The sequence below is a fragment of the Buteo buteo genome, chromosome 17, assembly GCF_964188355.1.
Source record: "Buteo buteo chromosome 17, bButBut1.hap1.1, whole genome shotgun sequence".
In the NCBI taxonomy this organism is placed as follows: Eukaryota; Metazoa; Chordata; class Aves; order Accipitriformes; family Accipitridae; genus Buteo; species Buteo buteo.
Window position 1 is genome coordinate 28,939,314 of NC_134187.1, and position 121,896 is coordinate 29,061,209.

The 121,896-nt window shown below is 45.9% G+C and overlaps 6 protein-coding genes and 1 pseudogene across 6 annotated transcripts in view; 5 read left to right on the top strand and 2 right to left on the bottom strand.

Moving 5' to 3' along the window:
* The window catches only part of FIGNL2 (fidgetin like 2), a 20,259-nt gene extending 246 nt beyond the window's left edge, over positions 1 to 20,013 (top strand). The window contains exons 1-2 of the mRNA XM_075049916.1: positions 1 to 899; positions 15,602 to 20,013. The exon at positions 1 to 899 is cut by the window's left edge and continues 246 nt beyond it. Of these exons, the coding sequence (XP_074906017.1) occupies positions 15,613 to 17,814 (2,202 nt within the window). The 5' untranslated portion in view covers positions 1 to 899; positions 15,602 to 15,612 and the 3' untranslated portion in view covers positions 17,815 to 20,013. The remainder of the gene's footprint in view (positions 900 to 15,601) is intronic.
* Positions 20,014 to 24,597: 4,584 nt separating this feature from the next.
* TMDD1 (transmembrane and death domain 1) lies at positions 24,598 to 25,299 on the top strand. The gene has a single exon (XM_075049762.1). It carries the CDS (start codon positions 24,598 to 24,600, stop codon positions 25,297 to 25,299), a length of 702 nt encoding a protein of 233 aa, XP_074905863.1.
* Positions 25,300 to 31,174: 5,875 nt separating this feature from the next.
* Positions 31,175 to 89,055, bottom strand: SCN8A (sodium voltage-gated channel alpha subunit 8). Its single transcript, XM_075049483.1, has 28 exons — positions 88,952 to 89,055; positions 77,506 to 77,835; positions 69,733 to 69,851; positions 68,166 to 68,255; positions 67,821 to 67,949; positions 65,488 to 65,579; positions 61,384 to 61,605; positions 60,561 to 60,624; positions 59,768 to 59,909; positions 58,861 to 59,067; positions 57,995 to 58,282; positions 57,216 to 57,608; positions 55,308 to 55,443; positions 53,112 to 53,350; positions 52,513 to 52,686; positions 51,197 to 51,553; positions 49,588 to 50,058; positions 49,089 to 49,206; positions 48,239 to 48,393; positions 47,144 to 47,317; positions 42,950 to 43,072; positions 39,329 to 39,613; positions 38,031 to 38,084; positions 36,913 to 37,050; positions 36,109 to 36,213; positions 35,025 to 35,295; positions 32,955 to 34,081; positions 31,175 to 31,879 (listed from the first exon to the last, which is right to left on the bottom strand). Exons 2-28 carry the CDS (start codon positions 77,779 to 77,781, stop codon positions 31,859 to 31,861), a joined length of 5,970 nt encoding a protein of 1,989 aa, XP_074905584.1. The 5' UTR covers positions 77,782 to 77,835; positions 88,952 to 89,055; the 3' UTR covers positions 31,175 to 31,858.
* A 3,496-nt stretch (positions 89,056 to 92,551) lies between these two features.
* Positions 92,552 to 96,497, top strand: TMT1A (thiol methyltransferase 1A). The gene is made up of 2 exons (XM_075049917.1): positions 92,552 to 93,106; positions 94,750 to 96,497. The coding sequence occupies exons 1-2, from the start codon at positions 92,612 to 92,614 to the stop codon at positions 94,984 to 94,986; spliced, it is 732 nt and encodes a 243-aa protein (XP_074906018.1). The 5' UTR covers positions 92,552 to 92,611; the 3' UTR covers positions 94,987 to 96,497.
* Positions 96,498 to 96,945: 448 nt separating this feature from the next.
* LOC142041002 (thiol S-methyltransferase TMT1A-like) lies at positions 96,946 to 98,972 on the top strand (annotated as a pseudogene).
* A 744-nt stretch (positions 98,973 to 99,716) lies between these two features.
* On the top strand, positions 99,717 to 105,567 carry TMPRSS12 (transmembrane serine protease 12). The gene is given in 6 exon segments (XM_075049091.1): positions 99,717 to 99,810; positions 100,310 to 100,508; positions 102,479 to 102,750; positions 103,543 to 103,685; positions 104,724 to 104,955; positions 104,958 to 105,567. Coding segments are annotated over 6 exon segments (978 nt in total). The 3' UTR covers positions 104,996 to 105,567.
* Positions 105,568 to 105,686: 119 nt separating this feature from the next.
* On the bottom strand, positions 105,687 to 121,649 carry ATF1 (activating transcription factor 1). The gene is made up of 8 exons (XM_075049484.1): positions 121,465 to 121,649; positions 116,364 to 116,480; positions 114,270 to 114,398; positions 112,409 to 112,506; positions 110,705 to 110,835; positions 109,347 to 109,526; positions 109,085 to 109,244; positions 105,687 to 108,684 (listed from the first exon to the last, which is right to left on the bottom strand). Exons 2-8 carry the CDS (start codon positions 116,472 to 116,474, stop codon positions 108,540 to 108,542), a joined length of 954 nt encoding a protein of 317 aa, XP_074905585.1. The 5' UTR covers positions 116,475 to 116,480; positions 121,465 to 121,649; the 3' UTR covers positions 105,687 to 108,539.
* Positions 121,650 to 121,896: the final 247 nt, after the last annotated feature.

Here is a 121,896-nt window from a genome sequence, read left to right on the forward strand (position 1 = left end):
GAGGACGAAATGCACAGGGGCTGGGCTGCGTATGTGCTGGGGTGCAGGGTGTTGGAGTGCATGGGTGCTGGGGTGCAGGAGGACGAAATGCATGGGGATTGGGGTGCAGGAGCACTGGGATGCTGGGGTACAGAGGGTTAGGATGCGAGGGCACTGGGATGCTGGGGTGCAGGAGGTTGGGGTGCATGAGCATTGGAACGCTGGGGTGCAGGAGGACGAAATGCACAGGGGCTGGGCTGCGTGGGTGCTGGGGTGCAGGGGGTCGGGCTGCACGGGCGCTGGGATGCTGGAGAATGAAATGCACGGGGCTCGGCTGCCGATGTGCTGGGGTGCAGGGGGTCAGGACGCATGGGTGCTGGGGTGCAGGGGGTCAGGGTACACGGGTGCTGGGGTGCAGAGCCCGCCGGGCTGCCGCAAACGCCCGGACCTCGGCAGCCCGCACCTCCGCTCTGCCATTGTACCGGCCGGGCCCCGTTCAGCGGCACCAGAACTGAACCTGAACCGGCCCCAACCCCACTCTCGCCCCCTCCTCCTCCTCCTCCTCCTCAACCACCCCCCCCGGGGGCTGCGGCGCCTCCCGCCCCCGCTGCGCCCGAGGGGCCGCTCCGCTCCGCCGCTCATCCCGCTCCGCTCCGCCCCGCCGCGGCGTAGAGGCGGGTCGTTGGGCGGCGGGCAGGAGGAGGAGGAGGAGGAGGAGGAGGAGGAGGAGGAGGAGGAGGAGGGGGGGGGGGGCCAGCCCCGGCCCTCGGCCCCGGCCCCAGCCCCAGCGCCGGCCCCAGCCCCCGCCGCCCGCGGGCCGCCGCGCCGCCCCGCATTGTCCCGGCGGTAGCGGGGCAGGATGCGGGATCCCGCCCGGCCGCCCGCCGCCGGGCTGCGCTAGGGTCCGCCGGCATGAGGAGGTGAGTGGAGGAGGGGGGGAACCCGGGGGGGGGGGGGCTCCACCGGGAGGTGGAGGGATGGGGTGGCCCCCCCCCCCCCCCCCCCCGCTTTGCCGGTGGAGCATCCTCCGCGCTGCCGGGGATGCCCCGCTTCGGGCGGAGGCGGCTTTTCCACCCCTCCCCGGTATCCACCGAGGCTGGATTTTGGGGAGAAAACAGCCGGATTGGGGCCGCGGCGGGGTGGGGGGGGTGGGGGGGCTGGTGCGGCCGGTAACCCAAGCTCTCCCTGGGGACGGGGTATCCCCCGCCGCCTTGGCCTTTGCCTTTCCTCTCTCTTCTTACCCCAAAAAAGGCTGCAGAGAGCTCCGGGCAAACGTGCTCCTGACATGAGTCTGCTCGGCCAGGAGCCTGCCCGGCGGGGGGAGTGCAGCGGGTGACCCTGGGGGGTGCCCGGCCCCGGCTGCTCCGGTGGCTCCCGCGCCCAGAGGGGTGCACACGGTGGAGGGAACCCTCCATCCACCCACCCAACCACCGAAGCATCCACCCACCCAACCATCCACCCAACCAACCATCCACCCAACCACCCATCCACCCAACCACCCAAGCACCCATCTACCCAACCATCCACCCAACCACCCATCCACCCATCCACCCAACCACCCATCCATCCATCCACCCATCCACCCAACCACCCATCCATCCATCCACCCAGGAACAATGCGCGCTCCCCTCAGCCACTGTCGCACGTCAAGCGCATGCTGGAGCGCTCGCCTTCAAAACAGTCGTGGCGTTGAGGAGTTGATGGCGATTTTTAATCAGGAGCTCTGCCTGAAGGGTCTTTTTCTTTTTTTTTTTTTTTGAAGTGTGCTTTTTCCACTTGGGGGACAAAAGGCACTTGGGAAAAAAACCAGAAAGGTTTTTAAATAGCTTTATACTGTGTCTTCCAGCATAAATTCTCCTGGGTTTGGAGATGCCGTGCACTGGTTTACATCATTCCTAGTTTCACTCTGGGATCACAGAAATGACCATTATCATTAATTGGATCCTGGTGTCGTGACAAACAGATTTCAGGGGTGCCAATGTGCTGAACTGAATTCGTTCAGACTTGGGCACGCGTGGTCTTTAATTTGAATGCCTGCCCTCTGTGGAGGGTGCGTGAATACAGTAATAACAGCTCAGAATTGATTTACTGATTCCATGCATGGGAACTGCCGAGGTTTTTCCCTGGTTTCCTTCCAACGCGCTCCCCACCAGCGCCGACGGTCGGGAGCTGGCTGGGTCGCTGCTCCGGCGCGCGGCCGGTGATGACAGGGTGCCGGGTTTGGCGTTCTTACATGCCAGCGTGCGGCTCCGGCGCCTGTTTGTTCTTAGAGGTGGTTCTGAATTAAACATTTCTGCAGGGTCTGAGGCCCAGGAGTTGTTTATCACATTAAACATTTGTTTTAGCTCTCTTTAGCAGAAGTGTGTTGACATTTTCTCTTGGGGGACTGCCGGGGATAATGAATGGCACGTACTGTATTGTGTTCCTCGGAAAGCCGCGGGATCCTGCAATAACATAAACACCCAGGGCTGAATTCATCACAGATCTGAAAAGAATGGGCTCGGTGTTTACATCAATGCTGGTCCTGAGCCACAGCTCACATTTAAAGTTTATTATTGATTATGAAAACATCCCTGTTAATACTTGTCAGATTTTTTTTTTTTTTTTTTTAAATTTTATTGCTGACAGCTGCAGTTTCACTCCCTGCTCTGTGTTTTAGTTGTAAAGCTTTCGCGGAGGAGAAGGAGCGAGCCGGGTGGGTTTCGGGGCGGCTCGGCCCGGGGAGGAGCAGCCGCGGGCTCTCCCCGCTCACAATTCGTTTTCTCTGGAGCGGGGAAGGGTTTCGCAGCCGCCTTTGTTCTCCCGCGGAGCCCCCGCCGCATTCTTCCCTTTTGCCATTATCATTTTGGTTAAACAGAAAGGCAAGTTGTGTACCATATGGATCATGTTAACAATTGCTTATCTGGAGCCGGTGTTTTCTCCTCCCTGCCTTTCCCCCCGGCCTTTTTCTCCCTTCTGAGGTCTGGGTTGGGGCTTTAACAGCATGTTGGGTTTGGTGCCCGTTTGATGCTGTCCCAGAACCCAAACCTCTCCTCTTGCGTCCCGTCAGAGTCAATTCCCCAAGGTAAAACAGAATAAACGCAGAGAAATCTCCAAAGCGGGTTTCCCCGGATGCTCTGAAATACAGAAAACAGTTGTTGAAGAAACCAGCATGTCCACGTTCGTAGATTCACGCCTCTGGCCAGCAACGGGCTTCTCCCCTGGTGCAGCTAAGGCTCCGTTTGCCTTTATTTGGGGAGGAGGTGGACGGCCAGGAGAGGATCCCAATGCTGCTTTGCGTGTTTGTCCAGACCGATAACAAGAAGGGGCTGTGGTTTTCCCAAATCCCCGCTTCAGGCTGCTCCCAGACTTGTATCGAGGCGCCAAAGTAAGCAGGCTGAAAGTTTTGAGCCCTCACCCCGCGTCCGTCCTCCGCTTCAGGGGATTTCAGTAGCCGCTGGAAAAAAAAAAAGCTGTTACTTTGGGTGCCCAAATACAGATGCGAGGGCCTAACCTTAGGCCAAGGGAGTGGCTGTCAGGTCACTTAATTCACCTCCTCCTTCCCCCGTGGAAAAGGTAAACACAAAGCCTCCGGGAGCATTCGCCTCCAAAGCCGGTATCGCATCCTGCAACAGCGCGCGTGGATTAGAAGGAATAAAACGATTCTGCGTGGCACATCGTCACCTCTGTAACGATGGCATCTCTAGCATTATTGAAAAAATTCCTGGAAGGAGTCTGGAAGCGTGTGCTATGGCATTTGCAGATGCTGAGGACTTTATTCGTATTAATTATTTTTGCATCCTCCTAGGCAAGGAGAAATTCCTGAGGGTAGAAATGCCACCTCCAGATTTTTCTGCCGATAGCCAAATATTCTCCTTTCTTCCCTTCTGTCTCTGCTTTTCTAATGGTTTGGGGTTTCTGCAGCTCCCTGCTTTTGCCCCTACAGCTGGGAGGAGATGGGTCGCGTGTAGGGAAGGAGAAATCCCTCAATCCACAGTTTACAGCAGCAGATGTGGGAGCACCGGATTTGAGCGAGGATTCCTAAAGGGAATTTCCCCGCAGATGACATTAATGCATCTAGAGAAGTGATAGTGACCCTTGCATGACGCTGACCCTTGCGTTTATGCCATTGTAAACACTTTTCAGTTATATTTTTTGAGCTCCAGTGATTATATGGCTGGAAGCAGAGCTTTGCCGTTTGACAGAGGCTGTCGGGGAGGCTCCTTTTGTCGTCCTGGGGCAGATCCCGTCGCATCTGGCCAAATGTCAGCTGGAATTTTGCAGCGTGCAGGAAAGCTCGAGGCTCGTGGCTCCGAGCATCTAATTTGCTCGGTGCGCTCCCTTCCTCCTCTCCGGCAGGCAGCCCCAGCTCAGGTGCCGGTGGGGTGGGTCCTTCTCTTGCAGCTTTTTAGCAAAATAAAGATGTTTTTCTTCCTTTTGGGGCATGGAGGGGTGTGCCGGTTGATGCATGTGTTTAGTAACTCTGTGGTGCTCTGGCTCCAGAAAGCTCGTCCCTGCTGCTGGTGCTGCTGGTGCTGCTGGTGCTCGGTCACTTGCGTGTGACATCGGGCATCCAGCACTCTTGTCCCAGGGGACACAGGTGCCAGCAGTGGCACCCAGCTCCCGACCGAAGGGAGCCATTGAGACTGAATCAGACTTTATTAGCATCAAGCAGGAAAATTCCCCTTGCTGGATCAGCATCCAAGCAGGGAATAAATCACTTCTTCCCAATGCCAGCCCTGGCAATTCCCAGTGCTGAGAAACAGTTTGTCCCCTTGCAAGGTCCCGCCGCCGTGAGTTCGTTGCCGCGATTACTTCTGATATATTTTCCTGTTGGTTTTTCCTTTGGACTCGGCTTGGTCTCGCGCTCTGGCACGGTGAGAAGGATTCTCCCCACTTTTCTCCCTCGTGCTGCTAAGCCCTGAGCAGGATCGTGGTGCTTTTTCTGCTCCGTGAACCCCAGTCGTGATTTGCAGAGGATGCTGCTGCATGCGCGGGTGCTGCCCAGCAGACCTGCCCAGGCACGGCAGCACCTCGACAGCTCTGGGCTCGTGTCTCCTCTAATGGGAGCAAGAGTTGAAAGTCAGCACCGGCTCTCCGCAGCAAAGTTTATTTTGCTGTGTAACGAGGGTGTTGTAAAATCTCTCTCCTGGCCTTGTGGCCTGTCATCAGCTGAAGTTAATGTTGGTTAAATTGTACAGATCGCTAGCACAATTTTTCCTCCAGTGGTGCATGCCTCAGGTCACTTATCAGCAACCCCTGATCTTTATGGGGGCCCTAATAAACCCAGCCAAGGCCTCGCAGATGCTGCTGACTTATAGTGGAGAACAGGGGAGGATGCAAATTAAAGGTTTTTCTTCCTAGCTCCTTTCACCCTAGGATGGACAACTCAATCATGGAAAACCTGGGCATGTTTATTTAATTACAGTGATGCCATCGTGGCTTGTGTTGTGGTGGTGCCTGGGGACTCTCGCCCTGGACCGGGATGCTGGGGTGCCCTCCCTGGGGAGGGATGCTGGGGTGCGCTCCTGGGTGGGATGCTCTGCTGGTGGAGGTGTGGTACCCAGGCGAGTGTTTTCCCTCAAAAGATAAAAGAGCCACTTTTTTTTTCTTTTTTCCCCTAAGAAAGTGAAAACTAATGTCAAGACAAATTGCACTTTAACCCACACTTGTCTTGCCTACAAAAAAAAAGCTGAATAATAGCTGAATAAGTACCCCTTTCCCTGCCCCGGCTGCACTCAGAAGAGGAGCCTGCTTCTCACAAAGACTTTGCTGTGTAAATAGATGAGAGGTGCAGCGGCGGCACCGAGCTCGAGGGGACTCGTGGCATCAGGGGACGCTGAAGCCCGGGTCCTCTCCCTGTGATTAATCTTTTGCGGCGTTGCTTTAGGCCTCTGAAGAGCAGCGGGACCGGCTGCCGGGTTGCTTTGTCTGCTGCCTCGGCTCTGCCGCGGAGAAGGGACGTTCCCGTCGGAGGCTGTTTCTTTCCTTTGGAAAGAATCCGCAAAGCACTTGACTCTGCTCCCTGTGTCCTGCTGCCTCCCGGAGCGGGATAATGTGGGTGTAATTGATGGCGAGAGGACTAATGGCTGCAGAAATGTGTAATTAAAGGCCAGGGGTGACGAGCTGCGAGGCTGTGCTGTGCACGGGAGGTTAGAGAGGTTGAGTGTGTTTTGAAGGGTTTGTCCTGCGCGTCCCGCCTTGGGAAGGCAGGTCGCCCTGCTCAGGGTGTCCCACGTGCCCTGCACTGTTTGTCATCGGGGGGGGGACACCAGGGTCCCCAGCTGACCCAGCCCCGCACGGCGAGGCAGCAGAGAGCCGTGCGTGCAACAGCATCCCCGCTATGGATGTAACCAGGAAGGGTTTAGGTGTGGGGATTTTTTTACCCATTCTGGCATCGCTGTAGCTGTTTTCCCATAGTTCAGCTGGATCTGGAATTGCCACAATCCCTGGGATCGGCCCCGTCCTGCCTCCCGTCCCCGTTGCCACGTCCCCGTCCCAGCCCTGCGCTCCAGCCGGTTCCCAAAGCATCGCCTCCTCCTCCCTCCAAACGCTGAACCGGGCCACGTGTTGCAAACATAAATCTGCTAAAATGCCGACATGCCGCGAGCAGGTTGGACTTCGTTAGACCTGGCAACCCTGGGCTGTGCCGCCGGGTCGGGGCAATCGCTCTGAGCCCACGCTCTCCCTCCTGGGACCCCCCCCCGGGGCTGGACCCCGATCCCCCGGGTGAATCAGTAACGGCGATGGGCAGGACGTGGTGCCCGGCACGGGTTTACGGCAACCTGAGAGCACGCCGAGGTGCCGCAATACCAGCTCTGCATGTGGACGAGCTCCGGGGGCTCGGTGCCGGTGTGGCCGTGCCGGGTGAGGAATGCGGGAGATGTGGTTATGGGGCTGGGGGCTGAATCCCACCGCCACGTGTCACGGCATCGTCCCCGGGACATCCCTCCCGGCAGGAGGAGGCTCGCACCGAGCCCCGGTGCTTGCTCAGATGCCGGTGCGAGTGGCACAGTGGCCGTCCACGTGTTATTTGGGTCTTTCCTCACGTATGTCCCAGCCGGCACGGGCACCTGCGTGGTCCCTCTGCTCGTGCCGCTGGCGGGGACGCGGTGACACTTCTTCATGTTACGCTTTGCGGCTTCACGGTCTTAGAAAAACAGGTTTTAGCAGCTGCAGTGAAGTCCCCACAGTGTAAAAATAAATCAGGAGCTGGAGATTTGGAGGTTTATTGCAGATGCCACCAAATAAGGAGATTTAAAAAATACCTTTTGAAGTGTTGTTCCTATTTTCCACCTTAGGTGTTGCAGATGCTTGGGGTTGATGAGAGCAACATCCGTGCAGTGCGACCTGGGTGCTTGGCCACGGATGCTGGCAGGCAGCGCGTACAGAAATGAATATCTGCTAATATAAAGATATTTCCATTTGCATCTTAATGGCCACCAACCTGAGCAGCAGGGCAGGGCCCAGCCGTGGGGCCGAAGGTGCCGGCTCCGCACGGGCAAGGCTGGGGTCGCAGCGCGGCCGCTGTTCGGCACGAGCCAGGTACGCGCTCCAGAAATAACGTCATTACGGATCTGACCTTGGGCTGTTCATATCCTCCTCCTACAAGGTGATTACTTTTTAATGAGTGGCTGCTGAAAAGGGAGGAAAATGAATTATTTCTGCCGTAGGATTAGCTCTAGGAGACAGGAGCGGTGCTGCCCCAATCGATAACGCTCTCACACGGAGCCAGCCTGGCACCAAACTTCTCCCCGATTTCCTGGCGATACCTTCGCCCTGATGCTGCTGCCACCTTATTATTCTTTTAGCTTCTTTTTTTTTTGAGCAGCACCCCTGTAGTGGCAGGTTGAGGCGTTTGCACCCTGTGCTATATAATGATATGTAATTATAATTGGCTTATAATAGCCAGATATCTGTGCAAACTCCCAGGGCGCAGAAGGTGGGAGCTGTACGGGTGGCTGCTCCGAGCACGGCACAAGGGTCCCCAAAGTCAGAGTCCGTCCGTCCATCCGTGCAAGTGCAGGCATACGGCAGGGGCGAGCCGCAGCCTCGGGCGTGGATGGGGGCAGCAGTGTCAGCAAAGAAAGAAGCCAAAAAAAGGGAACTTCTGGAAAATCCATTAGTGAATGGAGTGCAGGAGGGAGCTCAGCTTTTCAGGCTGCTGAGGCGGTGTTTAAAAAAGAATCTGCGAGTCAAAAGGCTTGTGAAAACAAAAGCCACCGAGAGAGGCCTCCCCCAGCCCAGCTCCGGCGGGAGACGGTGAAGCTGCGGGTGCCGAGGGCAGGGAAGGTGGTCCACAGGGGATGGGGACGGGGTCCGTCATCCCGCAGGGTGTGCGACGGGGACACACGGGGACCGCGAGAAAGAAGATGCAGAAATGAGGGAAAAGAGGAGTTTTTCCTCAATTCTCTGTGGAGCGCGCTGCCCGGCAGGGCACCGAGGCGGAAAATACAACCGCGTTGTGCAGTGCTGGATAGGGCTGGGAGGCTCCCCAGAATTAGAGTTAATTAAGATTGATTCGTTCCGTGGAGGAGATGAGCTGGAGCGTTGCTGCTACCGCTGCGGACAGGCTCTAGTGCACGGGGCGAATTATCTTCTTGCTGCAGCCCAGTTCCCGCGTCCGCCGCAGCCCCCAGCGCTGACCCCAGCCCAAGGCCAGATATTGGAGAAGATAGACCGGGGGCTGGTGGCTCCTGCCTTGGCTTTTGCCCCCGGGGGAGTTTGTTATTGGAGCTTCATCGGGAAAAACACCTTGGGAGGAGAGGGCCTGGGCAGGAGTGGGGGGTGCCTGGTCCCTGGGCCCCTTCCTGAGCTGCAGGGCATCTGCATTTAATGACCTTCATCCAAGTGCTTGTGGGAACGCGAAATGTAACGGCAATGCTTTCTTCTTGGAAAAATAAGTCATTTAAAATTGTTTTCAGCCTTCTGGGGTTTACGTGCATATCGGGGTTTGTAGACACACCCCCCCCCCCCAGCATCTGTGCCAGGCATGCACAGCACTGGGTGCGGATCAGACCACGGCTCCCCAGGGTGTAGCAGTGGTCCGGCAGCCAGGCTCAGGATCCGGCCCCGTAACAGTTTGGCTTTGCTTCTTCTTATGCCGTTGTAGCGTAGATCCCAGAGGTCGCATCCTGCAGGCATCCCACCACCACCGACATCCTACTGCACAGCATCACGGGTCGCCCGGCCGGCAGCTCAGCGCTGGCTGGGGGCTGGTGGGGGCCAACAGAAGAGCATGACCCCCCCAGATCCTCCTTCTGGGGTTTCGGGTGGGCTCAGACAGTCCCTCTCAGGGGGGATGTGGGGAGTCCTGATGGGTTTCAACAAGTGGTTTTGAATGGACCAAGTTCAGGACAAGAAGTTTTTCAGAGCGGCTTCCGCCTGAAGCACGCCCTTTGCTAAGTGGCTTCTGTAGAAGCAGAGACAGAGAAGGTATAACGATGCCTTCAAACTATTTCTCTACGTCCCTCTTCTAGACCACGTGAATGTGCATACCCACAGCCGAAATCTCCGCAGGTGGTTTCATGTGGCATGTTTCTAGACGGGCTTGAGGAGGAGATGGCCACGGTCACGTCCATGCCAAGCGCAGACTTACAGCCCATAAGGGAGAAGCGACGTCCTCACCTCGCCGCGTCCTCCAGCCTTGCCACGGGTCGGGAGCAGAAGCAGGAGGCAAAGTCCCGTCTGGGACCGGGTGGTGGGAGCGGGAGCTTTGGGGTACTGCTCATCACCCTCGCTGGCTAGGCCGTTGTTATGCAGATTGCATGCAAATTGGGTCCATTTGACCTCCTGACCTTTTTATGGGGCCGGGTCTGTTTGGGGAAATGGTTCTGCTGATTAGAAATGGATTTTCCTCTCTAATGTAATACTCTGAAAATGGACTGGGTCCAAACCCAGGCCCCAGGACCTCGTCTGGTGTCAAGGAATGAAATTTTGGTGAAGGGCTTCAGTCCGAACAGGGATCTGAGCAGCACCCGTGGGCCGTGGCACCCTTTGCTGGGGCACGCTGCACCTTGAGCATCGGCCCTGAGTTGACCTTGAGAGGCGGTGGACTTCGGCGACCTGAATGCTCAGTGATGCTCTTGCTAAAACCCTTCTTCCTACCGGAGAACCGTCCTTCAAGCAGCGGTCTGGTGGAGATCACAGCTGGAATGTGGCCCCAAGGAACATCCTACAGCAGACGAGGTGGGTCAGGGCAGGAGATTGTCTGCTGGAGGAGAAGCAATGCCGTGGCCGGGAGCGGGAATGCTGTGGCAGGGAGCTGCATTTTGCATGCGCTGAAGCACGCCCATGGTAGGGAGTGGGCAAGACGGTGACGGATTAATGCGATAATTAATCTTTCGGGATTAATGTTCCTCTTTGAAGCATTAGAGGGAATGTGCCAGTGGAGTGGCAGGAGCAGGGAGGGTTGGGGCAGTCCCACCTTTCAGTGATTTGTAGACCCAAACAAATAGTTCTGCGGTTTTGTGCCATGTTCCTGGGGCTGGGTGCAAGGCTGAAGCCCAGATCTCAGCAGACGTGAGTGATCCATGAGACCTGGGGACAAGTCACATTAAGACACATATAAATAGCAAGAAAGAGGCCGATTTTTTTTTTCCCCACTTTTTTTAGGTCCCTTTTATTGCTTCTTTTTCTCCCATCCATCTTACAGTGAAAGGTGGAGCAAAATTCCTCGAATCCACTAATTGCATCAGCTTGTTATTAATAATATCTGGATTTTATTGCCATATCCCCTCAATCTGGGGATTCCCAGGGCCACGCGCCGCGTACAGTTTCCTCCCGATGACATTTAGCTGAGAGTTTCTCCTCTCGCCGTGACAGATGGGTGATGCTCAGCTGCTGCCAGGATGAGCGGATCCATATTAATTTTTCATTTGCTGGCCGGGTGCTGGAGCAGCACAGATGGGCGATGGCCCGTTGGTCACTCCCGGTTCGTGCTGGTGTCCAGCTGCTCTGCACTTGATATATGAGTGGACAGAGCGGATGCTGGAGCCTTTGGCTCGCACTGGCCGGGGTGGAGGTTGTTTCTCCTGGGGGTGGGGAGAGGGCACGGTGGGAGTTAGCCTAAATCCTTTTAACATATGTACATTGACCCTGCTCTGATTGCAATACCATCCTTCGCTTTGTCGGCACCGGTTAGGAGGGGACAGGGAATGTGGTGGACAAAGAAATGCAGCTCCCCGATGGATTTGCCAAACAACTGAAATTTGCCTTGGAAAACTTGATGTTTGAGCTCCGGCAGCGTGCCAGGCTGGGGGATTTAAACGTCTCACCCTTTGCAAATGCTGTCAGGTATTGGGCTTGGGTTATATCACATCTAAGTGTGGCTTTGTGCTCTCCTTGCCCTTGTCCTGGCTTTGGGACCAGCTCTGCCACCGATGTAAATCACTGCCGGGCTGTTTTGCCTATTCTGGACCTGCCATGTAGGGATTCACTAGAGATGACCAGTATTTAGCTTAAATGTGTGTATCAACATGCAGAAATGTTGCTATACTCTACAGCATTAATACTAAAGCATTTCAGAAACATTGCTGCAAGCCTCAGGCCCACAGTGAGTGTAAATGGAGTATCTGCATGGGTTATAATTCTGATTTATAGCTGTGGTTTGACTCGTGGTAATGCCATTGCACTTTGCCTCTGCTGCTCTTAGGAGGCAGGGACAAACCCCAGCCCAGGACAAGCTCCTGGCAGCAGAAGCTGAAAAGATCATCAGGAAATGCCTCATTTAAAAAAAGAAAAAGTCATTCCCCTGCCTCCCGTTCACTGGGCAGACTTGGGAAAGTCTGTTCTCTCCTCCTGCATTTTTTTCCCAGCTTGCCTTTATCCTTGAAGATAACGCTGCGGCTGCTGCAAGATCTGCAGCATTTCTGCATGGGTGCAAAAACCTCTCGGTGCTGTGAATCCAGCTGCAGTGGCAACGCTGTCGGTGCAGGAGTTGCATTGATGTGAGGCTGCATTCCTGCTGTGGGTGCTTGATCCAGGTTCTTGTCTGGACCCACCTTCAGGTGCTGGTAGCAATATCCAGCACAGAAGTTCCATTGCGCACAACATCCCTGATACGAGAGGTCTTGGTGAAGGCTGGGCTGTGAAACGGGACTCCCAGTGTCCAGGTTTGCTCCCTCTGGGCCCAAAGTTTGCACGTCAGAGAATTAAAAACCTGGGAAATTGGGCAGAGCCTTGGAACCGGGACAGGCTCTCCCTGCCTGGGAAGCCGACCTCATCGGACCGTGCTGCTGCGGGTAACTGCGGGGATAATGAAACTGCTCCACATCTTTTGAAAAAGGCGTAAATCCTCCAAGCTGGCAGCTCTGCAGAAAAAGGAGCCGCCAGCGTTTAAACCAGCAAGACAGCGGCGGTACGAGCAAAGCATCGCGGAGGCAGCTCATCGGCTCATTCCTACACCGGGAGCTGAAGGACGGCAGCGTCTGCTCCCTCCCAAGGGCTGGGATGCTTCTGCAGAGCAGCAAGGGCTGTCCAAGGGGACGTCGAGACACATCCAGCGCTTGCACTGCGGGGCTGCAGATCACTCCCTCCGGGCTGGTCCCTCTTCCCGGGGCTCGGGGGAGTTTGGCTGGATTTAAACCCTGGCTTTAGTGCATCCTCAGCTTGAACGTGTTTGCTCTTGCGCGCTCCCTCTCCTTCTTCGCCCTCCAAATCCATTCCAGCCCTCTCCTGATCCCCGTAGGGATGCCGGATTGCTGCAGCCATCAGCACACGCTGCCTGCGGGTCATCTCTGTATTCGCCCGCGTAGGTTTTGCCGTGAGTTTTTATGCACCAGCGTTAGCGATGGGTGCGTGGACATGGGGCTGGGACAGGAGCATATAAAATACGGGCACATGCGTGCGTGCATACGTGGTACGCTCTGCGTATGAGGGCTGTGGGTGATAGATCTGTGCTCCAACAAAAGCGACCCGCGCCGAGGTGCTGCTCGGGCCAGCCCTGCGTCCCCCCAGCCTCATGGCTACGCCTGAAATCCCTCGGCGAGAGCTTTTCCAGGGAGGGAGCGCACCCCATCCCCAACGCCGAGCCGTTGGACACCCTCGGCGGTGCGCCCCGCTAAAAAGCCCCCGAACAAAAGCCCAGTTCAGAGTCGCTGCTGAATAGATTAACAAGATTTCCATAATTAGGGCGGGCGGGAACAATAGGATTCTCCCCTGCCCAGCCCCCCCTGCCCGCCTTTGTCTTGCGCTGGGGATAATGGGCAGCAGCGAGGGTGGGAACCGGCCCGGCCATTTGGTCACTGGACAGTAATTTTCTCACACTGCCAAGGGGAGCATTGAAACATCTGTCCCGCTCCGCCGCCTCATTCACGTCCCATTTCAAACCCCTGACAACTTCTCCCTGCCCGCCGGCCCTCCCCCTCCGCCTGGTTTTCCAGGGTGCGACCGGACTTTCCGGAGATTTGGGCTTTTTCTTCTCCCAAACGTATCTCGTCTTTAAAGGGGTCGGATAGAGGCGGGTTTGCTTCTCCATCCTTTCGCGCTCGGGTTTGCTTTGGTGGCAGCAGCGCCCGTGCAAACCTGTGCCCGTGCATCCCCCCCCCCCCCCCGCCCCTCTTCTCGCCGTTTGCGGGGCCCGGTGCTCGGGAACAGGGCTGGAGGAGCAGCCCCAGCTCGCGCCGTGATGGTGGGCTTCCAGCCGCACACCGCGGCATTGGCCACCCTCTCGCAGGCTCTTAAAAAAAAAGCAGTTCCCATCACCGGGCTCGTCGGTAGGGACCAGTTTTTAGCTGGCGTCCGAGCAGCGGGGTTCAGGCGTTGGCATCGATCCCTGCGATGGGGAAAAGCCGGGCGCTCTTCGGAGAAATGACCGTCGTCACGCGGGGGTTTGTGTCCGTCCTCAGGGTGTGTTGTCCTCAGAAACGAAGCTCACGCTGCCTGGTGCTGTCTTGCAGGAGAAGACTGACATAGAATTGCTGGGGCTGTGGGCTGCCACGTCCTCCCTTCTCCAGGAGGGATGGGTGAGGGTGAGGGTGTCCGTGCCGCCGCCAAGGGCGGTTGCTTCCCGGCTTCAGGAGAAACAGCCTGGAAATGTCACCGGGATTTGCCGGTCGTGATGGTGACACCTCGTTCCTGCCACGCCGCTCCGCAGTGAGCCCCCGTGCCATGGTGCAATCGGCCACCTCCCGGGTCCCTCCCAAACCCCTTTTCTCCTCCCCTGAGCCCCAGGCATTTGCAGTCTGTATTTTTTTGGGACCCCAAAAGCAGCTGTACACCACCACACAGTGGTCTGAGCAAGGATGGAAACTCCTGGTGCTTTAGTTCCTTCAAAAATTTTTTTTAAAAAATGTCTTATTCCTCACGGAGTCATCCAAACCCTCATTTTTTCCCTTTAATAGCTTCTCAGTGCTTTTTGCTCGCAGGCAGAGGGAAGGGCCCCCTCCATCCCTCTGCGTCCAGCCAGACCACGCGTACGGCTCGGGGAAAAATCTGCTGCAGGAGCGCAGGTTTATTGGGCAGCGTTCTCCTTTGTGTTCATTAAAAAGGGCCCTTTCCCGCAGGCTGTCGTGGCTGTCTCTGTCTGAGCGTTTATCTATCAGGAGCACTTTAATAATGGCCAGTAAATGCAGGGAGGATGCCGGATAAAGCCACGCAAAGCCGCCATTTAAATCCTCTTGTGTAAGTTTGATATCCAAAGTGGAAGTACAAATGCCATATAAGTCAATTAAAGCATTAAGTAATCTAATTGTGCTGTGGTCACAAAGTAGCTTAAAGGCTGAGAGAGGCGAGTGAGCGGTACACGAGGTCCCCTCGCGGCTCCTACGTTAGCCGTCCCCCGAGGCGCTGGGCATCAGGGCAGGGGGAGACTGGGGGGGCCGGCGGGGGGACCCCACACTTTGGGTGGTGATGGGGGACGCTGCCGCCACCCTCTGCGGGTGCTCGGGGGCCAGCCGGTATTTGGGGGTCGGAGCAAGAGAAGGTGATGCCGACCTCGGTGCAGGGGTGGGTCTGGGCACGACCGTGGTGTTTCTGTCTTCCCCTTGGCCGGAGAAATTGTTTTGGTGGGGTCACGCGCGGTCCATCAGTGCCGGCGCCGGTGCCAGGGGGTGAGCAAAGGGATGTCGGCAAAAGGCTTGTGCTCAGCCCGGGGTGACGGGCAGCTTCCCACGTGCATGTGTGTGTGCGTGCAGTGCAGCCCCTATTTCCCCGGCCACCTGGCTGCACGCTATTATTATGCTATTAATATTATATGCGTTATAATTATAATATTATAATTATACTCTGCTCCAGGTGGAGCGTCTCAGGGCAGGGTCGTCCTTGCGGCTATGTGCTCGGCACCGCGGCGCTGCCGACAGCACTGGGGGGTGTGCAGTTCGTTATCGCCTTGGCTTGCCATGGTTTGATAACCTGAATATTTTATTCTGTTGGACGATGTGACCGTCGTAGCTTGAGCTGGCTGGGTTGTCTGAAGTGCTCGCGGTTGCTGTTCCTGGGGGATGTTTGCGCTGGTGGTGGTCAAGGGGATTTTGGCATGGGAAAATTGGAGCGTGAGCGTAATTGAGAGCACGCGTTTGCCGTCAGGAGGTGCAATGTGGTCCAGAAGGACAGGGCGGTACGGTGGGTTTTGGAGACCCCCAGCGCAGAGAGGTGCTCGTCCCCGTTTTGCTGCTCTCACCCCGCGCTGTCCTGTCCCCCGCAGGTCTGTCGAAGATGCACTGGTCACCAGAGCATGCCCAGTCCCTGAACCAGTGGCCGGAGCAGCACCTCGACGTCTCCTCCACCACCTCCTCGCCAGCCCACAAGTCCGACCTCTACCCCAGCACCCGCCAGCGCTTCAACTACGCCTGGGCCAACGACGACATTTCGGCGCTCACCGCCTCCAACCTCCTCAAGAGGTACGCCGAGAAGTACTCGGGGGTGCTGGACGCGCCCTACGAGCGCCCGGCGCTGAGCGGCTACGGGGATGGAGCCTTCGGGCCGGTTAACGGGCAGAAGGGCGACGGGGAACCCTGGCCGGTGGCGCACGGCTCCGACGGTGCCTACCCCTTGACCCCCATCCACGATGGCCTCCCCGGCGCCAAGGGGGTGGTGCCGCCGGCCGTCCCCCCCGGCGGCGGGGCCATCGGGCTCGGCGGTTCCCCCGTGGTGTCCGCCAACCTCGCCGATCCCATGTACCCTGGTAACTCCTGCGGAGGAGCCGCTGCCGGCTCCGGCGGGCTCGGGTCGTCTCAGGAGTACCCCTCAGGCTACGGTGGCACCTACTTGCCCTCCGGCTACTGCACCCAGCCGCCGGCGGCGCTCCCCCCTCCGCACCCCCCTGCCCTCCATGGCTCCGGGCTCCTGCAGCCCCCGCACCCCTCGCCCGCCCTGGTACCGGGCTACGGCTCCTCCGGCACGATGTACAACTACGCCGCCGGCAGCTACCCGCCGCAGCCGGGCTACGGGACCATCCACCCGCCCCATCCCTCTGCCTCCTACCTGCCCTCCGGCATCGCGGCGCCCACCCCCATCCCGGCCCCGCCGCCCGCCGCCCGCCCGCCCGGGGTCCCCGGCTACGGCTACCAGGGGGCCGGCTTGGCCCCCCTGGCCGTGCCGCCCCTCGGCACCGAGGCGGCGGGCGCCCTGAAGAGGAAGGCTTTCGACATCTCCGGCGGGGAGGACGAGGGGGAGGGCAGGTATCGGAAATACAGCTACGAGCAGCCAAAGTCCCCCTACCCCATGTCGGACAACGGCGAGTGCCGGGGCAACGGGTTCAGCGGCAGCGCCGAGTCCCCCCAGGTGGCCTTCAAACCCGGGAAGCGGCCGGCGGGCGCCGGGAACGCCGAGGAGCACGCCGGCAAGTACGGCGGGCAGCCGATGAAGAGCATGGTCTCGCCGCCTTACGGGGCTGGCGATGCTCCGCTGCGGCCGGCGGAGCCCTTCGAGAAGTTCAGCCCCCCGCTCGCCAACGGGGAACAGGCGGCCGAGCCGGGACCCCCCTTCCCGCTGCGGCTGCCCCCCAAAGCGCCGGTCTTTGGCAGCCCGCCGGTGGAGGAGCAACCCAAGAACGTCGACCCGCTGGTCTTGGAGCTGGTGAACACCAAGATCGTGGAGCGGGGGCCGCCCGTGCAGTGGACGGACATCGCCGGGCAGGTCTCCGTGAAGGCCACCATCGAGGAAGAGCTGGTGTGGCCCATCCTGCGTCCCGGCGCCTACACCGGGGCGAGCCGGCCGCCGCGAACCATCCTGCTGTTCGGTCCCCGCGGCACGGGGAAGACCCTGCTGAGCCGGTGCATCTCCACCCAGCTGGGTTCCACCTTGCTGAAGCTCAGCGGGAAGACCCTGCTCTCCACCTGGAAAGCCGAAGCCGAGAAGATCCTGCAGACCGTCTTCTTCGTGGCCAGCTGCCGGCAGCCCGCGGTGGTGCTCATCACCGAGGCCGAGTCCTTGCTGGTGGCCCGGGCCGGCGAGGACGGCAGCCAGGCGAGCAACCTCAAATCCCAGCTCCTCTCCTACCTGGACAACGTGGCTACCTCATCCGAGCAGAACGTGGTCGTCATCGGCACCACCTCCCGGCCGGGCAGCATGGACGAAGCTTCCCACCGGCGCTTCGCCAAGCGGTTCTACGTCTCCCCGCCGGACAGCATCGCCCGGCGGCAGATCCTCCATCACGCCTTGGCTCAGCAGAACTCCTGCCTGAGCGAGCGGGAGATGGCTTCTCTGGTGCAGCACACGGAGAGCTTCTCCGGCAGCGAGCTGGTCCAGCTCTGCCAGCACGCCGGGGCCACCACGCTGCACGCTTTGCCGGGCCAGATCCAGCCCACCTCCTACCAGGACTTCGAGAAGGCGTTCTGCAAGGTCCGCCCCGCCGCCTCCCAGAAGGAGCTGGACTTGTTCCTGGAGTGGGATAAAATGTACGGCACCAGGCACTGACGGCGCGGCAGCGGGGGGGGGACCGGGGACGGACCCTTCGCCCCCAGCCCGAGGCTCCCCGGGGTCGGTTTTTGGGACTCGGGAGGTGAACGCGGGGGTTTGGAGGGGCCGGGTTGGGGTCGGCGGGGGCTCCGGTTCTCCCCCAGAGCCACGCCGGGGCCGGACCCCCTCGTCCCGAAGCGCAGGAGACCCCTGGACAGCCCCGACGGCAGCACGACATACCTCTTCTTGACTATTTCGGACTCGGCCGGGCTTTTCCTCTCCTTGTTTTTTCGGAAGCCGTCGCCCACTGAACTCAGGATAACCTATTTATTATTTTCCCGTTCATCCGTCCCTGGACCAGCGATGCAGCGAGCGGGGCCGGAGGCGAGTCGGGATCCGGCTTTCCGGCATCGGATGCACGAGCTCCCCCGTCTACCCAGAGGCTCAAATTTTTTTTAATTTTTTTTTTTTTTTTTTTGGATTGCTTTTATTGTTCCTAACAGAAATACCTCGGGCGTCTTTTGAGCAAAGCAGCCCCCCTTGCACGTGGCACGAGCAGCCCGGCGGCGATGTCCTTGATCGGGGAAGGGGGCGGGGAGGGAATGGGGGGGGGGGACACAAAACCAGGGGGTTTTGGAGTAAAATGCTGTAGATGGTTTAATATACTAGACTTGTTTTTTTATTTTTGTAAGGTATGTAGTATTTTTTTGTTTTTTCTTTTTAACTACTCAGGAAAAGAATTACCTCAGAAAAAAAAAAAAGAATGTGTTTTTAAAAACTCTTTTTATCTTCTCAGAAAAGGAAAAAAGAGATTTTTAAGAGTTTTCAGACCTGGGACAAAGCTGCCTCGTGTGTTTGCTTCCAAAAAGGGTGACAGAAAGAAGGAAGAAAGAAAAAAAAAAAAACTTGAAGCTGTTACAAAGATGAAAGTTGAATGTATTTTGGGTGCTTTTCACGTATATTATGCCATAATTTTATTTTAATTTTTTTTTTTTTTTAACATTGTTATTGTAGCGTTTGGTGGAGTAACGTGTCTTCAACGGAAAGAGTATTAGTGCTGTAGTTTGGAAGCTGTCGCTAGCACCACTTTTTGGATCGGGTTGGGTCCGTCACCCTCCAGCATCTCCCGCTGCATCCCGGGGCTGGGGCCCTGGGTGCGGGGAGGGGGCACCCACCCCTGTGCCAGGCTGGGGCCGGGGGGGTGGGATCCTCCTCCCGGTGTCATTTTTGCACTGGGGATGGGGCCGCGGGGGAGGACGCCGCTGACGAGGGCACGGCGCTCCCTTTTCCCGTGAAATAAGGGATTTTTTTGGCTTCCCACCGCAGTCGCCACCTCTGAGCACCGAGAAGCCCCGGCAGAGGCTGGCGGTGGCCGCAAAATGTGGGGAAATCACTTTTCCCCCCCCAAAAAAAAGTCTAGCAGGGCTGATGATGGGCTGCGGGGTTTTGCCCTGGGTGCTCTTTGCCCTCCCCTGGGGGGGTCGGGGCTGCGGGGGTCAGGACACAGCCCAGCTCCCCCCTTCTTGCTGACCACCGGCGGATGAAAAGCTGCGTTACACAAAGCATGAACCCACTGCACGTCCACCTGACCCCCCCAACCCGCTCCGCATCACCGGGTGGGGTTGTTTTTTATTTTCCTCAATTAAAAAAAAATATTAATTTTTTTTTTTTTTTTTCTTTTTTTAGAGCTCTATATTATATTGGGGGGAGGCAGCTGCTCCAGGGCTGCCCAGCCACCCGCCGGCACCGGCCGCTGCTCAGAGCAGCCCCCCCCATAACCTCAGGGTCTGCGCACGCAGAGAGGACGCATCCCTCGCAGGGGCTCCCCCCCCCCCGCCCCAATTGCAGAAGCGATGCATCTGCCAGCTTTGGGATGTTTTCCCAATTTTTGTTGCAGTTTCCCATTGAAGCGTGCACGGGAGCGTGCAGGCAGCTGCCTGCGTGCAAAGGGCATTACCGGGGCACATGCCCCCCACCCCGGCTTCCAAAAAGTGGTACTGGGTTCCTGAAGACTTTTTATTATTATTATTATCATATTTGACTTTGTACACTCTCTGTAACCATTTCTACCTCATTTTGCAACATATTGTACATGAAAGTATTTAATTCATGTCTTATTAATGTCTGAAAAAGAAATGCTTTTGAACTGTAATGGTCTACCTCAAGAAATGCTGTATTTTAAAAAGAAAAGTATTACACAGTATTAAAGAGATTACATGAACGCCTGGCTGACAGCCTGCACTGCCTTCTCCCAACCCTGGCCCCCCCCAGGCTTTTTTAGCCCCTGGGGGGTGCTGGCACATGGTGGGTGGGTGGGTATTGGGGTGGGGGGGATATTGCAGGGGACAGAAGGGACATGGGGGGGGGGGGATATTGCAGGGGTGGGGGGGTGCAGGGGGGGTATTACAGCCAGGGGAAGGGCAGAGCCTCAGCCCTCCCCTCTTCTCGTTAATGGTGGGGGGGTCCAGGTGTGTCCCCTTCCCTCTTTAGGGGGGTCCAGGTGTATCCCCTTCCCTTGTTAGGGGGGTCCAGGTGTGTCCCCTTTCCTCGTTAGGTCTGTGGGGGGGGTCCAGGTGTGCCCCCTCCCCTCGTTAGGGCAGAGGCTCCCAGGTAGAGCTGGCTGGGTGCAGCGAGTCCTGAGGTTTTGTCGAGGAGGGGTCCCTGCTGGAAAGGCCCCCCCAGGTCTCGGGGGGGAGCTGCTGCTGGTGAGGACCCATCCGGTACCTGCAGGTACGAGGGGCGGCCGTGGGGGGGGACGCGAGGACGGGGGGGGGTTTGCCTGCGCTGCCTCACTGTGAGCTTTGCTCTGTAGTGCCTGGGCTGGCTCGGGGTTGGTTCTGGGTTAATTTTCTCTTTGTCGGTTGGGTTGAGTTTTTAGTGCCTTTTTTTTTTTTAAAGCTGAATTAATTACATTGAGCATTGCCGCTCCCCCACTTTTTATTTCTCAGAGTTTGCTGTAAGTCATGAATTCCGGAGTATTCATTTACCTGGAGGCTTGTGACATCCTCATCCTGGTTTCTTTTTTTTTGTGTGTGTGAAGTTATACGCTTGGACAATTTTGTATCCTGAAATCAGTTAATTCAGTTAATCAGTTCCCCCATGTCCGGGGCAATTTCCGAGTCGTAGCAGCGATTCCGAGTGAGCTTTGCTCTGGTTGGGAACAAGGCGGCTGCGGCAAAGGCTGCGATTTCTGCATCGCTGTGAACGTGCAACGGGGGGATCCCTGCCGATGCCCCCCCCGTCTTGGCAAATGCCAGTACAGCCCCCACCGATCTCAGCGGGGAGGGTTTCCCACATCGATATTCCCATGCAATCCAAATGTGCTCGCGTTCTCCTCTAGTTCTGCGTGGATCGGAGCGCCCGGTCGATGGCTGGGCTCTGCGTTATCGATAACCAGAGATGTTTTGCCACCAGCTCCGGCCGGCGATGTGGCTCCGTGAATGCCGCCTGCCCTGAGCATCCCTGTCCCCCAGCGTCGCTGTGACCCCAAAGGAGGGGACGCTCGTCCCTGGTGGCTGCGTGGGACGGGACGCGGCTCCCTCCATCCCTGTGGGAGCCTGGCCGTGCCACAGGGATGGATTTTTCGCCCTTGGCTGCTGTTATTCATGGAAATAAGGGGAAAAGTGGCTCCCAGCCCATGGCTGCTTGTTTGTTTGTTATCTCGAGGGCCTCGGCCAGGCTAATAAATGTACCCCCCCACGCATCCCCCCCCGGGTTCTGTCTTTGCACCCAGCTCAGGAGTTAAGCTCATTAGCAGTAGCAGGCGTGCAGCCCGCTGCAGAGGGGCCCTGCGTCCCAGAGCAGAAATAATTGTGCCAATTAGCGTGGCAGCTTCAGGTTTTTCAGTGGGTGGGAGGGCGAGGAATCGGGTGCTGGACCCCCCCCCTCCTCCCAGTATAGGAGGGGACATGGTGGCATCCGTGGCCGGGAGGTGTCCGGAGCCTTTGTGCTTGTGCTGGCGTATCCGGAACAATGCGGCAGCTCCGGCCTTTTATCAGGACCCCTGAGGTTACGGCACTATGAATAAATTACTTGGTGGATGGGCTGCAGAGTCACGAGCCGGGAAAATGGGAGGAAGGTTCCCTCTTCCTCCTCCGGCAAAGGGAGGCTTGGCTCCTCTCCGCCTGCTGCAAGGGCTGCTGTGCGCATCCCTGCTCCCAAACCTCGCAGATGCTGTTTGCGCTTTGTGCCTTTGCTTTGTCCGGCCCCGTGGTGCCGGAGTGAGGTTTGGGGTCCGGTGTTGGCTTTCAGAGGGACCTCGTGGCTGGTAGTGGTTGTTTTTGTTGCCGAGCCCAGTGGTAGCCGGCGCAGGGTTTCCATCCGTGAGCAAAGTCCCACGGCAGCGGGATGGGGAGTCGGAGATGGGGACCCCCTTGCTGGGCCTGTGCTGCAGCATCCAAGCTGGTTATCCCACCTGGGATAATGGGGTCCAGCCATGCTCTGTCCATCCCAGCCGGGGAAAACGTCGGGCTTGGCCACGGGCTGCTCCTAGCTGGGATGTGCCAGCACAAAGAGGCAAGGCGGATGCTTCCCAGCATCTCAGGTTATTAAAATGAATTTGCAGCTGGACTCTGGCCTTTCGGAGTCTGGATTCCACAGAACTCTTGAAACCTGCCTTCTTTCCCCAAATCCGGGCCAAGTCCCATGTGGAATGCATGGGGCTAACAGCACCGGCGTTCCTAGCGGTCCTCCCCAGTCCAACCACGTGTGCCACTCACCCGCTGTCCTCTTTGCTGGTGGGACACGCGTGAGCAATTCCTCCCACCCCGTTGGCCTGTGCATCTGCCCTGGCTGCGTTTTCCTCCCAGGGAGACCCAGGGGATGGTCCCGGCTCCTCCGCGGACCCTCCTGGCACAGTGGGGCGATACTGCCCAGACCTTCCCAAAAGATGCTCCCAAATCTTCTGGCAGAAGTGGTGGTGAGGATGGGGAGCCTTTCCAGGAGTGGCAGCGGCAAGATGATGGTGGCGGTGGTGTTAGTCCTGAAATGCGGCATCCTTGGAGAAGGATTTTCCTGCCATCAGTGCCAAACTGAACGTTACAGGGATGGGGTTGGCAAACGCCATCTGGCACCACGTGCTCGTCGCTGCTTCTCCCATCAGGGCTGCAGGAGAAGGAACCCACCTTCACGTGGCAGCAGGAGCGGAGCAGCGAGCAGGGTTTGCTTGTTTGAGAGTAACCTTCTGTAGAAAGATTTAATAAGGGTATCGAGAAAAAGCGGTCTTGTTAGAAAAGCCAGTGTGATGGCTGCTGTCCCTGCCTGGGTTTGGTGTTTTCATGCAGAATTTGTTCATTTTTGGGTTGGGTGCTGGGCTCGTGGGAAACTGGGTGGCTCTGAGCCCGTTTGATGCCACAGTTCAGCTCTCGACAAGGCAGAAACTCCTGGAAAACCCTTCTGCAAGTCCCTATGGAGTGGGGTCAGGGTGGTGGGGCTGAGACCCTGGCACGGGGGGGAAGGAGCCATCGTCACCCCAAAACCCCACCCCGGCAAGGCGGCTGCAGCAGGAGGTGTTTGCTCAGTGGGTTCGGGGCTCTGTGACCGCATTTTCCCATCTTTTTATTTACACTCCTGAAGGAGCTGCTCCCTTCCCTCCCTCCCCATTAGCCATCCCGGGGAGGTGGGATGCATTTTGGAGTTGCAGTGCTGTGGCTCGCTGCCCATCACAGGCGTCTTGATTGGGATCCTAAAAATCCTCGCAGCAGGATGAGACCCTCAGGCACTGGCATGTCCAGCAATTTGGCTGCTTGGAGGATGCTTGGAGGAAGCAAATGCCTCGCATTGCTGGGAGAGGCAGAAGGCAACAACGGAGGACAGAGCTCCATAGCGTGAGCCCGTTCCAACCTCCCAGCTGGGGAATTGCTCCTTCTCCTGCTCTTTGGTCCTTGTTGTTTCCTCCAGTCCTGACCACAACCCCGGCATAACCCTGCAGCCCAAGCCTCCGCGCTGGGGCTCTTTGGGGAGATCTGGGGAAAAAAAAAAAAAAAAAAATCACAGCTTTATCAGCGCCCTGATTAAAAAGCGGGTGCGCTGGTGGTGCGTGGCTGCGGCCAGGGCTGCATTGCCACCTCGTGGTTATGGGGTCTGAGCCCGGTCCCCAAGCAAAACCGCTTTGGTTAAACTCAACTCTACTCCAGTTCCCAGTTTGGGGTGGGAGAGGGAAACGTAGGGTCCCAGTGGGGTGTGCGGGGGATCCGTACCCCCTCCTTGGGGAGGGAAAGGGGAGCTGTTGCCATCACTTTGGGGCCTTCGGGAGATGGGAAGAGGGTGGGGGAGATGCCCAGGGGAGCAGTGGCCGTTCCCCATCCTCGTTTTTGCAAATATGCTGGCAGGGAGGTGGGGATGGCGGCTGCCGAGCCCGGACAAACCCAGCCCAGCCGGGACACAGGCAGGATGCCCCGTGGTGAGGGGGACGTAGGAAGCAAAGGCTGTCGTGGCTGGACAGATGGACGGATGTCACTGCTGATGGTGAAGGTGCCTTGAAGCACCTCACAGCATTAAATTTCCAGCCCTTTGGTTTGGCTCTGCTGGGAATCGAGCGACCATTTACTGTGTCCCCATGTCCCTGTGCTGCGAGCGTTTGGTGCCCAAATGGACTGCTCGGATGGGCTGAATTGGGGAGGGGAGGGATGCCAGGAGGGATGCTGGGCTGGAGGCAAGGAGCTGGGGTACAGTGGTGCAGACATGAGATGCTTAACCCTGGGTGGGGACGTGGGACAACGCGCTGGGGCACAGGGGATGTGTCCCTGGAACACGCCAGCTTGTGAGGTCAGACAGGAGGATCTGTGTTCCTGGGCCGCCCCAATGCCAAGGGGCACCCAAGCGATGCTGGCACCCGTAGGACTTATCCTGCTCTTGCTGGCAGCGGGTGGCGAGTGCGAGGACGCGGCGGCGGCCAACGTGGGCTATCACACCATGAGCCGCATCGCCGAGCTGCTGTCCCCTTCGGAGTGCCGCCAGCTCCAGGGGTGGCTGACGGGGCCCGATAAGGACCTGGGGGAACTGGAGCAGCTCTCCGAGGAGAACAACCCCATCCATCCCCGCCGCCGCCGCCGGGACCTTCGTGGCCTCACGGGATGCTCGGAGGCTCTCCAGGACTGGCTGAGGACGGCAGGAGAGGTGATGACCTGGGACTGGCTGGTTCGTGGCCTCCACCAAATTGGGCGCCCCGACATCGCCCTGGAGCTGGGGAAAAACCTGAACCAGGACAGGAGCCTGGAGCTGCGGAGGAACGTGGAGGAGTACGGCCGCACCGTGCAGCACCTCACCTCCTCCTTGCTGCGGGAGGGCGAACGGCACGGCGGGGCGCGGGGCAGGAGGGCTCCGGACGGGGACCTGGGGGACCTGCGCTTCGAGAGGCGGCTGCCCCCCCCGTACACCCGCAGCCTCCTGGGCTGGGTTGGCCCTGTGGTCTTGGGCATCCTGGGGGGCTTTGTCGCCTCCGTCCTCTTCGCCGCCGCCGCCGTGTACTCCTGCCGCTGGACGCTGGGCTTGGATGCCACCTGAAATTGGGATGTCACCCAAACTGGAGCGTCTCCCAGAAGCTGCTGGAGGGAAAACTAGAGCTAATAAAGCCTCGTGGAGGGGCTGAGATCCAGAACCGGACCCTGTGTTTTCTCCTGGGCGGGGAGGGTCCCATCCTCGGCTTGGGTCCTGCTGCAGCATCCAGGGCTGGATGTCCACCAGCCATCCCCATCATCCCCGCCTGCACTGGGGATGTCCCTGGTTGTCACTGGATGCCGGAGCGCCCTACGGCAAGGATGGAGCTGGGCAGAGCCCCCTCGGCCGTGTCCTTGCTGCAGCCCCACGTGCCCCAGCGTGGGGTGTCCCCACCTCCCTGTCTCCCCAGCCCCCAGGCAGGGAAGGGACAAAAACTCTCTGCTGGGTTATTATGCAAAGCCAGCACCTGGGGTTAATTATTCATGGGAGAGAGGTTAATTATAACACCACTGACCTGATTCGGTGTTGCAGTTAGAGGTGTTTTGTGCTGCTTGGAGTTGTCCTGGACGACAACCTTGGTTTTCCAGGAGTTGGGTGTGCCGAGGAGCCGTCCGAGCTGCTGACGGTCTGGGGGCTTCACTCCCTTCTTGGTCTGTCTCTTACTGCGGGTTTAGGTTTTTTTCTCTCCATTTCTTAGCCTAAGAACTCCCGTGAAGTAACTAAAAACCACAGGCTGTGTGTTACAGCGAGGCTTGGATGGGGTTTGTGTTGCTGATGGGGCCAAGGAGGGCAGGATGCGACCCGCTGGAGAAAGGGGCTGCACAGGGAAAACTGCAAATATCTGAACGTTTGCACAGGGCACTGAGATGCCTCGCTGGCTTTTCGTGTGTACCTAGTCCTAAAAATACAAAAGCTGGAGGTCCCCAGGTGATGCTGCCACGGCTGGTTCTGCCCGGTGAGGGTCCCTGGGACCCCACTGCAGCATCTCTGCCGTCCTGGAGCATCTGCTGCCTCTCCCCACCACTGAAATGAAACCTGTATAATGAAAAGTGGTGTGCGTGGGGACTCAAAGTGCTTTGGATCTGATTATAGCCATCTGCATTACTGTAATTAGAATTAAAACCTGTATTTTGTATCAAGAAATGGCTTGCATCAATCCAAGCAGCTAGCGGTGGCATGCAAGTATTGGAGGAGAAAGGGAAGGACAAATAACAATGAGTGCAGCTTTAAAAGCAGAGTGAAACAGTTCACTATTTATGTAATACTTTTTTTTTTTTTTTTGAAATGAAATTGTACCCACTGCCCTTAGAGAGTGCTGTTTCCCGAAGCACCAGCGCAGCCAGTTCCTGGCACGGAGATGCTCCTCTCAGGGCGGCTCCTGACCGTAAGTGAAGGTCAGGGCTCAGCGGCCGTCCCACTCGTGCTGCTGCCGGCCCCGGTGTGGGAATCGCAGCTCCGGGGGTGAAAGGCTGTTTTGCCATCTGCCGTGCCGTCCTCCCGTGCTGCGGCACGTCTGCCTCGGCCACGGGAAGCCCGATGAGCAGCTTGTAGCCTGGTGCTGGTGGGATGGCAGGGATCAGAGCTCGGAGGATGCTGTGTCTGATGGTGTTAGAGCTGTAAGGGATGAGGGCGTTTACTCTGGAGCGGAAGGAGGGCTGGTCGCAAAAGCCAAAGATGCTGCTCAGGGGTTGCAGATCTCCCTGGAGCGGCACGCGTTTGCAGGGTTAGGCTAATGCAAGGAAGCACACGCAGAGCGGTTGTGGCAGAATATGTCCCCTAATGCAATTTAGCACTTGACCTCCCTAAAACAAGAAAAGCCTGAATATGGCCTGCCAGGGCTGGTATGAGCTTTGTGTTGAGACCGGGGGGGGTTCAAAGCTGTGACTCTTCCCCCCATATGAGGAGCTTGGGTGCTCCTTCAGGGCAGGGGCTGGGTCTGGACATCCATGCTTCAGATCAGCCTGGCTTTGTAAAGCCACGGCAGGAGTCCTGCCTCCGCTGTTGGTTTCTACTCCAGAAGCGATGACCTGCCTGAGCCGACGACGGTGGACTTTCAGGGATGCGGGGCGGGCGGTTGCTGCTGTGCAAAGGTAACAGAATGACAGGGCAGCCAGGAGAAGTTGTTAAAACAAGATGGCCATACCTCTTTATTGCAAATTCCAAAGTAAAAAGATGTACAGTACAAAGGAACTCAAAAGTTCAGACATCGAACTCCCAGCCCGCTGTTTTATCACATTCCTCCTCCCTCCCTCCCCCGGCCGGCTTCATCCTCCTCCTTTCTTCATGTGAGACAGAACAGAGAATAAAACCTAAGAGCAAAAGTGGGGAGCAAGTACAGCACAGGGGAAAAAAACAGCGTCATGAACAGGTTATGCAAAGGGAAAAGACAGCTCTGGCCCTGACAGTGGGAAGGTGGGTGGCTGGAGCTGTGCCGGTTCAGAAGGACGATTGTAGCAGCATTTTTGTCACCCCCCGCAGCGCCCAGCTCAGGCTGCGCACACCTCCGTGCCTGTGATTCTCGATGCATTACACTTGGTTGCTAATTAAGCCTCACAACACCCCTGTGAGGTAGGGAATGAGACACCCAATGTACAGATGGGTAGAACTGGGACAGGAGGCGGGAGGGAGTCCTCCTTCCCTGTGCCGAGCACAAGGCTGTGCTCTGCTTGCTGTAGCAGACACCCCCATGCACATACACACCTTTATAAAATTACAACATGCAGCAAACTGGCAAAGGGGAAATGATTTTTTTTGTTGTTGTTTAATTTGACTTGTTTTTGGGGGGAAAAAAAAAATCAAACCAGTGTTGTTGTCTTTGTGTGACACATTGACCCGGTGGAGGTGCAGGACAGCACAACCACACTCTGTGTCTTGCAGTGCCAGTAGTTTGCTTGCACTAGCTGGCCTTAACTGAGCAGCAAAATTCACATTTGTTCAATAAATTGGACCAAAACTCTAATAGTAAAAATAATTTCAAAGTGCTATCCTCAGCCATTTGACTTGCAACTTCAGGTTAAATCCTGCTCTCCAACGAGGCAGAGGTAATACCTGCAGCTCATGCCCTGCTCAGCCCTTTGGGTCAAAACTGGGAAAGTTGGATGGGACGATGGGCTGATGGTGGGGTGTGGGTGTCCAGGTCGCCTGCTGCTGGCTGCAGCCCCAATTTAGGGCCCTTCAGCACCCTTGAGCAGCAGGACCCCACACTTGTACCCCAAGCACGGGTAAGGTCCCCACTGACCAGCCCTTGTCACTGCACGGGGGACACGTTATTGATTTTGGAGAAAGCAAGCTGAGAACAGGGACGTGAAGTTGTGGTCTTGCGGTGACGTGCCCAAGCGAGGGTTGCAGGGAAAGGTTCCCCCAGCCCTGTCCGTGCACGGGAGCCGCTGGCTCCCGGCCGCAGCTGCGCTGATGTTCGGAAGGGAACATCAAGATGCCGGGGAAGGGTTCGCTGGCGATTCTAGATCTGCTTTGGCTCATCTTTTTTAAGTGACTTTTAGTGCCAGCGAGAGGGGCTGCAGGGTTAAGCCCTGCAGACTGAAGTCTCCTCCCTTGCCAGAGCAGGTCCAAGGTGGGCGGCAGCAAGGGACGCGTCCGCGTCGCGCTGCGGCTGGACCTGCCGAAGGGCACCTACTTGCCCCGCAGACAGGAGCCCCGTGCAGACGCTGACCCCCCGACAGCATCGGTCCCCACGGACCCAGCGCGGGCAGCTCAGGACGGGGAGGAAGGCTGAGCTGTGTTTGCCAGGCACCCGCGGTGACCCAGCACCCAATAACACACCAAACTCCCTTCCAGCAGCTTCTACTGCAACTTACTCTGCTCTCTTCTGCATGCTTTAGATAAAAACACACTAAAAAAGCCTTGAAGGAAGGATGGAGGAGATGGAGGGGAAGGAGAATGCAACCAGTCAAATAATTGGGACACCAAGACAACCTTACCTTGTACAGTGAAAAGGGTAACATTTATTTTATTTTCTTTTGGCTTATAGTAACGTAATTGTTAATCATGTTGGGTAAGATCATTATGAGCCACCATGCAATTTCTAATACACTAATCTTCACTATTGATCTTTTACAGCTTTAACAATTTTTTTTTGCGGCAGAAAATAATTCAAACTCGGGTGTGGCCTCTATGTAACATCATGGTTTTATTTTAATTTGTTTTGTTCAACATTGGCTTCTATATTTTAAGAAAAAAAAAGGTGAACAGGAAAAGTGAATAAAGCAGATTGAATTGGTATTTCTTTATCGCTCTTCCCCTCTGCTCTTTGAAGAACACAGTCACAAATTAACCCAAAAGGGAGGATTTTATAAGTGGGGGAGGGAAGAGAGCAACTTGTTGTAGTCTTGATATTTGGCTATGTCTTTTTAATTGACAACACCACCCTTGCTTTATTCCCACAACCCTGAATTGGGAACATAAATTCTGTGCACACGTTTGAATTTGGAGATTTGCACATGACACGAATGTCCCTAATGCTCTTTGACCAAAGTTCCCTCTCTGTCTTTGGCTTCACCCAGTGAAGGTGCACAGAAATGCAGACCCATTGCTTTCAGCACCCGTGAGCTGTGGCTGATGGAAATATCTGCCCTCGGGAGGAAACAAAGAGAGAAAAACAAACCAAAAAAAAAAAAATCCCCCCGAAACTTTTCTTTGAGCAGAAGGACCGACTCCAGCTAACAAACAGTTGAAGAAACTGCTCATTCCTGTTCCTTCTCAGCAATGCTGACTGACAATGCCACTGGCCTCTTGCATTTAATACAGATCTAATGTTAAAAAAATAAATATATATACATAGTTTGAAGGGACTTTTTAAAGTACTTGAGTAGCTTAATGGAATTGCCAGCACGAACACTAAACGTACCAAGCTTCACCTACAAGTCAATAGCCCAGCTTAAGAACAATTATGAAGTTTAGCCAAATCTTGCATAGAAGTGGTCAACTTATTGCACATTGGAACCCAAAAATATATACTTTTGCTGTTGCAAAGACCATTTGCAATAAAGCTTTTTTTTTTTTTTAAATCTATTTTGGGGTGGAGGGTAGGGTTTTGTTTGTCTTTTTTTTTCTTTTCTTTAGGGGATGTTTACTGGCTATCTAAAGTCTAAGGAAAACAGAAAAATATTAAAAAAATAAAAATAAACATGGACAATGGCATAAGCCAGAAGCCATTCTATTATTTTTGTAGTTCTTTGTATTTACAAAAAGGCATGCTGATAAAATAAAATGATATATTACAGTATTTATAATATTCTCTTAAAAAGTTCAACCACACTTTTCAGCTATTTTTTCTTTTTTTTTTTTTTGTGCTGTTTACAATGTAGCCTGTACATATGTATGCAGTTTTTCTTTGTTATTATACATCATATCTTAGGAGCAACTGGGGCAAGAGCTGACAGGATAGAAAAGGTTCCTTGTTGTGTTCCTGGGTGCAGCAGAACTGCTCCACTGACATGGTGATGGCTAGGCTGCGCGTCGAGGACGCCGGACGTGGCACAGATGGCTGCTGGATGGCTTCCTGCTTGGTTTTGTTGGTTTGGTTTTTTTTTAAGTGACTCCTGTAATTTTCTGGGTTGTGAGATTATGCAAACCGAGATTCATCCTGCCATCAAGTTCTGTTGTCTTGGGGTTTGGGTTTTTTTTTTCCTGCTATTCTGGGTACCCTTAATTTGGTCCGCATTCAAACGCCCGCGCTCAACCTCAGCACCTCCTGATCGAGGCAAGCAGCAGCACTGACCCCTCGCTTCTCCTTCCAACCACCGGCGGAAAAGCGCCCGTGCTGCGGCGCTGCTGTCCTACCCTGTAAGAATACCCACGCTGGCCCTGAAGAAAAACATCTCAACCAGCGCAACGGCTGAGAGCTGGCTTAGTCATGAGGACACCATGAAAACAGGATCTGGGGATGTCTGAGTCTTGGTCATTGAGAAAAAGAAATGTTTGGACTTGGCTCGTGATGTTTCTGTGGCATTATTTACTGCTGCAGCGAGAACACTAGGCAAGAGGTAGCTCCGATTCCTACCCAACCTGCGGGGCCGTTTTAGTCGTTGCTCTATGAAAGCGTAAGAAATGGGAAGAACGTGAAGGCACCCGACAGCCGGCTCTCCACCCTGCACCCCGGGACGTGGCCCTTCCTGTGCTGCGTCTTGTTAAAAACCCTCGTGGCTACAGAAGCGAGAAACCCATGCAGCAACGAAGTGCAGAGCTGCAAAAAAACTTGTACCAAGGGAGGAAGGGTTCAGGGTTTCGGAAAGCCACCCATGGCTCTGCATCCCACCTGGAGGAGGAATCCTGATGGACAACTGAACGCTGTGAGGCATGTCCCCGTCCCCCAGCCCTGCTAGTGGGATCGCTTTGGGTAAGCTCCCCAAATTTCTACCGGTAGAGATAACATGCTACTTTTTTCAGCACTCATCTCCACCAAAAAAAAAAAAGTGTCTATGCTGCAGGATGGAGACTGAATAATAATTAATATTAATGATAAATATTGCAGGATACAAATGAACTTACTGACTGGTATTTAAGCCCTAGATTTTGGTTTTACAGTGACATAGTATAACAAGCCATTCTCAGTTTTTATCATCTCCCCTTGGATGAGGTCCAGAGCAGCATTTAGTTTTGTTATATTTCAGTGTGCAAAAAAGGATGGCTGTATGGAAAAAAAAAAAAAGACAAGTTGTTAAACATACACACACAATTATTTCATCTGCTTGTTTCTTTTTGTTGTTTTTTTTTTCCTCCTACTGGCGGGTCTACGAAAGATCGCTAAGAACTGGGAAGTATTGGTGAAGGGCATGATTATTGTTAAAGTTTATCTCCAAATACAGTGTACGGTAGTCAGTGGAGTGCCTCGAATTTATGGCTTAACACACTGCTGTGGACAGATTATTGAGTGTCTTGTGGTTTAATGGTTCCTCATGCATGGTTCCTGGTCACGGCATGCCATCATGCAAATCGTTTCTATGCATTGAACGAGCACTTTTTTTGGGGGGAATCAGCCTGAGCTGTCTCCAGGCTGAAGGTACCCGATTACCCCATCTCCCAAACCAAGTAAAGCCCATGTAGAAAGTAGAATGCAGATAATTAATATCAAATAAACTATGACAATTAAATGGCATGGGCTAAATGGGTGGTTTGTTTCTTTTCTCCTTTTTTTTTTTTGTTTTACTTGTTTTAACTTTTTTCTTTTTTTCTTTCTTTTTTTTTTTTTTTTTGCTGCTTAACTAAATGCAAATCTAGTTTTGCATGAACAAACCCTTTTAACACTGTGACTTCTGGGTTTTCTTTCAATAATAATCAACAAAATGGGAAAATAAAATCCATTTTTGGCTGCTTTGGAAAATACATGAATCCCAGCAGCAGGTTTTGTTTCTGTGTGTGTGTGTTTTATTTTGCTTGTTTGTCCTAAGTTGCATTGACTGATGTGGAACATGCAGTATCCACCTGCCCAAACAATAGAAAATCCTTTTTTTTTTTTTTTTTTTCCTTTTTTGTGTTTAAATGTTTGTTTACAAGGGTCCTTTAAACAGGTGGTAGGTCACTGCTTTAGATGCAACGCTGTCACACAGTAAGCAGACTAGGTTTGGTATAAGATCTTCAGGTAAGTGTCTCCACAGCTGTTCTGTATTGATATATTTCATGAAGTTTGTAAACAATCTTTTCACTTGCAAATATTTTAATTTGTACAATTCTATTATTTTGTCTCAACACTTGGATTCCCTGACCTCTTTTTGTCTTTTTGCTCTTTCTCGTCTTCCTTCCTCTGCCCGTTGCTGTTTCTCCTTCTCAGGTTTGGTAACACTGTCATATGATGGGAGAGATGCAGTAGATGGGGTACCCTCTTTTTTGTCCCTGTTTGTTCCTCCGTTTTCCAGTTTTGTGGAGACAGGCCTTCGGCTAATAAAGCCCCGTCTTGCTAAACGAGCCCTGTAAGCCCTCTGGATAACCACTGCTGAAACTTCTTCCTGCTTACGCCTCAGCGTAGTTGTGATAGGCTCATAAGACACTTTGGAAGGGTTGGATGCCACAAATCTTTCCTCCATCTGTTGTCTCAGTATATCCAGCTCTCCGCTGTCCCCCAGGACACGTTTGGTGAAGGCAAACAGGATGTCTAAACAGTGGATCCTGTCTCCACTTACCATAGGCAGATCCATGGCAATGAGTTCAATGGTGTTGGGTTTTGGAACGCGGAGAGGATGTTCCAAAGCATCAGCAAAGTCTGCGAGCTTGCTGTACTCTATGAACTGCGTGGCATCGGGGTCGAATTTCTCCCAGATCTCGTAGAAGGTCTCAAAGTCGTCCTCACTTAGTGGATCTGCGCTCTCCTCTGTCGCCACGCTGAAGTTCTCCAGGATGATGGCAATGTACATGTTGACCACAATTAGGAAGGAGATGATGATGTAACTCACAAAGAAAAATATCCCCACCGAAGGGTTCCCACAATCCCCCTTAAAACCACTCCCAGGGTGCTCTTTCTCTAGGTCGCAGTCTGGAGGCCGGTTTAGGATTGGCAGCAGCAGGCCATCCCAACCAGCTGATGTAGTGATCTGGAACAAGCAGATCATGCTGTTGCCAAAGGTCTCAAAATTGAACATATCATCTATGCCAGCCTCATGCTTGACGTAGGCAAAGTTTGACATGCCAAAGATGGAGAAGATGAACATGACCAAGAACAGCAAGAGGCCAATGTTGAACAAGGCAGGCAAGGACATCATTAAGGCAAAAAGCAAGGTGCGGATTCCTTTGGCTCCTTTGATCAAACGCAGGATACGTCCAATGCGAGCCAGTCGGATGACTCGGAAGAGAGTGGGTGACACAAAATACTTCTCAATGATTTCAGCCAGGAACATTCCTAAAGAAGAAGAGAAGGAACAAGTGTGACAATGGAGATGTGCAGGCTGCTGCTGCTTCTGAACCTAGCCAAGGGACTGGGCACACAGAACACCTGGGTCAGATTTTCAAAGAGGGGGTCTGCAATTAACAGGCCTCACCTTCAGGCAGCTAAGTCTTAGCTAGATGCTCTGGCTCCCTAAGTACTTCTCCTCAATGGAGAGAGAGAGGGGTACAGCTGCAGAGCAAGTGATTCATTCCACCTGGATAAGGATGGATGAGTTGCTTCTTGGAGATGTCTAGCTCTCAGTGCCTAACTCTGCCATAGGAGTCAGCCTATGGACTCTATTTTGAAGGTGCTAAAAAATGTGTAAGATAAATCTTATTTCAAGCAGCAGCCAAACCTGGATCTGAGTTTTAGACTGCCGGACAGTCTCTAAATGTTGGTGCTTTGTCAGTATGCCTGGGCAGAGCTGCGTGCAGCCAAGCTTTTTGAGTGACCCTGTCATATTTGTGAGGTTATGCGTATTTTACAGATTAGATGCTAAAAGACCAAAAACCTGTTGGAGGAAACTGATTGATTCAACATTCAACCAAACTGCAAACAAGAGTTCAAATCACATGCTGATGTAGGAAGCACTGCAATGCTATTTTCAGTGGTTAGTAAGCATTATAACAGTCTGATGAGGTGAGTAAAATCTCTGTTTTTAAAGACAGGGAGAGTAATTGTCAAGTGTTTTACTCCATACAACTGGAAATGAATGCCAGAACAGAGGGAGGAGGGTGCATTAGTCAGGCCTTCAAGCTGCCAAATTCTGCCACAGTCTCTCTTCACAAGGCTAAAAAGAGAACCTAGAAGTCCTGGTAGCTATATATCCCCTTCAAAGATAAGAATGCGCTCTACTCTGCAACCACCAAGACAGCCTAGCACTCACAGACCTCTATCTAATTGGTGTCGCACTTACCCACGATGGACAGAATCACAACCACGAAGTCAAAAATGTTCCACCCGATGGTGAAATAATAGTGCCGCAAGGCGAACATCTTCAGCACACACTCACAGGTGAAGAAGATGACAAACACCAGGTTGATCCAGTAAAGGATGTCCTCCATCTGCTTGCTTTGTGTGTCCGTCTCCACCATCATGGTCACCATGTTGAGGCAAATGAGCATCATGATGACTATATCAAATGCTTGCTGAGTAACAAAGTCAAAGACAGCTCCTTGAATGCGGTTCTGTGCAACAGGAGAGAGACAATGAACCAAACAAGTCTGAACAAAAATCTACCATTAGTCAACAAATTATTGCACTGTTGGTGGAAACAGGGATGAGGACATAATTTTTTCAGTATCTTATGAAGCTTTCAAAGCAAACTGGTAGCCCCAATTTGACCTGTTTATGGGAAAGGTAAGAAAATGCTATTATTTATACCCCAAACATGCTACCATAACCCTATTTCCAGCATACCTGCCTCTTTCTTGAGGCCAAAGGTAGAGCGATGCACTTCCATTACAACCGGAGAAAGCAGCCACATCTACCTTGCAGTGGTGACTCTGACCGCAGGGTACTTGAACTAGATTTTCAACTAACTCTTTTGCATCCTGGCAGCAGTCTAGTTCCAGCTGCAGGCAAAGCAGCAGGATGCCTTATCCACAGCAGTATCTAAGGGACTCAGCCAATAGCACATGCAAAGCCTTTCAAGAAAGCAGGGAAATGCACTTAGGTCTCGATCAGTGCAACTCATAAGGCTGGCTAATTGTCCAAGATCCTGCTCACTAACATCAGGAGGCCTCCTACTCTCCATCTATAGCCTCCCAGCCAGACAGGGTTTTCAGATTGTTTTGTTGATTCAAGTGAGCCATCTGATTAACATCAACCACAGCTGTAGCATTTTAACCTTTCTCAGATGATACCTGAATTATAACAACAAGACCATGGTGATGTGGAGTTCAGCATGAATTAGAACAAAGGATGCTTTTGGAGCCAAAGCTCCTTTGAAAGTCTACTCTGCAGGTTTTTACCTTCAGTTCCCTTTGTAACATACTCACCAGAGGTCGGGGAATAGGTTTTTGAGGTTTCTTTGAGCCCAGTTTTTTCATGGCATTATAGTACTTCTTTTGTTCTTCTGTCATGAAAATATCTTGACCTCCAAAGTAAAGGGGCAAAAGGAAAACTGGTTACAATCAGCTCATACACCAGAAGGGAAAGGAATAACATCCTAGCTAAGTCATGAGGATACCTGCCATATGGGAAGTTGGTGGCAGCTATTTTAGACAGAAATAACTTATACTAATACCCAAGGTGTACTGATTTTCCTTTAAAGAAAACTGGCTATTTTTCCTATGAATAACCTGTTTTATTGCACGACATCCTTCCCCATTCCCTCTATCTCATTTGTGATAAACAGGTAGCAGAGATGTCAGGCCATTTAGCCTACACATCCTCAGCTTGGCTTGCAAAGAAGAAAAGCAGTATATGACAGAGACGTGGAGGGAGAGGGAAGGAAGACATCTTACTTCCAGTCTGTATATTTTAGTCAAGGCAAAAAAAACCAGAAATGCATGAAAATTAGTCTAGGGAAAATGTCTAATCTGGGTGGAGTTTTACATGAAGATTTGGGCTGCCTCTTGTACTCCCTGAGCCTGTTCAGCCAGTCTCAGTGGGGCTGGGTAGGGAGTGATGCAGTAAGAGTCATAGCGGTTCTGCAGCCCGCAGCTCTAGGAGGGGAGGCTTGTGCCCCAGACTGAAGGTCCTTGGGCTTTATTTTGCAGAAAAACCCACCAGCCTGAAGGCTCAATGTTGCTCTAACAGGTCTCAGCTCCCCTACTAATCAGCAAACACAGATCACTTATCTTTTTCTTTTGTTGATTGAAGTTGTCAATGATGACACCAATGAACAAGTTCAGGGTGAAAAAGGAGCCAAAGATAATGAAGATAACAAAATATATGTACATGTAAATGTTGTCCTCATACTTGGGTTGCTCTTCTTGCTGAATGGGAGATGAGAAGAGAAATAAATGACATTTCAAAGACATCATACAAATATAGTCAAAATGAGATTGGTCATGTTTCCAAGTATTCCCATGTAAGGCAGTCCTGCTTTATAAAGCTGTAGTTATATATGGAAAACTGTGCCCTCACACTGTTTTAAGTAAAGCAAAAAGTATATGCATGTATATTGTACGTATATACCAGGAGAATGGTGATCTAATTTTCAGAAATATAATATGCTACAGTTTAAACTGACTTTAACTGTAAATGAGGTCAGTGCCCATAAAATATATAGTAATTTGCAAATTACAAAGGAAATGATCATTTTAATGACAAGCACTGTCAAAGTGAAGACATCGTTCTTTCTTTTGAAGAGGGACATGTAAGACCAGAAAGAGAAGAACATTTTTTACACTGTCCTGACATAGCCAAGCTACTTGTTTCCAACCCTGCATTCAGTGTAGGACAAGGAAATCCACTTAAAAATCTTTTCATATAAAACCAAGAGAAGGAAAAAAATTAGAAAGCAAAAAGGAAGTAATGGTATTTGCATGATTTCAGCATGCATGAACAACAGAAGTGTCTGAAGAGCGAGCTCCAACCCAGACATAATTTCAAAACTGTATTCAAACCAACACTCGGGCTCCCATGTAGATGCAAGGTTCATGGAGGACCACGTGGCTAATTCCTCCCCATAATTTATTCTGATGATGAAATATACAACTTCATTGTATTCCTTTCTTCACTGTATTTCTACTCCAGCAGGAGCTTCCCTGCCCCTAAAGCATCCAGAATAACCCTGCCCTCTTCTGGATTTTCTTGAGCATCTTTTAAGTTATCACACTAACAGAGCAAATGAAACAATCACAGCATTAAATACATAATGTAAGCATAGTTCTACAATTTTTACTCTTAATTTTACCAAAGCAAAACAGCAGAGTGAAATACTGGGAAGTGAGGTTGTGGTCATGCACTTTACCTTTCTGGAATCTACTGCTGCATACATGATGTCCATCCAGCCCTTGAAAGTAGCCTAGCAAAGAAAAACACATGTTCTCTTAGGACTCACCCAAAGTCAAAGAACAAGTCTGATTTGTGCCAGCTATGTCAAGGATTCCCTGGCACTCTTGAATGCCCCGTATGCTGAACTTTAACATTACTTAAATATTTCTCTTTTCGTTCAATCTAAATGACACAAATCAACCTTGAGAAGCGAGCCCATGTGAACCTCTCAAAGTTCAACAAGGCCAAGTGCAAGGTCCTGTACCTGGGTTGGGGCAATCCCCGGAATCAATCCAGGCTGGGGGCTGAAGGGATCGAGAGCAGCCCTGCCGAGAAGGACTTGGGGGCACTGAGGGATGAAAAACTGGACATGAGCTGGCAATGGGCGCTCACAGCCCAGAAAGCCAACCATCTCCTGGGCTGCATCACCAGCAGCGTGGCCAGCAGGTCAAGGGAGGGGATTCTGCCCCTCTGCTCCGCTCTGGTGAGACCCCCCCAGAGCACTGCATCCACCTCCGGGGTCCCCAGCACAGGAAAGACATGGACGTGTTGGAGTGGGTCCTGAGGAGGGCCACAAAAACAATCCGAGGGCTGGAACACCTCTCCTATGAAGAAAGGCTGAGAGAGTTGGGGTTGTTCAGCCTGGAGAAGAGAAGGCTCCAGAGAGACCTTATAGCAGCCTTTCAATACTTAAAGGGGGCTTATAAGAAAGATGTGGACAAACTTTTTAGCAGGGCCCATTGCGACAGGACAAGGGTTAACAGTTTTAAACTAAAAGAGGGAGGATTTAGACTAGATATAAGGAAGAAATTTTTTACAATGAGGGTGATGAAACACTGGCATAGGCTGCTCAGAGAGGTGGTGGATGCCCCATCCCTGGAACCATTCATGGTCAGGTTGGATGGGGGCCTCGGCAGCCTGATCGAGTTGGGGATGTCCCTGCTCATGGCAGGGGGGTTGGACTGGATGGCCTTGGAAGGTCCCTTCCAACCCAAACTATTCTATGATTCTATGATAAATGAATCTAAACAGGTTTACTGTTGTCTCATGGAAGGTTTTTTAGACTCTTTGAAGAGCAGAGTTGGGGTCACCTGCTGTGCTGGGAGACCCCCACTACGCAAAGGTATGAAAGATAAAATGCCAATTTTATTCCAGATCCAAGCCCAAGTGGGATTAACAGGATGCTGTATTTCATGGAGAGAGGGAAGCAGTCAAAAGGCATTAGAAGCAGCTCATCTTTACCACTACTAGGGAGATGGTGAAAGCAAAACTTACAACTTGCAGAAGAGCCAGATATCCTGCCCCAACGTTGTCAAAGTTAATTTTCACATTCTTCCATCTAATCTCAGTGGAGTTGGGTGGCATCAGTGCTTCGCAGTCTGTCTTGTTGTTAACAATATTTATTTCAAAGCGCTCCTCAGCTGTTTCATTAAAGCAGTAATGATATTTCCCGGCAAACAGGTTAACCCCCATAATGCTGAAAATCAGCCAGAAGATAAGGCAGACCAACAACACATTCATAATGGAAGGGATAGCGCCAACCAAGGCGTTGACAACCACCTGTGTTGGAAGGGGTGGGAAAAAGTTTCAGTATAAAACACAAGGCAGGAAACAGCAAGCATCAATACAGCTGTTTTTGGGGGGGGAATAGGAGGTAAGGCCACTGACAGATCTGTGGCATTTACTCCATGCAGAAGTTGGCAGTGAACTTATTCCAAGCGGTAAAAAAATTCTGCTTAAAAGCCACCTACTGAAGCTCTGTTTTTAAAATAAAACAGGCCACGTTGTTAGATTTACTGGGTTTGATTTTGGATTGTTACTTCTTCAGTTAAACAACAATTATTTTCAATAATTTTAGTTGCCAAAAGGGAGATGGGGGCATTACTGAGTGAGGCTCAGACTCTCTTCTTAGTAACAAACAGGCTCCTAGCTAAAATTTTCTCAGAGCCAAGTTTGAGGACACTTTTGCTCATGGATTTGATGGCTCTTATCAGCCAGTGGCCCTTACGGCCATTCCCCACTTTCAAACAAGGCTGTTATCACTTCAAAGCCTGCCTCCTGCTCCCACCGAGGTCACCAGCAAACTGCGTGGCACTGACTTCGGTGGGAACAGGACCAAGCCCGGCATTGCTCTGTTAAGACTAAGCAGTGAGTCGCTATAAACATCAAGATCATATTTGTGACTAAGCAAGGCCAATCATGTTGTCTCAGGCAGACAGCTGAGCATGCAGCTATGCAGGCTCAAGAAGACAGAAAAGCCATGTTCCTTCCTCCAAACTGCAGCAAACACAGCGGGAAGCGATAAGGGGTTTTGTCAGAGCTCGTATCTTCCACCATCTCCTAATTTTAGCCTTTCACAGTTTGGGAGCACCATGTCCCTAAGCATCGCTGGCCAACATATGACAAAATGTAAGCTATCAGGCTTTTAATAGAGTTAGGTCAGCAGGATATTAAATCTTTTATTATGATCTCCTAATTTAGATTCCTTTAATAGATGAACAGAATCTAAAGTGTTTTTACCCCTTTGCCTTAGTTTTGAAAGACTACTCAATTACACAGTGATTTGGGAGTCCTCAAGTAGTAGCACCTGAGCCACAACTGGTCCTGGCCACCATCAAGTGTCCCCTCTCCTCCTGCAACATCTGTTTGCTGGATGCAACCACCACACACATGATAAGCTCTGCAGCAAGCACCTGTCCTCCAGGAAAAGTGAACACAACAGTGATCTAGACAGTAAGTAGCATGACAACAACTGGTAAATGACATCGTGAATTCATCACTGTATACCCAGTGAGGTATAAAGACACAGGTCGGAGTCGAGCCCTCCAGACAGGCTCTATACAGAATGCCTTTGCTTTCATTCTCCCTTCATCCAAACAGGATGCTCTGCTGCTGAACATCAATACAGCAGCAGTACGCCTTTTTGGTTCAAGATCCTTCAGATATCAATATGCTGGTTTATTCCAGTTTATCATGGGAAGCAAAAAAAGTGTCATATCCTCCTGAAATATGGTCACTTACAGTACAGTAAATTTATACAGCATTCAAAAAGATCTGAGAGAAGGAACATGGCTTTTGTGTGCAGACTGACAAAAATGCATGCACGTTTCATAACATTACTGTCAAACTTCCTGAATAATTTAAGAGCAGAGCAAGCTCTTGAAAATGCAGATTACTATGGAGTAGAGAAAAGCAAAGAACTACATTTTATGTTTCCTTTGCAAAGGCATTTCAAATCTCTATTCTCTGGCTCAGAAGAATTGTTCTGGTTGTATGGGGCAGCAACACTTGTCTTCAAGTCAAAACAAAGGAAAAATAATTGGATTTAGGTAACTAACAGGGCTGCAGTCGTAACTCTCTATCAATTTTGCTGTGGTGAAAATCTCCCACTTTAAGCATGCGAATTTCCTGATTGTGCATTGGAAATCACAGCTTCTCTCCAGAACGGCTTAAAAATAGCTTTTAATATCTACAGGTTTAGTGCTAGGTCTTTTCCTTTGTGATCATACTCTCAGGTGGGACCTGAACCCAGCCCAGCAAAAGCTCTGGCTTTGTGTCAGTGGAAAAGTTTTCATCCTTTGTGCCTGTATTATAGAATAAAGTTTAGAATTAAGCTAACTGACACAAAGAAATAATAGCAGGATAACATATTAGGGAAGAAACAACCCTCTTTGGATTTATATCATTTATTCCTATCGCCTCCTATGGAATTTGAGGATTCCTGATGAGCTCTCATTACCTTTCTCGCGCTGTATTTTGTGCTCAGTTATACTACAGCGAATTCAAAGGAGATCAGAAGGATCCAGGTGGAATTGCTCCAGTCAGACCCTGAAGTAAAACTGCGACTGCTATTCTCTTCCCTTTTTTTTTTTTTAATACATAATTTTATCTCTTGTAGTATCTCTAATTGTGAGCTAACTAGGATTTAGCATGAAAGACCTACATTATTGTTCTACGAGCAACTGGGAAACCCATTAATACAACATACGCTCTACTTAACAGAAACATACAATTTTTTTGCATGTTCTTATAAGACTATTTCAATCCCAAATGGAAAAAAAGCACCAAAATACAGAATATTAGTGGCAAAGTAGCGAGACACTGCACTAATTTCAAATCCCCAAGAGAGTGGTGCTGTCTAACAATTTGAGGAAAGCTTGTTAAGTTCAATGCTTTGCTTGTGCTTTGTTGCTAGTTCCACAGTGACAGGACAGGGGACCGTAAAGCATGGTAAAAGGGAGGGAGTGGAAAGGAAAAGCTTCACTATCAGACAAGGCTTCCAGTCACCACCAGACTGGACCGAGAACAACAAGGTGCAACAAGAGGAATTAAACCAAAGCCTTTTTTGCAAACAGCTGAGCTCCCCGCCAGTCCCTTCCTGAAGGCCTGAGTGATCCGAGAAAGGAAGCAGCCTTTTACCCCCTTGTAGGCAGATTACATTTTTAAAAACCCCTCAGATAAAGTCTTTCAATCCAATTCCACCAGCGGCCAACACCTAGAGGGGCTGGAGACACTGAGGTGGTTCAAATTCTGCTTCTTTGCACCTGGTGATTCTCCCTAGATAAAAAAAGTTACAGCTGAGAAGCCCCCTCAGATGCTAGAGGTAAAAGCCAGGCTAAATGAGAACAGCCAAGTGTTAACATTGTCTACAAATGGCATGTGGTTTGGGCCAGTAATTAATGTAATGAGGCAGCTTAATGCATCTCCCTTTCTTAAGAGGGAAGGGTGCAGCGGTGGGCAGGGTGAGGGGACATCCACGGTAGAGGTGATCGAGTCAGCAGCTGCATCATGATTCTGTTTGGAATTTTCTTTCCACCAGTTTTGATCAGTTCTAGCATGCTTAAAAAAAACCGCTCCACAGGCATGCAGAAGGATCAGCTGCTAATGGCATCTTACCCTCATCCCCTCAAATCGGGACAACGCTCTTAAAGGCCTCAAAGCTCTTAGTGTCCTAAGGGACTTTATGGCACCTAGTTCCGAGTAGCCCAGGGCATTAGCTATAAGGCTGACTAAAGAGACCTACACAGAAAATAGAGAAAAAAAAAAAAAAAGAAAGAAAAAAAGAAAGAAAAAAGAAAAAGAAAAAGAAAAAAAAGGTTCCAGACTGTTAGAATGAATCCCCTAGCACTGATTGCCCAGCCCAGACTGCCAGCCTGGGCGGCCCCCATAATAAATACCGAAGACATGACACCAGCTGCCTACTTCACTTGACTGAAACGACCTGGAAGGAAATAATGCGGTTGAGAAAGGCATAAGAAAAGAACATAGGGGAAAGATAAGTGAGAGAAAGGCAGAGACACACAGACGGAGAAGGGGTCTGTCGGAAGGAAGAGCCCAAACGATGACAAAAACCTTACCCTCGCCCTTTACTGTCTGCAGGATCCCAGCGGCTCCCATTAAATTTAAGCCAGACAAATTTTAAAGGTACCTATGAGAAAGAATACAGATAAATACACACACTGCACAAACTGCACTCAACTTGTATAGCAAGCCACCGTGCTCACGCTGAGTGGTGGTGCTTCATCCGTGGCAATGGCCTTCAGGGACAGGACGTGTGCCTGAGCTTGCTTCTGCCAAAATAATTCTGAAAAATGTAAACACTGACCCCGTCACGCATGGTGCGGAGGCAGCCAATTCCAACATTTACTGCCTGAAAACCCAAGGATGGCTGTGTTTTTTCTGCTTGTAATACAGAGCAACTGTTGCGTGCTTTTTTTGCCTGCTTGAAGTTGCAGTGACATTTGTGAGCATCTCTGAGGGAGAATGAGGATGGGTAAGCCCATTTTACAGATGGGCAAACTGAGGTGTAGAGCAATTGTGTGGTTGCTCAGGCTCATACACTGAAACTATGACACAGCTGGGGACAGCTTTCTTATATCTGTTTTTCAACACCATAACCACAAAGACTGCCTATTTCCTTTAGCAGCCTGGAATCAGCTTTAGGCTCTACACTTGTGAATTACCAAATATCCTTAACCAAAGGGTACTGAGGGCAGCTCAGGGTCCCGCAGGATTAAGCCCTGTATTACCAAAAGCCTGAAAGCATGGGGCCATCTACTTTTTGACCTGGCATGTGTGTTTAGGGCAGCAGTCCATTCCCCATGCGAGTCAATGGAAAACTCTTTAGATTAGATCAGACATGACTTGGCCATATGTAAAGAGTATCTACAGACACCGTTTCATCAGCATCGCACTATCTTCCATTTTTGGCTAGTATCACATTACAGACACAGATAAGAACAGATATATCAACCTTTTTCAAGGAAAAAAAAAAAAGACATCAATATACAGTAACAAATAATGGAAAAACATGAGACCTCCTCCTATAACAGGTGGGGGTTTTTAGCTTAATTCTCAGAACAGGACACTTCCTATTTATCATTCTTTTAAAATAAAGGGATATTAAGATAATAACGTGAAATTAATTATAAGGACGATTCTTATTCCACACATATTCCAGGGAAATTTCAGAACCAGTTTTCAAATGCATGAACATGTGGGAAAACATAGAGACTTCATCTCATTTTACTGTTTGTGCATGTGCTTCACACTTTTTCTGTCTTCATATCTGCCCCAAAATAAGTGGCCACAACATATGGCAACACAGCTCTCTGTTTTTTCCATGTGGTTTTCTGATTTTAAAATTACACTCATTAAAAACATGCCAAGGGTGTCCCAAAGGTTTACAACAAAGACTTTGTGAAGCAAAATCAGCCTACTCGGGAAGGGACCAAGCCCACAGCCACGCTGGTACATTAAAGTCCTGGTCCCAAATTTCAAAATACGGATTGGATTTGGAGGTATGGGCTGTAAGATCCATATACAGAGAAATACAGCATTTTACCCCGTAAATATAATACAGGGTACAGGCTTCACTGAATCCTCACTTTTACAGCTTCTTCCCCTTGGGATAATGCCCCGGTCCCGAGTAGGAAACTAACACAACAGCAGTAAAACGTCTAAAGGCTGTTTTAACTTTCATGGGGTCTTTTCAGTATTATTCTCTTGGGACACTCCGACAGAAGACACAGCAGGCACCGATGTCAGACAAAAGGAATTCCAGATTGACTGAAAAGCAGAAGCCTTCATTATTACCCAGAAAAAGACTTTGTCTTCACAAATACACCCAGCAAGCTTTGGGAATCAGAGGAGAAGGGTTATTTGACAATGCTATCAAACCTGAAAAATAACATTCAAGAGTGTTGTTATGATGCAAAGGCTTATTCTCTATTAGTTACGGCTGCCATCCTGATTTCACTCAAACCCCATCTACGTCACATTAGAAAAGTTGTTTAAAAAAATGTGATTTAACAGATAGAGGACACGATGCATAGCTGAGATTTTGTCGAGTAATATTTTGGCATCTTAAATTCACGTTTCAGATTTTTTGTAGACACAACTGTGCAACTCTCCTGTCTATGACACCAAGTGAAAAGAGAAATTTCTCCTAAAGCACTGGGAATTCAGTATCCTTGTACATATGCACTTGTTCACTCCCTGTAAATGTGTTACCTGACTGGGAGGTTCCTTATCTTTACTCCACCAGCAGCCAGATACTTGGGAAGAAAATGAAACTTGTAACACATATGTCAATTAAACTGCACTTTGTTCCCAACAGCTGGAATTCAACTCACAACATGAAGCATAAGGACTGTGAATGCTATTTTTGTCCTCAGCTGCTGGTCATCTTTTTAATTCAATACCCCAAAGAATTTCATTTGCTGAAACCCTCTCCTCAATGCAGTACAGAAGAATAGATGGTAGCTTACATTAGTTTCCATACTAGCACTTATACTTCATCTTAAGGCAGTGAAAGAGATACAGGGTTATTTTCAGAAAACAAGAGTTACTGCTTCAAGATGTGTGTTAAAAGGAAAGGTGTTAAGGGGATCAGAGAGGACTTTTTAAAAAAAAAAAAAAAAAATTAAAAAATTCAGTTTTCCACAGGAAATGTAGACATCTTGAGTCACTTCTGCCCCTGAATTCCAAGCATAGTTCCTCCACCTACTCAGAAATATTTCCAGAGTGATAATGTCACTGAACAGCAACTTGGCATAACTGAATCATATTCAAAATGTTCCAAATGAGAAGCTTGGAATTTTTTTTTTTTATACTTGCTTTTGGGGCATTCACTACGGACACTGATTCACAACTGGATGTGATGAAATGTTTTAGAAGAATCCAAGCACTTGGGATTCTACAGTTCCTTTTTTTGCAATTCTTTGGACTTCAAGCCCTATCAAATTCCATAATTTTCTGCCACTTTTGACAGCATAAATTCCATTTATTTTAAATGCCCTTGCTATGCTTCAGAGTCAAATTTATTGCTAACACCTCTCTATTGTCTTTCTTCTTTTAATTCTCAAATTTATTCTCCCTACCAAGATGTTCTGCAGGGGAATTCCAGGGTGATCATGTGCTGATCTGTCCAGACCAAGTGTTTCCCTTGTTCATGCTATGATCACTTATCAGCAAGCTGTCTTTGCTGTTTCATGTGGTCCTGCTTTTTCTCTCCTGGGCATTAGATCTTTTTAACAGAAGGATGATGTTGAACTTCATTTTACATAATAAGCTTTCAAAGTACTCAGATTTTCACAAATACACGCACCCAACGTTCAGAACAACAGACCTCGCTAGGTGGTAGGATGGGAAGACTTTGCCTGCTTCATTATCCCCCCATCGTTAATAATGCAAGCAAACGATTACAGAAAGAGAGTGTCACCAAGGAATATCATGTCTGCACAAGTTCTCCCACTGTTAACACCTTCCGGTAGCTCAACACGTGGGCAGACCTCTTAGAAACAGTATTTTCAGTGGAGCAAAAGAGCCAAGGGCTGGAAAACCCTCCTTTGTCTCTGCAGGCTCATTAGGACCTGCAGGGCAGAAATTCCACAGTTGCACAGGAAACACTAGCAATACTTAACGGGCTCAAAGGTTTTATCCCTGTTTGGGAAACTTACAGATACCTGGGATTGAATCCTCATTAAATATATGATTCAGTTAGGACACTTCTCAGGAAAAAACATTACCCCAGCATTCTTCTAATTAACATTTTTTTCCAACCAGAAATAAGGAGGAGAGGATACATACAGCCACAATGAGGAAATCCAGCCAGCACCAGGCGTTAGTGAAGAACTTGACGAATCCGTAAGCACACCATTTCAGCAACATCTCCAGGATGAAAATGTAAGTGAAGACCTTGTCTGCATACTCCAGGATGGTCCGGATGGTTTTTCTCTGTTCTATGTAAATATCCTCAAAAGCCTGGGAAATAACCAGGTACTCATGTCATTACATAGGATTTATTCCATAGTTCAATGTTGTTATCCAGAAGCTTGTTCAAACCATACTGAGATGAGCAGTGGAATTACATTTCTTATACAGTGCACCTTATCTGCTGTAGTAGTTGCAACACTGCAACACCAAACCAAAAAACATAAAAACCACAAAAAAAAAAAGGAAACTCCTGAATAAGTAACACAAGAACTTCTCTGCCTTTTGGGGATGTGAGTACAAGCCTTTATATCTAAAATGTTCAGCTACTGGTATCACTACAGTAACAAGCAGAAGCAAGTTTTCTCTGCAGCTCAGCACTCAGGACATCCAAAAGGGCTGAGCTCATTGGCAATCAGACTGTTAATTACTATGAAAGCTGTGCATATAAAGAAAACCAGGCTACTGCTGTGGGATATGAATTGTTGTGGACTTCTGTCCTAAAATTCGTAACAAGCTTGAATGTGTTTGTTGTATAACCCTATCTACAAAATAGTGTACTGTGTGAAAACAAACATACATAGTGATTATTTGTATCTATTTAACACCGCGAGGTCGAGAAGCTCTGCAAACATGGGAAAGTGAAGAAAGGGAAATATAGATATTCTTGTTCGGTAATGTGAAAATGAGACATAGATACAGTCTGATTTTGTCCCAAATCCCCATGTTTCTAGTCATGCTATGATCAGAACCCAGATTTGCAGGCTTTTAGTCTTCATTATTAATTCAAACTAAACAAAAATAATTCAAAAAGGCTTTTGTCCAGTACCTACCACAACAGAGCTGTGTTGTTTTCTGGGTAAGAATCATCATTGCTTGCTTTTTCACCAAATTTCCTATATACAGCTTTCCCAATTAGAAGTCCCCTAGCTTAACACCACTGGGCTACATGTATTTCTGTATTTTACTCACCAGAGCACCACTGCTCAGTAGGATCATAAAGATGATGAAAGTCTCAAACCAATTATGTTCCACAATCAGAAAACAAGTCTTCCTCAAGGTCCACCAAGACTTCCCCAGCCCTTCCTCAATATTGACCTGACAACACTTACAGCGCTGCATACAACCTGGAATGGGGATAGTGCACAAAGGAATATAAGCCCAAATTTTGTTAGGTAACAGATGATTTAATCTAAGAACATAAAACTGTCATTGTCTAGAAGCAGTTTTGATGTCAACAATATTAAACACGCTGAATTTCAGTTAAAACTCTTGCATTCTTGAGGATTTTATGATTACTTTCACCACTTCTGTATCTGGGCACCTGAATTAACATCAAGTTATGAACAGATTAAGCTCATTATATTTGGCGAGGTATCCATGCATTTCACAGAAGAGGAATGGAAAACTTACTGATAAAATAACCTTGAACCATTTAAAATATCTTTGCCATGGGAATACCTGCAATGGATCAGTTGCTGAAAGACATTGAGGCCAGCGACAGAAGGGGGAAAAAAACCCCACAAAAAAATCCCGACCAGAAGCCAAATTCTTCTGCTTCTAAGTACTCAAGGCGTCAGTTGTACAAAAGATCAACTTGCCCTATGCATAGGTCATGTACATCCTTGCGATGGCAACTATATCTCCAAGGCCTACACTTTGCAAATTCTTCTAAACTAGTTCACTAGGGTCCAAGAAGGGTCTGAAAATAAGCTGACAACCAGCCCTGATCCAAACTAAGACCTAACCTTAAGGTAAGCTTACAGCTGACAGGTCCCCAAAACAGCTCGGAGGCTTCTTTCTACGCTCCTAGTCAGCTTACCTTCTGTGAAGCATGCGTCTGGGTCCAGATACTCCTCTGGTGCCTCCACAGGGACTTCTTCCACTTCAGGCTTTATGTCAATGGTGCTACCTTCAGAGGAGCTGGTATCATCAAGTTTCTTGAACACAAAATAAAACCCAATCCAATCTATAATTAGTTCCCAACAAATATCAAACTTCATGATGACTCAGCGATTTGTTCACCAGATGTATTGTCATGAAAGTTGTTTCCTCACTTCACCTCACTAAGATCCTGACCCAGCTTGCATCTCACATTAACAGGACAGACAGTATTAAGTATATTATATATATATTTACAAGTATTTGTGGCTTTCCATAGAGCAACTAGCACAAGAAACTTCTGTCTTGAGGGCAAAACCAACATCATAATACAAACAGAAGTTTTGTGCTGGAACTATCTAGTTCTCCCTCCCAAGATGCTTCCAGGCACTCACACGAGGGTCAAATGACTAGAACGAATTTTTAGCATTTCATCCTACCTCTTTGCTGCCATCAGGATCTGTATCACTGCTGAAATCTTCTGTGTTGAGATTTTCAAAATCCGATTCACCTACAGCAATAGGTACCCGGACAGTGAGATTGGGGTTATTGATGAAGGACATGTGATCTTCGTCTATTATGTACTTCTCCACACTGCTCCCAATTCCACTCGTCGTGCCATTTCCGTTCTTCTGATAATCAATGTCTCTGTTGATATCAGCCCCTGTATGGTTAGCGATGCAGTTCACCTTCTTGTCATACAATTCATCCAAAGGTTTGACCTCATCTGCCTCTCTCTGCTTGAAATGAGTCTGCATGAACTCACGCACTTTTGCCTTGGTCCAGGCAATGCCTTTCTTGATACGAATAACAGAAATCTGCAAGTTGTTCATCTCCCCATCGTCATCTGTTGCTGCTAAGTTGTCTGCGCTGAAGGAGCTCAGTAGCAAGGCCAAGAACAGGTTCAGCACCTGAAAGAGAAGAGGTCACGCTTGTCAGAGCTGACACACGAGGGTTATTTTTCCAAAGCCGAATATGAGTATTTAGCCACCCAAGTCCTGCTGATGTTAACAGGGGCTGCAGAGCTAAGTCTCTGGACACCACACCAAGAACCAGCTCTGGTGCCCATAGACCTATTGAGGTACCCAGGACTCAAGGAACAAGACACTGATCCTGCAATGCGTTCCATGAACGGAGGAGCCCTGTGCAGCACACAACTCTGCTGGGGTCCCAGGGATTTGGTGCAGGTAAAAGGGTCCCTGACATAGAGCCCCTTGCAGGATCCAGACCGCAGATGTTAAAAGAGAGGGATTTAAGCAGCAGCCATCCAAGGGATTTAAATTCAGCGTTACTGGTTTAGTCCCATCTCTAGCTCAAAGGAAATGGGCCAAATCTAGGCATTTTAGGCGATCACTCCCAGCTCTATTTCTTTGCCCACATCTAGCAATAGTCCCCAAGACTTATTTTGTCAAAATCCCTTGGCAAGACAAGTCCTCTCAGAGAGAGCTCACAACACTACTTTGAAGACATGCAACTGTTCACACTACTTCATTCTTGCTTACATTTTCCTCCATAGACTTTTCTTCATAAAATTTAAGACCAGAAGGAAACATCATGATCTAGTCTAACCTCCCACACAACAGGCCGTGCAATTTCACCAGCCGATTCTTGCACACAACTGTACCTCATGATTGAGCTAGTGGGCAGATTTTGGAAGAAACTTCCAACCTGATTTTAACACTTTGGGACTTTCCCCTGTGTACCAAATTATTTCCTCTCCTGGCGTTTGAAAAGCCAGGTTTTGCTTCTTTTATGCCCTCAGGCAAGGTATGCGTCTGTCCCCTTTGACTGAGGGTTTCATACCTCCAGCTTTTATTGCAAAGTGCTTGGATGCTTTATTTGTGGGCAGCTGTTTAAGGCCCTGATCAAGCAAAGCACATCCTTAATATTGTGCTACCAAAGTCAACAGGACTGGTCATATGTCAAAGGCCATGAAGGACCCCAAGAGAGCTGAACAGACTCACAAATCATTACTCCCTAGTCCAGTCTCCCCACATTCTACCCCACCCAGAGGCAACCAATAAAGACCCTCAGTAACCATTTACTGACCACTAAATTTCCGATGACCATGACCATCATGAAGACAATCAAGCACATGGCCTGTCCTGCTACTTCCATACAATCCCACATGGTCTCAATCCATTCCCCACACAACACACGGAAGACAATAAGGAAGGAGTGGAAGAAATCGTGCATGTGCCAGCGGGGTAGCTCACAGTCCGGATTGATCTTGCAGACACACTCCTTGTAGCTTTTGCCGAAGAGCTGCATGCCCACCACAGCAAAGATGAACACGATGATGGCTAGCACCAAGGTCAAGTTCCCCAAAGCACCCACTGAGTTACCGATGATTTTTATCAGCATGTTCAGAGTGGGCCAGGACTTGGCCAGTTTGAAGACTCTCAGCTACAAAAAAAAACAACCAAACCAAAAAACAAAACAGACAAATGACACTTAATTTAATTTCATCTTAAACAAAGAGGAAAATCAGACAGAACTTCCTGAATGGCAACCTTCTTGTATTTTACGTAAACATAAGCCCATGCTTCTGCTACTGAAGTCAGTAGGAGTAGGAAATGCTTAACTTCTCTTTGAATTTGGCCTCCTGTATTTTGTACTTAGTTATCCCCCACATGGTGATCTCCCTTTACAAAGGAAAAGTATGGAGCTTCCATCTTGCTTTGCAAACTTTGCAACATTAAGGAAGTTAGGTGACTTATTTGAAGGATGTGTGTCACAAAAAATTACTTTTCTCTTTCCTGAATCCTTCTCATCCTCCCCTGGAAAAAAGGACTTGTTTTCCTGGCATATCCAGAACACACAATCAAAGTTTAATTTCCAGAGAATCTCATTTGGAGACAGACTTTCTGAAGCTGGATATAAGCAGGAGCTTCAGAGTGTACTATGCTCCTTGGAAAATCTGACCTCAGTTGTGGTTCTCTGTGCCCCAAAATCTAACCTTGCGGTTTTCATAATTTCATTTTCAAAAGCTTAACCACTGATAGCACAAGTTAAAGCACACAAAGGCTGTAGGTATTTAGCACTTTTATTATACTGTAACACACAACCTACCAAATTTGACACATGAAATAAGAAGTGCATTCTAACATGGACCATCTCCGCCCATATTAAGTACTCTACATCAAGATACCTCCCAAGTCATCCTTCACTGCCTAAATGCAACGAGCTGTTGCTCAGATCTCATAAACAGCAGTTGTGAAGTAAGAAGAGACCACAAAAATGATACTAGTCCATCTCTGTCCTCCCCCAAACTAGAAAAAAGTGGGGTTTGCTTTTTTTTCTGTAAAAAGCTTTCTAGTAGCTCCAAGTTAGTAACATTCAAAAAGAACTGGAATATGGAATACCAATCGGAAAGATCGCAGCACAGAAAGTCCTTCCACATCTGCTAGACTCAGTTCCATTAAACTGAGGGACACAATAAATCCATCAAAGATGTTCCAGCCTTCTTGGAAATAATAGTAAGGATCCATGGCAATAAGCTTCAGGAACATTTCTGCTGTAAAAATTCCAGTGAAAACCTGGAGCAGTGAGGAGACAGACAAACAAAGAACAGGCAAAGATTTGCTTTTGTTCATTTTCTGATCTTCAGGCTAAATATTGAATGATGCAATTTGTCACACCAATTCAAACATGCAGCCTATGGAATGCCCTGTGCTTGTCTGCAGTAGTCTTTTCTCCTCCAACGCAGCACAAATATCATTGACCTACTCAGGCATACCAGGAATTAACAGATGGATTTTTAAGTAGTAACAAATTCTGACCGGAGAAGCGCACCCTTAGCACACATCTCTGAGTTGCCAGAGACTGCAGTAAGGGCAAGCTCACATAGCTCAGTGTCCGCTAGAGTCTGGAATAGCAGTTCTTTCAGTCTAAGTCTACATTAACAAGCAAGGTATCCCAGTAGGAGCAGATCTGTAAGGAATATTTACCAATACTATCTTACCAGATTTCCTACGGAGAGCACATGTTCAAACTCTGGGGTCATAGGATGGTGCTCCATTGCCATGAACAAAGTGTTCAGCACAATACAGATGGTGATGGCCAAGTCAACAAAAGGATCCATGACAATTAAGTTCACTATCTCCTTCAGCTTGATCCAGTACGGGTGGCATTCCCAGATCAAGAACGTGTTGGCAAATTTGTACCAGCAAGGGGGACACTTCCTCTGGGACTCTTCCAGTTCTACAGTTACAAACCAAAACAGCAACAGAGTTCAGTCTTCAACTCTAAGGCTGCTGGATCTGTCTGACGCTCAGCATGGGTAAAATACCGCCTGGTCTTGCCTGTCATGAACCCCTCTCGTGTCTCCCTGCTTGCACAATAGTTCAATATTCTTGGGCCAAAGATACTTTTTGCCGTATGTACATACAACACTCAAACCAAAAGAACTCCAGGATGCTTGGCAATAGCTTAAGACAAAGACTTACTAAGCCATGAACCTTATGACCATGACCAATCATGCAGATTGCCACGCCAGGAGAGTTAGGTCAAGCCTTTGTACTGAGCTTCACCGACTTCTCCTTCATCCCTACACAAGAGCTACATCACATCTGCACGAGGTTACTAGGAAGTGCAGTTCTAAACCTGTGCAACAGCCCCGCGTGGATCTTCCGATTCAATCCAAATTCTTTTAAATGAAGGGATATATTTAACTCAGAACTGATCAAGGTAAACCAGTTTAAATCGAAGTTACAGCTTCTAAACTGTCTTTGGTGCCAATTTTTAAATAACTTAAATGAATTCTGTGCTGAATCCAGACACGGTCTAAAAGAGGAAATATATGACATAATGCTGCGAAGGATTTTAAACAGGAATAACCTGATTAAGACTAACCACATCCATTTACAGAAATCAAACATGATGCCGTGTCCATTTTTTTTACACTGGCTTATTTCAAGTGTTTAGGGGAAAAACCCTTATAAATCAGGAGTTTCCCCCCCCCTCTATTCTTTGACTTGCAATGGTTCCATTCAGGCTATACAGCTGTTCATGCTGAAGATTTATTTTTTTATGGGTAGGGAAGGACCACTGTGCTCTCTTTCTCATTGGTTCTCTGGTTGCTTAGTATTTAGTTGCCTTGGAATTTCTAAAGTTAAAAAAGAGGCCCATAGCACTGTAGCCTGTAGGCGTTTGCGCAGGAGGGAAGCAGCAGCAGAACCTTGCTCTGTTTCTAAGTATATTTAGTTTTCATACAATTTTATTGCAGGAGACAGCAAGAATTTGAGATCATCAACCTCATATGGCTGCTGTTCATAAATTCTTGCTGGGTCCCGCATAACATATTTGGAAATCTAATCTCCGTGTGCTGTCCATTTCAGAATTTCCGTCATGCAGAAGTCCCTTTCTCTTCTGACAGCTGTCACATTTCAGCTCTTAGCATAGCTCAAATCTTTCTCTCCCACAGACTGTAAGCAAAGGAGGGTCTCTCCAGTCCTTGGGAGATGGCAGAAGACAGAACACATTGTATCAGACATTGTCTTACTCCTATAATCTCCACACTGCGTATTCATTATTGTAAAATCACAACTCTTTGTTGTCTTTACCTCTGTATCTATATATTTCAGATGCAAAACCAAGTAAAATAAAGTCCAATAAATATTTCCGTATCAATAATGACTCAAAAGAAGCAGGTTTAGGCAAAACCAATGCATGAATATGTACTACTTGAAAGCACGGATAGCTAAATTCCGTATATCTGAAGGGCATGCACGTCCTGTGTCAGGTACCCAAGGCTCAAAACTGATCTCTGCTGTGCTGCACTTGCCTGAACAGACAGGGCCTGACCTGAGCTTGTACTCCCCCCCCTACACCCCTCACCAGCTCCCTTATAGACCAGCTATCACTCTAATCCCCTAAGCCACTAGGAAGCCATCTCATGAAGTTTAACATGACCATTTGGCATCCTCTTGGACAAACTGAGCAGACACGTGTGTCCGTATCCGTATTTTGTGACCAGCCACACCTCCGGCCATGCAAAGGGACAGCCAGCACGGCTCCAGCACAGGGAACCCAGGGCAGATGTGGTGTGAGGAATTATCCTGTAACTGCCAGGTGTTGTCTTCCTACAACACACCACGAGATGGCAATCGATACATACATACTGAAAAATACCAAAGGCACACCTCCAAGCCATACCTACCCTCAACAAGGGTATTTGTCAACCCGGTCATTACACTGTTGGTTCGATCCTTTCTTCCATAGGATGCATTCACCTGATCCATTGAGACCAAGAGAGACCCACCAGGTTTCTTTCTAATTTCGATTTCAGTAGTACCCTGCAAAATTCATATGATGATTAATACAAACTCTTACGTCTTCCCAGTATTTTACATACTCTCAGCCTAGAAATGTGGCACGTACGCCCAAGAGAGAAAAACATCTTTGTTCCTGCCATCCTTCTCACATTCCTACATTATGTAAGTGGTCAAACCAAAACTCAAGCCCTCATTTCTGCTAGCACCAGTGCTTTGCAGCCTTAGACAAATTAAGGACTATATTTTAAAGAACATTTCTAATGAAGACTGCTATAGGACAAAGTAATTTACGCTCTGTACTACTACCAAACAGCACAGACGGGCAGTGACTCTTGTAACTGGGCCACTTTACAACCCATCTGGTCAGTGTGAACTCCACCTCAGCCTCATTTGTGGCACCCAAATTAATAAGGGTTAGGAACTGAGCATCTGACAGTACCAACATTTATTTAAAAATCTGCATCTCAAAATTAGAATAAAAGAAGCTCGGCCACATCACTATCCGAGAACTAATGGGGACTTCTCCCACTCTAGCCCACTATGAAGCTGATTTTCTAACACAACAGGGATATGAAACCATGTCTCAATTTCACCTTTGTGAAGGATCACCTTGCTCCCCCCTCAAGTCAAAGAGCTTGCACTTTTAAAGGCACCTCACAGTTTCCCTCCTAAGATTGCTCTAGAAATGCCAGTCTCTGTTAGGCCAAAACAATGGGGTTTTTTTTCCTCATTACAGGAATTTGCCACTGTCTGCTTGAGAACCTAGGTCTCTGCACAGCCCATGCAGCTCTCCCACCTTGACAGTTAATTGCTTGTTGCATGTTGAACTCTCTCTACACATAGAGTTAGCAAAATAACTGCTAAGTAATACTTTCTCTTGTGCGCATGCATCATGCAGATTACTATTCCTACCACATTCATGCTGTGTCAGAAAAAGAATTAAATACTGAAGCAAAACATTGTACTAACATGCTAACTAGGGAAGAAAAAAGCCAGGTAGCAACTGATGCTTAACATAACTAATTAAGGTCAAACAGGTTGCGAGAATTGAAATAACTAAAAAAAAAAATAGCTTGGAATTTATAGGCACGGTAACCAGACTTTTCTCGGAAACAGTTGATGTAGGTATCTCTCAAATGATGTTGTTTCAATCTTACCCAGATTCTTTTATGCCCCACTAACTAATAATCTATTTTTTGAGCTTTGTTTCTCTCCTGCGTTCTGAAACATTGATCCACTAAAAAGGTTACTCAATACCAATTCAGTCAACTAATTACAAAAAGTCACAGTCAAGGAAAATTCAAAAACGAAAAAATAATATTTGAAAAAAATCCTTCTTTTACTAAGAGCTTCCCTTGCAAAATTTAGTGACAGCTAAAAGATTGTTTGTACCTCCCTTTAAATCCCCAAATATTTTATCTTATTGTGGAGAACATTTGCAACAAACTTTGGTTGGTTTGCCCATTCCCATGCTTTAAATAGCTCCTTATGAATTTGGCCTGACATATACTAAGGGTTTCTACTATTATTAGTCCTTTAATTAAGGACTGAATTCCAAGCCTTTTTTTCCCAGGAAGCCAGGTGGAGAACGAGGTGGGTCATTAAATTTGAGAAGAAAAGGAAGGGGAAGTTAAAGCACAGGGTGTTTAATCCAATAAAGACTTTATCGTCTGCGGTCAGACAGACTGACTCTCATTCTGCCAGGGAGTCTGGTTCACTTGAAGGGTGGCATACAGGAGAGGAGAAGAGGACAGACCGCCATGCCTACGCTATCTACTCATTGACTTCCTTACACTGTCGTTGGTAGCTGGCTTATCTATTTTCACCTCAGGCAGAAGGCGTCCCCCAGGCATGCTGGAAGGTGGACCACCGATGAGGGACACCACGCCGTTACAATCCACCGTGCTGTTCCTCTTCACGTTTCGGCGGAGGTTGGGGAAAATCCGCGAGGACCGGCTGCCCTGGCTGTAGCCACTGTAGCCGCTGTAGCTGCTCCTTCGATCGCGACCGCGGATGGGGATGAAAAGGGAGTCTCTCCTGCCTTCGCTTTCCTCCACTGTGCTGTGCTCGTCATCAGCAAACTCGTTCTCTGAACCTGGGTCACGAAATCGCCCTTTGTAGCTGAAGATGCTGCTCTTGCTATTGTGTCGGGAGAGAAAAGGGGAGCCTGGGATACTGAGGAGAGACTGGGAGGGAGAAAAGAAAGAACGATAACAGCGTGAATAGTATGGAAACAAAGCACTGCAGTGCTGTCAAGTGCTGCTAAACTGATTTTGCTCCCTCACCAGGTCTACACAAACCATCACCACTTAGCTGTTGGTGATACTTTAAGAGTTGTTCGCTCTTGGCTGGCTGGGCTACGTCAGTGAAGAAGTTATCTGGTTAGACCACTACTCTCATGCCAGGGTAAGTGTGTGCAAGGGCTGTAACTTTGCACAGTTAAGTGTCCTCCCGATCGGTTGCAAGTTTAAGATAGTGGGCGGATTGCTTTGACATGCTAATCAGGATCTAAACTAGAATATTATCCTGACTACAAGCAAGCATAAACGTTAGCAAAGGAAATGAAAACTACCTGGTTCATGATGGAAAATTTCCTTCCTAGCCTGTTATCTGGTAGCCTGAATGCTTTCCTCCTCATGCCATCCTCAGATTCAGACTTGAACACCTTTTCATTGTCACACTTCTCCTCTCCTTCTGACAGTTCCTTGTCCTTTCGTTTTTTCCTTCTGTTTCGACGCTCCTTGGCACTCTTGGAACTGAGTTTGGAAATCTCTGAAGAGCTCCGAGACATCCTCCCCCCACCATCATCTTCCACAGCATCTTCTGAGACTGTCCCTGCTGAAGTGACCATAGCAGCAGCCTGAGGGTGTAGGCAAGAGAAGGGAAAAATAAATTAGATATTACCATGATTAACACTCCATTTTCTGCTTTAAGAAAGAGTGTGGCTTAATGCATGTAAGTACAAGTCTTTGGGGCAGGATTAAGATGCTTGTTCTTTCTTTTGGAAGAAACTTGCAGCCAGGACTTGTAAAAATTTTTATAGTCTACTGTTGCAGGTAGTAAAATCTCTCTCAGTCCGTCCCTCAGCTTTGTTTATAAGCATTTGATAAAGGAATGACAAAGATGTACTTGTCTATCTTGCAAAGATATTCCCACGCTTAACTAGGAACTCTGGGAACATTTACAATTTCCTTAATAGAAGGAGTTTTCCAGTACAAAATAAAGACAGCAAGCTTGCATATAATTCAGGAAAAACCAGCAGCAGCAGGGAAGAGATAGTGCACAATGTCAACCCCGGTCAACAGAGGATGTGATGCCAGGGCAAGTAAGCCATGGCATTGCTGCATTTTTTAATTATACATCATTGCTCTGTAATAACAAGCAAATAAATCTTAAAATATGTAAATGCATCAAAAAATATACCATCTAACCACTCACCTGTGCTTCTTCCTGCTGCTTTTTCAATTGTTCTAACATGGCCTTAAATTCTGCCTCCTTCTGTTCTGCCTCCTCCAATGTGGCCTGGTTCTGCTCTTCATAAGCCATAGCTACCACAGCCAAAATTAGGTTAACCAGATAGAACGATCCCACAAAGATCACCAAGACAAAGAAGATCATGTAGGTTTTTCCTGCTGCTCGTAAGGTCTGGAAGTAGAAAAGAACAGTAGAGGGAAGAGAAAAGGAAAGGGGAAAGCAATTTCAGAGTGACACCCGATACACGAACTGATCCCAAGTTTCTTGACCTGAATGCTTCTAAGAAAATATAGCAGTGCTGAATATTTAACGTCTCAGCACTTCCACTGCAAAGCACTAAGACACTGCACATTCATTAGCCATAAACACAAAAGGTGACATCCCTCTTCTTCTCTTAAGGGAACATCCAACGGATGCAGACTGAAAATGATTCAGAAGTACAGTGTGAAACTCAATGCTTAGACACCCTTAAAACAAAACAAAATAGAAGAAAAGCCATTTCAGCAAGATCCCCAAACCATCCTCGGATTACCAGAAAACACTCTGCCCTCCAAAGCGCCTAAGCATTTCCTGTGAGCAGAGCTGAACTGCTCACAGTCTGCTGCAGCAGGCGGCCAGGTTTTCCCAGTATTAATTCACAGTTCAGCTGTACACACACTGAGGACCTACCACCCCTTCTGGATTTAGAAGTACAACAGCCGTTTACAGATAATGTCCCCTTCCTCCTCAACACACAATATCTCATTGTGCAGCTTTATTTATAGTTACTCTTTCAGACAGGAGGAATAAAATAAAGCTTGTCACGTTTTCCTTCCCTGTATTGTCCCCAAATTCTCATCTTGTGTAACACTGAAGCAAAGTGTTTACTTACTAATTGATACAAGTTTTCCCAAAAGTCCTGAGTCATAAGGCGAAATAAAGCCAGAAAAGCCCAGCTGAAAGTGTCAAAGCTTGTGTAACCATAGTTCGGGTTCCGTCCTGCTTTCATGCACGTGTAACCCTCCGGGCATTGACTGTGAAGAAGATGACAGCCATTTCAGGGCATCAAGGCAGTAAAAGGGATAGAGCAAGTTGACAACATGCACATTATCCATGCTTAATGGAGATTTTCACAACTCTCATAACAAATGGCATGCATTTTGCTTTCTGTGTTGAGTGAGAACAGCAGACAAGGAGACTGACAGGATTTCAGAAAAGCCCTGCTATCTTTGTCCTACGGAAACAAGATGTGGCAATGTGAGGCTTTTCACCCAGCGTGAGCCGAAAGGACTAGCTTTTGCCGTAAGTGTCTTTAGAGCTGAAGGACTGGGTGAAAAACCAATTGGAAGTAATAGCACATGGAAAGTTTCCATTTCTGAACCTCCATCCCCTACTTCTGTGATGATTCTCATGATTGGATTCAGAGGGAAATAATGCCACTAGCAATCGTCATTACAGGTACCTGCCTCCTGAGAGGACATGAAGGATGTCAGCTTACCTTATATTAGTCAAACAGACAGTAACAATGGATTAATAATTACATTAAGAAACGTGAAATTTTTTATGTGTGAAATAACACCAGAACCACCAAAGGATGCAACAGGAAATATTCCAAAGGTTTTGCCATCATTAGCCAACATCAACGGTAATTAGAGTCTCCACTTTTAATAAAGCTCAACACTCACCCTGCATCTGAGCTGTTACCACAGAGCAAAGGATCAGGGGCGCCAGGAATTATGTAAAAATTTGCTGAAGAAGATGAAAAAGAAAAGATTACATGCACACACATATGGAGTTAGAGGATTTAACATACTATAGTACTATAAAAACCTTCACTTACGAGCCCTCTAGACCCCTACTGATAAATTTATCAGTAAACTAACTCAGCTTTAAATAACATTAGCCCCACTAACTGTGCCTGAGTTTAAACACCTTTCTGGAAGTCAGTACAGCATTTTGAATAGATTTTAAACTAGCTGACTGCACAGTAGAGAAGCTCAAAGTGAGAAGGGAGGAAGAAATTAAGTTACAAAAACTTGGAGGCTGGTTCCTTGATCATCCGCAGCATCATTTACAGCTCTGAAATCCTGCCAGCGTGGAAGGATGCTGCAAAGCAGAAACAGGTACCAACAACTACATGTGCATTCTCTGAAGAACTCAGCAAAACCAAGTGAAGGACCTGACATTCAGCCCAGGGATTTAAATGGGTAGAGAGTTACTTCCCATTTACCATAGATAATCCATTTTTAATCGGAAACAAAACAGAAAAAAAATGCTTTTTTGACAAAATATTCAGCTAAAAGAGCACAGCCAAGACCTTCTAAAGGATGAGCCCAACTAGAAACACCTTAACAAGGCCAGGTTTCTAAAAACTGAAAAATATCTGAGTAAGGGTTTTTTATTGCGCAAAGCTGAACACACCACATTATAAGCCATGTCAGAAATCCTGGTCAGCAGCATTAAGCCAAATAAGAAGGTTTTAGGGAGTATCACTGCAGAAATACCTACACATATTGTTGGTGTATTCCTCCCAGTCAAAGCCCTTAGAACCATTATCCAGGAAAGTCTCATTCACATTAATTGGCCATATCACACACTTGTTCCTTAAATTGCCCATAAACAGCTGCAACCCGATCAGAGCAAAGACACTGAGACAAAATACTGTCAAGATCATTACATCTGACAGCTTCTTCACAGACTGAATTAGGGCACCCACAATGGTCTTCAAGCCTGCAGAGAAGAAAACAAGACTAGAAATCACTCCTGTAGAATGAAAAGACATTGAAAATTCAAATACATACAGTACCTTATAACTGCTATATGGTGGCAAAAGATTGTTGCTATAAAATGGCTGGGTTCCTGGGAATCACCACCCGCATTTAGGTTTTTCCACACAGTACAATAAAGGTGATGAATGCACCAAGCTCACCGGTTTCAATGGTGAACTAGCAACAGTTAGAACAAAACAAAATACCAACATTCATCCCTGAGAATATCTAAGCCTTGCAGCAGAGGATGCAAAGCATACTCGGGAGTCATTGCCATGAAAGCAGGGTTTGTCTAAACAAAGATGTTAAATTAAGATACACTGCTACAAACCTCTCTATGGACACATTTAGTTGTGTTTAAGCCTAGCTTATTGGCACAAACTACAACAACTTACAAAGATCAAATACCTTTTGAACTGTCTACATCTTAAGTTTCTACTGCTTAACTAAACTGTTTCAGCACTTCTCCTTTCCTTTCAGGAGCTGAATCTTTCATTCAGGTCATGGGTTTTGTTACGGGTAGGGCAGGATTTCATCCAGAGTGCTGGCTCCTCGGGTTTTACCAAGGCCGTCAGGATCGTTAATAGGGAAGGCTCAATAATAAAAGTAAGCTCAGGCATAAGCCAAGAATATTGCTGGTTTTCCAAACCAGTCTGGTCTGTAAGAGGAACCATCCATGAACTGGGGGAAGAATGCAGCACTAATGCATTCAGGAGACAGATCTAAACAAGCAAGAATTTTGGATGCAGAAACAATACAGTATTAGGGCCCCTTAATCAACCTTTCTGATGTTAAGTAGGATGATCTTGCATTTAGAAATGAGTAGTGAAGGAGGCTGAAGGGAGGAAGGAGAGGAGAAAAATATTAAAAATTCAGCTCCAGCTGAATTCAGGGCCAGTCAGATCCAAGTCTCTGGCTGAGGCCAAGTAAGCATTCTGCAAAAAACTTTTGACAAGAAACCTTTCTATACCAGCAGAGGTTTGATCCATATCAGCAACATAAAGATTCAAAAATACATAAATAAAAAGGAATTCTTATGGAGGAATAATTTTTGTAAATGTCTTTTACGTCAATCTTCAAAACTTTTAATCAATGCCAAAGCCCTACTCCAACACAAAGCAGTTTTTTTGCTGTTAGTTCTGGCAGACAAATAACCATTACAACACTCGTTTGCATGCTCATCTCCATTGCTCAAATATGCAACACTCTGCACATGCAGCCATTTACACCAGCGTTTGTGTTTCTAGTTTGTATGTTGCTCTCTCATAGGCATATAAGGAGAATGGGCTTTGGAACCAAGATGATAAACTGGCAGCAAGAGTGTTCCCAGTCCAGTCACAGGACAAATACAACAACTTTCAGCTGAAGCAATCGCCATCTCGTACTGCAGATCCAGATCATCCCTGGGTCCTATCTAATGTAGTTGTGTCACAGGCTGGCAATGCATGGAGACTGATGGCATTAGTGAATTAAAATACCAACAACTCAGGTGCCAATAAAAAAATACCTTCAGATCACCACAGAGTTTAATATCGTCTACCAAGCCATAAGATGAAAGCAGTATTTTGATGTTTTAGCACATAGGTGCCACAGTCTACTCCTGTCACACAAATCCATACAGATCCTCCACCTGCATGGGATTTTGTCCAGTGGCATGTCATGTTCTGGTAATATTTCCCATTTTTATCTTGTCTAAAAACCACACTGAGAATAATTCCAACTATTGATAGAAGTTGTAGTTAGCACTCATTGTAATACTAAGATGAGTTTCTCATTAGCTCAGTGCAGTGTTAAAAGTTCCCATTCCATTACACGCACTGAAGCAGAAGGGGAACTCCTTTATATTTTAAGTGTATTCTAAATATCACTTCTTCCCCAAGACATGATAGCACTAAAACCCATAAACAGCACCCTACGCCTAAGTTCACATTAAATAACCCAAAAGGCTAATTACACAAATGCCTTACATTCCTCATATTGTTAGTCACAAAATCAAGAGGGGAGCAAGGTTTTACCTACATGCTGCAGAACCACAGCTGGGGCAATCCTATCCCAGAGCCTAACTGATACAAATAACCAAAGTTTTGCCATTTACAGTTCCAGCTGTGGATGTGTTCAGTGTGCCTGACATTCAAACAGAATCCTCTTTGGCTGTGTGCAGCAAATCATCCCCTTAGTAAAAAGTATGGCTGCACTGAACTTAGAAGAGCTTAGATGCACCCCCCTTGCTGTCATTTGAAATAAAAGGAAAACTCCATTAGTTTTGGGTAGTATGGAGAGAATGATACAAAACTGAACTGTTCTGCTCCTTTCCATAGGAAGACAAGGCATGCTGTCACACATTCAGTAACCAGCTCATTAAGGTTGCATCATCTTCACTTTGCTACGATTATGAAAGCAAAACACATACGAAACTTATTTTAACATTGATGCTTTTCTTTGAGCAAGCCAGTTAATACCTGTCGCAGGCTGATAGAATCACAACTGCACTTCAGATCCATATAGTGCACTGCTAAACAGCAATTACCAAATATCTTTTGCTCTTTGTATGTGCACTGCCAAACATTAAGGAAGGCTACGAAAGAACATTACTCTAGCATACTCTCATTCGGTGCAAGGAAAGCTGGTGCCACTTAAGAACATCATGCACAACAGCCATGTACATCTGATGGGTTTAGCAGTCTGGAATGGGGACAAAAGTGATGGGCCCCTACAATTCCATAGTCTCTTTTCTGGCAAACGTATATGCAAGTGTAGCCTGAGAAAGCAAAAGAACCATTGTCAGTTAATGCATTAAGAAACAAAACACAAAGAAATAGAAGAGCAACACTTATCAAGTGACTATTTAGGGTGCCTACCTTGAGACAGGTCAAGCACCTGAAAACTGGAAAACTACAGATGCTTCAGTGCCTATGAAAATTGAGTCTTGAGCTTGACCTTAAAATTAGGGATGCTTTTGAGAAACCATCTGCATGAGACTTTTCTGTACAAGAATTCAGGATCAGAACCATATTCTCAGTCCATAATGCTTCCATGGTCTCTTACAATAAAGGAAGGGCCATTGCTTACCCTTTGACACCCAGATTGAGTTAAGAGTCTAGAAGTAGCTTTGTAAGTGATGGTCCTGCAAAGTCCAGCCCTGGGGGTGGCACATGAAATGGGCAGGTCTATGAATTGGGACTTCTGGCTTACTGAAAGTGCAGTTAGTACTTTGGGCCACACACCATTGCATTAATAGCTGACAACCAGTTCCAGTACACCATACAAATCCAAAAGCTGGTCATGCCAATACTCCATTTAGCTTAGTCTATATCTAAATGGCAGCATCAACCCTTTCCGAAGATGGGGAAGCAAGCTTGTTGTCATTACCTAGAAGACAACCTGCCCCAGATCCCATCTGACTCCAAGTAACTGAAGTAGCCTCACGCAGAAAGGTTTTAATCTTGGTTGGGTTCTGCTCACTTGCTTTACAAACTTATTCCTAAAAACAGCTCTGGAAACACTGAGGATAGTGGGATGACATGCTGAGCAAGAAACTGTTCAACCTGAGGAGGAAGGGAGTGCCTGATCCTTTATTCATGTGAAACTTTAGGCCTGGCTTTCATTTCAGAGATTGGATAGCCACATGTGTAGACAGGGTTAAAGAAGTACGAAAAGCATACTGTTCATCCCATAATTTGATGGCCCAGAAGCCTTAATTCCAAACTACTCTTTTTTTACAGACTGCAAAGCCCATCAAAAATATCCCAGTGCCATTTCTGAGAAATAAGCAATGCAGGATGGGAGGGGAGATACGGAAAAGAGATACACGCAAGACCAGCCTTTAATGCTTAACGGTTCTCACCTGGAATAACAGAGATAGTTTTCAAAGCTCGGAGAACTCTGAAAGTTCTCAATGCTGAGACATTCCCAAGGTCCACAAACTCTGTGACATATCTGCAATGAGGGAGGTCACACACAAAAAACACAATGACAATACACACACCAAAATAAAACAACAACTACAGACAAAGCAATACATCACTCACAGGGGCCTGTACCCAACAGCTAACACCAACCGGAGGCCGCCTTACCTGGAATTACAGAAATAGTTTTCAAAGCTCTCAGAACCCTGAAAGTGCGCAGAGCTGAAACATTGCCTAGGTTTACAAACTCTGTTATATACCTGCAGAATTAAACCAGAGTTAATGGCACCGTTGGGGTCACCTTCCTTTTCATATAGTTGTCTGTTTGTAGGAAACAGCTTGTAATTTAAAATGCTTTAGAACTGGCATTTAAAAGAGAGAGACAGAAAATTTCAGAGCCAAAACACAGTTTAAGTCTCTCCATACTGCAACCAGCTTGTTCAGGTGCCCTGTTAGATACGTGCATTCTCGCCTATATAGGACTTGAAAATTTAATGCTATCTCTCCAGAAGAAGGTAATTGTAAAACTGTCAAATATGTGAGACTTGGTGACATCACCTCAGTTCAGTGGTTTCAGGTATATTCACTTCACTTCATGTTTTTAATAAAGCATGATCATCTTTTGCTTTGATTAGTGTCCTTCATTTTAATCCTTTATGCTTTACTACCTGTTTGTGAGCCACAGGTAGGTATGATTATCCCCATTTTACAAGGGGATAAACCTGAGATACACAGAGGATAAGAGGCTTACTGCAAAGTTAACGGAGTTAGATTTTATCACAACTTCGAATAGAATATTTCCTCTGTGCTGTCTGGGGAGAAACATGGTATGAAAAGGCAAAGAAATGCACAATTCTTCCTGGTGCAGAAAGGCCACCACAAGCGCTTCATAAAACTTAGACCCTGTTAGTGGGATTTAAATAACGCACAGGGTTGCTCTAGCCCTTGACACAAAAAAGGACTGTATTTGAAGCCTACAGGCAACCTCACTGGAAACAAGGAGGTTACAGAGTTAGATCAGCTAGAGATTTAGCACATTTATTTAAGACCAATGCACTGGGCCTTTTAAAGCTGGCTTGCTGTTACTTGTTAATTGATCAAGAAAGAAAGGAAAGAACCAATTCACAGGTTGAATCCGATCTGTGTGCACAAAACTGGGAGCCTCACCCACACAGGCATGTTTACGCTGTGCACAGCAGGTCCCCATCTATTCCGAAGTAAAACTAAAGTGTCAGTGAGGTATCGGTTATTTTGCTTTTTGTGTACAATGTCCAACTCTTTGCATATAATTTAAATACACAACTAAAAGGCAAGTAGAAAAAGCAGGAACTCCAGAAAATCAACAACCTTGGGTGCAGAATCCAGCCCAAAAAAATGCATTTTATATGATGAAAGCATTTTACTATGATTAAATTCAAGTGCTCTGAACCCTTGAAAATCAGGCTTCTGAGCCTTCCTACATGATCCCTCAGTTTTCATCGGCTGTTGTTGACTATGGGAACCCAGACATGCACACATGCAATATTCCAAAAACAAATGTAAAAGGGAAAAAAAAAAAAAATCTCTTCCACCAGCAACTCAGACTACTGGCAACATACGCCTGATTTTCACCAGTGGTACTAAGCCTAAGCAATGATCAACGCAGGCCAATAAGGAAAAAACCAGAAATCTAGCGTGCATCTCCTGGTTCAGCTGTGAATTCAGACATCCCCATGAACTCCTCATTATCAGACCAATGTAAGCTGATCTGGCACAAGAGAAAAGAATGAGGAAGGAAAATAAAGCGTCTCCTTTTCTGACACTGAACCTTCATCAGAAATGGGTTAGTAACTGTTCAACCTTAAGTTGCATCCCATGAAATTTTAACATGCAAGCCCAAGGAAGGAAGGAGTGGTAGAGACAAGAATTTAAAGAAGTTTGGGGCTTAGTCCTATGTTTAACAGAACAAGCTGCCACTCTGGCATGTGAGCAATCTAAAATGCTAGGCACTATTATACAGTCTTATATTAATAAAGGCAGTTTTCAGAAAATCATATTTTTTGTAGCAGCAACTCCACTAACCCCATGGAGTTGCATTTTAGATCTGACTCCATGTCAGGCTAAAGCTTTCTTTTGAAAAATCAAGAAAGAAATCTTTCAGAGATTCACTTAAGTTTTCCTTGATTTCTTTTTTTCTTGATTTATTTCTTCCTTACACAACCACTCTCTTCCTAAGGTCTCATCCCCTCCCGCATGCCACAAATACCTGAAATAATCTGAAAACACAACTTACGCCATCATGATCACACTGAAATCTAGCCAGTTCCATGGATCACGTAGGAAAGTAAAGCCATCTATACAGAAACCTCTTGCAATAATTTTCACAAGTGATTCAAATGTATAAATACCAGTGAATGTATACCTGTTATGAGGAAGAAAGAAAGCTGCACTGAGAAGTTTGTAGAAATGTCATTTTAGTAATGAAAAAAGATGAATTACAAACACTTTTGTCTAAACAAAGTGGATATAAAAGACAACTTGTATTCATGCTGACTTAAAGGTGAGTAGGAACAGATTTCACAATAGAAGAAAAACAACATTCTGTGAGATTCTTAAAAACACAAGAAGCATTACTTACTCCACATTCTTCGACCATTCAGGTGGGTTACTAAAAGTCATGAATACACAGTTGGTCAAAATAGTGCACATAATGATCATGCTAAATACTGTAGAACAAAGTCAAGGATCAAAGGGATACTAGTGTGGCTCTTTACATCACCTTATGGCTCCCTAAAGATCACTGTGCTGCAATAAAAGTCAACAACAATTTCCAGTCTATTCTCTGTGGACTACAAATAAGAGCCAAGATGCTTCCAGCAGTCATGGGAAATAAGAGCAGGGTGACCACATATAAAGAGTATTTTTACGTCACCATTCAATTTATTTTATATTTTCTAGTATGTCTTAGCAATTCAAAAATCACATGCCTAAATGAAAATGTCTCCCCAAATAATTCCACCTGTTCAGTAACATCAAAATACATTGTCTGCTAACATATCCGACAGGAAAGCAGCGTTGCAACCCATGGACACCTAGGATTTAGCTTGGAGAAAATCTTACGAATCTTTTCAAACATCTCCGCTCCCTCTGTGCATTCAGGATCTTGTGTGTCACGTTTGCAGATGGAAGGTGCTGGACTAACTGATTTGAGGAGTGTTGCAGGCACAGCACAATTTCAGAATTAGAAGTTTGAGTGGATTTTAACTAGTGAATTATTAGCAGAACGGTGAAATCCAGGGTCAGATTCAAAGCTGTTTTGACTTCCAAAACTGTTTAAGCAGACTTAAATGGATCTTAGATCAAGGCCCAAGATCCACTGCCAGCATCTCGGCCTCAACCTGACAGATCTGCATCTCTCAGCTGCATCCCCCCAGCACATACAGAGGGGAGGAAAGTCTACAAGAAGCAACAGATAAGCCAAAGAAAACATTCCCAGCCTCAGATCCCAAGTTAACTTTGAAAAGATGGAAAAGCTTTTTCTTCATACGAGATGCAGGAAGTAAGTATATAGAAGCCTCTAAAGCAACAAATGAACTTATTTCCGTTTTACAGTCACTTTTACAAAATAAATAAATAAACAGGGCAAAGCGGCTCATTCAATATACTACTTTATTTTTTTTCCTCTCCTAATAACACATGCAGATGATGCTTCTGAAGCTATCAGAGCTGTCTGAAGCCCTGCAGTGGAACATTTTGGAATAGCCTTGCCATTAGAAGGAAGTTTGAGAGATGCCAAAAGAGCAAGAAACTAGTCAGGGTCAAATTACATAGAAGGTATCTTTGGCTCCTTCTCCAGATGCTATTTTTTTAAACCATTTTAGCAGCTAGTTAAAGCTCAACTCCTCTTCATGTGAAGTATAACCTGAAATCATATCTATTCCAAAACTTATCAATGTCTGTGCACTGATGGAAGAACGGACACAGATAGATAATAATGAAAAGTTTACTTGATTGGATGTGTCTAAAGGACCATGCTTTTTCATTCAAAAAAGCATGTTTTAATGTATGCTCTGAGGCCAATCCAACTTCACCAGGTGCAGAACTGTAATTCATATACACTATTTGAATTGAGTAATAAGACAGTATGTAAGAGATTTTTCAATTAATATACAAAGGCAAGAATAACTCAATAATAAAAAGGATATGAATGTATCAAAATTTTAATAGCTATTCTTCTAAACAGATTAAAAGGACTTAAAATGTACAAGGCAGGTGTGGCACTAAATCGGAAGAGTGTTTTCCCTCTGTTTAGTACTACAAAGGTCTGTAGAGAAACAAAGAGAGAGAGAGAGAGAGAGACAGAGAGAGTTAATGCATGAAAATCAAAGCATGAATTGTACTAAAAGACGAACAACTTCCATGGTAAAAAATAGCATTTTTTGCTTTTTTAAAGAATAATCTCCTTTATGAAGCTCCCATTAGGGTAAAACATACCTCCCAGTACATCATGAATAATTCCACTCCAAACCATCCATTTTACTAGACACCTCAGACAGAGCAGAAGCAAAATCTCCCATCCAGGAGTGCACATCTTCATCACGCAAGTGTAGAAACACTATTATCTCTATCTAACAGATAAGAACCGAGGCCCACAGCAACTAAGGACCACAAATTCGGGAGCACAATTGGCAGCTGAACCCAGACTTCATGCCATCGCCCAGTGCACAAGACCATCTTTATGGCACAGTGTTCATGTAGCCTGTGCCTCCTTCCCAAACCTTGCTAACAGCTACCACAACGAATCATGTTTTTACAAGACAGCACCTCACCTGCAAAGAAAGATTGACAGGTAAGCAGAAAGAAAATGTCATGGTAGAGTCCCCCAGCCCAGCAGACACAAGTCAGATGCCCATCGTCCCCACTCAGTGGCAATTTTGAGCACATTCCATGTCGGTGCACCAACTCCAGGCAGTCATGTGCTCTCATTGCCTTTAATTAGCAAGATGTTAAGGTTCGCTACTTTATACAGAACCTGTGGAATGAATCATGTAAACGTGAGGCAGCATCCATCTCATCTCTCCATCTCCAGCCCTAAAATACAGACCCGCTATTTCATCTCCCCACTAGCGAACATGCATATCAAAAAGCACTGGGAGAATCACACGGAGCCATCTGGCGAGGCAAAATTAGAACTGTGGTTGCTTAATACCAGCACACTCAATGCACCTACCACTCGACTTGAAGGAATAAAAGCAATTTGTGTGCACTGAAAAGCCAAAGCCCTTTCCCCGGCACCATTTTCCCATTTTACATTCCCTCCGGGATGCCGCAGCATCAGCGAGGCAGGACGAACCCCAGACTGCTGCAGGGGGATAGAGCAAAGCTGGACTCACTGCAGGCTCGCTCCCCAGCACCAGCCCACCGTTTGGCACAGACCCGAGCCTCCCGGAGTCCAACACAAGGGAATCCACAAGGGCTTTCTGCCAACGCAGTCACTGTGCTTCCCCAGGAGACTCACTCTTATGAAATTTGTCATTTCCCTCCTAGTAAGTGAAACAACGTATCTTTGCTCATTTGGCTAAATTAGACCATTGAGCAGTAAATTATTTGAAAAGGAAATCAAAATCAGATTGTGGTTCAGCACTGAGTGAGAAAGATTAGTTAGCATAACCACTAATGCATCTCCCAACAAAAGCACTTTAAAGACAACCCTGGACAGCTCTTAAATTGCAGCATCAAGAATTAATGAACAGATTACCTTGGCATGTAACAATATTCTAAAAGCCTGTAAGTTTTTCAAAATTGCAGATTACAGAGTGGTCAAGGGACACCCGATTTTAAGAATCAGCTGTCTCTCCTTCCCTGACACCACAAACTTTCCAAGACTCACATACCACTAATTTTTAGATCTTCTTTCACTGTCCCCTGCAGAGGCTTCGGAGCAGGATACTCATCACACAGATGCTCACGGGCTTCAGTTGTGTCCCTAGCACAACACTGAGCTCTCAACTCTACCACACCTTTTAAGCAATGAAATCTCCAACAGGACTGTGCTGAACATTATGTAGGCACAAGGCGAGCTGCACAAAGACAGAAATTCTCCCAAAACCCCATGCAGTGGCTCTGTGAGGTGGCTCAGTTTCATTATGCATCCATTTCTACATGGGAAAAATCGCTGTGCAGGAGCCCTATGGTTTGCTCAGATAGAGCTCAGCAAGCCAGAACTAAAACCATTCTTCACATGGAGATACAGGTACATGCACGCTGCTTCACAGATGTAAACCAACCCAAAGACTTTTGACCTGTGCTAGAAGAGCAAGCCAGACTCAGTCAGGGAAGGCGGATGTAAAATGCTCTTACGTGGAGGGTCAAAGACTGTTTGCCTTGGCACGCTGGAGTGATTACAAGGGAACATACGTTTTCAATAGTTGTTTCACAAGGATCGACCCAGAAATTTGGCATTCCCTCTTGTAATATAAGCTCTTTCACCCAATGATCAGGACAGTCGCCTACCAAACATGAACTCCACATTCTGCTTGCCAGCTTAGTCCTTCATCTATTACATGACCTTACGTAGGGCAGCTCCTTGTTTTCTCTTCTGTGCTCTGCCAGCTTTCTCCTTTCAGACCATAATGCTTGTTGAACTTATTCCTGTCTATAAAGCCCATCATAACTGGGCCTCTCAGTACAACTGTAACACAAATAAGGTGCTGTACATTCCAGTCTGCTCATCGATTCCGATGGTTCCAAGGTCCGCTGCTCCAGTTCTCCTGTGTAGCTCAAAAAATCATGGGTAAATCTCGGCTTGGCCTTGTCAATAGAAAGAAGAGCACAAAGCCAAAAAGTGTTTGGCAGTTTAAAACCTTATCTTAGTTTTTCTTTATGCTGCTGACATATTAAAACTTGCTTTCAAAATGGCTGCATGCTCTTAAAATGTTTGCTGGTTCAGGTCCAAGAACATCCTTAAGCCCTTTTAAGATCTGCTGAGGCAAAGCTCAAAACTCAGAGAAAGGTGATACCTGGAGAAAGGCATTCTGCAGTCTTCTTCTAAGAGATGAAGTCTGGCTGAACTTTCAAAAGTCTCAGTTTGTTGTTAAAAGAGTTGTGAAAAAGGCTCTGTCCACTTTAGTCTTCCTAAAGTTGGCTGGGAATCTATGCTTTGCAGAAACCTTCAAAATAGTTCTCATCTAAAAAGACGTAAGATCACAAAAGATAAGTCTTCTCTAAATCAATTTGCAAAATAGCGCATTAAAGAAGCCATGCTGGAGAGCATGACAGAATTGATCAAGTGATGGCAAAAAACATTCCAGTTATATGAAGATTTAAAATACTCTTGCTTCACGGAGGTTTTACATTAAGCATTTCTGTAATGGCTGAAAAGCGAGGAGGAGTGGGCAGAAGATTTAAGACGAAAACAGCTTTATGAACAGCCTAAGAACATATGGAACCATATTCCTACAGCAGTAACATGACTGCCTTACTCCCCATGTTAAGCAAGAGAGAGCGATGAATTTCTGATGACACCTTGAGCAAGTTACTTTAACATAGCTATTTTCAAAATTAATTTACAGGGAACTCTGGCACCCTGTAGGCTGAAGAAGTATATACAGAATTAAACATCAATGCAAAATATTTTTCAAGTCTGTTTTGGCTCATAGAGGTGTACTTCCTACTATGGAAACCACGTAATTTAATATTTATTTTCCTATTCCCCCCAAAAGGGGACAAATTTATTCTTTCTTAGCAACTTATTCTTCACCACTGAAAAGCTCTACAGGGGTAAAAGTATCTGCCACATTTTTGCTCTTGCTTTAATCTCTTGTTTCAAGCCCAACATAGGAAAAACTCCTGATACTTTTTGAAATTTATCAAATAAAACATTCCTGAAAGATATATTTAAAAAAATAAATATTGTTCAACATGCAGTATGGAGAAACTGATCTGGATTTAAGTTTTAACAACATCACAATCTGCCTATGTAAGGAAATTCATTCTGCCTCAGCAGCGGAAATGATTCTCCTTCCTTCCACTCATCACCAGTGGGTTGCAGCTATTTAGGTGATTGCAGCAGAGATTCTCTCGCCTCCCGGTCCGTGCCACACTTGGCATACCCTGATCACAGCATGAAAGCTCTACGTGCTATGGCAACACTTGGGACTGGATGCAAGCAGTACCATTATCTGTCATCTCATGAACAGCCATACAACAGCAAACAACTCCGTCACACTTTGCCTTCCACCCAACGCCCAGAAAGGACTGGAGAAGACATCTGACAGCGATAACACTCTCCTTTCTTCATTCTACCATGACAGCAGGGAGGAGAGCTAGGAAGGGCACACTTACTTTTCCTGCTCCTTTTAAGCCTACTGGAGAGATGGAAGGAAAAATAACATTAAACACGCAAGACCTGGAAAAAGTAATTAGCTTTTGGAAATAAGGATAAAAGGCTGATTTTTGAGGTGGTCCCAATTCTTCCCTCTGTTTCGGTGACTTCACTGAAATGTAAAACCCATTAACTGTATCATGACCTTGCAGGGCTGTTACCTTGCCCTACAGAAGTCACAAGCAAGGTTACTTGAAGCACATGCTAGAGCCAGACATGCCTCCTGCAAGCTGGCCTCTCACATCCCTGTAATTTTCCCAGGTCCACACAGTCAAGGTGACTTTCTGGACCGGAGGGGCCCATTTCCAAACCGTGCATGTGACTTGAAGTTGCAAGTCACTCCATTGGCACATACGCACTAGAAAGATCCTCAGGTGCTCATCTGCAAGCTATAGGTGACCTCATACAATCCCACTCTAGCCTCGGATGTTCACAGAGGTATAGACAATCTTCTACAATGGCAGGGTTGATTCTTCCATTGAAATCAGTCCACCTAAGCTTATATATGGTGTCATTTCCCAGAATATTTGGGGACCTTCTACTGCCTCGTAAACGGAGCCATTGCAAGAGCATTAGCACCTTTACCTTGTTCTGTAGCAAGTATGAGATTCATACTGAGTGAAATGGAAGTTACTTGAGGAAGATGACCACAACCTGGCAAAAGTCACATTCAGTGGGAAAGAACAGGGTAAGGAGCTGTTTAGTAGGAGTGATAGCCTAGGCCATAAATGGAAGAGAAGGAAAAGAGAGGTCTAAAAGATGGAAAAACGTTAAAAAAATAGAAATACTAATAAGGTTGCAGAAATAAAACAGGACAATGGTCCTTACCTCTTGCTTAAGCAAATACTGAAGCAAGACTAGACTATGAGGCAATCAGCTGCTTTGCTTTCACTGTGAGGGATGCTCACATAGGTAGTTTTCCTGAATTTTGTTTGCACGTGGAAACAAGCAAGTTCATGTACCTGCCTTTTGGGTTTTTTAATTGAAATGTCTGACGTTTCCACAACAAATATCATGGGCAAGTATTGCTTCTACCATGTGCTTCAGGCCAGGAATTAGAAGGCGATTACTATTTGCAAAACAAAGAATCATGAAAAAATTCTCTCTGGTACTCACATAAAGACAAAAAGGAGCTAAATTAGCTCCAAAATCTGCTACCTGTGAGCAAAGGGACTTTCCTGATTCTACTAAGAGTCATTACTCGTGTTTTGCAAAATGAAACTGAGCAGAGAAAAGAGAAGTAGCTCGGACAAAACCATCGCTTGTAGGGCTGGGCTCTGAACCGAGGACTTCTGACTCCCTGTACTATGCTTCTGTTTCTAGGTCACGCTGTTTCTCCTTTAAATATCAGTTAACAGGCCACTGTAAAGTTCAGCTTCTCAGTCAAAATGCAGTTTCAGTTTCCTTAGATAAACCAAGATCACTGTGTCCTACTGCAAGGAAAAGCAACCAGCTGATTTGTTCCTATGCATGCTGCACGTCTAGCTTTAAAAGAAAAGACCTATGATGCAAAGCCTTCTGGCAAATGCTGGAGAGGGAAAAAAAAAAAAATCTTGGAAAAATTCCCATGATTCAAGCAGATTCGCAATTCCTGATGATTCAGAGAAGGGCCTTTTTAATGGCCTTAAAAAAAATTCTTTGTGGGAAGTCACTGACTATTTGAAGCAGCAAAGAAGTAGCACATACCTAAACTGTCGCCATACTGAAGTGGATGCAAAAGAAACAGAGCCAGTAAAATGTTAATCCAGTGTTTATGGGAAGAGCAAGGCTCTTTTCACAGAACAGCAAGTACGAGGTTGGCAGGGCTGTGCAAGTTTGTCTCCCATCTCCAGAACCTTCCCCTCCATCTGCAGCTGCTCCAGCTCCGCGGAGAGCTTTCATCCCCACATGGCAGGCACACTGAGCAAGCAGAAACTCTGCAAGCGGCTACATGCAGAAATGTACGGCGCTCTTCTGGAGACAAGACAGATGCCTTCGAAGTTGGGAATGTGGCTTATTTTTCTCTAAAAATGAAAGATTTATTAATAGCATTGTGTCGGGAGGCAAATATGGAGACTGATAAAGTGTGAGGGCTAACAGGGTTCCCCTCTGCCTCCGACTTCTGGTGGAACATTGAAACAACCAAGAAGCCTTTGCCCAGTGCTCCAGGACACGGCACTGCCCTCAGCACTGCTCTCCTATTTTAGCTAGAAAGAACGTGGCCCAGATCTCCCACCTACACCGTCCATTCAACTACATGAACACAAAGAGGGCATAAAACACTCCTGCTTGGATTTGCAGCGACATTTCGTAACAACTACTTTGGTTGGGCACAAGTGGCCACACACAACCAAAGAGATCCTGGGAACTACGTGTCTTTTTTCACAGCCTGCCCACACCAAAACCAGGCAACACTAGATTTGTTTAATAAAGAAAATACTTCTGAGGGATATAACCTAAGTTACCTTCTTACCAGCAACAGTTGCTGTCAATACATTTCCTTAAGTACAACATCTACCTGGAGAGCAGTCTGCCTGGTATTCAACATGGACACAAATCACTGTATTTAGAAGCCCTGTTCTGAGATGGTACCTGTACTCCTAGCACCACTGACACAACAAATAAGCATTAAATTCACTAGTGCAAATACAGAAAAGAATGATCAGTTATACCCAACATTACCAGCAAATTCAGTTGATTTCATGTGAATAATGCCCTGCCAGTCACAGAATTGCTTCTGAGCATGGCAAGAAATGTCTGGCCCAACACAAAGTCATAAAACATTTTGTTACCCATGACAACTTACTGATTTTACATGACAGCCATTCTGCCCAAGTTTTGAATGGTCACATCACAACTGCTGTCACATATACGGTCAAACCTACAGGTTCTCAAGTGGCACAGCTAAGCCTGAGTTATAGATGGTAATTATCTCAGTTTATTCAAATTAAATTCCTATCAAAGAAAGCAATGAAATTAAACAGTAGATAAGAACCTCAGTTTTAAGTCATCCAGCCTTCTAAGAAAACCAGTGATCATGCTCTTCCTTATTTCACCAGCAGAAGATCCCTCCCCTCCATTTCCAGCATAGTGTTTGCTTACTCACCACTTCATTTCTTAATACATCTCGGCACCCATAAATGCCTCCTGCTACATCACCTTAATTCCACAGACAAATATTCCACAGACAAAAAAAATAATTAAAATTATGAAGATGAAAGCCAGTTAATTGGTTTATCTCACTCTTTTTCTCATGATTCTATATCCCACTGCTTCATAACAATCAAATTCAGACCGAATTCGATGCAAGTAATGAAATACACACTTAAAACCGCTACCCCTCAATTAAATTCTTCTTATTGCCTTCGTGGTTAAAACTGGCACAACTTTATCCATTTTTAATTTCCAGGCCTTGTTGTCCTAACTCCACCCAAGCAGGTGCTTCAAGATTGATCATATAATCTCTGTTAAACCTCAAAGAAAAATATATAACAAACCAACCAACCAAACAAGCCCCATCCAAAGACTCCATTCTTTGTCTTCTACTTAAACCATACCCAAACCTGCAATTTCCTAAGAAAAAGGTGCTTTAGTGACTTCTTTCTTGCAGACTCACTTTCTGGGTCATATAATAAGGGTCAAAGTCCTCCAGTGGTACAGCAACCAGGCCTTTTGGGATGTCCCCGTAGATGAAAGGCAAATTCTTCCCCGCCTCAAGGTCACTGTTTGGTTTTGGTTTGCTGTCTTCATCGTCATCCCGGTGGCTGCTGTCTTGCTTTGGACGCTGCTTCTTTTTTAATTCTGCAATGTGTTTCTCAATGTTAGCCAGAGACTCCGGCGTGAAGGGTTTAAAACTATCAGGGCCTGGTGGTGCGAGCAGCCGTGCTGCCATCTTTTCATCCTGCAGCAGCTTCTTTAGTTATGTTGCACCCCGGACAGGTCAGCTCTGCAGGGAAGCAAACAGCACAGGCAGAACAAAGTCAGTCACTGCAAAAACAGACAGACAAGCATATAGCATTGAAAATCCAAAGGCAATGCTGGTCTTCAAGGCCTCACAGAGTGAGGCAAGCAGACCTGCTGCTTTTCAGTCCCAAAACGAGCTACAGGCAGATGCACAGCAAGCGCTGGACACGGGGTGAACCTGCCCATCCCTGCTTCACCCATGTTTTACAGGCAGAACCAGCACGGAGACCTAGATCTCCAATGACCACGCTGATGGCTATCCTGATTGGGGTGTCTCCTGAACAAACTCTATTCTAGACTACAGAAACCGTTCTGAAAGGCAACTTTATCAAAAACACTATTTTCCTGCAAAAATGATTCTATCAGTCATTGCTCTCTAGCAAACTGATTAATAGACAAAAATTCCCAGTCAGCTCTATTCCCAGGGTCGGGACAAGGCGTTCAGCCCTGTCTAATCAGGGCTGGGTATTACCACATTGGTTACCCTGCTAACAAGGTGTTTAGCAAAGTACTCCGCTTGATACAACACAAAGGAGGAGTAACTTGGGGCTGAGTTTATGAGTGAGCGCAGTAGGCAACATGCACAGAATATGCTGAGCTCTTTTGGAAAAAAATGCTCCTTCGTGTCCTATCAGATATTATTGCAGTTAAGCAGAAGTCTCCTTAATGACTTCAGCATGCGTTAGAATAGGTGTGCCAGGGAGCACCCTGAATGCTTCTTTAGGTAGGACCAAGACCTCAGTGGGTTCAACTCTTCCTACTCCGAAGCACGCCACATCTCTACTACAGGAAGTCAAATCTCACCCTTTCGTTTAACATATACATAATTATCAGGTTTCTATTCATTTCAGGCCCTAAGAACGAAATAATTTTAAAATACTTTCATCAAGTACAATAGTAATTTCTGCAAGTTAAATTTCTATAATATGCGGGTTAGACATAGAGTCTTCTTTGCATCAGATGCAATGCAAACGAGCACTTCTCCATGATAAAAAGAGAAAAAAAGGGAAGCGGACGAGGTACAGAAGCACAGCTGAGGAATACCCTGCAGAGCTTCCAACCTGCAAAGGAGCACAGACCTCTGGCAGGATTTTATACTGTCCCTACAGAGAGCATCCCCCCACTCCTACAAAAGACAAGAGCTGCGAGGAAGTTCGTTCATCTAAATCCAGCCGCCTACAAACCCTCTGCAGCTTTGCACCTTTTGCCAAGCTCTCGCTTGAGAACCAGCAATAAGAATATATTGCATTTCTGAGCCACTGGTACCTCTTCAAGCTTTTCACACTCCAGGAGGAGGCCAAGAGAGAAGAGGAATTACAGAAACCCTGCACTGATGCAACAGCACTGCAGTACTGCAGGCTGGAATACAACCCAGCCCTGACATGGCTTGGCACTTCAGGGAGGAACCCGAACACCAAAGCGGCAACGAATTCAAGAGGAAAGGCAAAATAACTATATGTATGGCACAGAAAGAATCCAGAAGCTATGTGGGATAACGTCCCTTAAGTAAGGAAAAAAATCATCAGTAAGGTCAAATCTTTTCAGCTAACACGCACACAGCATCAAAATACATATTAAAGATTTGGAATGTCTGAAAGAAGAATGACTTTCAAATTCATTGAAAAATACGATATAGGACTGAATCGTTAAAATTCAGCTATTTTAGCATGATATTAGCCACCAATGGTCTTTACAGACCTTGGCTTTGAACACTGTACTGTATTCATGTGAGAAGAGTTCACAGAAGCCGGAGGTGTCACCGAAACGGAGGCATGCTCCCACCCGTAAGGACAAGCTGGGACACATTTACCCAGCCTCAGCAATGGGCATGCTCCAAAACTGAGAATCACAACTTTCTATGGATTGCAGTGGATTTTGTGAATAAATACAGCATAGAAATAACAGAGTCCTCCTTTTAAGAATACCTGGAGATCCCAGCCTTTAATATAGTACCTGGGGTATTTCCAAAAGCCAGAACATCTAGTGCAAAGCATCCTTCCAAGTGGTTTCAGGTTATTCCTTGCAACTGCTTCACTCTGATTCACATGCAAATCTAAAGCTGCACCAAACACGTAGAACTTCATCAAACACTGTTTCCATCTCAGGTTTTATTTGGAGATCCAAAAAACTTAAGTATAGATTCTCCCTCCTTATGTAACTACACAGTGTATTCTGGGCTAGGATTCTTTTCACATGAACTTGACGAGGTGTTTCTAGAGTAATAACAATAAACACTCAAAAAAGATGGCAAGAGGGGGAAAGAAAAGCCAGTATCTTGGTCACATTATCTCTAGTAACATCACAGAATAGCTTGCTGATATTAAGGAAAAATTAATTTATTCTATTCTTGCAGCATTTGCATGCATTTAATTACCAAATTTCCCACATACTGTGAAACTATATAGCAGCATTGGGGATGTGGTCTAATTGAATGGCACAGATAAATATGTAAGGCCTGAATTTAGAAACCAAAGTAGCTCAGGGACACAGCATAAAAAAGGGGAAAAAATGAAGGCACAAATGAATGCCTGATTTGTATGCACAATTACACAACCGGCAACTGGAAGCAACCAACTAATCTGCTAAGTGGCCATTTAAAAAACAAACCAAACCAAAACCAACAACAAAAAACACCCCAACACCCCACCCCACCCCCTCGGTATACAATTGCACATCACAGTGGTTTTGCAAAGATCCTGTCCATTAATAAATGAAGAGACACTTTGATGCTATACTGATAAACCAGGTTACAAGTTTGCCTCATGCTACTTTTTCTCACTGTGTTCACACACGGTGCAGGCTGTTCTGCTGCTGAAGTTACAAGAAGCGATTGCTTTCATTTCAGCATTTGGTACTTACTCGTAGGGTTGTTACTTGCTTGGTATCAATACAGAATAGTGACCCGGGGCTTTCACTTCTTGGGAAGTCCTTGCCTGTCCTGATTTCATTTGTTTTCCCAGTAAATTATCCCATATTAAGATAATGGACAAAACTAGGAGGTAAACTGAAAGGATGGGAATGGAATGTTTATTTAATTCCTTAAATCAGACCTATATAGCAGTTTCTATATCTTTGCTAGCACAGCGTTACATGTTCTTACGATGACAAATTGTGCTTTGCAGTTCCAACAGCCAACCCCTAATCTTTACATTTATACAGCATACACAGACAGGATATTTTAGAGAGCTAGTTTTATTTAAAAAAAAACCCAAATCCATACAGACGAATAGTTTGGAACGCCTCAGTTACACAGCCCCACCAAGTTCTCCAGGCTCAAGTGATAGTGCAGAGCAGGCTGTACAGAGTCATGCAACCAACACCCCAGCAGCCCTTTCTGCCAGCAAGGAGCAGTGGTTAAAACTGGATGTGTGGAGCATTCCAGTTGTTACTGAAGCAAAAAATGGGGAGAGTATCAAGGATTTCCACTTTCAAGATTTACTGTTTTCCTCAGTAGGAAGAAAAGAAAATGTCAGTAACAACAAAAATTTTCACATGAGGATATGGTAACATTTCTTAAACATCCGTCAGCATTCACCAAGGAGGGGTTTTTCAGTATTCATTGGAAGAACCGAATCAGTTGAGACTGCATGAACATCTGCGAAAAACCAAACAAAAAATCCCCCTCAAACCAGCCACATAGAACAAGGGTGTCAGCACATCTGCTTTTTGGGTGAATTCAGGCTCCAGTCTGCCTATTTTGGTAAAATTTTCTGCTGTAGAGGCCTGTGTAGGAAGCACAACCAAGAGGGTGAGTTGGTGTTCATTCCTTTCCCTTTTTGTGTGCTTCAATTAGTTACTAAAGGGTATTCAAAAACCATCAGACATTATCTAATTATTTGATTTTTAAAAAATAAAACTACTACTTAAACACCTTTACTAAAGTTAGTCCTCATCCACATGTTGACTGAATGAACAAATATTAAACTATCTTCATCCTGAAGATCTCAGGATTTAAGTAGAAAAGTTTCTCTTCAGAGAGAGAGACAGACAGAAAGGGAAAAGAATTTGTCTAAGGTCACCTGGAAATCAGTGGTAGAACTGGAAGCTGATCACAAGCACTGGGACTCTCCCAGGCTCCAATCCCATTAATAACGGGCCATATATAACAGCCTCCTCCTTTAATACTGTCTCCAGCCATCAGAAACCTCCCTACACCCAGTGCAGCCAGCTTTGCACCTGAGAGTGAGACAACTCCTTTGTCTCACAAGTACCTGTTCTATAAGAGCTGTGTGGCTCATCCTCATCTTCATCAATAAAGACGCTTCCACAATGTCACATCTGGTCTGCTGAAGCACAGCCTAGGCTGTTCTGCATAGCAAGCTGCTTTAAACTAAAAAGCTTGTAAATTTTATTTTACAACCAAGTATGGTCTTGCTGGGATACACAGAAATCGGTAAGAATAAATGCTAGAATTTATTTTGGCACTTTCCACTCGCAATTCTTCAACCTCTAACAAGAGAGACATTGTGAAAATTGTGACAAAGACTCACCATCGAGGTAGAGTCAGAGAAGAAGGTACATGTTTTACCGAGCTATGGATAACTGCATCAGGAACGACACTGCACTGCTGGGGATCAGCAGTGCTGCTCCCAGTGACTTCAGGGGAGTCAGGAATTCATCCTGGCACCTGGAGTTCGGTGCACAGAACTCCCTGGGGCCAGACTGCATATTTACACACACATTTTTCAAAGATCAAAGATTTTACACCAGAAAAAATGCTGTTCTGAGGTGCCCAGTTGCTAAGACTTAATTATTTTTTCTAAACGTTCCCAGCAGTCCATTTACTGGTACATTATGAAATATTCTAATAAATTATTCAAGTTGATTGTCAAAATAAATTAAAAAACACTTTTGAGGCAATATCTTTGCTTTAATACATTTCTTCATTTATTAATTTGCAAGATGCAGTCATTCACAGTACGTCTTTCAGTCCCTTCGAGAGAGAGCCCTTCTATATGAATTTTTATATAAGCCACACAGACACACGTGGCTTTTGATTTGGATGTGCAGGGTTGGGGCAGAAAGGAAAACATAGTGTAGATGAACAGTCCTCTGAAATTCTACTGCATGACAGCCTAAAAAGCTTCAAGCCAAACCAAAACATCCATGCCTGAGAAAATCCGTGGCTGGAAATGGCCTTCAGAAGAACTCACCAATCTTCTCCATCTGCAGTAAATTCCATGTGTCTAGAATGGGCCAATTTTATCAATGAAAAAGTACAGCAATACAACCGCCTGAGATGCAGGAGGAACCTTTCCCTTAGAAAAGCTCTCATGTCACATTTGATGCTATAAAGTGGAAGGAAGAGGAAATATCTTCACTAGCAAGCAATATTTATTGTTCTGTTGCTGGTCACTTTCTCCAACCTATGTAAAACATTGCAGAAGTTTCCCAGGCACTCATCTCTAAGCAGAGCTCAAGGGCAGACTCCAGACAGGGCAAGAAAGCAGTTATGCTCTTGAAACAGCAGTGGCAGAAAAGAACTGGAACACACACCTCTAAAGGTAAAAAAATGAACAGAAACGTAGGGAGGAGAGAGAAGCACAAAAGCAACCAAAAGCAACAGAAAAATATTACGAAACATACTAATATTTAAAGATGCTTTAATAAAAACCTGCGAAACTAAAGATCTAGTACTGTAGGCTTTTTCAGCCCCTACCAGTAGCAGTATGACTTCTGTAATATCACTCGGTAAGTTACAAGAACTAAAAATAGCTAACCCCAGTTCTCTACGTTAGCCATTACTCAAAGCTGGCTTGCATTTATCACCAATCTCACATAGGAACTTGGAGATTCATACAGACCAAGGAAGCTGAAGTGCAGCACTTCAACTTCCCCTTTTTAAAGCCTAACTTCTGAACAAAGAATTGTTCAAAACAGTTACTGTGTAATAGCTAAGACACTAACCCAAATTTAATTCCTTGTTCAGTTCATTCAGCCTACCAGTGACCCATAAAATAGGAGCAAGGTAACTGTTATTCTACACAATAATTTTGTAGGAACTCATTTAAGCTTGTGGAGCACTCAGATGGTATGATTCCAAATGGTACGATAACAAATGGTACAAATATGGACAAATATAAAAGGAAGGAGAATAAATAACCCCCCTTCTAGTTCTCTGCTTTTACACAACATAGATCTCGGAATTTCTGCAATGTTCTGGAATACAACCTATGCAAGCCTGGTATTTCCCTACGGCTGCCTGAGTTATGCTGTCTTCATCTTTTCTTATCACCCCATGCATATCTCATCTCGTTAGACAAAAATCACCCTCCCCTAATGTCAGTTATTCCTGGTTGTCTTAGCATTACATCCTGCGACTGATTTCACCAGACAGTCAATAAAAAGTTAATCTCCTGCTGGAAACACAATTGGAATAGCACCATTTGTAGTTCAACTTTATGCTCCTAGAATACGTTCCCACTCAGGTGAAATATATTGTACACTGAAGGGCCTATGCATCACTTAAGTCACATTAAATCACTAAGGTTGATTAAATCCACAAATGGCCTAAGTATCAGGTATCCGGCTTTGCAACTTCATAACTATAACTCCAGGCTCCTTTAGTTAAGAGTTGGGCTCCTCTGAAGCAGTCTGTTTTTTAATGATATTGAGCATTGACACCTCTTAGATTTCCACAGAACTGCTTGGAATTCAACATGCCTGGAAATAAAGACAACTTTTATTATTATTTATTTATTATTCTTGTCTTCAGAATTAGTTAGCTAGCATTAATTATAGAAACAATTTAGTTTATGCCTGGGCATGCCTTTAGCCATGAAAAGAAAATTAGGTAAGTTGAAGCACTGGGGACAGGTATGTAAGCTATTTGTGATAAGCTTCAACTCCTCTGTTTTCCAAGTATCCTTTCTGAAAACCCAATGCCAGAAATATCATCTTGATGGCCAAAGAGAGCTAGATATTGCTGAGTTTGCCCCAACAAGCTGTAAGAGCTTCTGATCCCAAGCAAGCGCCATCTCCTCCCTCAGGAGTCAAGCTGAATGGTTTCAAAGCGTGCCCAAACAGACATAAATTAGTAACTGTGTGCTTGTATATTTTATTTGGTTTTAAAATTCATACGGGGGAGTTCCACTAAAAATAAGTAACAGTGTACATATCAAGAGAAAAAGAGAGAAAGGAGATGGCTTTTAGTAATTTTCAATATTTTCTGCTCCCTACTTTTCTAGCAATGAAGGTTTTATTTATGTAAGACCACTGCCTGTAAAGTTCACAATGCATTATATGCTATTCAACAATGAAAAACTTTACTGTTTTGGTTTTTTTTTAAATCCTCCTGGAATTAACTGCTCAGAAAACTTTAAAACTCCTCAAACCTTTCTGCTAGCACAGGAGCAGTATGAGTAACATGGAATGGGACTTTTAAGTCTTAGATAGCAAGATTTTTTGCATTTTGAAATGGCTGTTTTCAGAAAGGAGCAATTCCACAGTTTTGCTACAGTCCAGTCCCTGCTGGCTACTCTTTCTACTTAAAATATCCTGTATGATGATGTGCTCCATTAGGCACAATTAATACTTTGTTACAGGACAAAACTGAGAGAAGAGAAGGCAGAAGTTAGAATAACTGTGGAACAGTCTTTAAAGACGGTCTTTCATGAGCCAGAAGTTCAAGCAAAGTGTTAAAAGCCAGTCTTGAATCTGAGCTAATCTCAAGGAGGGTTTGCAATACACTTCTGCAGCAATAAGCCACCTGTTCTTTACTTGTATTCTCCAGCTTAGCGACCGTCCACTCCACACAGAAGTGAAATAATAGGGTGTAAGGGGGAAAGTCTGAGCATTTAGTTATTTCTGAACACCACTAGATTCAAGCCAATAGTCCAACAATGACAAGCTCTCTACCCTACTATCACTAACATAAGCCATCACATGCAATCTCCTCTCTGTGGTTTCTGAAATTATTTTCCCCATGCTTGTTCTCAACTCTAGCGCTTTTGTTTTGTTATTTTACCGCACCTTCTTTAATCCAAACCATTTCTTTGAACACAACAATAAATTATTGATCCCAGTGTATTTGTTGATGTCAATGGCCGTTGCAGCCACTTCGGGAGGAAGGCAATCGATAGTGAATGGAAATCATGTGACCGCATGAACACGGCATGCCCCGGAGTCACATACGGCCTCCAGGGCCAAGCGCCTCTCCAGTCATTGAAAAATAGTAAGGATCAATTGATATGTGAAGCCGTGTCAGTTCATTTTAGTGAGAAAGCATGCTAAACAAGCCAAGCAAACCCACAAATGAATGCAGACATAACAACAAAAAGGAGAAAGATGGATTTAGATTTTCAAGCTACTTCATTTTCACTCCATGCTGACTTTGTTTCTGTTTTATTTCACCTCCTTCAACTGAGCATGAAAGTACATCCATGCTCAATCTCTTGCAACATGCAATCACTCTCTCCTGTCTGTTAGAAACCTCGCTTTCCACCTCTGTTCACAAAACATTCACATAATTATACTTGTTCCACCGAGCAGTACAATATCTATACCACAATCTAGATAGAAGCCATACGTATGAGCTTATATAACTGGTTAAATTATTTGTAATAAGTCCAGGTCCTTCCACCCAGGATCAATGACACTGTAGAAGTGTTGAAACATGTAAAAAAGGTCCAAGTAGCCCTTTGGTCATGTTGTTAATCATTTTATTTAAACATCCTCAAAGCTAAGAATGGGGACTTTCTAAACGCACAGCAGATGGGAAACACCACTGGCCAAGCTGTGAGGGGCCTTACACTTAACTTGTAGGGAAATCTGCATTATGGAGCGCTGCTATGAGCCCTGCCCATTTGTTTGTCGCTCTGAAACCCATTAACCCCCTCTCCTGTCGCTTTACAGCGCCCGAGGCTATTTATAGATTACAAACAGCTTCACGAACTTTACGTAACGAGCATTCTACCCCCACCCCCCCAAAAAACCCCCGACGAGATCCAACGAGCGGTGATGAGCCCCGGGTTGGGGACCCCGGCCGGGTGAGGGCGGGGGAGCGGGCGGGGGAGCGGCCCCGGGAGCTGTCCGCTTCAGCACCCGCCGCCCGCCCAACCGGAGCCAACTCCGGTTCTACCGGTCCCTCCAACATCGCAGACAACGTTCTTAGAGGAAAAACACCGGGGGGAACGGCGAGAGGAACTCCCCCCCCACCCAACGCCGTTCCCTCGGGAAGGAAGTGCTCCACGGCAGCCGCCATTGGGGTTACCTCCCGCACACCGCCTGTCCCGTATCGGCGTCTCCTTTTCGAAGAGCATCCGTCACCAACACAGAAAAATAAGCGCTCCTCTGCAAGAATTATTTCCGGGCCCTCTCCTTCCAAAACAGGACTGCCAGCCATCACCCATGAGAAAACCACTGATGTAATGCTTTCTTCCCTTTCTGCCTCTAAAGATACCAGGAGGAGGGGGCAATCGGGCTCCTAGAACACCCTCGTTCTTCATAATTAAATCTTCCCCAGTGTGAAATGAGGACATACGGGTCATGGGTACTCATTGGGGGTGGAATGCTGCAGTGTTACAAGGACCGGGTTACATGTCTACACACAGCAGAAATACAACCAGTGCCCCATAAACCGACCCCACCTGTCCAACTCCTCAAGGATCTCACGCCAATCCCCTGCAACACAGCCCACATGGAAAGCCAGCAGTGATGAACCTACCACACCTGGGATCCCTCACCAAAATTCAGCTCAGGCCCCTTACAGAAGACTAGCTCCAGCTGTGTTGGCCCTCATGCGCAGGCTTTCTGCTCACACACACTCCCCTTCCCGTCAGACTTTTAGACTTTACCTCGGATCATCTGCAGCTACTGCTGTGGAGCATCTCTTCCAGCTTCCCCACCCCCACATCAGCTGGGCATAATTTGCACCAGAAAGGAGCAGGGGGGGGGGGGGGGGAGGGGAAGAAGACACCCAGATTTTTTAAAAAAAGAAAAGCAATTCCCTCTCCCCAGGAAGGAAAAAAAAAAATAAAACAAATCTGCCCTCACCATTCCCCCAAAATCTGTGTGGTGGAAGGAAATAAGAGCGCAAACCATGATGCCAACATCTGGGTCAGGTTGGAACCTCAAAGCCGCCCCATGCATCTCCCCCACAAAACTCCATCCTCCAACTTCTCCCCCTCCCCTGGCAGCAGGAGTCTCAGGATGCTGAACAGTAGGAGAAAAGGGGGGGGTGTGGGGTGGCGGAGGGCTGTACCAGCTCTGCAGCTAGGGCTGAGGGGGGAAGGGATACAGAGAAGAACTCCAATTATCCCTCCTCTCTCCCTCCCCACAATGCAGACAAAGAGCACAACCCCGAATTTAGGGGCCTGGGAGAAGGGCCCTTTGGGCTCCCTGGCTTGTGGGATGGATGGATGGATGGAGAAGGTGGCTCAAATGGAGCTCGTGCTGCTCCAGGTCGAGGGTGGGTGTAGCAGGAGATTGCCCCCTCCCAGCCTGGGGAAGGCTGACCCCAAGGCCGCAGAGACGGCCGGCTGGAGGGCTGGCAACCCTCCCTTCCCCGCGGGGCTCGGGGAACCTCAGGCTGCAGCTGAGAGGGGGGGGGGGGTGAGGGAGTTGGGGGAAAGAGGGTGGCCGGACCGTCCCCCATCATCTGGGGCAGGGTCTGCTGTATGAGCCCGGAGGACCCAGGCCGCTACTTGGGCGCGGAGGGTGGTGTTGGATGGGGAGAGAAGCGGGGACACCCCGGTACCCCCTCCCTGAGCACAGAGTGAACGGGCATCCATGGGGGCGAACTCTCCTCCAAGAGGTGGAGAGGGGAAAGGCTCCCAGGGCCCCCCCCCCGCCCTCGCTGCAGCCCTCCGCCACCGCTGGAAGAAGTGGATTTGGGGCGGGGGGCTAGTCCTGCCCCCCCCCCAGCTGGTTCCCCACTGCACCAGACATCGCTCCCCATGCAAGCCAAGAGCTGCTGGAAAATCGCTCTGCGGCAAAGCCCCCGCCCGAGGAGGGGGGTAGGAGGGAAAGAGTGTGTGCTGCTGAAGCGGGGCGGGGGGGGGGGGGGGGCATGAATTTAAAAAAAAAAAATAAAAAAAAAAATCCAGGGAGCAAAGGCTGGGAGCCCCCGGCCGCCCCCCGCTCCGGGGCTTGCAACTTACTGTGGCCGCTGCACTAGCGCGTCTCCCGCAAGGCGTTGCTGGACTGCGGAGGTGGGGGAGCTGCAGGAGGAACTGCGGTTGTCGCCATCTTGGTGCGCTGCCTGCGCTGCCCCCCCCCTCCTCTACACCCCCCCCCTCCCTTCCCCTCCCCGCGCGGCGTGCCGGCCCCCTGCCCAGCCGCTGCCTGCCGGCAGAGGGCTTAGGGAGCGTGGCAAAACTCCCCGCACCGAGCGGCTACCGGATGGGGACTGAAGGGGGGGGGGACGACACACGACCGGGGAACCCCCTCCCCTCCTCCGGGGAACCGGGACAGCCCGGAGGAGCCGCTTCTCCGAGTGCCTGAGGAGCTGAGCCCTACCTGCCCCCCCCCCCCCCACCCCATCCCCGAAAGGTGCCGCCGGATTCAGGGGCGCAGCTCTAGGCCAGGTTAAACTGAGCTTACGCGAACTGCCGCCCAGGGATGAATTGGGGAGGGGGGGGGGCTGCCCAGCCGGTACCGGTACCACAGAGAGCACAGCCCCCACCGCGATCGTCCGAGATACTGGGAACCGTGGCGGTGTCGGTGGAAAAAAATCCCGGGCTGCTGGAGATGCTCAGCTTACCCCAGCAGCCGGCTGGCTCCTGCCCGGGTGGGTGTGCAAACAGCCCGGGGGTGAACGTGGCTCAAAATCAACAATTTCGAACTAGCAGAGCCAAACTTAGTTTAGGCCAGCATTTGACCACAGTCTAATTTACTGATCCACGCAGAACAGACCTCAGAAGTAAGTGCAAAAGTCCTGTAACAAACACACGCAGAACGTGATCTGTGATGGGTGTCATCAGCAGAGCAAAAGGAAAACTTTGTATCAGCCAAACACTTTTTCTTCTTTTCTTTTTTTTTTTATTACAGTTTGAAGATACACTAAAACTTCAAATGGGCATGCACAGCACAGATTTCATCACCAAGAAGAGCTCCGTGACCTCATCCCTGGACTATCTGGAAACAGTAAGATTTCACAAAAGAATTAAAAAAGTGCCAAAACGACATTTACGTCCTACATGCAGTGATGCTCTTTGTCCGGTAGATCTACGCACTGTATGGGCTTCTTCCCTCTAATTGCGACTGGGGCTATTAAGATTTCTTCTCAAAGGTCCTTCCTCAGGACCTGGCAGGTTTCTCAGGGAGCTGTGGAGCTCCCCAATGCCCAGTAGCTCACTAAAGAGGTGGAAGTCTACTATGGAATACTCTCCTCACCTACAACCCCATCATATATGCAGATTTCTGTTTTTTCCAGTAATATAGTGAATAAGAGACTACTAATAATTGACCCAAGTTACCTCTCTTCATTTAAGAAGGACAACTCCTCCTCCTTTATACATAGAATGTGTGCCTATGATGTTACACCTATAGTTTATAACTGCAATTTTAGGATCAATTTTTATTGTTACGTAGTTCTTGTGCTCCATAAGACTGTGCCTGTGTTGCTGAAAAAACAACCTGAAACATTGTATTAGGTTGCTGTTTCAGGAAAAAAAAATACATATCCACCTTGCATAAATGTCCTCTTCACAGAATTTTAAATCTTTGTCCTCTGAGCAGAGCTTTAGGAGTTGTGTGCTGAGCAGACAAGCTAGCAGGACACAGCACTGTGCTGGAGAACTCATTTATCTTGCTTTAGAAATGACACAGGAACTAAATCTGCCCTCACTTTACATCACTGACTTTTATGGGACTACCCTACTGTAACACAAGGGCAGACGCAACCTAAAAAATGTAGATACCTCAATCCATAACTAATCAAAAGCAGTTACACACACATTAAATATGCCGCTACAGAAAGCTACAGATTCTGAGAAATTTTCAGTCCAAACTGGACCTTCTGTAGCTTGGTTCTCACTCAGGCTTAAACTTCCAGTAGCTGTGAAGTAAGTGGAAATAAAAACACTGAAATACAGGAGAAAAATCCACTGATAGCAAACTGCTAAGAAACGGGATAGCACCTCCCAAATACAGTGTTTAAGCATCCAAACGTCAAAGTTAGGTCACATAAGAAAAAAAATACCTTCTCTACATAGCTAATGGTGCCAGCAGCTCGAAGCACGCAGTGCTGCACCCCGGCAAAGCTGCCGGCACTGGCCGAAAGGACCAGGCGGGCAGCGAGGCAAGCCGACCCCCGGATGGAAATGCTGCAGCACACCCGGGCTTCCAACTAGGGCACCCACAGAGCTGCTGGGAACTGTGGGCACACGGGTCCCTTTGGGGCCGGCCACGCACCAGAAATACTTCAAGGACATTCTGGGGCCCTGAGGGTGTTATTACAGTTTGTATAAGATATCTTTAAGCAAGGCGCTTAAAGAAATAAATAGGTCAATGCCCTCAGAGGTTGAACAGTCACAACAAAACAAAAAAAAAGTTTCTAATTGACCTAAGTGATCCTGGCACAGCCTAGGAGAGACTCTATCCCCGATAAGAGGCATGAAGTTCCACCCAATCCCTATACAGAGTTATACTTTCGGCGACTGCCCCATCCACCCTTCTGATCAGCCGTCAGGACTATCTAATTCATTATCCCGATCCAGGTAGAAAGGGAATCCTCAGAAAACGTGCATACTCAGGGTCTGAAAGTATTTCCAAAATAATACTGCCTTGTAAAGCAGATAAATATTACAACTCCAGCTAATGATTTTGCTTGCCTGTAATCAGAACAGTAAAACTAATAAAACCTCTCCTTGGGTTAAAAGGGAACAAAACCACCCAGAACTTAGGCAACAGAACTAAGATAATTCTGTAATTCTCGATCTGAACAGTAACTACCTGGCACTGTGTTGTCTCTTTAAGGAGCACACAGCTGCTTAGCACACACAAAAAAAAAAAAAATGCTTGATAAGGATACTGCCTTTTCCTTATTTCATCATTACAGCCCTCGCTTCTCCCTTCACCTTCGGTGTAGTGACCTCTGAATTGCCTCGTCAGTTCCTAGGCTTTGTGGACAGGGATATGTCCTATACACACCTCTGCAAAGCACACCGGCTGTCTGTCCTTCTGTCATAATAACCAGGTGACAGTATATCTTTGCTACAACAGACACCACGGCAAGCCAACTGGAGGTAAACAAAGTTTAGTAGCTGGAATGACCCTGTAATTTAAACAGGTTGTTACATGGGGGTAGCCAGAGAGATGGCTGTGCTCTAAAAGACTTCTCCTACACCATGGGTGCAATCCTGCTCTTACACAAGGTCTGTATCGCCTCTCAGATGAGCTGGTACCTAAACCTGCGGTATCACAGGAGGGATCGCAGCCGGTCGGTCAGAGGCACGATGATACAGCACTCCACAAAACAGATAAGCAAAATGCTCGTGTGAGGTTTGGAACGGTCGTTTCTCCTAGATAAGGGGCTCAAAGCAAGGCAGGATCCGAGCTTCAGGATTCAATCCAGTTAAACGTTTGTGTACAGGCAACCAATTCAAACCAACGTGCTCCTGCTCCCCCCTCCCTGTCCAGGGCTTCCCTGCAGCTCCGCACAACCGCGCCACTGCCGCTTTAAGAGGATATGCTTGGCGTCCGGCCGGACAGACGGCCGGACAGACTGACATACACATCCGGTTCAGAGGCGGCCCTGGCAGCAGCGAGGGCTGCAGACCAAGCAGGGTGTGCACGTCTGACACCGGTCACCTCCGGGGATGCTGCTCATTCCCTCTCTCCAGCGATGCGTTCAGCTCCTCCTCTTGCCCCTCCATGTTCTCGCCTGCCTGGGCTTCTGGGACTCCTTCTATAAGAAAGTCTTCCCATACGTCATGGCGAAAGTGGCAGCCATCTACAACCACAAGGTCTACAGACGGAAACAAGAGCTGTTCAGCAACTTAAGAAAATTTGCTGGCCCTTCGGGCCAGCTCATGTTGCTGGAAATCGGCACGGGCACTGGCACCAATTTCCAGTTCTACCCACCAGGCTGTCGGCTGACGTGCACCGACCCTAATCCCAATTTCAGAAAGTTCCTCCTCAAGAGCCTCTCGGAGAACCAGCACCTTAAGCTTGAACGTTTGGTGATTGCTTCTGGCGAGGATCTGCATCAAATTCCAGATGGCACCATGGACGTGGTGGTGTGCACCTTAGTGCTGTGCTCTGTGACCAACATCAAGAAAGTCCTGATGGAGGTTTTGCGAGTGCTCAGGCTGGTAAGCTGTGGCAGCGCGAGGGAGATCGGGGATGCCGATTTGTGTCATTGATAAGCCAAGTTGTGTGTACTGACCTACACTTAGGATAAATGCCATCACCTTCACCAGGCCAAGAAAGAGTTTAAAATCAACCAGCATACCCACTTATCCACTCCTAAGTTTTTTTGGTTTTTTGTTTTGCCCTGCTTCACCTGCTGATGAAAGAACCACCTCAGCCTGCTTCCCCTGTCCCTCCTCAGCAGGACTAGTGTGCTGCCAAGCACGCAGGAGGTCTGGAGTACCTGCAAGGTGGCGCTGATTGCCCGGGGCAAGTGAGTGGCACAGCTACTCAATCTGGGCAGCCTGGCTCCTGCACTTGCAGCTGGGCAACCTGCAAAAACTCCAAGGCCAAAGCTGTTTCAGAAAGAAAGAGAAAAGAAGAAAAACAAAAAAAACCCACCCCAGAATACAACCCAGGAGGTGCTGGGAGCTAGGAGGAGGAGGAGCAGAGCAGTGCTGGATAAGCAGGATTACTGCAGTACAATGGTGGAATACGGGGAGGGAAGCAGGAATGTGCACTGTAACACAGGTAAATTATTAACAACCATTTTGGTTCATAGTTGCCACGTGTATTCTCTAGTGATTCTCTCTCTTATCTTTAAAACTTGTCCACCTAAGCAGGTATTTTCATTTTAAGCTAAGGTGACACTTGTAAAATGCCACATTCCCATACTGCTCTCCCAATACTTTTTTCTCCATTTATCTCAGAATAACTGGGCAAGAGTTTAAATTAAGCTTAACAGAAATCCTATCCACACAGGTGAGCTAAATCTGCATAACTGGTCAGTGTCCATGGGTAAATGAGACTTCAGCCTGCGTGTGACTGAAAACCTAATTAATTCCTCGAGGCAATCTTGTACACTCCTACAAAGCAAAACTAAGGAAGAGGGAGTAAGATCATACCCAACACATTCCACGAAGAAGGGGAAGGAAACATGAACTCTGAACCCTTGACTTCTCTGTTTGGCTCCACTGAACAAGTTTCACAGGAAAGGTTTGCTTACAATACTAGATTTGCTTTTTATCTGTTATTTATAAACATGGAAAGACATTGAACAGATGTGGTCAAAGATACAATTGATAGGGTTCATGAGACTGATAATGACGAAACTATTATGCGCTACATACACCGACTGTAGCCTCTTCCTCACCCTGGGACACTAGATTTCTGCCTGCTAAAGCTATCTCACACATTTTATAAACATTAAGAAATAAACTCTTCTCCTTGCTGGTATGTAGTGTAAGCAAACTGTTTATTCACATTTCTCAGATGAGATATACTGAAACACAAGGAAGTTAAAGTGGTTTGTCCAAGATCATCCAAGGCAGAGACAAAAATCTGGTGCCAGCAGTTCCTGCTGTCAGACTGCACTGCTTCTTGCACAATCCTAAATTGTGCCTATCAGTAAACATGTAGTCATCCAGTAATAACCACCATCTTCAACAAAATCTGAATGGTAGGCACTTTTAGAGACTTCGCAGTTCAAAACAAACATGACTCTAACACGCATAGCACCTCAGAAAGGAGGCTGGTCTTCAGAGAGGTGATAAAAGGCACACAGAAGTGAACAACCCTAAGTCCTTTTCATGGCACTGTTTTCCAGGGTGGAGCTTTCTACTTCTTGGAGCATGTGGCTGCAGATCATTCCAGTTGGACCTACTTTTGGCAAAAGGTCTGCGACCCAGTCTGGAAGTATTTTGGAGATGGGTGTTCCCTGAGCAGAGAGACAGAGAAGGAGCTGGAGAAAACTAATTTCTCAGAACTGAATTTGAGGCATATGCATGTCACGCCTTACTGGATTCCTAGTAGTCCTCATATCATTGGGTATGCAGTAAAATAAATGACCATGAGCGCTGTGGGACACAGGACTTCCCTTCAGTACTCCTTTCATGCTTTATAGATGGTTTTTCACCCTTGCAGTCAGCCCATATACAGCAGTTGGCTACCCAGAATAAAAGTATGAAAAACTTCCTGAGCATCCACAGCTCATCCAAACTGGGAATCACATTCTTCCATTTGTTAGATAGGTCTTCTGGAGAGAGCTCTGAAATAGAGCTGCTGCACAGGGACCAGGCAAACAGGAAAGAACTCTAGACAACATGTTTCAGTCCAATACAAAATAAAGGTGGAGTCAGCATCTTAAGAGAGTTGAGAAGGGGGAGAGGGAAGAAAGGGAACAGAAGATAGATGCAAGCAAGTACAGGGGGCTAACATGTTTCTAAGGGCAGAGAATAATGCCCAACCTCTAACACTTCCGATACAGGACACATGCATAATAGATACGGCATCACTACGAGCATTTTCATTTCAGTCTTCCCATTATGAAATACGTTTATGAGCAGGCATTCATTCGCCTGTGCCAGTACGGTCCTCCCTGACAGGACTTTTGTTTATTCAGGGAAGTGCTCATTACAACACCAGTTCACTAGGCATAGTCCTCATTGGCCATTAGATGCTAATGCTATCAGGGCAGATTTCACGTGAAACAGCCACCTACAAAGCAAAAATGGAACTTTTCTTTACACTGGGAGAAAACTGGCATTTGTTAAATCGGATGGCAGAAATCTCATCTCTGCTGTAAAATGCTGTTACTAGTTCAGCCACGTCCTTAGAGCCCTTTTGTCATGCTCTACTAACATGTTTTACCTATGCTTAAACTCTTCATTTTCTACTCCCCCTCCAATCTAGATCACACCTTAAAGAGGTCTCTTTTAAAAGCCAGGAGTTCCATTAGAAATGTTTTCCAGTTAAACTCCCCTAGGAGACCAAGAGAAGGTGCTGCTCTGTTGGCCACTACTTAACCTTTTCTATGATTTCCTGCAGTATAGCAGCAAAGAATTAAAACCTGGTACAGATGATATTTATAATAAATTAATGTATTTTGTGCTCCATACACATCCAATTGGTCTACACAGAAAGTAACTCCCATTGTTCAAATTTGTTTCTCCTGTAGTTGCCACAAGGTGGAGGTATGAAGGTATGACAACACAGTTTGTTAATAAAGCAGTCTAGTAATGATGCTGCCGTATGCTGGATTTTATATTTGCTTTATTCCCACTAGAGGGAGGAAGTAACTCATCGGACAACAGTACTAGCTGTCACTCAACAGAAAACCAAAATTCTCCAGTGCAATTCACAACAGAACTGGGACCTTAAGTCCTTCAGCAATTAAATGCTAGTGGCTAATCTACACTGCTGCCAAGTCCTTTGAAAAATCACTGGCGACTGCAAAGTTGAAAAAGTTTTACAGAATGCATTTAGCATAGAACAGACCATTCATTGTTGACTCAAGCATATGAAGTTAATAAAATCAAGCCATACACTGTATGCAATGATTACTGAATTAATAAATTGTTTTATCTCTGTTTCATGATTCCCATCAAAGATCTGAAAGATAACTAAGAAAAGCAAGCTGATTCACTGCAAAGGAGCCCATATGCGCATACCAAACTATTTTAGGTGTCCACGAAGTGGAAAGACTGAAACCTGCTGTTGCAGAGAGAGCACAGAGCAAGTAGCTGACTAGCTCATCCAGCTACTTACAACGGGGTGGTAAATTAACTCTTAAACAAATGTGTTTAAACTGAAATGTTAATCAAACTCCTAATGAAACACCTACAGCAAATCTAGAGTTTGCATGAATTTCCTTCGGCTCACTAAAGACAACATACGGTTGCTTTAAGAAATACGACCTGTAACCTGAAACTGCTGAACACCAAGTTAGGGCATCTTATGACATGTTGCCAGTGGTTACATACAAAGTTGTACTGCCCAGTTTGTCCCAGTTACCTAACAGACTGGCAGCTCCTCTTCTGCCAGAGTTGGGACGCTACAGTCACTATTTGGTATGCAGTCCTGCCTTTCCCTTCCTTGCCTGTGACCGGACTTTAAAATCAGCTTTAGAGAAAAGTCTACCAGATCAATCCAAGGAGCTGAATACACTTCAGGAGGAACACAGCAAGTACATGAATGCAGCTCGCTCTGAATTTCAAGGGCTCTAATTCACAGAACAACTAGTTTTGCTCAGCACAGATCCTCTGCCCTACGCTGGACATGACAGAGGCCAGCATCCTCTTCCTCCATGTCTGCCTCGCGCTGCTTGCCATGCCCATCTACCTACTATCATTCCTGGGCATCTGGGAGCCTTTCTGTAAGAAGATATTTTTTCCTTTCTTCTTAGAGAAGTTTTCTGCAATTCACGAAAGGAAAACATAGAAGCAGGAGCTATTTCATAATCTCCCTGACTTCATGAGGCCCTCAGGAGAGCTGAAGCTGCTGGAGATTGGGACCAGATGCAGTGCTAACTTCCAGTTCTACCCACCAGGCTGCAGAGTCATGTGCACTGACACAAACCCCAACTTCCAGCAAGCCCTTTCGAGGAGCGTGAACAAGAACCAGCTTGTCCACTAAGAGCGTTTCCTACTAGCTGTGGGAGAAGACCTGCACCAGGTGCTCCAGCGGTTCTGTAAATGCCATCATCTGTGCCTTTGTCCTCTGCTCTGTGTGCAGTATGAATGGCACCATGAAGGAAGTACTGCGAGTGCTCAGACCAGTGAGTATCTGAATAATAAGTTTTGTTACTACATTTATCATCTATTCCAGAGGCACTGCACCAAAAGAAAAGAAACAAAAGGAAAAAAAAAAAAAGTTGGTTGGTTTTGAGCTTACAAACAAGACCAAGTTTATTTCCCTACAACCACTCTTCACTGCTAAATAGTGCAAAGCAGTAGCAACATACTGGTCAGCCTGTCTTACTCTTAAAAGTTAAAACCTAAAAGTAACAGTCTGCTAACTAGAACTCCCACTAATTTTGTAAGTGATTATGGTATATCATTTAAAGCAGAACTGGTTCCTGTGTTGTTGTCCCTCCCCACACACATGAGATTTTCTTTGGGTGGGAGGCTCTCTGATCAAGACTGAAAGTCTGCATTTTAAATGGCACTGGTTTAGCCTCTTAAAAGTGGGGCTCATCTACCTGTATGACTAAACCAGTCTAATTAAATGCCTTCATTCCCTGTAGTATACCAATCAAGCTAAAGATTAAAACCAGCTGTTTTGTTGGGGTATTTTTGCAATATACTTTCAGCCTTTAAAATGGCATTTTCAAGACAATCCTCTGGGTTGTCAAAAAATAATGAGTTTGAGTAAGATTTATACATTTCTTTTAGTTTCCTTCGAAACAAATTACATGCTAGCAACTGTAATTGAAACAAAAAGACAACAAACTATTGCTATAATAAAAGAGGGATCAAGTAAGTACATCCTTCACGCTTTTTGAATAGGCACTTTGAATCTCTGCAAGCTTCCTGCTTTACATTAATTCCAACTGACATCACAAAATCAAAAAGCAGGCAGGGAAGGGGTGGGAGAATACCGATGAGCGAGCAAACCGCACACGCACTCGTCTGTGTTTGAGAGGAGGTGGGATGGAGGGAGAAGTCTGGTGTAACCCCAGCACCTGCTGCGGCTCTGCAAGGCCACTTTGTTTTCCCCAGGGAGGCGCTTTCTGTTTCTCAGAGCACATGGCCGCTGATCATTCCAGCTGGAAGTACTTTTGGCAGCAGATCTGCTGTCCGACTTGGAAACTCATCTTTGATGGATGCTGCCTCATGAGAGAGATACAGAAGAATCTCGAACAGGCCAGCTTCTCGGAGCTGAACTTACAACACATAAACATAGAGCTGCCCTGGATGCCCGTACGGCCTCACATCATCAGCTATGCTGTGAAGTAACTCACACCGCCCTGCCAAGCCTTCTCCCCTGCCCACACTGAAATTCCTTGACATAATCAACACAAACAACGCGGCATAGACTAATCCAGACGTCCGAATCTAGGTAACGCAGTAAAGGACTTCAATTAAGTTTCTGATTCAAGCACCAAATAAGAAGAGAGGGTCAGTTTTCTAAACATCTTTGAAGCCCTTGCGCTGCTGAGTGTGCCTTGCCAGACCCCAATGCAGCCCACAGAAGATCCCAGGAGAAGGCTGCAGGAGAATGCAAAACAGCTCAGCAGGCAGGAAAAAAAAAAAAAAAAAAAACTATTAACTCAAGAGAACTTCTGCCTACGCCTGGTTAACTCTGGGAAAGGATTCCTTCAGGTGTTCCCCACGCTGGGAAGCAGCCAGGCAGCCCAGGCTCCCCGAGCCATTGTAGACCAGCGCTGGCCTCAACCCTCTCCCCTCGCTCCATCACGGCTGTTCGCATCCCAACCCCACAGAACGAGCAGCCAGAACAAACCCTTAACCCCCAGCTTTTTGAGCTTTTTACTCAGCCGCAAGTATTTAGTCACAAAAGACGGGGGAGGGGGGCAGCCTCCCCCCCCCCTCAATAACACTTACCAAAGCCTCTCAGTCACCTGGCTGCCTGCCCACCTCTCCGCCGCGTGCGTCGAGTTTTAACGCTCTTCGCCCCCAGAACATTAAAAGACTCGTTTTTAACGTTACGCGCCTGGGAAGTTTCCCGGCGAGGTGCCGCGGCTCCTGTCGGGACGAGCCGCCGCCTCAGCGACCGTTGGCAGCGGCGCCCCCCGGGGCCGGCCCCGCCGCCATTTTGTTCCCCCCTCGACGGAGGATGCGGCGGGGACGATCCGCCGCCGCCCTCCTGCTTCTGCTGTTCATGGCGGGTTCCCTGCCCGGGGTGGCGGCCCCGCGGGCTTTCAGTGAGGGTACCGTGGTTATACCGGAGGAACGGGTGTGGGAAGGGCCGTGGGGGGCAGTTGAAGGGGCTGAGAGGGCAGGCGGGGGAGAAGAAGGGGAGTGTGTGAGGGGGGAAGAAGGGGGTCGGGCTGTGGTGGTGCAGGGCTCCCCACAGACACACGGAAAAAAACTTCATCTGTGCCTAAATCAGACAAATTCCTAAAGCAGCAGCGACCGGGACCCGCTTACCGTCAAGGTACGCCGTAACTCCATACCCAAGAAATACATGTGTAACCAGCAGAAATAACACATATTTCATACAACCTGCAAAACCAGTCCCAGGATCTCCAGAACCTGGGCTCCAGCTGCAAACATCAAAAGTCCTGCCGCAAGTAACACTGTAGATCAAAAAACAACAAAAAAACCCTTTCCAACTACTACAAACAAACTCCCCAAAACGCTGCTAGTGCACCAAAAGCTCTGTTTTTTTGGTTTGAACGATATAACTGACTCTGTTCGGTTTTGCAGAGTGTGGACAACGGCCGCTCTTCGACAGCATCTCGGGATCCCGGATCGTAGGTGGACACGACGCTCAAACCGGAGCGTGGCCGTGGTCGGTCAGCCTCCAGATTCACCAAGCTGGTGTACGATTTGCACACGTTTGTGGTGGAGTTTTAGTTAACAAGAATTCAGTACTTACCGCTGGCCACTGCGTTACAGGAAGGCAGTATGTATTCATGCTAATAGCTCTTTTTTTTTTTTTTTATACTGTGAGGAGGGCACTGTAGATCAGCAAAGCATCACCTGTGGTATCTCTGAACAAAAGGCAAATCAATGGGACATACATGGACCGAGCTCTCATAGCGCAGAACCAACGTGGAGACCCAAACAATGCAACTCCTGTTTGCTGATGTGACCCGTAGGAGGGACTGGTCGTGGCTCTAAGGACCAAAGACTGTCCCCCCTTTTTGTCACCTTTGCTGTAATGGTTGTGTGTGGTGGCGGCTGCCAGCCCAGTGTGGGATATAAAGATGTAACTTTGCAAGTCAACATCAAGAAGTCTTAGATATGCACATCTGGCTTGGCCCAGAACAACCTTTGTTATTTTTAATAAAGGGTCTTTTGTTTTTGATCTAGGTGACATTTTTGTTAAGTTGGGGCTTTTTTTTTTTCCCCACGGAGCTCTAATTTTTCCGATTAATACGTTTTTCTAAACTAGTAAAGCTCACTGCAAAAGGAAACTGTTGCAATATTTAGATTAGACACATTAATATTCATTAGTTTTAACACTATTTCTGTTTTTCCTGGTTAACAGAACCAACAATTTGGCACTTAACTACTTTTTTTTTTGACAATGTGGTAATAACACTCCTCAGAACAGGCCTTTTAATTGTACTTAGAGCAATTCTACAGCATTTCAGCTAGCTGATCGCTGTTGTCTTTCGGTAGTCTTTAACATAGTTGGAAGTTCGTATTGACTGTGTTGACATAACCATGACCTAAGGAAAACTGAACTGTAAAAATCTCTGAACTTTGAAATTTTATCATTTACCAGGACTTTGTTAGATCAGTTCCTTGTTTCTTTAAATGCACTTTTACAAACATTAATTTAGAGGGAAATTATCTCACAAATAATCAATTTAATTTTTATCTTACACTCTGGAGAATTTTGGAGGTTAATCTGAATTTCATAGCCTGTCCTTTGCTCATCACAGGCCAAATTCAATTCCCGCTTAATATCAGTAAAGATTTTTTTCAACATACTTGAATAGAAATTAGGTCTGAATGACTCTGGCCCTATTTCTAAATTTAATATTAAGTTGATACTCATTATTTGTAACTTCTAGTTAATGGCTTTCCCAAACCTAGGTACAAGCACAGTCTTTATAAGTATTATGGGTATAACCCCACTTCCTTTCTGCAAAATAAATCCAATGTTTTCATCTTTTTCAAAAGAATATCTGCCAGGTCGCCTCTGCTGAGATGGGGTAGGAAGCAAAATCTCAGTATCAGCTTAAATCATTAATCTGAATTCACCTTAACAGCCATAACCACCATTAGGCAAACTGGTTGTTCAAAACAGACAGAATGTCCGGAACAAATTTGTTCCGGACAATATTTACTACAGAATTTTCAATGTATATTCCTAAAGGTGCATCAGCCAGCAGTAAAACAATCGGTTAAAACAGTGCTATCAAGAAACATATTTACTTTAACGTGTGGACAATATTTAGCTAACGGTCACAAGAGCATTCCAGACGCCTTTAGAAGGCCTTGAACAGAATAAACAAGACAAAAAAAGAAAGATGCCAATTAGAAGAACACAGGTGCGCATTCCACGATAAAGGGAACTTGGCACAAAGAACCTCAATTCGGCAGTTTATCTTGACCAATTAGACTGAGACAAGTTTCGCATGTTTTAGTTAATATAAACAATTATGTCCTATGTTTATGCACATGTACAGAGTTAGTATAACCAATTATATCTTATGTTTATGCGCATGTACAGTGTCGATATAACCAATCATATTTGACGCTTGTGCGTGTGTACAGTGACTTTGCAGAATATGTGACTATAAGTATGTGTGTGTTTTAGCAATAAAGGGTCGTCTGTCATCTGCTTTCAAGATTACAGGCGTCCATCTACTTCAATCTCCTCATAACGTAATTGTAAAAAACACATGAATTCTCTCTTAGGGACCCACATTCCTGGAGAGCTGTTTTGGGTGTGCTTAACCTTCAGAAACATGGCAAACATGCAGCAAAAAGAACTATTAGAAGCATCACTGTGCACCCAGAATTCAAGAGAGAAACATTTGAAAATGATATTGCATTATTTGAACTTGATTCCGCAGTACGCTACAGTGACTATATTCAGCCTATCTGCTTACCTCCTGCACACCTTTACCCACACATTGACAATGAAACAGAATGCTTTATTAGCGGTTGGGGACGTACAGCAGAAAAAGGTAAAAATTTGCTTGCATTGTTGATCACGTTATAAGCTACACAACTAATATCGGGTTCCAGTCCCTCAAGCTGACTGACAGAGAACTGAATTTGTTCAGGTTATAGTCTCATTGCACAACATCATTAAATCCTTCTGCAACTGAATATCTGCTTTCAGTGTTTTATCCATTGCAAGCAGATTAGATCTACACATATGTAACCAAAGGCATACATTTTCTAGCCTTTCTTCCAAGTATAACATGAAAAAAGGAAAATAAAACTAGCCTGATTTTCAGATTCATGGTAGTCAATGTTGTCTGCTAGAAATAACTTTTTTATTGAAAAACAACAATTCTGATGATGTGCATTGTGAACTTAGGGATGCCCACGTATTTTATGAATGGTGGCACTCCCTCAAATTCTCTCTTTAATCACAATGAGCACAAACTCAACGTGATGTCAGTTGGCGGTGTGCATCTTTCTTGTGTGCAAATTTCAAGGACAGCTGGGGATCATATAAGTTTGATAAGTCACCTCTGACATTTTGAGCAAGGCGAGTGAGCAGTATTGTTATCATTGATGATTCTTCAGAATAAGAATTGCAAAAACTACATCAAATCTAAGTCTGCAAATCCTTAACCCACCTAGGTTCAAATCCATTAGAAGTAGGCACAATCTGTATTACGTACACATCTAAGTACGTACAGAAACATGCTTAAGCTAGCTAAACAGGAAAAAAAAGAGCACAGTAAGAATTGCTACACGCAACAGCATAAATATTTTACCTTTCTATATGCTGTCTTCCATTAAAGGTAAAACTTCACCTGTGTTAAAAGACGCACAAGTGGAAATCATTCCTTCTAGTGTCTGTAACAGTTCTGATGCGTATGAAGGTCTGGTTAGCAACAACATGATTTGCGCTGGCTCTCGATCAGGAGGCACCGATACCTGTCAGGTAAGAATGGACATAGTGCCTGACCTGCAGCTATGGAAACCCCCAAGCCAGAGTCTCAGGAGCATCATGGTGACCAGCATTTGTAGCACAATTAATTAAAATAGCACAAATACTAACCAGAAAACATGTCAAACTGCAAAAACATCATCATATATAGAAAGAGAGGTGAGATGGTGATTCCAAAGAAAAAACGCATCTCAAGAACATACACAAAGAATTCAGTGATACTCGGCAGGAGACAAGAATAAGTTAAAGGAGAAAGACCATAAACATATTTATACAATACTTGCCACAAAGATGTCAATAAATAATACAACATTACACAAACATGTATCACTGTACATATGTAGTGTGTGAAGCACACAAGCATCTTGCCTGTTTATGCTTTTGAAAGAGAGCAGCAGCATTGGAAGGTGATACAGTTCAGTGATACGGCAAGATTTTTATTTAAATGCTGAGCAGTCAGCATCGCTTTCTGAGAAAAGACAGTTCTCAGATCAAAAGCACTAGTATGCAAAAGCTGGGGCACCAGTTGTGATACGGAGACATTTATAATTAAAACCCATAACGTATTCATAAGTACTTTGTCTGCTACACTTCCTGCTTTCCTCAGCAGTTTTCCTTTAAGTAGGTGATATGGCAAAGACTCAGAGTTGTCTATTCATTACTGTGTGTCTTGGTACTTATACATTGTGTGGACAATATACTCTCATATTAACTGATGAGTGAGAAAATTTAGGGAGACAAGCCTTAGCCTGAAAAGGTGCAGAAAGAAAAACAACAGAACTTCAGTTAAAGACACAGAAATTAATGCAGGTGTGGCATTCTAGTCAAGGCAGCATCACCCAGCATCACCCAATTTTATCTTAATTTGTCTGCGTACTACTATCCATGTATTACCGTCATTTTTACTGTCCAGTTAACTTAGCTGATTAAAAAAAGTTTAAAAAAAAAAGTGGACATATTACTGACCTAATTCTACATTGTTTCCTGGAATGGAATATATGTTACTAGTTTTTTTATATTGTTTATTTATAGGGAGACAGCGGTGGACCTTTAGCGTGCTATCACCCTAGTACCAACAAATACTATCTCATAGGGATTGCTAGTTTTGGAGTTGGCTGTGGCCGACCAAAATTTCCTGGGATCTATGTCCGTTTATCTCAATATAGAAGATGGATAAAATCTGAACTTCCGTTGAGTAACAAGGCTGTGAATCCCATGAGCATTACACTTACCATCCTTCTGACTGCGGCACATACAGTACTTGTCCCTTTCTAAAGGGACAAACCATTGTGTCATCATCATAAAGGTTTGGTCTGCCTGTTAAAACTTGGAAAAGACAGCTAACTCCTGTTTCAGAATAAATCGAAGTGCCAAAGGACATACACTTATTTTTTAGAAGTCATGTTTGCAACTGTGTTATTTTTTTTGTTTTCTGCCTTTGATTTCCATACTAACAGTAGAGGAAATGATAACAACCTTCACCCTAATAGCGGAGTTGAATACAGAAATGTTACCAACTGAAAATACTTTTTCCCTACCCTATTTCTATGCTTTTCCAGCTATCAGAAGCCTAGGTACTTCATAATACAACCACCACGATTTTGTAGATGGCAGAGATACTCCCTCTGCTGGGTGAATCCTAGCAGAGCACAAAATGGTTTTAGTGAACAGTGGCTCAGCTTACTGAAAAGGAAAAAAAAAAACCTGCAGAAAGATAAGAGGTATTCACCATTAATTATTTTTAATGATTTTTTAAAATTACTTTAAAAATTATTTTTAATGATTTTTAATTATTCATGACTAAAAGTTATGCACAAATAATGTAGTACTCTGCTGAAAGGACACATCAGATAAAAAAGATCTCTGGGTGCTGTTTCATAAACTAAATATTTATTCTTAGCCACTGTAAAAGACCTGATACCACACAATGTATGCACATTTGGTAGGAACCACTGCAGTACTATGTTAATTAAAAATAAATAAGGAACATCAGAATTATATTTTGGCGACTTTATTTACCAAGGTCAAAATTTGCAACCATCTAATTGTTTCAACAAATATTTACAATTCATATAAAGCATGTACTTTTGTTTGGAAATAACCAGCAGAACAGTATTAGGTACTGTATCTCTTACTCTCAGGATATCAATTTTACTCTCTTACAATCTAGATTTTGAAGTAAATCCAAAATAAGTACTTCATGATAAGTGATTACTTAAAGAGCAAACTCATGTTACTGTTTAATATTTCCATGATGAAAAATAAGCTGCTCTTCGCAAAACACTATTTTAAGAGGATAAAAATTTACTAACGTTATGTCTGGCAGCACTACGTTTGTTTCACTTGCTGAATACAGAAAGAATTGGCCACCATTTTTTTACAGTCTTAACACTTGATAACTTCTTTTATTATTATTCCGTATTACAAAAGAAGGTAAAGGAACAACGGCACACAGTGAGGATCAAAACACCATACAGAGGAGTTACCAAATTAGTTTCAGTACTGTAGGTCAAACCCTCTTAAACATATGCCAAATAGCGTACACACACCTGATGGGAGACAGAGCGAAAAGGTCCAATTCTCTGAGGTGCTAAGCACGTTCCAAGGATTTCATTTTTCCTGAAATTCCGCTAACAGTAACAGGAGGCACTGCTGACCTCTTTTGGAGCAGTTCCCTAATGTAATGACTTTTTCAACCTTGCTCATTATTTTTGACGTGCAACGAAAGCACTCTTTTTTGACGTGATCGCAAACAGAAATGTATACTCCAGTTTGGCCTAAAGGAAACGTATCATGGATCATGTCCACAACAATCAGGTGTTTAGAAACTTCAGAAAAAAAACCCATTTTTATAGCCCACTAACAATGCGATTGTGGAATGCAGTCTTTCTCATACCATTCGCAGAGAGCTCTGCTTGCTAAGAAGTCCATAAATTCAAAAATGAGTAAAATAAAAAAATACTGACTGACCATATGATAAGCATTACACATCTAGGGAGTGAGTACGTCTTTTAATCTCATTCAGATCTGAGCTAGCACAACACACACACGTAGCTCTAACACCTTTTTAATAGCATAGTCCATAGTGCAATTCCCACTGACATAACTGGAAGCAGGATTCAATCCTAACTATGGAAAATAGTGTATTTATTATTCATGCAATAAGCACTGCATACACATTTTTCTATTTCACAGAATCACAGAATGGTCGAGGCTGGATGGGACCAGTGGAGGTCACCTTGTCCAACCCCCCTGCTCAAGCAGGGTCACCTAGAGCCGGTTGCCCAGGACCACATCCAGACGGCTTTTGAGTATCTCCAAGAATGGAGATTCTACACCCAAAAGAGTCCTGATCATGTCAAACATTTAATTTTCACCTGCAACAAATTAAAATCATACAAACTAGAATCTCTGATAACAATCAGATCTAATGTGCAGATATTATCAACTGTGGGGAATAAAAAGCCCTGATCTCTTTTTTTTCTTTTTTTCCCAACACTCTTTAGGATCCATTTTTTTGCAAGTTGCCTACAGACATACAAAATTAATTCAAATATCTCCTACACCAAAGAGGATCTCATTTGACTTTGTACTATCCATAAAAATATATGCTTGAAAATCTGGTTCACAAAATATTTCATTTGTTTACTAAAATGAAATATATAAACTGTCAAAATACGTATATAAACTCAATGTCAGAATTTGTAAAGATCACAATTTAGCTACAAAATATACCAACCATCTACCTGTTTTCAATAGAGTATTTTCTTACAAAGATACCGTTACTTTGCAAAATATCACCTACCTTACAAAATTAGTCCGGAAATTTTGCACTACTTTCAGCATAGAAACCATATATTAGAACCTCATTAACACTTTGGTATATATCTTCAATTTTTTATTTTATCGTTCTTCTTCTATTTGGTTTAAATGTTCCAAAGCACAGTAGAATCTCCAGACAGAATAAGCAATGCATGTTTAATTGTATATATAATCAGCACACAATTTATTTTTCAATTATAGATGTTTATCATGCCCAGCAACTAAGAACAAACTATTGTGAAATCATTCTTCAGAAACTTTTGTTCACCAGTACTTGTTCCACCACATCGTACTTTAAAATAATTGGATGTGTTGAATTCTCTTAAGAAAAGTCAACACCTTATTTCATGTGCCTCAGACATTTTCAGGACTAGGCCTCTCACTGCTTTCTGCAGATCCTTTCCAAATTTGATAAACACAGCAAACATTGAAAAAACCCCCAACTTTTTAAACTGTCAGCTGAGAAAGAGTAAACATAATTTATACCTCTAGCAAAGTATTAGCTTTTTTTATCATCTGCACCTGTAAATGACAACTTACAGGTTAAAATAAAAATATTTACATACAAATAACTGAAAAGAAAAAGTAAGGATTGAAAAAGAGTAAGAAATCAAAACATATACTGGTTATAAATGTTACTAATAATGTCAACTATGGCAAGGATTCCATTTCATCCACACTTTAATTGTAACCAAATATTGCCTCCATTACAAGAGGCATGTGTAGAAATTTTCAAAGAAATTCTAATCACCTGCCTTATAAAACATCACTGTCCTTTTATTGTAGATGCAATCTTGACTTTATAAAGTTTCCAGTTGTGCCAGCAGGAATTTTGGTGAGGTTTTCTTGTTTCCTTTTTGTACTTTGTCACCAACATGTTGTAAATAAAATCTATATAGTCTTTAAGTTGTGAAATCTAGGTAGAAAAGTTTCATTTTTGACCTTTCATCTAGTTTAAAAAATTCAGTATAAAAAAAAATTCTCCTCTGAAATTTAAACAGTCCACAAAAGTTTTACCTTCTTTTCTTACACACTTTTATGACAGTAAAGATCTTTCAAAGTTTTTAGCTCTTCAATTAGAGTTTTGTTCTGATTTTCCAGGACCGCAACTCGATTTTCCAGACATTTAACATACTCTTTCTTCTTTCTACGGCACTCTCGAGCAGCTTCCCTGGAACAGACAAACAGAAGTAACTGTTTATTTTAGATTTGAGATGTGTCTATTTTATGAATGTTATGATTCTGACCAACATGGGAGGAAAGAACTGGCATGGCAATCTTGAACAAAACAAACTGAAAAGTACACAACAATAGGTGGAGAGCATGAAGTTTAGCAGTATCTGGTAGTCAATCTGCACGGAAAAACCAATTTGCTTTCTCCAAAGCGTGTCAGACAGAACATGTAGCATGTTTTGGTCAGAATTTCCAGTGATTTTAGGCGCTGGATGCAGCATACCATCCTGATGGCACAATCAGTAAAGTTAGCTCACAAGACTCGTAATTTGTGCTTTGAAGATATATTTCAGAACTTTAAACTAACAAATCAAAGCAGCCCACGTGCACTTACATACCTGTTCTTCATCAGCCTTATTTCTCGTTTCAACTGTGGATCATCTGTCTTACTTGTCTGTGATGTCAGAGTGACAGGAGATGTCATCACCACAGTCTGAGGAAGAGATGTGGTAGTTGGCGTTGTGCGGATCTGGTAAGTCTGCATGTCTCCTGACGCAGCTGTTGCGATAATAGCATAAGACATCAAAACGTGGTAGCGTTAGAAAGTTAGGCTTGCATTAGTGATGGGTATTTCCAACCATTTCCAGAAGGCCTACTCACTCTGCACTACCACCTGGTTGCTGGGTACGAGTATCTGTTGACCATCTGATGTTTGTGCGTACTGCAGTATTGTTGTCCCAGGCTGAGTACCACCCGCATTTGTCATTGTTAGTGTCTGCAGACCTTGCACACCATCTGTACCTGGGCTGGCCAGCTGTAATCCGTTTGCAGCAATGGCAACTTAAAGAAAAAGGAACATGCACAATAATAGTTGTAGCTGTACATTATAACATACAGATAGAGGTAAATCTGTAGACTGTATATCTGTTTCCACTGCTGAAAAACACTGACAGTTCTAAAAGGCTTTTTTCTTCAGTCACTTTCAACTATCTGATCTTGCTGCTGGGTTCTTACTAAACTTAAGCAAGCTGGAGGGGGACTTTTTACAAGGGCATGTAGTGATAGGACAAGGGGTAATGGCTTTAAACTGAAAGAGGGTAGATTAGATTAGATATAAGGAAGAAATGTTTTACAATGAGGGTGGTGAGGCACTGGAACAGGTCGCCCAGAGAGGTTGTGGCTGCCCCATCCCTGGAAGCGTTCAAGGCCAGGTTGGATGGGGCTTGGAGCAACCTGGTCTGGTGGAAGGTGTCCCTGCCCATGGCAGGGGGGTTGGAAGTAGATTATCTTTAAGGTCCCTTTGAAGCCAAATCATTCTAGGATTCTACAAACATATTGGGTTTAAGTGGCAAGGTGTTCGTAGTGTGGGGAGCTGCAGGGGTGGCCTCTGGGACTGCGCTGTGCCAGACACCAGCTCCACGTGGACCCGTGCTGACCACCGCTGGTGGCTGCTCTGTGGAAACATACTTAAGAAAGGGGAAAATTCCAGACAGGCAAAGGCGTCGGGGAGAAGGGAGGAAATGAGAAACAGCAGTATGAACACCCAGCTCAGAGAAGAAGGATGGAAAGGTGCAGGTTGCCTTTTGGTTCACAAGCACAATGAATACTAGGAATAAAATCAAAGGAACAAATCCTTTTTTTTTTTTTGCTACCTCCCTGATACCACAGGAACACCTTTTGGTGTGGCCCTATCATATATATAATGGTATCTTCACTGATCTTACATTTTGGACTAAATCTAACGCTAGAAGACTGCTGTGTATTTTGTAACAATATCCTTTGAATGTCTTGTCTTAATATGCAAAAATTAAGATAATGAAGCATTGAGTTTATCTGGAGTCTTTAGATACCAGTCTATTTCCATGTAATTAACAGTACTAACTTCACTGACTGTTAGATAAATAACCAAACCTTTTGAGTTTCATCTTAGTCAAATATATAACAAAAAGAATATCTGCATTTTGAGGCAAGTTGAATAAAAAATGTGTCCAGTTAGGCATATATTTTGTATAACATACTGTACTGTCCAGTGCTTGTCTGGTAGATAGGCGTAGGAACGGACATAGATGTAACAGTAGAGACACCAGGACTCTCCTCATCTCCTTTTCTATCGCGTGTATCTTCAGAAGAAAGATCTTTCAAAATTTTTCTATAAAAAAAGTTTCTTTATCAGCTATAATAGTAGGCAAAACCTACAAATTACTGCAACAATAGTTACAAACTACTATATTTAGTATTACAGACATAAACACTAAAATTTTGAGGTACAACAGTTTTTGGAATTAACAAAATTTTGTATGAGGTGACTGCCTCAAACTCTTCCTGTAATTACATTTCTGTAGTTTATATAGTCTAGTTTGTTATTTAAATATTTGAATAATTTCATGAGCTAAGAGCAATTCAAGTCAGCTACTGATTTATAAAGTGTGAGTATGTGCAAATCAGCACGAATTCCAGATTTTCAATTATTATCCCCTAAGAGCCTTAGATATTTGGACTGGTAAGCCTGAAATGAAAACCTGCACCATTTACAGTAGATTTCAGTAATCTCCAGAAAAACGGTGTGCTGAAAACTAGCGCTGCAGCTGCACTGCTTTATTTCAGTAAAAGCTGCATCAGAGTTTCCATCATAAACATTTTCCGGGGATACACAACTGGCCTGTTAAAGAGATTTTTCTGATTTACAACTCGATCCTCTAATTCTCTCAAGAATAGGCTTTGTATATCCAATTAAAACCAGTTTGCTCTGTCTGGTGTCAGAATAAACTAAAAAGGAGTAGATTACTACAGAAAAGCTTAAAACTTAGATCTTTTGCTCTTTCAGTACACAGTAAGACTTTACATTTCTTTTCTGCGTTTAATTTAGCTGTTGCACAGCTTCCCAAACAACCCATGTCCTCTATAACAATGCCCTATGAAAACAGACACACCTCTATTTAAAAGAGGAACCAATGGAAGCATGAATTTTATGCATCTTACCCCAGGACTAATGATGAATTAGTGGCAGTTATATGAAGAGGAAAGCAGAACTGACAACTCCTGATCCCAAACCCACACGGCTAAACAGTTCTCCCACAGCTTACAGCTTGTATTTTCCTGTCCTGGCTACTATAACTGAAGATTCAGAATTGCTCCTTTCCACCACCGTTTTTGACTGCATGCAAAATAATAAAATCCCTCCTGAATTACTTGTTCTGGTACATAATTCAAGATGAGATAAAGCTGTCAGAAAGTACTAAGAAGAGTGGATAAAACATTCCAAAAATGAAAAGCAGTGGCAGAAGTGGGAACAATAATCACTGACAGGACTATCAGCTAGGTTAATGAATTGTCTTAAAATTTTCAGAACATTATTGTAAAAAATACTAAATTTTGTGTTAAGTTTCTAAGAAATTTATTATTTGCAAAGCTAGGATGTGGCATTTGACTGCAGTCCTAATTTCAGTAAAATGATATAATTGAGTAAAATTACAGCTGATAAACAATTTTCCCTATACCACACCATGTTGAAGCTGATCTCCGATGAGTTAAGTCAAAGTTTCCTTGTAGCAAATGACAGCTAACATGGCATCCTCAAAACATTTGCTGCATGAACAGATCCAATGCATGTTTCAAGATAAAAAAAAACAACTTAGAGGTTGACAGAATATATACAGATATTGAAAGAAGTTGCTATTTTGGTTTCAAATAAAAATACAAAATATATTACATATAGTACTTACCGGTAAGATGGACGACGAGCTAGGATGCCTCGAGCTTTCTGTGAAGAGCCTATGCTATCTGATGAATCCTGAGAATCTTCACTCTCAGACAAAGATACCTAAAAACCACATTCCATATGGTTATCCGGTATGCTTCAGAAGAAATACCCAGAAGAGATTACACATTTTAATTGTATATGAGCTAAAGCTGCACAAAAACTACACAAATGCAAAAAAGAAAAGCTCAAGAGATTCTCCCAAACTACTTATCATATTAAAAGCTGAAAAACGGCCACCATCTGAAGCTAGCTGTTCTAGCTGGATTAAACTGCAGGATTAATCAATCCAGAATGTTTAAAACAGCAGTGTAAAGAAATACAAATGGTTAATTATTTTCATAAAAATCATACAAACCTAACGATCTTAATAGCTGATACAGTCTGAAAAGGTGAGCCACTCCCACACATAAATTTGTCTAAGGAGGTGGTGGGAAAGGAAACAGGAACGCCATTCATGTACAGAGACAAACATATAAAATATTTAAAATCTTTTACACAGACAGAAGAGCAGTGTATTTTGTTGGTCAGAATATGAGTCAAATGAAAATAATATTTAAGGCAGCAGCATATCAGGGAGTAAATATGCAAAGTATTATCTATAATTTTCTCTTTATTCCACTTTGTCCTCAACCAGTTGGCAAGTGTTATTTTTTTCTCTGATGCTCCTTATTAAATACAAGCTAACAAAACATTTATTTGTACTTATCTGTGTGCCAGCAACAAAAAGTCAAGAAGAATGCATGCAGCTCTGGGAAAAGCATTTCTCACTTGACTGCTGCTACAGAGACAAAAAGAGCAACCTACTATCAACATTTAAAAAAAAAGCTGCTCATGTATTACTTTTTCTTTCCCTTTGAGCAACAAGGCCATAATGTTCATAAATTGCAGAAAAAAAAAAAGGAAAGAATGCAGTCAGTGGGGGCCTTGCAACTAGAACACGATGATAGGAAAGGCACTGAAAGAGGAGACTCAAGTAACGACAACCTACTAAAACAGATGCTTAACTGTTTTCAGCAAAGTGAAATGTGTTTTCTTTCCGTGATCTGATGTTACAGGAACAATGACAGCTGAAAATGCATTATGAGTTTACTTTTCATGGTTTATCAATTTAATGTCGTATGAATAGATAAGCACAGCACAAAGGATCAGTGCCAAATTAATGTGTTTTAGCAGAGTTCTTCCAGTCATTCGGCTGACTAGTGCACTTATTTCACAGTGTAACTTCAATGCCATGCTGCCCAGAGGGCTCTCTGCAGCCAAGAACTGAATGAAGTAGTAACAGTCTCAACTGTAAACTCCCCAGGGCACCACTCTGAAGTGGCTTGTACAAAAATCACATGGCAAATGAGTAAGAGACACAAGCAGAACACTTAGGTACCACAGAAACGGAGTTACAGCATACATGAGGTGAGCAATCAACAGCTCCTCCACCATCATTCAGGTCTACCTTTTCCAAACACACATTTTTCTTCATTGGGTTATTCTATACGCTCCTTATTTGTATGGTTATAGTTGCATGTCTGTTAAGAGCACCAACTAAAGAGTTGTGGTTCTGTTTTGTTTTTTTTATAAAGGGAGGCAATGTCAAAGAGTTTAATTTCAACTCCAAAGGTGACTTCAGCACTACAAATAATTTCAAGCCCAAATAACCATTATGAACAATGTATCCCCAAAATACTGTCACTGGATTGCTCGCTATCTGTTACAGTGGGGCCAGAAAGGCTGCACTGTGGCAGAGTTAGCTGAGTCAGACAAGCCTTTGCAAGTCTTTTCACATACATAAAACAGGATTCTTGGTTATTTAACAGACGTTCTGTAGTTACCTGCACTGTTTGCACCTGAGGTGAGTGGATTACAGAAGAGGACTGAGCTGTCTGAATGACTCCCTGGACCTGGACTTGTTCTCCAGGAAGCTGAACAACTGTCAGGGGAGCAGGACCTCTTAGAGACATCTACAACAAATCAAAGAATCGTTAACAAAAGCGTTTGTTCCACAGTATCCAGAAAGTGTATATACATGTAGAAAGACTAGTGGAGAACATGCATTAGCAGAAGCTTCTTTAAGTCTAATTAAGTCACAGAAGGTATCCTTTAAAGATACAGATTTTTGAGATACATATCTGCATACAAAAAAGGCTGAAACAGTTACTTATTTGCCTTAGGTTAGGGGGAAAATCAAATATGTAGCATTATGTGCCAAAGACTAAAATGCTGCAACTTAAATACATGCAGTTCTAAATGAACCACAATGAAGCAGACTTCTTCAGAATCACAACATTGAGACTAAGTGAGCATGATTGCTTTCATGCCACTCCATCCATATGCACAGATAAAGCCCCACATTTGTGGCAGTTTATTTTTTTAAGTTTTGATTCCATTTTAAGAGTGTCTTAGACTTAGATAAGCAGAAATAAAAGTGCCCAATAAGTAGCCTTAATTCTCACTAAAGTTAACAGGAGTTTAGGGCACTAAAATCTACATCAAGATAAAATGATCAACGAGACTGAGGGCTTAGGACAGATCAGACTAACAGTACTAAAGCAATGCAGAAAGTAGCATGAATAATGTACATATTTGGTGTTCTTGGACTATTTTTTTTTTAAGCAACTGGTATGAGGCCACAGTTCAAAGATTTCACAGAGAAGAAATCACAAGAGTTAAGTATAGCAAAAGCTGACCAATCTACTTAGAAAGTTCAAGGCACAAGGGCTGTACAAAAGACACTAGACCAGAAAGGAAACTGAAGGAGACAAGGTATGCAAGCTCTGGACAAGGAAGAAGAACAAAGGGCAGATTTTTCCAAATAAAAATTACAGCATCTGTTCTTTAATGTTTTAAAATGACCAATTTCAATAAATGTTGCTGCTGGAATCTAGGTTTAATTGGCAAAAAGTTAATTACTACTGCTACTCTTATTTATAATACTTTTTACATTCTAACAGGTTTGTATTCTTGATGTTGAACTCGCACGAGCCATTGCACTTAAAAATTGATTAAAGTTATACACATAGATGCATAAGTAAATAACCAGTTTCCTCACCAAATTTCTTCACTACTTTTATTAATCTGGAATATATGAAAAGATGAAGGGATCATTAAAACTCATACAGCTAACTTTCCATTTAGTACTACTTTTCTATCGTACATCATAATATTGTTACATTGGCAACTTTATATCAAAACAGATAAGAAAAACAGCCTGTAAACAAACAACAGGATGTTTGCTGATAGTCTACCCTGTCTTTGCCTCATGCAGTTATCTACATTTTGCATCAAAATCTACATTGCTTCCATAGGGTAAACAGTGGACGAGCTGCAAAACTTCACTGTTTCACAGGACAGCTATGTGGCTGAGGGAGCAGACTTTACCTAGAAAGAGATGCTCTTTCAGATGCAGAAATTTGAATCATGAGGAACTCAGGTTAAAGCTTTGAAAGTGATGTTACCTTGTAGTAAGTATGTAAAATTTCCAACTTGATATGATTTTTTACATTAAATACGTTCATTTGGGCTAAAATCCAAGTGTTTCCATGGTGCTGAGCATGCAGGATTGCCATCACTACAAAAGGAGCTGTAAATGCTTTTTCTGAAAAAAATGACAATTAGCCCCTCAATTCATTACTAAGCAGCTTCTGTATGTCAGGTTGATGATGATTTCAAAGGACGTACAATTTAACAAAAATGCAGGGCTGCATTTTTGCACTATACAAGCACAAAAATTAATTGTGGTCTTTCGAATACAAGCCATTTTATCAATTTTGCGTCATCCATCAACAAACAAGTACATTTTTCTCAAGCTTCTTTTGTTTTTTCTTCTCTGTGTGTTTCTAAAACTCAAGAATTAATATAGTTTGTAGTACATAAAAAATGGCTCTTAACTACCTCAAATGTTTGCTGAGATTTGGCCCAGGCTTTACCTGTTGAGCAATATGAGAGAGCTGAGCTGCCTGTAGTGTTGTACCTTGTACAGCTGATGTTTGTGAAGGCGTCACTGAACTGTTACTGCTGCTCTTGTGCACCTCTTCCATAATCAACTACAAGAAAAGTAATGAGTTAAATTCAGTCAATGATAAATTTGAACAGCAGGTAGGTACCCAGCTTCCACTGACACTTTATAGAATCTCAGTGCATAATGCTTTTAGTCTTATTTGGACATTTTTAATTAGTTCTTTGTCCTTCGATATCACCTTCTATTATGGAATAGCACAGCATTTTTTGTGACTTCCCCTACAATACCCCGAGCATTGTTATGCCTTCTCATGGGGACAAGAAGGGAAAGGCACGGTAGGAGCCTTTCCACTGACTCGCCCCGTGGCTTTGGGCAGGTCGAGCACAGCGCCTGGCACGCCGCCTCTCGAGGCCTCGGAGCCCGGAGCAGCACGAACCCCCGTTTCGGAACGGGAGACGCGTCCCGTTTTGCCCTGACAACACCTGCACTCCAACCGTCTGTCAGCACCGGTTCAGACCTACCCGGTGCTGAAGTTGGCTGTCAAATGTATTTACTGATTTCCTGGGTTTTGCATAAAAATAAACAAAGTCAAGTCATGAGATCTAGGAAGAAAACCAAGATAAAGCATTTATACTAAAGAGTATCTTGCTCTAAGTAAAATAATTTTCCAAAATATTTTATCCAAGCTACCAGCCAAACCTATTTTAAAACATCTGAAGGTGTATAAAAACAAAACAGGGATTCAAAATCAAAGTAGAGAGAACACAGTTTTGAATTTTAAACCCTGCAAAAGTCACCCCGTCTCCATGTAATACAGTCAGTAACACTTCTCTCATTTCTAAGATTTTCTATTTAACTGTTCAACATCTTGACAGCATCCCCCCTCCAATATTGGGGGATTTAGTGATGTAAAAATGCATGCTTTTAGGTGGGGTGAGTGGGCGTACCAGCCTAGAGCATTAAAAGATGATCGGTGAGTGTTAAACATTTTGTCACAGAAGGTTTGAAACTGTTGAAAGGACAGTTGCTATGAGACTGGAAATTACATTTCTTTCTGTGGAAATGTGAGTCATTGATTTTTCCCTACTGAGATAAACCACAGCTCTTGCAGCCTGACGTATACTTAGAGGGTAAAAAGTCAATGTACACCAAGACCAGAATCTTGGTCTTGCAATCCTTACTCATCTGAGGAGTCCCACTGCAGAACTCCTCAAATAAGTTACTAAAACAGGACTTTGCGGAGAGAAAACTGATGGTTGGGTGATACATGAAACCATACCCTTTACGGCACGGAACAAATGTTCTCCAGCACGATACAGCTTCCCAACATACTTATGTCAATAAACATAAAACAATTTCTCCATAGTTTAAGCTGAAGCAGCAAAATGAAGGCTTCACTCTGGAATAAAAAGCTCACGGGAGCCAGGCAGTGCTTCAGCTGTTCCCAGCTTCTGGAAACCTTCAGCTAATCAAAACTATCCCGACTGCCTTTGCTAAGATTATCACGTCACTGCTGCTGCTAATGCAACAGTGCTTTCCCCTCCGCATCGTCAGGAGAGTGAATCGGAGACAACGATCCTGACTGACACCCTGCTCGACTTCATGCTGCTCATGCTTGCAAGAAACCAGCCCCAGTGCAGGAGTGGAGCGATGCAGTTCTAACATTTTCTTTTTTCAGTTGCTACTGCTGCAGAGCTCGCTTGAAAGTCAGAAAGACTGCTTTGGCTTTTTTTTTTTTTAAGGAAAATTGAGAACTAAAGTAATTTAAGTATCTTGAAGCTATAAAAAACGAAGAGCAGAATTAACGACAAGCATATATAAGGGATGCAACTTTGTATACCCTCTAATGTAGTTTTAGCTTTTTATAAAGGAAAATCTACTTTTATACCCCTGTAAAGGGAAATATACTAAGGGTCACAAGTAAACAGGGCACTGTCAAACTGAAATCCAGTCAACAGCAAAAACTGAAATAAATTTCCAGTGCTACAGAAATACCCAATTCATTTCTGTAGTGCTAAACCACATTCTGTCTCCCGCTCTCTCTCTTACTGTTTTTCTCTGCCTTATTGCCCCATGAAATACTGACAACAGCAGCAAAATAGACTGCAAGAAACAATGAAACTGATGGATATTACACCATCCAAAATAAACAAACCGGGGAGAAAGCACAAAGGTTTTTGCTGATCTTTCTCTCATAGGTGTGAAGTCCTACTTACAGGAATAAAAGATAAAGTATTTCCCACTATAAATACGATTTTTCAAGTTCACTTCATCTCTGCTTGCTCTGCGATATTTAACTAAATATTCATCCAACATCTATGAATCTTAGTAAAATATTATTAATAAAAAAAGATTTAGCAAGCAATTTTAACAAAGTGAAAATTACCACGGCATCTTATATCCTCCATGGGATAAAGGAGATGCAATACGCTATTTGGCCTTGCATGACTGTCTCACAAGAAGACCCACATGCCTCTATCTTGTCAAAACAACTTATTTAGCTGGAAAAAAACAAATTTTCCATTGGAATGGCCTTCTGTGAGCACCTGAAACAGCGATTACCATCTAGCAGCTTTTAGAAAGGCAGTTCCAATGAAAAACCTCAACCTGCAAGTTCTCAAAGCTTTGAAAAGTACCACCAAAGATGGAAAATATATCAGGGTTTCAGCTTTTTACACCAGTTAAAACTACTTCCAACAACAGAATATATGCTTAGTTGAAACGAGTTGTATAGTTTGGGGTGAAGGAAGAGTTTTACACGTACTGACAGGAAGGAATTCATAAAAGCAACACCTGTTATTTTATTAGCCAGAAAATAATTACTGTTCCAATCTGTATGAAAACCATGTTTTTATAATCAGATAGGTAAGGATGATGCTTTTCAGAATAAAACCAATGCCTCCACGCACCTGCATCTCTAATTTAATTTAAATGAAAGGGTTCTACAATAGCAGCATTATGAAGTTTGTTTTGAAGGACTTTTAAACTTCGAAGAATCAGCTCTCTCCAGCCAAAGAAACTCATCTCACTTTAAATGTGAGTTTGAGTCTCAAACCTATCTTCCTTTTAAACACAAACAGGAATGTCATGTTTCATTGTGAACAAGTTTAATTTATCATCCCGAAATTCATATATACCCTCCTAATACCATGCTCCTTAGTTTGAACCACCATGCAAGAACCCCTAAAAAAAACCCCTAAATGACTGAGGACTATCAGTTAAAAAAGAACAAGTAAATAAACAAGAAAAACCCATTCCTGCAACTTTCACTAAGCCTGATGAAAAATATCCTAAAACACTGAAGAGATGGTCCCCTTACAGGCATACTACACACGTGCAGTTAACTATCTTCACATATGCACGTGCAGTTAACGATCTTCTCAAGATTTTACTCTGAATCACTCTTTACTTCAGTGTCCCATAAACAGGGTACTGCTCTCGTCCTTACTGTTTTGTTTTTGCCTGCTTACAACGCAGATTGAGACAGTGATTGTCCCTAGTTAAATGCTCATAAAATGGCTAAAGTGATGGATTCCCAGCCTCAGATGAAGCTTCAAAGCATAATCAGGAGGCAAAGAATAAGATAATGGAATATAAAAGCTGTACATTGAGGCAAAGAGAAGTGAGCTGTAGTGCGGGAACACCAAAGGAAGAAACCAAGTTCTGTTTTGCCCTTTTAAATCTAGCAGAGGAAAGGCCTGAATGATATTTCAGTATTGACCTATTGTAAGAGGCAACTGATTTTTTTAAAAGACTCTACGAAGTCAGAAAGCAAAGAATACTGGACACAGAATTTTATTCTCAAATACTAAGTGACAAGAGTAAAACACTGACATACACAAATTACAGAAAGTGATTTAAAACATTTGGTGAAATTATACTCAAGTAATCTGGTTAAATTTTGGATTCTTTAACGTCTCAAGGTGTCTTCACCAGCTACAGCAGCTAAAAGTACTTAGTTTTGCAATTAAGACACTTGGGGAAAGTTTTTTCATCCAGAAGACGGACAGAACTCCAGTTTTTTCCAGGAATCAGTAAAAGACAGAGGCGAAGGACAGCACATCCTACCAGTTCATGCCAGAAAGCAAGTGAGGAGACTTGAGTCAATGTACCCAGTTACAGTTTTGGATCCCATTCTGTGAACACACACCAGAATACTCCTTCAAACTTCAGGAGTACTTTCCGTATGTGTTTTCTTCCACTCACCCCCTGCCCCAGCCTTCTACAGTGAAATGCAGCTTAGTGAGCATTCCCATGACAGGCGGCTTCAGAAATGAAAGCCTGCAGTCTAAAAACGTAGATGTTATATTGACATAAGGGACCTTGGTATTTGCGAGAGGAAAATATCGATGAGATCATTTACAAACCCATACTCATTGGAAGACACGGTACTCGTTCAAGATTAAGGGAAAAACGGGTAATCACTGCCATCGATAGGTGGTAATCGCTCTTATTTGTTTTATGGGTCGGTCTCAAGGGTCTCTGGGATGAGACCACCGCTGCCCTTTTACCGAAAACCCACTCAAACAGGGCTGAAGTCGCTAGCCGGGTGCTCCACGCCGGAGCCCGGGGAGGGGGGGGTCTCTCCACACCTCCAGCCCCCCACGACCCCCTCCCCGCCCCGGGGGTCCAGGAGGCTCCTCCGTGGCACCGACCCTGCCCCGCGACTCGGGAACCAACACCCGGGGCGAGGCGGGGACCCGGGCCCGGCGGCAGCCTCTCCCGGTGGAGGTGTGTGTGTGGGGGGGACGGTGAGCGACCCCAGGCCGCACGGGGAACCCGTCGCACCTGGCCGGGGCGGGAAAACTCCCCGGGGGTCGGTCCTTCCGCAGCGGCCGCCCGTCGGGAAGGGGAGAGGCGGGGAACGACCGCACCGCTGCTCGGTCCCCGGCCTGTGGCGGGACTCGGCCGTTCCACCCCACGGGCGGCGGGGAGCGGCCGGCGCCCAGGCCGCTGAGGGGAGCGCCTCGGCCTGGCCTAGGCCCGCGGCCGGCGGGGGCGGCGGAGGGGAAGGGGCGGGCGGGCCGGCCTCCCCCGCCCGCCCGTGCCTCGGCGGCGCCCGCTCTTACCTCAGAGGCCCGCCAGGCCCCGCCGGTGGCCGCGCGTGGGGAGAGGAGCCGACGCCGCCGCCGCGCCCGTCTCCGCCTCAGGAAACCGGCGCCGGCGGCATCGTAAACACGGCGGGCCCGCGCGGGACGCTCGGGGTGGGCGGGCTGCGACCATAGAGTCCCCGCGGAGGCCTCGCCTAGAAATCCCCACCATAGAGTTCGGGCAGCATAGGAGCCCCGGAGGAGGAGGCTAGAGCGTCCGCTCTGGCGCCGCCTCCAGCCGGCGGTTTCCAAACGAGGGGTACCATAGAGGCGGCGGTAGAGCGCCGCTGCCGGTCCCAGGGCGGGAAGGTGGCCCCGGCGGCCCGCGTAGAGCCCGAGAGCGCAGGCCGCGGCCTCGGCCCGGCCGGGCGAGAAAAACCCTCGCCCGCGAGAAAAAAAACACAATATTTC

Bases quoted from the DNA above. Each gene is read 5' to 3' on its own strand.
- SCN8A (XM_075049483.1), bottom strand. From the start codon at position 77,781: ATGGCAGCACGGCTGCTCGCACCACCAGGCCCTGATAGTTTTAAACCC. The intron at 65,580-67,820 runs GTAAGTTGTGTT...CCCTCATTGCAG, and splicing joins TTCAGTGTGATCATGATGGC to ATATGTCACAGAGTTTGTGG. The intron at 49,207-49,587 runs GTAGGATGAAAT...TTTGTGTTCAAG, and splicing joins ATCCTGATGGCAGCAAAGAG to AAACTTGATGATACCAGCTC.
- TMDD1 (XM_075049762.1), top strand. From the start codon at position 24,598: ATGCCAAGGGGCACCCAAGCGATGCTGGCACCCGTAGGACTTATCCTG.
- ATF1 (XM_075049484.1), bottom strand. From the start codon at position 116,474: ATGGAAGAGGTGCACAAGAGCAGCAGTAACAGTTCAGTGACGCCTTCA. The intron at 112,507-114,269 runs GTAACTACAGAA...TGTGGTTTTTAG, and splicing joins CTCAGGTGCAAACAGTGCAG to GTATCTTTGTCTGAGAGTGA. The intron at 109,245-109,346 runs GTGAGTAGGCCT...TTATCGCAACAG, and splicing joins CAACCAGGTGGTAGTGCAGA to CTGCGTCAGGAGACATGCAG.
- TMT1A (XM_075049917.1), top strand. From the start codon at position 92,612: ATGCTGCTCATTCCCTCTCTCCAGCGATGCGTTCAGCTCCTCCTCTTG. The intron at 93,107-94,749 runs GTAAGCTGTGGC...ACTGTTTTCCAG, and splicing joins TTTTGCGAGTGCTCAGGCTG to GGTGGAGCTTTCTACTTCTT.